The following is a 127,643-nucleotide window of genomic DNA, read 5'->3' on the forward strand; positions in this document are numbered from 1 at the left end:
TATTCTAGCAGGTCTGGATTACCCTTGTCCTGTAGCAAATGCAGAGTGAAGGGAATTTGGGGAAGGTCTACTATGTCCTTGGGGCATCAGTTTTCCAAAAATTGGTTCATGGTTTTCCTTGATAAACTTTAGGACTCCCCTACCCTTCCTGTAGATGAAAAAGCAGACACCGCTGGAACAGAGTCCAATACTGGAAATAAATGTACATTAATAGGAGATGGACCAAATCACATATGGTGCTCCTAAATAAACCATTAGAAAGGAAAAGGTAGATTCTTATATATGGACATGCAAAACTGTTCATTATTAGTTGAAAAACATTTATAGAAAATTAAATGTGTTTAAAAAATTTTTATGTTAAAAAGTTAATTTTATAGAGGTCTAAAGATACATGCAAGTATATACACCAAACTATTAATAATGGTTGTCCTTCCAGGATGAGACTATGGGAAGGTGTTCATTTCTCTGTCTCCGTCTCTCTGACAGGAAAAAAAAAATATATATATATCTATATATATATATATATATGTATATATATAAGTCTCTGCCTGAACTCCTGGTACACAGCTCCTAAAACTATTGAATTCAAATTCCAAAGTGATAAGATCACTAGGAGCATCTTTTATTCTAATGAGAGGACTCTGGGCTGGCTCTTGTATGACTCCTTGAAGAAAGCATGGAATTTTCAGCCCTAGCCACCCTTCTCCAGCCTAGGACACAGTATCTAACAGATCTAATTCCATATTTCTCTTCATCTGGATGTTCATCTGTATTCTTTATCATATCCTTTAATAAAGTGGTACGTGTATTTCCATAAGTTCTTTGGGCAATTAGCAAATTAATTGAACTTAAGGAGGGGTCCTGGGGACCTCTGATTTGTAGCCATGTTGGACAGAAATAATGAATAACCTGGTATATAATGAGTAGTACAACTACTTGGACTGGCATCTGAAGCGGGTGGGGACAGTTTCATGGAACTGAGCCCTTAATCTCTGGGATGTGACACTATCTCCTGGTAGATAGTGTTAGAATTGAGTTAAATTGTAGAACACCCAGCTGGTGTCCTAGACGATTGCTTGTTGTGGGGAAACTACCCCCTCTCCATCATTTGGTGACTAGAAGTGTCCCAAGTGAAGTGTTGTGTGTAATAGTGTTACTGAAAGTAACTTGGGTCCACTTGCCGCATGCAGTAAAGCCAACCTACTTACACTGAGTTGTGGAGAAGGAAACTCCTATGTTTATTTGCAGGGCACCAAACAAGGAGTCCGGGCAGCTAGTACTCAGAAAACCTGAACTTCCTGAAGCCTTTCAGGAAAAGATTTTTGGTTTTTTTTGAAACCTTTTATGTTATGTAAGAGTATGCTGCTGCTTCTGCTGCTAAGTCGCTTCAGTCGTGTCTGACTCTTAGCGACCTCATGGACTGCAGCCTTCCAGACTCCTCCATCCATGGGATATTCCAGGCAAGAGTACTGGAGTGGGGTGCCAGCGCCTTCTCCATGTAAGAGTATAATTGATTACAATGTTGTGTTAGTTTCAGGTATACAGCACAGTGATGCAGTTATGCCTATACATGTATCTATTCATTTTCAAATGGAGAAAGGTTTTCAAGATAGGGTGAGGAAGTGGGGGTTGCGGGGTGTGTGATCCAGTCGTGATATTCTTCTGATTGATTGGTGATGAGATGATGAGGAATTAACATCATCAGTCTTCTAATTCTAACTGGCCTGGGCTCTACATGCTTGTGGGCAGCATATGGTTAACTTCTTCCATCTGGTGGAGGTTTCAGTATCTACAAGATAGTTCAAAGAATTTGACTCAGAATATTATGTCTAGCCCTTGAGGAGGAAGTAACAGTCCTTGATTAATGGCTAAACTATTATTATTTTGTCTCACTTGACTTTTCCTTTCTTCATTTTCTCACTTCTCTGATTAAATTTACTCTTTGGAACTCGTGGAGGGTCTAAGAGGCTGAATTTTTACTACAGACCAGATGGAGGCAGAGGATGTGGTGGGGGGTGGGGTCTGCTCTGAGAAGGCACCCCGTAGTAGGGTCCTGCTCAGTTACAAGTAAAGAAACACAAGAAGGGAGAACTGGGATTTCCCCTAGGTAGGTGGAACAAAGTCCAGGACTGGCCTTTTTTTTTTTTTTTCTTAATTTCCCTCCTCTGTTTAGGACATGATCATATACTATCAGAAAAACCAATAAAGTTATTTTTATTAGAGAAGAAAAATATGTGCAAACTACACAGAAAAGCATTTTGGTTATTTCCTTTTTATCAGCTTTCTTTCACTTCCATCTTCCTGATGTCCCACGGGTTCTCAACTCCACCTGCACATAAGTAGAACTACCTGGGAAGCTTTTTGAAATGCCAGTGCTTGAGTTCCCACCCAGAACAATTGCACCTGGATCTCTGGACAGAGGTAGGGTTAGGCCTATAGGTTATTTTTTAAAGTTCCAAAATGATTCTAAGGTGTAGCAGGGATTGCAAGCCTCTGTATTTTCAAGGAAATTAAACATGAACATGGAGAAGACACTGGCACCCCACTCCAGTCCTCTTGCCTGGAAAATCCCATGGACGCAGGAGTCTGGTAGGCTGCAGCCCATGGGGTCGCTAGGAGTAGCACACGACTGAGCAACTTCACTTTCCCTTTTCCCTTTCATGCATTGGAGAAGGAAATGGCAGCCCACTCCAGTGTTCTTGCCTGGAGGATCCCAGGGATGGGGGAGCCTGGTGGGCTGCCGTCTATGGGGTCGCACAGAGTCGGACACGACTGAAGCGACTTAGCAGCAGCAGCAGCAGCAGCAGCAGCAGCAAGCATGAACAGGTCAAAGTGGCACAACTATATCACTAATTACATTTAGCTTCAGTAACTTTTTAACCGACCCTGGGAGGGAGGGTGTTGGTCATGGAAAAGCTAATTAGGAGAAACTATGTATTCTTCAGGATCACAGGAAATTTTTCGGAGAACAAAATAGGGAACAAAGAGCCCTTCCTTGGGATCAGACTTGGGCTGAATCTCGATACTTGACCAGTTTGGCTTGGACAAGTTACAACTGACTCAAGCCTAAGTTTCCTCATCTGTAGAAGGGAAATGATAAATGCATCCTGTAGGATCATTGTAGGGATCTACACACAGATAATATGTGTTAGATGCCTGGTAGTTGATAGGTGAGTGGCAACTCTATTAATTAGTGATAACAAAGACCTTACTTGGAAGAACTTATTCTAAAGAATGGGGACAAAGTCATGTCCATAAGCTGGCCTGCTGAGGCCCCACACTACTCAAGCCTCTCTGGAGGAAAGAATCCAGCACCTAGAGCAGTGTCTGGCACATAGTAGCTGCTCAATAAGTATTGGCCCTTAAAATCACAGTCTATCCTGAGTCTCCTATTTAATACAGAGTCCTACCCCTGCTTCCTCTGGACTCCTGATTCCTCATAAAGTACTCCCGGCAACAATAGCACCTTTTAGCATTTCATGTAACTTATTCATTCAGTACTGTTTTATTTATCGCTAGTTTCCTCCACCCACTCCCACCCCCGTCTACACTGTAAGTCCCATGAAAACAGGGACTTTTGTAAGTTTTCTGCACTTTTGCATCTCCAGCACCTAGAATAGTGCCCAACTTCCTTGGTGGCTCAGATGGTAAAGGGTCTGTCTACAATGCGGGAGACCTAGGTTCGATCCCTGGGTCTGGAAGATCCTCTGGAGAAGGAAATGGCAATCCACTCCAGTACTATTGCCTGGAAAATCCCATGGACAGAGGAGCCTGGTAGGCTCCAGTCCACGGGGTTGCAAAGAGTCGGACACAACTGAGGGACTTCACTTACTATTCACTTACTATAGCAGGTTATTAATAGACTATCTCTTGGATGAGTCGAATGTGGCTGAAGGGCTAAAGCCCTGGAGGTGGAGTCAGAAGGTCTCTGGGGATCATCACCGAATTCCCTTGTGGTCTTAAAGGTGTTTCCTCTCTCCTATGGGCCTATTTCTCCTTCTGGCTCTGACAGACTTGGTTTTTCAGCCACTGGTCAGGCCTGCCGGGCGGCGTCGCGCCCCCGGTGTCCGCCAGGGGGCAGTCGCACACAGGGCCGGCCCCGCCCACTTCCCGGCGGCCCGCGGTGGGTGGACCCACGAGCCCACGGGTACAGAAGCGGAGACCTGCCTGCGTCGGACTCAGTTGTCAGGCCGCCTGCCCGCCAGCCCTGAACCTGGCCATGTCCTGCTACATCTACCAGCTGCCCTCCTGGGTGTTGGACGACCTGTGCCGCAACATGGACACGCTGAGCGAGTGGGACTGGATGCAGTTCGGTGAGTGGTCCTTTCTGCGACCCCACTAAGCCCCCTCCCCGCGTGTCTACCGTGGTCCTTGATGTCAAGGGCTCTCTCTGCCGCTTTCCTGGGCCCGGGCCTCCCTGTATATCCTCAGGCAGGCGCTGCCCCTTCTCTGTTGGTGATCTGGAAGGTGTGAGGTGATCTCGGACGATTTCTGCTGTTAGTCTGTCGCTAAGTAATGACCGGCTGCACTTCTCTGTTTACGGTAAAGCTGAAAATTACTGCTGTCAGCAATGACTGGTGCTTACTGTTTGCCCGGCCCTGACACAAGCACCTGACACGGATGATCTCATTTAATTTTCACAACAACCTGGAAAGTGCATATTTCTCTTACCCCATCTTACACACCAGGAAAAGGATTTAGAGGTAGAGTCACTTGTGAGGGCAGCCACCTGTGAGAGTCGCTTGTGACACGCGGTTCCTAAGTGGCGGGGTTGGCTTTAAACCCCACCGTCTGGCTCCGCCAGGACATCCTTAACTCCTTGGTGTATTTTCTTTGTTTGCACCTGGTGATTGACTGAGGGCTTGGCATTTTGGGGCATGCTGAGCATGTGGTCCTCAGGCATCCAAACAGAGGTCCGAACTCCAGGCTCCACCAGATCCAACTGGTAACTTTGGCAAGTTACTTAACTTTAGTCTGAGTCTCAGTTTCTTAATCTGTAAACTGGAGGTGGTTGTGAGGAATGAAAATTATATAAAAAGCTCTTGACACTTGTGTGTCAGAGTTTCTTGTAAGTATTAAGGAAGTATTAACAATGACCATTCTTAGTTTTGTTTTTTTTTAAATCGTGAGACTGGTGCCACTTTATTTGAAAGGTAATATCTGTATTTTAAAAAACTGAGATTATGATATATACCATTTGAACAAAGAATGTAATATTTATGTATGGTGGAGAGAATAATACAATGAACCTGCATGTTGTTGTCCACTCAGCTTGAGGAAATAATATATACTTGAACCTCGTAGTTCTCAACCAGGGGCAATTTTGACCCCTTTAGTGAACATTTCTAATGTCTGGAGACATTTTCGGTTGTCTCAGCTTGGGGGGTATAGTGAGTAGATGCCAAGCGTGTCAGTAGCTCAGTTGTGTCTGACTCTTCGAGACACCATGGACTGCAGCCAGGCTTCTCTGTCCATGGAATTCTCCCAGCAAGAATACTGGAGTGGGTTGCCATTTCCTTCTCTAGGGGCTTTTCCCAACCCAGGGATCGAACCCAGGCCTTCTGCATTGCAGGCAGATTCTTTACCGTCTGAGCCATCCAGGGAAGCCAAGGATGTTGGTAATTGCCCTACAACACACAAAACAGCCCCCTCCTCAAAGAACTATCCAGCCTAAAGTGTCAGTAGTGCTGAGGTTCAGAAGTCCTGCTTTAAACCAATCACAAAAATAATACATGCTTATTGCAAAATACTGAGAGAAACAAAGATTAGCCGAAACTCTGCCGCTCAGTGATGCCATTCCTATCATTTGGGTGCCGATAATAACAACAGCAGCAGCCATAACATGAATTACAACCATGTTCCAGCAGAGTGCTAGGCGTCTTATACCTTCTAGTCTCTTTTTTCTCCTAAGCACATGTATTTATGAATATACATTTTCCAAAAATCATATAATTTTTCTAGCCTACTAGCCCACTTTTTTCACTTACACTGTATCACAATTATTTCTCCTTGCCAAGCAGTATTCTTTAGTGACACAGACTTCGATTTTTATTTCAGTGTGTATTTTTATTAACTGTTTAGTGGAAAAAGATAGCAGATGTACTAGGTTAAATGAACAAATCAGGCCCCTGAAAAGTTGTATCTTTCCCTTCCCTGGTCCTCAGCCTCCCCTTTCCTCCCTGCAGAAGCAGTCCCTTGATAACGCATCAGGGCATCTCTGAGAATATCTGTCATCATCTGATTTTCTAGACTGCATTGTGACCCTTTGCTCAGATGATCTGTGATCTAACTACTTTTGACTGTTTCCTGGGTCATGGACAAACACTTTATGTAAGAGACTCTCTAGTTTTTTCCGTGTTGGCCTCAGTTATGAAGGCCAGAACAACTTCTGTTTCTAGGATATTAATTTAGAAGGCACTCCTGTGAAGTTCTTCCTCTTTTTTTTAAACTAAAAAATTTAAAAATTGAATCATAGTTGATTTACGGTGTTGTAACTTCTGCTGAAAAGCAAACTGATTCAGTTATATATGTTTATATATTTTTTAAAAATTCTTTTCCATTGTGGTTTGTTACAGGATATAGGATATAGTTCTCTGTGCTATAAAGTAGGACCTTGTTGTTTATCCATTTAATATATAACATTTTGCATCTGCTAATCCTGAACTCCCAATCCATCCTTCCCCCATGCCCCTCCTTCTTGGCAACAAGTCTGTTCTCCATATATGACAATTAAAAAAAAAAAAAAACAGCACAACTTCATTGAGGTATAATTCACCTACCATGCAGTTCACACATTTAAAGTGAACAATCCAATCACATCTATATATGCAAAGTTGTATATCCATTTCCATATCAATCTTAGAACATTTTAATTACCCCAGAAGGAAACCCTATACCCCTCAACCATCTCTCCCAACACCCCCAAACACACCTCCTGTTTCCCCCCAGCTTTAGGCATTGCCTGTTTTGGACATTTCATATAAATGGAGTAAATCATAAAATATGTACTCCCTTGCAACTGACTTATTTAGCACCTTTCTACAGTTCATCCATATTTTAGTGTGTATCAGTGCTTAATTTCTTTTTATTTATTATTAAATAATATTCCACTGTATGGAGGTACTTCATTTTATTTATTCATCTGACAGCTGATGGACATTTGGGGTTCTTTCCACTGTTTGACTATTATGAGTAATCCTTCTGTGTACATTTGTGTCCGTCTTTGTGTGGCTGTGTGTTTTCATTTCCCTTGATAGATGCCTAGGAGTGGAAGTACTGAGTCACAGCGTAATTGCGTTTGACACTTTGAGGAAGTGTTACACTGTTTTCAGAAATGCATTTACCATTTTACGTTCCCACCAGCTCTGTATGAGGGTCCCGATTTCTCCATGTCCCCCTCCATCCAAGCACTTGTTACTGTCCGTCTTTCTGAGTTTCTAGCCATCTGAGGAGCCATTCGAGGAGGTATGAAGTGATTTCTTGCTGTGGTTTGGTTTGCATTTCCATAATGACTAATGATATTGGGTGTCTCTTCATGTGCATTTGTACATCCTCTGTGGAGAATACCTCTGACCCCTTGGACTCTGGAGACACCAGAATTGCTCAAGGTCCTCAGAGGCTTCCCATTGTGATTTCGGTTATAATCCAAATTCCTCACCAGGCCCACCCCAATGTGAGCCCCACTGACTTTTGTGTGACTCTCCTCCCACACCCAGCTCTTGCTCACCCTGCTCCAGCTATGCTAGCCTCCTTGGTCCAGACTCAGGGCCTTAGTACTTGCTGTTCCCTCTGTCTGGGACATTCTTCCCCCATCTTCCCCAGGGCTGGTTTTCTAGTCTCTTTTAGACTTCTATTGCTGCTGTAACCAGTAACTGCAATTGAATGGTTTAAAAACAGCCTTTATTGTGTTACAGTTCTGGAGGTCAGAAAGCCTAAAATCAAGGTGTTGGCAGGGCAGCTGTCCTTGCAGAGGCTCTAGAGGAGAATCTATTTCCTTGCTTTTGCCGACAAAAAGCAAAGAGTACTCCAGTACTCTTGCCTGGAAAATCCCATGGATGGGACAGCCTGGTAGGCTGCAGTCCATGGGATCGCTAAGAGTCGGACACGACTGAGCAACTTCACTTTCACTTTTCACTTTAATGCATTAGAGAAGGAAATGGCAGGCATTTCTCCAGGCAACCCACTCCAGTGTTCTTGCCTGGAGAATCCCAGGGACGTGGGAGCCTGGTGGGCTGCCGTCTATGGGGTCGCACAGAGGCGGACACGACTGGAGCGACTTAGCAGCAGCAGCAGCAGCAGCAGCAGAGGCTGCCTGCATCCCTTGACATGTGGCCCCTCTTCCACTGTCAAAGACAACAGGGTAGTACCTCCAGCTCTCTCTTCCTCTGCTTCTGTAGTCTTCCCTGAATCTGACACTCCTGCCTCCCGCATATAAGGACCCTTGGGCTCATTCAGATAATCCAGGATAGTCTTATCTCAAAGCCCTTAACTTAATGCCATCTGCAAACTCCCTTCTGTCATGTAAGGTGCCATATTCACAGGTTTGGGGGTTTAGGACACTGATATCTTTGGGGGCATAATCTGTCAGTTCTCAATTCATGTGCCACCTTGTTTGAGAAGCCGACCCTGTCCCCCTTTCTTTTTTTTTAATCTCAGCTCTATGTTTTATTTTCTTCATTTCTCTTAACATGCTATGACCCTGTTCCTTATTTGTCTATGTTTGTCTGTCCCCAGAGAATGTGAGCGCCATCAGGGCAGGAACATCACCTATCTGGTTTGCTTCTGTATTCTCAGTGCCTGGGGCAGTGCCCAGCCCGTGCAGACACTCAGTACCACCTGAGTGAATGATGGGCTGAAGGATGTGGGAATGGTGAGGACGTAAGATGGCCTGGAGCCCCGTGGTCAGCCAGCTGTCTGTGCTGAGTCAGAGGTCACTGGGCTGGGAGCCAGTCATGACCCTCAGGTAACAGCTCCTTGCCAAGGCAGCTCTTCTTGGTTTTCTGTTCAGCACAAGTAATCGTGATTGTCCTTCCAGCTCTAAAGAGTCTCAGCTTCTGCGAGTCTCCTTTTTTTGTTGTTGAAGTTGAAAGACCTTACTGCAAATTCCACAATTTATTCTTTTTTTTTTTCTTTAATGGCATTCTATCTTTTTACTATTACAGATAATGCCAGTTGTTTTAGAAGCGATCATCCCTTAGGGCAGATTGTGATACTGGGGAATGGAGGTGGAAAAATCCATAAAGTGATTCAAAAATCATACAGTCACAAATACGCAAACTTTTTGGATTTGACAATTTGGGCAGATATTGTTTGCCTCCTCTTTGTTCCCCTATGATAGTGACTGCATTGATGTTTCCCCTTGGGGGAAAACAGCCTTCTTACCCTCTCACTCATTCCAGGTGTACTCCGAGGGGCCCTGGGGCAGGGATTCCTTTGTTAGGTGGCTCCCCTTCCTCCTCTCTCATGCATGCACCAGTCTTCGTGTACAGCCCTGCTTTGTCCCTGCCAGCTGTGTGACTTCAGGCAAGTGACTGCCTCTCTCTGAGCCTTTAGTTTCCTCATCTGTAAAATGGGGATGAGTTGCTGAGAGGCTTAGGGGACAAGACATTCTCCCTTTCCCTCAACCAGGAAGGAGTCTGGTTAGTCCAGACAAGGAGCACTTCATCCAAGGGCAGATCATTTCAGGAGACTGTTCCCTCTCTGCTCCAGAGAGCTTTGAAGATGGGCAAGGTTTTCTCCTGTGTCCTGCAGGACTCAGGATCCCAGACCAGGAGGGATGGTCATCATGTACTGTTAACCTTCGGGGATGAAAGCAGGTTTTCATAGAGTAGAGATGGTTTAACAATTACAGCAAGCATTTATATCACAGGTATGTTATCCTATATGTATAACTAATCTAATCCTTGAAACAACCACTGAAGCAGGTGCCATTGTTTTCCTCGTTTGAAAATGAGGAAACTGGGGCACAGGGAGAGGTGAGGGGGCGCCTTCACTAAGCACACTGCACATAAGTAGCAGAGAGAAGATCTGAACCCAGGCCTCAGAATCCAAAGTCTAGGGACTTCCTTGGTGGTCCAGTGATTAAGACTCTGCACTCCCAATGTGGAAGACCTGGGTTCAAACCCTGGTCAGGAGACTGTATCCCACATGTCACAATTAAAGATCCGAGACTGTATCCCACATGTCACAATTAAAGATCCCGAGAGCCGCAACTAAGATCTGGTGCAGCCAAATAAATATTTTTAAAAAAAAGAAAAGAATCCAAAGTCTGATCCCTGAGCCTGTGATTGTAACATCCATCCTGCTGACATAAGCATGTATTTTTATTTCTGATAGAAGAGCCTACAAGAGTATAACCAGTGCTTTCCTTGGGGTCTTCCAAGTAGGGTGATCATGGGGGCTTTGATTTTCTCCCAGTTTCCGAATGTTCCACATGTGATGACCAGGTACTGCTTGTGAGCATTGGGCAAAGAGCCAAAGACTCAGCAGGGCACTCGGCAGTGACTAATCCCGCTAAGATCTATATCTTGTCTTAAGCCTGATTTCAGGGTCTTGTTAAATGCTGACAGGTCAGCGCTGTGAGAGATGTCACTTTCACAGAGCTACAGTGTCCACACTGCAGGGCAACGCCGGGTTTAATTCCTCTTCCTCCCACGTTGCCCGTGAGGAAAGTGCAGCCCACAGAAGTGAGCGCTGCCGCAGTGGAGCCCTGGGGGCGGCTTCCGTTCTTCCCATGACATCATGCTGCCTCCAGAGAGTGGGAGGTGAACCTGTGGACAGAGCTTGTGTGCACGGAGGGCTGGGAAGAAGGGGTTCCTTCCTCTTCCCTCCACTCTTGTCTCTCTGCCACTGGAAGCAGCCCCTGACCCTGCTGACATCACATCCCGGGACCAGGAATCTGGCCTGGGGTTTCCAATGACTAAGGTTGCAACTCAAGAACTTTCCATCTCTAACCGGGCACTTCTCCCAGAGGCTTTCTCTCTGTGGGAGGCTGTCACAACCTTCCCCATTCCTCCAAAGGAACAGGGACTGTCCAGTAGGATCATGTCCCTCCCCGGCTCTGAGGTGTTTCATAGTGTTCTGTTGTCTGTGGGTCTTAGGATCAGGTTCAGATGGTAGCCTGGCAATGAAACTCCATCGTTATGTGATCCTGGGCTCTTGTCTTGCTCTTCCCGACTCAGTTCACTTATGTTTGTATATTTTCAAACAGAAAAGCTCTGTGGACTTCGGGTTGACTCACCACTGTATCTCTGGAGCTTGTCACAGGCCTGGAGCTCAGTAATATTTTGTTGAATGAATGTATGACTTGATGTTCACATAGATATCTGCTCCATGATTTCTGAAATCCTGAAACTGAAGTCTGATCGTTTTTGTCCTAGTTTAAAAATAAATAAATAAATGCCTGCCTCACTTCAGGAAACTCAGCAGAATACTACGTGACCATTCAAAGATGCTAAATATGAAGAGCTTGTAACCAACTTGAAAAATGCTTACGGTATAATGTTAGTAAATAAGGTCTAGATACACATTCTTTCTTACAGTCTGGCAACAACTGCATCCAGAAACACACCTGTCTGTTTTGATGGGGAGAGTCTTAGAAATGGAAAGTATCCTAGTGGGACACTGTGTCATTTATTAGTTTTTTCGCCCCTGCGTTTTCCAAGTTTTCTTTAGCAAACAACCATTAACTTTATAATAAAAAATGAAAAGAAGGAATGTGTTAGTTTTAATATTGTAGACAGTGCGTGCATGCTCATGGCTTCAGTCATGTCCGACTCTTTGCGGCCCTGTGGACTGTAGCCTGCCAGGCTCCTCTGTCCATAGGATTTCCCAGGCAAGAATACTGGAGTTGGTTGGCATGCCCTCCTCCAGGGGATCTTCCCAACCTGGGGATCTAACCCAAGTCTTCTGCGTCTCCTGCATTGCAGGTGAACTCTTCACCGCTGAGCCACCAGGGAATCCCACTGTAGACAGTAGCCCCCTGTAAATTGTACAGTGCTTCAGAGTCGGCAGAGTGCTTTTTAGATCCATGGCTCTCTTGCTCCTTATAACAGTTCTGTGAGGATGGCGGGCTGTGGATTCATTGATTCATTCATTCAGTCCCCCCTGCCAGGGCTGGGACTTAGAGGTGAGGAGAATGAGATGCCCAGGGCAAAACTGTAGGAGGCATCTACTCTCCGGCTGCTTCAGGTGCAGGACCAGCCCTGAGAGTGAGCACTTCCTTAACACGGCCTCACTTTGGTCCTGGCCCTGCCTCCACTCTGTGCCAGGCATTCTTCTCTGTTCTGAGGCTCTAACAGTGCCTACATGGGGCTTCTGTTTGGAAGGGAAGACAGGCAAAGTTCCTTCACATTCTGTTACACTTGAGGAAAATGAGGCTCCCATCCCCCTGGGGAAGTGTCTTGCCCATAGCAAATAAGCAGCTAAAGCTCAAAGGCCCCTGACCCTCTTGTCCAGTGGTCTTTCTCCTAAGTCTTGCGTGGCAGCCCAGGGTGACATTTACATTCAAGTGTGAGCATGCTGGTCCTGGTGGTGATGAATGACTTGGGCTGCCAGTGGAGCCCGACTCATGGTGGAATTTCAGGTAGAGTGAGGGGCAGGCGGCTTTGTGATGGACGGAGCCGGGCCAGCCTGGGGACCCTCTGGTGGAGGGACTGCCCTTCTGACTCTGAATTATTTTTTCGTGCTCACCTTCCAGCCTCCTACGTGATCACAGACCTGACCCAGCTGCGGAAGATCAAGTCCATGGAGCGGGCCCAGGGTGTGAGCATCACGCGAGAGCTACTGTGGTGGTGGGGCATGCGGCAGGCCACCGTCCAGCAGCTGCTGGACCTCCTGTGCCACCTGGAGCTCTACCGCGCCGCCCAGATCATCCTCAACTGTGAGTCCCCACAGTCCCCTCACAGCCAGCAGGGCCTGCGCTTTCTGGCCTTAAAAGCTTTCCTGATCTTAAAAACACTGCTTACCACCCAAATAAGAAACTAATAACAGTGGTCACCCCCAGGGAGAGGAATGGTGTGGCCAGGGAAGCAGGAGTTGGAGAGAGATTTTATTTTATTGATTTTTTTGATTGTCAGTCTCTTGCATCTTTTAAATGTTGGTTCTCTGTTGCGAAAATAAATAGAAATTTTAAAATAGCTATAACATAACAATTCAAGAAAGTCGGCAATAAAAATTATTTATGTCCTCATCCCGTTTCCCAATTTGGCATACCAAGAAGTAACCACTAGTTATAATTTCTTGTCTATTTTCCTAGAAATTTTCTAGGCAAATGTTCATATGTATCTGCTACACTTTTAATACAGATGGCAGAGAGAAGACCATGCACTCAGATGTCCCCTTGTTTTCACCTGGCAGTTGATCTTCCAGGCTGTTTCATATTGAGATCTTCTGTCAGCAGTGACATTGTATTCCTATGACATACTGTATGGTGATTTATTGATAGATGTTCGGGTTGCTTCTAGCAGTTGCCTATTGTATACAGTGTTGGGACACACACCTCATTTGCACACATGTGACTCTAGTTGTGGGATGATTTTCCCAACATTGAAATGGCTGTTTTGAAAGTTTGTATATTTTAAGTTTTGATGAATTCAGTACCAGTGTTACAAACTGCCCCCCCCTAGAAATATGGCCATGATGGGAATATATTAACAGGTAATAAATAATAACCTCCCTACCTTGAAGGGTGTCAGTGAAACTGAAGAAATAGAATATGTCAAGGGCCTGGTGTTCAGCCAGTTCTCAGCAGAGGCAGGGGGATGAGGGGGCGTGATAATATACACTTGGGCCCCCCAGCCCCATGTTCCCAAAGAGACCCTTTCAGTGTGGGGCAGTGAGCCAGGCCTCTCACAGGTACCTACTGAGCCCCTGCCCAGTGCCTGGTGCTGTCCGAGGTCCTGGAATACAGGTGGGAAAGCAGCAGGTCCTGTGCTCTCATGGAGAGCTTAGTGATGGGGAGACGGCAGATAAGAAAACAAGTAAAAATAATGGGAGGGAGGGACTGAGTAGGGGAGCCTTCTAGAACATGGTGGTCATGAAAGGCCCATCTGGGGAGGTGAAGATGGAGGAGTGAAAAGAAGGCACCCGTGAGAGGAGTTGGAGTAAGAGCCCAGGGGAGAGGGAACAGCCTGTGCGAAGGCCCAGGGGTGTTGAAGGAACTAGTATAAAGCTGGTGTGAGAGGTAGACAGCAGGGCATTCAGAGCCCCACTGGACTGTGGGAGACCTGTGGGCCCTGGAATTGTCCTGTCTGGGGTTCCTGCGCTGGGAATAACCTGACTGAACCAACAGACCTCAGTTCAGCACCTGCCTTCTGGAATCAGGGAGGGCTTTCAGGAGGAGGAGTGGGACTTAGAGCCCTCCATCCTGAGATAAATCGGGACCTCTCAGAGTGGCCTATAGGGGGAGACACACAGTGGTCGGTATGACCAACACCTGTCCGGTGTAACTGCTGGCAGATCCCTCTCTGGCTTGTCTGCAGCCCCAGAACCTGACATGTGGCACACTCTGAGTTGAGTAGATTTGCTTTCAAACATTTTTTTCATGTTTTGATAGAATTCGTGATAAACTCTGAATGGGATCAAAAAGAGGTGAGGAAATTTGTGCCTGTCCAAGGATGCTAAAAAGAGAGAAGGGAAAAAAGAGAGAGCTGTGGAGAGTGGGGACTGCAGAGTGGAGCAGGAAAGCTGTTGTTGGGTCAGGTCAGCCAGAGTGGAGGGACGTCCAGCTCAGGCCACTTTAGGGAGGATACCGGTTTAGGGTACTGGGAAGCTGCAGAGGGGTCTGGAGGCCTAGGGAAATTGAGGAATTGAGACACATCTCTCGTTGGACACACCGGTTTGCCATTGACGTCAGAACCTGACTGTTGACTAATCTTGAACATGTTCTTAACAATTTGAGGTCAACACACAGTTTAATGCCAGATTCAGAGAAACACTCATTGCAGTGTGCCACTGACGAGGCACTTTTGAGGGGCCAGGCGCTGAGCTTGGCTCCTCCCAGAACCCCCTCGAGGTGGGTGCTCTAAGGAGCCCCTTCTCCTGCTAAGAGGACACTGAGGTCAGGAATGGCTCAGAGCCTCCCCCAAGGGCACAAGTCTGGTCACACTCAGGCGCGTCTGGACCAGAGTCCTCATTCTTAGCTTTTCTCATGGGAACTTCACTGCACGCAGTGTTTGGTCTTCCAGGAAACAGTTATCTGTCAGCCTTTCTTCCTAGAACTTTACTCAGTTCCCTACTTTCCTGTTCCAACCTGTAACCTCTGAGGACTGTGAGAGTCTGCCTCTGTTCCCCATTCCTCCTTAGCTCTGCTGATTAAAATTGCCTGAGGAAGAGAGATTTGTTTTGGGATTTCGGTCGTGTTTTCACTATTGCTTTCAGTCCTCAGGCAATACACTTCCCCTTTCGGTATCTTGGGGGTTTTTTGGGTTTTGTTTTTCTGTGTGTTTTTTTTTAATTCGGAAAAAAAAAGGTGCCGTAAATCTTGGTCACTTTTTGAAGTTGAATACAAAAGGCATGAGTGAGGCATATTAAATTTCTGTTATTCCAGCCGATTAGATCAGTTTTCCCTTCCCTAATTGTTAACATTGCTTTTGTTTAGTGGGATTTCCAAGGCAAGAATACTGGAGTGCGTTGTCATTTCCTTCTCCGGGGGAACTTCCCGACCCGGGGATTGAACCTGCGTCTCTTGCATTGGCAGGTGGATTCTTTACCACTGTGCCACCTGGGAAGCCCTAACTGTAGCATTAGTTAAACCTCGCTTTGCATTTACTTGTGGCAGGCGAGTGTATTCTCCTCGGTTCTGTCTTGTCACAACAAAGATTTGGAGCCATGGACATTAAAGCCCTCTGCGCATCACAGCTCTTGGGTCTTGGACAAACCGTGTTATAACTCTCAGACAAATCAGTGTTACAGCTCTGTTTTATTTAGAAGACAGCAGGAGTGTGAGGGCATGCCAACCCAAAGACGCGAAGAGGAGAGTGGAGAAGCGCGCCACCTCGCAGGGGACGTGGGGAGGGGGAGGGAGGGAGAGAGAGAGAGCGCGCGCGAGAGCGCGCACAGGCGTGTCGGGAGAGAGAGAGCCAGAGAGAGAACAAGCATGCTTTGGCTCCTCCTTTTATATGTTTTTTCCTCCCCCTGGGCCTGCCCTATGCAAATTGGGTTTAGCCGGGAGTGCTGTTTGTTCTTCCTGAGGTCTTCATTCCTGTCCTCGGACCTTCCTTTGTTCTATTTTTGCGGGCTTTTCCCTTCCTTGTCTTTTAGCCACTGCCATTTTGGACTCCTGTTTTCTATTCTAGCTACCTAACATTTGCTGAAGATTGTTTATGAGCTTGCTCAGCTGCCCGTAGCAGTTTGAGAACCTGACTTCTGCCCACCACTTTTCAGAGAACTTTAAGACTAGGTTTGATAAAAACAGAACTTGAAAACCAGACACCAAAAGTCCCACATATAAAGCCTCAGAGACTTAAGACTTTAGGTAATATATTTGTATTTAGCAGAGACCTTCCGAAGGTTGTACCTGAACCAGAAGGCTGAGTGTGGGGTTCACAGGGGTCCACACATGTGTCCTGTCTCTTGAAATCATGTCCTTCAGTGGGCTGCTGGTCTCATTGTGTAAAGAGCTGAGTGTGTGGGTCTCTGTTCCTTGATATTTTCTCAGCCTTAATTGCCAAGGCCATTAATATTCAATTGTCAGACATTAAATGTTATAAGAATTAGAATAAACTAGTACAGAAGCCGTCAGAGAAGGCATTGGCAACCCACTCCAGTACTGTTGCCTGGAAAATCCCAGGGATGGGGGAGCCTGGTGGGCTGCCGTCTATGGGGTCGCACGGAGTCGGACACGACTGAAGTGTCTTAGTGAGTAGTAGTAGTAGTAGTAGTACAGAAGCCATACCATTCCTTTTTTTGGCAAATCTGCTTGCCAGGGTCAACCCTTTTTACTCCTTTCGCTGTTTCTTGGCAGTTTCCTATGTTAGCATCCCAGGTTCATTGCTGTGACTAAGGGCAGACTACAGTGACTTAAATAAGATTTTAAAAAGACTCTGTGCCTCCACACATGCCTTCCAGCCAACAAGAAAGGCACGATCCCCTGGGAATTGCAGTGTAACCTCCCTTCACAGGCCATTGGCCAGGGTTGCAAGGGAAGCTAGGAAATGTGATCTGTAGCTGGGAGCCTGTGTGCCCGACTAAAATGTCTATTACTCTAGAAGACGAGGGGATACATGTTGGAGGGACAGCTCTCTTCCTTTGGCCCTTTGCTTTGGGCCACCCAAATAGCTGTATGTATCCTTTTTCCCACAAACACTACATGCTCACCCTTTCCCCAAGGAGTCTCTTTTGGCAAGGGGAGTGAGTCCTTTGCTTGGTCCATCTGGCAGCCCCTTGTTCTTCTTAGTTGACCAGTGATTCTTAAAGTGTATTCCTTAGACTTCTAAGGCTCAGCGTCCCCTGGGAACTTGTTAGAAATGCAGGTTCTTCGGGCTTACCTCAGTTGCCAGTATAGATAAAGGTTAAGAACTGCTGTTCCAGCATCTGGTTCTCTGATTTCTGACCCTGTTTTGAGGGCTGGGGTAGGTATTGGTGGAGCTTCCCTGCTATCTGTTCCCTGTGGTCTCATCAGAAGTGGGAACTTCTAAAAAAAAAAAAAAAGAAGTGGGAACTTCTGAAAAGGCTGGCCTTATAGGGGGCTACATGGCTTTTATAGCTCCCTTCCTGCTTGGGAGAGGTGATTTGGGGGCCTCAGAGAAGCTGTGGGGTCAAATAATGGCCAGCTTTTGTCACACCAGGCTTGTGGTTTCTTTGGCAATACATTTCCCTCAAAATGCTAGAAATTTCTGGTCTCTTGGCTTCTCTAATCAGTTCTGTATGTGACAACCGCAGCTGATGATCCAGCCTAGATAACTTGGTTCTTAGCCCTGAAAGATTTGATCTTTTATTTAGTGGCCTAGGTACTCAGCCTGCCCCTCCCAACTTCCTCCTAATTTAAGGCACATACCTGGAGCCTCCCCTGAGGCCACCTGAAACAATAACTTGGATGGGACAGAAGTGTTCTTCTTTTGACTCTTGCTTCTGGGCTCTGTGTCTGGCAGATAGTGGTGGACTGAGAATTAGATCAGTGGTGGACTGAGAAGTGTGGATTAAAAGAAGGGTTGGGGCCATGCTATCACCTCCTGCTGGGACTTTCCCTTTGGGACCCCTGACAGGGGACGTGGTTCTTGGTCAACTTGGATTTTCTACTACAGGCCGCATCATCATTTTCATCTCCGCTTTAACATGGTCTGGCTCCACAGGAGTTCTTCTCCCTTTGTTGGAGGTCTCTTGAAAAAAAAGCCACATATACCAAGCCTCGGAACATTTTCAGCTTCTCCATTTAGAGTTACGGGATTTCTTAGCACATGGACTGCCTTCCGCTGCCTTTGGTCTGAGGAGAGTAATCAGCTTTCCAGCCTGCCATACTGGTCCTTGCCACCTCTAACATTATTATTTTGATCTGACTCCTATGTGTTGTGCTTAGTCATTCAGTCGTTTCCGACTCTTTGAGACCTTATGGCCTGTAGCCCGCCAGGCTCCTCTGTCCATGGGGATTCTTCAGGCAAGAATATTGGAGTGAGTTGCCATGCCCTCCTCCAGGGGATCTTCCCAACCCAGGGATTGAACCTATGTCTCCTGCATTGCAGGCAAATAATTTACCAGATGAGGTACCAGGGAAACCCTGGCTCCTATAAGAATGGCCAAATTAACAATGGGTTAAACTAAAACAAGATTTCTCTCCATTAGTAGTGTGTGTGCTGGCAAAAAGGCTGATAGGGTGGATCCACAGTGTCAGGGATTCAAGCTTTTTTTCTACCTTATCCTGCTGAACATGTGGTTTCCAGCTTGTGGTTTGAGATACTCTCTTCAGCTCCTCTTCTCTTTTCCATATTCCAGGCAGCAGAAAGGGGTGGGGACTTTTCTCTCCTTCTAAGGGTATAAGCTGAAAGATGTACTTTTATCACTTCATTCAGTTCAGTTCAGTTGCTCGGTTGTGTCTGACTCTTTGTGACCCCATGGACTGCAGCACACCAGGCCTCCCTGTCCATCACTAACTCCCGGAGTTTACCCAAACTCATGTCCATTGAGTAGGTGATGCCATCCAACCATCTCATCCTCTGTCGTCCCCTTCTCCTCCCACCTTCAATCTTTCCGAGCATCAGGGTCTTTTCCAATGAGTCAGCTCCTCGCATCAGGTGGCCAATGTATTGGAGTTTCAGCTTCAGCATCAGTCCTTCCAATGAACACTCAGGACTGATCTCCTTTAGGATGGACTGGTTGGATCTCCTTGCTGTCCAAGGGCCTCTCAAGAGTCTTCTCCAACACTACAGTTCAAAAGCATCAATTCTTCAGCGCTCAATTTTCCTTATAGTCCAACTTTCACATCCATAAATGACTACTGGAAAAACCATAGCCTTGACTAGATGGACCTTTGTTGGCAAAGTAGTGTCTCTGCTTTTCAATATGCTGTCTAGGTTGGCCGTAACTTTCCTTCCAAGGAGTAAGCGTCTTTTAATTTCATGGCTGCAGTCATCATCAGCAGTGATTTTGGAGCCCAAAAAGATAAAGTCTGCCACTGTTTCTACTGTTTCCCCATCTATTTGCCGTGAAGGGATGGGACCAGATGCCATGATCTTAGGTTTCTGAATGTTGAGCTTTAAGCCAACTTTTTCACTCTCCTCTTTCACTTTCATCAAGAGGCTCTTTAGTTCTTCTTCACTTTCTGTCATTACTGTGGTGTCATCTGCATATCTGAGGTTATTGATATTTCTCCCGGCAATCTTGATTCCAGCTTATGCTTCATCCAGCCCAGCATTTCTCATGATGTACTCTGCATGTAAGTTAAATAAGCAGGGTGACAATATACAGCCTTGACGTACTCCTTTTCCTATTTGGAACCAGTCTGTTGTTCCATGTCCAGTTCTAACTGTTGCTTCCTGAGCTGCATACAGATTTCTCAAGAGGCAGGTCAGGTGGGCTGGTATTCCCATCTCTTTATTAAGTTCTATTTACTGGAACCTAGTCACATGACCATAATTAGCTGCAAGGGAAGTCTGAATGTAGCTTAAAAATGTAGTTTTTATCCGGGCAGCTGTCTGTCTAGCTAAAACTTCTAGAATGTAGGAAGACAAGGGGAATGGATATTCTCACCACATTTGCACTATCTCTAAATAATATGCTTATCCTGTTCTTTTCATATATATCAATTTAAATATTATCCATTAACTTCCTAGAAGAGAATTTGGCTCTACATGTTGCAGTAAAAAGGAAAAACAAGATATGAGTTTTTCTTTTTCCCTTTTCTGGGAATAAAGAAGATAAAGATAAAAATCAGTGAGCAGGCCTGAACATTCCTTGTTTTTTTTAGTCTAACTGATCTTAGTTTTGCAGGTCAGTAACTAAGTTTGCTTTTCTGCCCTCTAACTCTGCCGGAGCTACAATGCACATTTTCTTCTTTGACTCTATGCTAAATACACCCCCTATCTGGTGTTTACCCTTACAACACCCTTCCCCTTGTAGTTACACATCAAAAAGAGGGCCGCAGAGCCCCCTATCAGACTCAACTATTGGATTACCGATGCCAGTTTATGACTGTCTTTGAAACAAGAGGAAAAAATCAAGATCCTATCACCTTTGTTCCTCATCACCATCTCATGACTGCAAGCCCTTGCCTTGTAGAAGTCCCTAGACTCTTTCTTCATGGAGGAGGGACGCAGTTCTGGAGGCATGAGCCTACTATGTTCCCCTGTCTACTGGCTGAGAATAAAAGCCATCTTTCTATTTCCTCCAAACTCTGTCTCCGTATTTTTAATTTAAATTTGGTGGGCAGAGAAGGCCAAGATTTTGGCTGGCAACATACATACCTCCTCTCCCTGTTCCTCCCAATACGTGTACAGCCATACATTTATATCCTCTGTAATCTGTAGCTGGATTTTTAGTTCCTCTGTAGTCCATAGGTTGTTGTTCTAACTTTTAACGAATATCATTACATATTTGATTAATTTTCCATCAGCTCTAGACAGTACCCTTTTTTTTAAAAGATATCTTTTGATGTGGACCATTTTTAAAGTCTTTATTAAATTTGTTACAACTTATTTTCTGTTATATGTTTTGGTTTTTTGGCCAAGAGGGATCTTAGCTCCCTTACCAGGAATCAAACCTGCATCCCCTATACTGGAAGGCAAATTCTTAACCACTGGACCACCAGGGAAGTGCCTAGGCAGTCCCTCTTGATGCTTCACTTTGTAAGATGAAGTGACTTTACTTTGCCCTTTCTCTCCCCTCTCCGCTCTCACCTCCCAACTTCCGCCAGAGACCAGACCTAAAGTGACTTTCCATGGATGTCTTCACATCCAGGCTCTTCTGAGGCCACAGGGAAGAGCAGGGTCTTAAGTGAGGCCCCAGTCTCTGAGTCAGCGTAGGAAGAGGAATGGGGCCTTTGTATTGGATTGAAAACTGTCCTTTTGTGGTAGGGAAAGTACCGTACGCATAGGCTGTCGGCAGGGTGACTCATGGTTTAGAGTAGCATTTCCCAAATCACGTGCCCGTGTGCTCCAGCAAGTTAACCGCCTGCAAACAAAGGGTTCGTGAAAACATAACCTTGGGCAATCCGTATGCTTTATCATCCCCCCTAAGATACACACCAATGTTTTAAGGCTCTGATAAGTTCTGTAGCAAAGGAACCTATTTAGGCCAGTATTTTCCATTTACATTTGACTATGGGAGCCCTCTTTTCATTTGATACTTATTAATATTCCCACGGCATCAGTACACAGTGGGAGTCACTGCTCTAGTAAATGGTGGCCATGGTGCAGTTGTTGGGCATCCCAGGGGAGCCTCACGATGGAGAACCGGGGGCATCAGGGGCGGCATTCACATGGGCAGGCCAGCATCAGAAGAGTCTGACCCTGGGACCTAGGGTCAACCATCCCCCTGGGGCTTAAAACCTGAGAGTCCTTCTCCTGATGGGGACTTTTCCTGACCACCAGGCTTAGGGAGAGGGCTGTGTGCTGGCATCTGGGGGTCTCAGGAGCTAGAATCAAGGCAGAGGCCAAACTATCAGAGCTGTGGCTTCCAGCCAGAAGTAGGTTGGCTGTCATCACGACTGAGCTTCAGAGCTGATGACATGCCACTGACGTGGGCACAGGAGCTGAACCTACCAACAGCAGTGGTCTGATGGCTCTAGCTCTGGGCATGCAGGCATGAAACCAGCTGTGCCTGACCTCTGAGGTGGAACTCTCCCTTGTTCTTCCCCATAGGGAGCTAGATGCACAGAATCTGGAGAGGAGCGTCAGCAGTGAACTGAGGCATGTTATCAAGTGCCCACCGTGTGCTAGGTGCCAAGGACACTGCAGTGAAAATATAGACTAGATCTCAGACCTGAAGGAGTGTGCAGTTTAGTTGAGGCTGGATATGAACAGGATGACGGCATGGAGATGGGTACCCAGCCGCAGCAGGAGTGCTCAAAGAAGTGTAGGTAGGTAGGTAGGAGGGTGGGAGAGGGGAAGGTTTGATTTCATCTGGGGAAGCTTCCCTGAGGAACTGAAACTTGAGTCTCCACTCAAAGGATGGGTGGGCCAACCACACAGGCCTTTGCAGGCAGAGGGAACAGCGTGTGCAAAGGCCCAGTGGTGGAAAGGAGCGATGCCTGGCCGTGGTCAGGTCCGCTTTCATCAGGAGTGATGGGAAGGTTTGGGAGGGAGTATCCCCGCTGCTCTGGCCGTGGTGGGGAACAGGGGCTTCTGAGGTTCGAGGTGTCAGCTGAATAGGAGAGCAAGAAGTTTCTGGAACCTGAAGGGACTCCAAGGGAAGTGAAGCAGGTTTCTTCTTTCCATCTGCTGCTGTCATCTTCCTGGGAGTTTGTTCTTTCAAGTTTCCCAATTTTCACACAGTCTTTTCTTAGTTGAGCAACCTTCACAGTTTCTAACTTTAGTTTGGTGGCTCAGCCAAAGTCATTTCCTTCCTGGAGCTGGGCTCTCGCTGGGTGGGGAGTTTCTGTCTGTTGTCCAGATTCCTAAAGTGAAATGGAAGAGAACAAACCCTTTCTCTCCCAAAGAGGCTGAGCAGTTGCAAGGACCAGACAGGGCTGGTGTGTGTGTCCTCCTGGAGACTTCCCCAACATCCGCTCCTTTCCTACCACTGCTGCTGCTGCTGGGAACAACAAAGTGTAGGAAGGACTCAGGTCCTAGGACCCTAGGAGACTTGTCCCTGGTGGTGGCACTGCACTGGACCAAGAGCCCCCCGCCCCTCCCCCCACATCCCAGCCAGAGTCATGCTACCTGAGTGCTAGTTATAACTGGTATTTAGCACCTGATGTGCTGGGCAAGTACCTTACCTCACAGATCTTGCTACTCTCATTTCATGGATGAGGAAACTAAGATGCAGGGATTAAGTCACCCAAAGCCTCACAGCGAGTAAGCAATGGGCCGGGAAGGGATGCAGGTCGGCTTGACCTTAACTCCAGCTGGGGGACATCACCAGATGGCATCAAGTCTCACTTTCCCCTCTGAAACACAGGCACAGACATTGTCCTGTCTGATTGTCTCATAAACGGGGAAGCTTCAGAACATAAGTGGCACTAGGCTTTCTGAACATCCTTGCTGTGTGACTCAGCATGATCTCCTGACCCTCCTTCCACACATTAGTGAGTCCACTGGAAATGAGCGAGGCTTTGATCACTGTGGGTTTCTTGGGAGTCCATGTGAGCGTGGACAGAGGGGCACATGCGGCGCCTTTCAACCAGTCCCCAGTTTTTTCAGAGGACGGGTGGGAGCCGGAGGGAGAGGAGCTGCGGTTTACTGAGCTCCTGCTCTATGCCACGCTGTGGAAAGCAGCTCCTCTGGGTTATGAGCATTAGACACATGTTGAGGTTGCCCGTTAATCAGGATTGCAATCACAGATAAACCTGGAAATCTTAGTTGTTCAATGTAGCAAAGATTGATTTCTGAGTCTAGGGCTGCCTCCTGCCTTCTGGCACTTGGTAGGCCATCAGGAATGCGTGGTTTCCACAAGTCACTGTGGAGGGAAAGAGATGGGCTTGCTTTGTCTGGGAAGTGACAATGCCTTAACACCTTAACACCTTCCACTTAACACCTATTGGCCAGAACCAGTCACCTGGCCCCAGCCTAATTGCCAGGGAAGCTGGGGTCTGAGGGGAGCAAATGACTGTTTGGTAAGCACCGTCTCAGCTCTAGGGTACCTCAGTTCAACGGGGTTTATTACAAGATTCCACCTCACTGTGGCCCACATGGTCTCACAGGATCTAACCCTTGCCCAGTTCTCTCAGCTCATCTTGGCTACTCTCCCCACCCTCCCATTCATTCAGTTCAGCCAGTAGGGCCGTCTTTCATTTAAGAAGATACACCGAACTATCTTCTGCCTCAGGATTTTTGCATATGCTGTTCCTTCTCTTTACAGTGCTGGGTCCTGCCCACCCCCGCCCCCCCAACTCCCTTGCATTCTTTCCATGGTTCATCTCTCTCATCTTCTGAGTCTCGACTTAAATGGGACCTGTCCACAGACACCCCATGTAAGTAAGTGTCAGGCACCCCTCCCTTCCTCCAGCTTGTTTTCAGCGCAGAACTCCTCCCAGTTTATAATTAGATATCTTTGAACTATCATGTGGGTTTTGATAACGGTTGGCATCCCCTATCCCTAACACAGTGAGTAAGTGAATGAGGATGGATGAGTCATTTAGTAGCTGGGGAACGGTTCCAATGGAGGACCCTAGATAGGGTGATTGGGAAGACAGGTCATGCTCTCTGACTTGCCTAACTTCATGGCTAGCTTGAGCTGGGAGTTTCTAGGGCTGTGTGTGTATGAACTTTGGATGCCCAGAGAGGGAAAGGAAAAGGAAAAGAGAGGGTCCAGAAAGTTCTATTTGTCCTGCCATGGTCAGCTGGCACCTGGGTTCTTCACTTAGGGGCTGAATCACTTTTATTTGCTCTCAAAGGGATCCATTTAAGCCACATGAGTCAGAATAAACACAAAAAATAAAGACAAATATATAAATACTACATCACTGTTTACCGTGAGGTAACACCCCTCAGCCGAGGGCTGTGAAGAGTTGGGGAAATTCCAGACTTGCTCACCGGGGAAATACCTTGCTGGCAGCTGGAGTGCCCTTTGCTCAAGCGTGTGGCTCCAGGATTTGCCACTGTATCAAATGTTCCCAAGTTGCTGGCCCTGGGGTCTCCTCTCCGGCGAGGAGACCCCAGGGCCCTCTGCCAAGGGCCCAGCACGCATAAGCCTTTCAGCCAAAGGAAATGGGGCCTCCATAAACAAAATATAAGTAAGAGAACTATGTCAGGTTTCACTTTACTGAGGTATAACCTAGAGATAGCAACTGGCCTTTCCCCCCAGAGCTGTCATCTGAATTCAATAGGTTACACATATGGGAAAACACAGGAGAAAAAAACGCCTGACCTAAACTCGGGGGTGATGATCATAACAGTAGTAAATTACAATAGTAGCTTATAACTATTGAGCACTTACTTATTTCATCATCTCTCGGGGTGGAGGGCGTAGTTCCTCATCCTACTTGTCAGGTGAAACTTGGAGAGTTTCCTTTGCCCACGAGCCTGACTGCGGTGTGCATGAGTGGGCTGGAAGCCCTGAATTCACTATTGGGCTCCACAGCACATGTGATCTGTGGCTCATTAGAGAGTGGGACATCCTGAAAATACAAAGCAGAGAGAAAAAGGAGTCAGACCCACTGTCCCCTGGGAACTATGGAGAGAGCAGAGAGAAATGCTTCTGACTCCCTTCCTCTGCCCCTTGGAGCTGGAAACTCAATGCTCATCATTCTGGGTTAAACCAGCAGTTCTGAGCCTTATCTAGGGAGCTTTTGAAAACATCCAGACTCTGATTTAATTGATCTGAGAACCAACACCTCAACCCCTTGGCGCCCACAGCCACCAAAGATGTTACTTTGAGCTTTGGCATCTCCTCCCATTTCTAGGGGTCTTGACAGGAGAACCCCAAGTTGCCTGTCCTCCTGGGTGTGAGCAGGCCAGCTGCCAACGACACAGCGGACAGAAGCAGGGCACAGCTGTCTTCTATTTGGGCTTCCGTAATACTCAGCGCCACGGCCACTGCACCTTCAAGGCCCTGCCACTGCCCACTGAGACTCACATGTCCATTGGAGGGTTTAAACTGTTGGAACTGTCCACCCCAGATGCTTCCTTCAGGGAACCTAAATTGGGATCAGAGATTCTTCCTCTGTGTCTTTTGAGCAGCGAGAGGACAGAGAATGACTGAGCCACAGTTTGTGCCCTCTCTCGTCACTGGCCCAGTTATGTGTCTGGTTTTATATCTGGTTCTACTGAGTGCTGGGATTGTCCTGGGATAGAAGGGTTATAATTATTCTGACTCCGTAGAAGATGCAAATGAAGCTCAGAAGGTTAAAAAGTCCAGCCTAAGAGGGGCTGGCTCTGGAAGCTTCCCCACACTTCCTCTCACTTCTACTCGGTGATCACAATTCCTATTTTTGGTTCTCATGATACAGCAAAATCAACTTTTTGTGTGGACTCTTTTTGAACATGTAATTGCAGCGGAAAAAGAGTGCTGTCTCCTTGAAGTGTGAGGCTGTTCCCGTACATCAGTCATAGGAATAAATGATGTCACTGACTTGCTTTTTGGTCTTGGCAGACAGGAAACTTGTGAGATTTAAAGATCATCATGACCCTTTTGTGTGAGCATTATGTCCTCCTTTGCCCCATCCTGCCTTTGATGTTCTATTTTTATTTCAACGACACTCTGCTGTATGTACTGGCCCAAAGGAGTGGGCGTTGTGCCCTCTCAGGTATCACGGATCAGTTTCCAGGCAGTAAGAGGGGAAAAGCCACAGTTTCTCCCACTCCTGGGTTTGATGGTAGGAAAAGAGACAAGCAAAAGCATGCCCTGCACCTTCCAATTCAGATTGGGCATCAGCAACCCCAGAGTCAAACTGAAGATATGTCATATTTATGACATATCATGTCATGTCTACATCTCAAAACCATCTGAAAACCCACAGAGTGCTGAGACGGGGGTTTCACAGGAAACCGAAGCTTCTCAATTTGATTGCTACCGCAGGCCTGAAGCTGCATTCCATCAGCTGTCCGCTATGCCCTTGTGTGTGACTAGGTGGGACTCAAGTGGACTTTAGCTGAAATGCTCTGACGAGTTCAGTTTCAGGCTGGAGACCCCGCTGGGTGCCTCAGAAGTGTGCCCTCCCCAGGCGGGTGTGTGCCCCAGTCCCACGTTTGCACAGAGCACAGTGCCAGCTGTAGGCTCCCGCATGTCACTGCACACTCTCCTTAGGGTGAGAATGTAACGAAGCCGTTTCTGTTCCTGAGGGTGGAGGCCAGAGAGGTCAGCCACAGATGAGTGGGTGGCCTTGATGTTCCTACCAAATAGATCTTGACTGAGAGGCAAAGGTCTGTGCAGAAAGGGAAAGAGGAAAGGGATAAGTCACTGAAGTAAGGTCAGGCCGGGATGGCCAGCTTCACTCCCATTTGACTGATGACGAAACAGGCTCAGCCAGGCCTCGGATGGGGGAAGGTGCCGGTTGGGGTGCAGGTGGGACCCTTAGAAGCTGATAAATTCAGGAGCATCTCCTGCTGTGGTGGGCTACTTGGGATCCCCTTCACCAGCAGGCCCGACTGGCCCAGTGCCAAGGGAACTGGGGCCACAGAAGAGCCACCTCTGGCCCTGTGCCTCAGGCACAGAGGTTGTCATGGGGACGGCTGGGACGCGGCCCTTTGAGAAACATGAGACCCACGCGAAGCAGTTGGTGGAGAGCGGGGTGTGCCAAGGGGCCATCTCCTTAGGCCAGAGAGGGGAAAGGGGGGCTCTGAGAGGCCTGGGGGCCCCTTCCTCCTAGGGTGTTCGCTTCTGCTCCATATCTTCCCAGGAATCAGTGTTCACTACTGGTGACTGTCCCTGTTGTCACTCTCTACAAGAAACTGTGTCACCCAGCACCTGAGGAAGGCAGTATGTGAAGCGAGCAAAGACGTGGGGATCCGTGAATCCTGCTGGCAGGGCTGCCCTTAGGGAGGAACCTCGCTTCTGGGATCACAGTTGGGCCAGAAGGGCCTCTCCCTGATGGGACTGGCATGGGGGCAGCATGGTGCCTGAGGACCCCAGGTGGGGAGAAACGAAGTGTGTGACCTCTGGGGCCCCCATATGGGGTGGCGTGAATTTCAGTTTGGGAAGAGGGCAGAGTTTCAGTTTAGGAAGATGAAAAAGTTTTGGATGGATGATGGTGATGGTTGGACAGCAGTGTACATGCACTTTTCTTTTTTAAAATAATATTTATTTATTTATTTGGCTGTGTCGAGTCTTAATTGCGGCATGCTGGCTTTTCATTGCAGGCATGCTGGCTTCTCTCTAGCTGTGTCTAGTGTAAATGCAGTTACTGCCACTGAACTGTAAAATTATTAAGATGATAAATGTTATGTTTCATGTATTCTACCACAACTTAAAAAAACAAATGCAGTAAAACAACAACAAAAAGTTGTAAATGATTCAGAGTTAGGTTAAATGAAATTGAAAAGCCTCCAGCCCTACATTCTTTGCACCCAATATGTGCGCTGCTTAAGAGATAACCTGTGGGACTTCCCTGGTGGTCCAGTGGCTGGGACTCCATGCTCCCAACGCACAGGGCCCGGGTTCAATCCCTGGTCAGGGAGCTGGATCCCAGGTGCTGCAACTAAAATCCCGCATGCCACAATGAAAACTGAAGATCCCACATGACGCAACTGAGCCCCAGCGCAGCTAAGTGAGTTTTTTTTTTAAGAAAAGAGATAACCCACTATTTTAAAAATATGATACCACCACCACCAATGAAGTTCCCATGTTTTGAGCTAATCAGTTAACATGTTCTTAGTCTCATGGAAGTTGTCCAAAGCCAGCACAGCTGGGAGGTGATGAAACTGGTGTCTCTGCCAAAACCTGGACTCCGAGCAGCTAAGCTCTGCTGCTGCTGCTGCTGCTAAGTTGCTTCAGTCATGTCCGACTCTGTGCGACCCCACAGACAGCAGCTCACCAGGCTCTGCTACTTCTTTATAAGATAAAAGATATCTTATAAAATGCTGTGCTTAGTTCCTCAGTCGTGTTTGAGTCTTTGTGACCCCATTGACTGTAGCCTGCTGGGCTCCTCCGTCCATGGCGACCGTCCAGGCAAGAATATTGGAGTGGATTGCCATGCCCTCCTCCTGTGGGTCTTCCCAACCCCGGGATCAAACCCAGGTCTCTCGCATTGCAGATGGCTTCTTTACCATCTGAGCTACTAGGGAATCCCATGAATACAGGAATGGGTAGCCTGTCCCTTCTCCAGGGGACCTTCCTGACCCAGGAATTGAACTGGGGTCTCCTCTTTACCAGCAGAGCTAACTGGGAAGCCCATCTTATAAGATAGTTCCATTTAAAGGAATAGTATGTCAGTGACAGTAAAGGAAACAAAGAAAAAGTCACCCATTATCCCTCATTTGGCCTTCTGGATACTTTTGTGCATTCCCTCTGGCCTTTCCTCACTTGCTCGCACCCTGTACCCTTTGTCCTGCTTTTCCTCGGGTGGGGCTGCCCCAGAGCCGAGCCACCTGCAGAGGGGAACAGGAGTGCTAAGGACAGTGCATTTGAGTGGTTCTGTCCTTGCTGGGTGAATAAAAGTGAAAGCAGCCCCAGGTTTGAATCCATCAGCTCTTTGGCTGGAAACAAACCATTTCACCCATGAGAGCCTCAATATGCTCAAAAGTAGAAGGCAGAGATACCTGTCAGCCACCAGAGATTGTTGAGAACATCAAATAAATCTGCATGGCCTTCATGTGCAGTGCCGTGAATTTAGGCATTATTATTGTTCTGGTCCCAGAGCTCCTGTGTGAGAAGTTTGGTTCCGTAGCAACGATCGGGACAAACTGTGTTACAGAGAAACACAGTTTGTGTGTGTGCTCAGTCGTGTCAGATTTTTTGCGACACCATGGACTGTAGCCTAGCCTAGGAGGATTCTCTATCCATGGAATTCTCCTAGGCAAGAATACTGGAGTGGGTGGCCATTTCCTCCGCCAGGGGATCTTCCAGACCCAGGAATCAAACCTGAGTCTCCCGCATTGGCAGGCAGACTCTTCACCGCCGAGCCACCCTGGGAAGCCCCAAGACACAGTTTACCTGTTGGAATAAATGCTCCTGCAGACCCAAAGGCTGGAGGTGTTTCATTGAAGCCTACCCGCTGCCCATGTGAGAACGAGCGAGTGGCCAGTCTTCCCCACACTTCGGGGCACTCTGTTTTTTTGGTTCTCAAAAAAATATGGGTCCACCTCCCACCACCAGGAGGTGAAGGGCCTTGAATGCAGGGCCCTAGAATTCGGGTTTGGTCTGGGAGGCGGTGGGGGCTGGTGGTGGGGTGTCAGAGGGTTCATGTGCGGAGTGTGTGTTTTATCCTGGAAGTGGGGAGTCAGAAGGGCTCTAAGCAGGGAAGTGGTGGGGCCAGGAAGGTATCTCGGTAAGATGAGGCCTGGGGAGGGCTCTGGAGGCCACTGGAGCTGGAGGCCGGGACCAACCTGAGAGGAAGGCAGTGCTGGGGGAGGGAGAGGAAGCTGGTTCTTAGGAGCAGGCTCTGTGGAAGCTGGTGGAAACACACCCTCCGGTACCTTTGGGGTTTCCCAAATCACTGCAGAGAGGAAGTGATTACTCTCAAAAGGCAGCTGACCTCCACCCAGGCTCCTTTAGCCGGTCCTGCCTTCTCAGGCCGTGTGATCTCGGACAAACCACTTAACCTGCTCAGGTCTCAGGGTCCTCATCTCCGGCAGGATGCACTGCAGGACCTTGGGAGGATTTCATGCTTGCAGAACTGGGGCTGACCAGACGTCATGGCTCGCAGTTGATGTGGCTGCTATTTTCAGGCTTCCCATCTCTAGAACAGGGAAGGATGCAATGTCTGCGCTGCTCATGGAAGGGGAAGCTGGAAGACTGGCAGTACTTTTGTACTTAGGGGCTCAGCTAGGGACTCAGCAGTTCCCCCATGTGTTCAGGGAGCCTCATGGTCTACAGAGCCCTTTCATGTCTGCATTCTCGTTCCCTCCTCCCGACAGCCCTGTGAGGGAAGCAAGCAGATGTTATCATGACTATCACTTCGGTCTCATAGGTGAGGAAGCAGGCTCAGAGAGAGAAGGAAAGGTGGGTCTGACTCAGAGTGCCTGAGCTGGACGGTCACAGAGATTGTCGGGTCCAAGCGCTATACATTACACGTGGGGAGGCCAAGGCCCAGAGAGGGAAACAGCTTTTGGGGGCGCATGAATTTAAAGCCAAGCCCAAACTCTGAGCCAAGTCTCTTGACTTTTCCATCCAACCTCTCGATGGCTCACCCACTTCACTGAATGGTAATAGCTTTCTCTCTCCCTACCTCATTTCAGGGAAACCAGTTCTTGAAGTCAAGTCTTCCATCCCAGACTTCTCGGACACTGTGAAGCCAGGAAAGCCTTTGGCAGCTTCTGTAAGAAACACTGAGGATAAGCAAGAAACGGGGCAGCCTGTGAGGCCACCCATCTTTCCAGGCTCAGGTAGTTTTAATAAACTTAATTTTTTAATTTAAAGGAGATTTATTTAAGGAACTGTTTTATCTATGAGGATATTTAGCTCAGAGTATAATAGCAAAAAAATGGAAGCAACGAATGTGGGTGGCAAAATTAATCACAGATGGTGGTAACAGTAAAATCCTGCTAACAGTGATATAGGGAGGAATATACACGGGCTTCCCTGGGGGCTCAGATGGTCAAGAACCTGCTTGCAACGTGGGGGACCTGGGTTCAGTCCTTGACTTAGGAAGATCCCCTGGAGGAGGGCATGGCAACCCACTCCAGTATTCTTGCCTAGAGAATCCCCATGGACAGAGCAGCCTTGTGGGCCATGGTCCATGGGGTTGCAAAGAGTTGGACACGACTGAGCAACTAAGCACAACAGAGCACGTGTATATACACATGGAAATATGCTCGTGATACGTTGAGGTTAAAAATGTCAGATGATAGGAGGATATATGCCATCTATTACCTTTGTTTTTGTTTGGCCTCACTGAACAGCGTGTGAGATCTTAGCTGCCCAACCAGGGGTGGAACCCTGAATTGGCAGAGCAGAGTCTTAACCATTGGACCACCTGGGAAGTCCCCCATTTTTTTGTACAAAGGAAAAAGAAACTCAGTAACAGAGGGCTTTGTATGTGTTGCACACTGTTCTAAATTTACCCCTTCAAAGATGTTGACCTATTTAACCTTCAACTGACTGTAGGAGTTTGGTATTATTTTTCTCCCCATCTCACAGATGAGGAAACTGAAGCACAGAGAGGTTATCATCATGTGTGGTAAGAAATCATACACCTTGGAGTTGCCACCATGTAAATGCTTATTAAACATTGGCTGATCTTAGGAACATTCCAAGCACCCCAGCTAGGCTGAGTCTGGAAAGTTAATTCTAGGCCAAGTAGTCTGAATTATTTCCTATAGCCTATCAGGTTCATATGCAATGGGCCCATGTATTTTACCCTTGGTTCCCCAAGACCCAGCACAGGCTCCGGGCAAGGAGCCTAGTGACCTCTTCATCTGCCCTCCCCAGGCCCCTGGCCCTTGCAGCCATGGTAGAGGTTGGCAAGGGGTGCTGCCTGCCCCACAGCCTTCCTCCCCTCTGCCTGGCACAGATCTGCTGCTCTTTGTTCTGTGGAGTTTGCGTACGGAGCGTGAAAGTGACTTGCTCAAGGTCATGTGGGTAGGAAGTAGCATCTGAGCCATGTGATTTGAATGCTCATGTCCCCAGCCACTGCACACACCACTGCCCCAAAGCCTGTCAGCCCGCTCCAGTTGTCTCTACCTCCTTGTCCCCAGGCAGGTGACTTCCCCAGGGGACCCGTTCTTCATGTCATCCTTCCCACGTCTCCCCCGGAGTCCCACCTACCTTCTGTTCTTCTGCAGTCTCCTGAGTAGAGAGCCAGAGACCCCAGATCCATGAAACCTCCCAAATTCGTTGATGTGGCCCCCGAAGCCAGGGTCAATGTCAGCTGAGAGGAGCGGGTATGGGCTTTTGCATCCGGCAGACCTATATTTGAATCCCAGCTCTGTCCTCACCAGCAGGAGACTGACTACCTTAGCCTCTCTGTACCTCATTTTCTTCATCTAAGAATGGGCATAATAATAGAAACCACATCATCCTATGTGGGGAGTAATCATACACCTTGGGGTTACCACCAAGTAGATGTTCATTAAGCATTAGCTGATCTTAGGAATGTTCCAGACACCCCAGCTAGGTTGAGTCTGAAAAGTTAATTCTAGTCCAAGTAGTCTGAATTATTTCCTACAGCTAAAGAGTTTTTTTTGTTAAGGGCAGAACTCTGATCATTGGTTAAAGATAAGGGGATATGGTCCTAAAGCTTATATGACAGTGGTTGGTAGCCAAAGGGACGGAAAATAATAAAATAGGGAGATTCTAGGTGAGTGCGGATGAGGCTAGAGAAGATTACTGATATAGCAGCTTCTTTGGAGGTTCGTAAGCTCGGCTGCTATGAAAACAAGCCCCGTACGTCTCTGCCAGCCTTCACGCCCTTCGTTTTCTTGAATGGCACTTGGGAGGACATGTTAGACGAGTCAGGACGATAACTATCTTAGACAGAGACAGGAAGTCTATTGTCTATCTTTGCCCAAGCTTAAAATATGGGTGTGATCATTAATTTCCTCAAATAACCCAAAGCCAGTCTTCTCTTGGGAAAACCCCAAGGTTCTATTGGGCCCCAAAGTTCCAGCTATTTCTCTCATAGGAGTGGAGAATGTGGAGGCCAAGGTAGCTGGGGAGGAGGACTGACAGGTGGGAACGGTGCCTACTGGCAGTCACTGAATCAGCTTGACACCCTAGGGCGGAAGGCTCTTGGTAGCTAGGGAAGGAGACATAACCTGTCAAAACTCCATGGCTGACCAAGCGGTGGGAGTGGGATTCAGCTCATGTGAGTTGTTGCAGAGTTCACATCTTAACCTCTGCATCTCCTGATCCCCTGGCAGTAGGTGGGGAGGAAGTAGGGAGTGACACGGAGAAGGAAAATACACAAGCAGATGAGCCATGGGCAAGTTCTCAATACCTCCTTAAACAGATGCTCAAAGCTAGATTTCAGAAAAAAGGCCACTGAGTGACTGAAATAATTGTCACAAAGCCTTACGTATAGGAGAGGCATCGGCTGTTCATCAGAATTGATTTGCTCTCATTCTATATGTAGTTTTACCAGCCTTGGTACCCCATATATACCAGAGGCTGACCTTTGTGCTTTATGCCATGTTTTAATCTGGAAAAGAACTCTACAAAGAATGGACAATTACTGTTGTCTTTTGTTGTTGTTTCTTCATTTTTACATTTGAGAAAGCTAAAATGAGGCACAACTCACCCAAGTTCAAATCTTTAGTAACGACAGAGCCAGGGCTGGAGCTCAGTTCTGTCTGCTACCAAGAAAGAGATAGGGAAGCTGTAGAGGCTGACGCACTGCCTGCGACAGGGCAGGATCCAGAAAACTCCAAAATGAAATACAGCACCCTGCCTGCGTGATACAAGTCAGCAGGACAAGATTTCGGTGCATTCTGCTTGAGAAAGCAAATATTCTAGAAAGATTTCTGTGGGAAATGGCACACGAAAGATGAACTCTAGTGTTTCGGAAATGACATTTGTGTAGACCAGTGTCTTCCATGAGTGTTTCCAAAGAAAGCAAAGGCTTGTTCTTACCTGATTTCTCAGCCTTGCAGTACTGGCCCACATTCCACTCACTTTTCCCCCACTCTTCAAACCAGAGAGACAAACAGACTGAACCACCCTTAGTAGCTCTCCTGTGTCACAAGAGCAGACCTCAGTGATCCCCCTGCTCTGAGAGACCTGGTGCAGCCCCCAGAGCAAACCCCAGGTATCAGACCAGAGAATCATGGCTGTGTGAGGCCAGTGTGGACCTTGGTATTGCTGGGGCAATGGGAGAGGGTGAGGGACCATGTGTGCAGCTTAGTGCGGCCACCCTGGGGTGGGGAGAGCGGTTGTGCAGAAATGCAGGAAAGAAGCAGCGGGGGAGTCGAGTTGGCCTGGAGCAGCTGTCCCCAGAGCGCAGAGCCTCTGCCTGCCAGTGTGCATGGAACACAGGTGTTAGAGCATGTCTTACATGCACAGAAGACTAGGGATTCAATGCTGGATACTTAAGATGTGAATCAGAGCAGAGTGAAAGAAAACATCGTGGAGCAGCTCGGACGCACGACCCACACCTAGGAGGTGGACGACTATGACCGCTGTGACTCAGGCCAAGGGCACTGAGCTGAGCCCAAGAGATGGCAGGGCGACAGTGGAGGCCTCTGAAGATGGAGCAGCTGTGGGTGGAGCAACCACCCAGGGAGCCTCCCCTCTGCACCCAGGCACCAGGGTGGGGCTGGGGTGGGGGTGGGAGCAGCTGTGGCAATCATCCTGGGGGCAGAGGCACAGAGGGATCTGAGTGAGCAGCTGGTCTTTGGTCAGTTACACTGCCAGCAGCTGTTCTGCAATGTGTTGCTGGTTTTACTTACTTTATTTGTTTTACCTTTTTATTTTTTTAAATTGAAGTATAGTTGATTTACAGTGTTGTGTTGGTTTCAGGTATACCGCAGAGTTATTTAGTTATACAAATATATACTTCCATTCTGTTTTTTTCAGGTTATTTTCCCTTATAGGTTATTACAGAATATTGAGTATAGTTCCCTGTGCTATATAGTATGTCCTTGTTGGTTATCTGTTCTGTATATAGTAGTGTGTATCTGTTAAACCAAGCTCCTAATTTATCTCTCCCTCAACCTTTTCCCTTTCATTGTTTTTTTTAATGGCTGAGTAAAAATACCCCATCTTCTTTATTCATTTATTCTTGTTTTATTTTTTCCTTTTTATTGGCCAAAAGTTTAATATCTATATCTGAGCTATAGCTCTTATTCCGAAGCTTTAAGTTGCAGTGCCCTGAAGGACAAAGAGGGTATGTGTGACTGTGTGTACACCTGTGTATTTTGGGGAGGGGTGTTTATTGTTACTACCCCCATTCTGGGGGTCTCTGGTGCAGTGTGGGTGTACCAACATGGTACCTTCTCAAGTGTAGTCCTTTCAAATATAGCTGGTGCTGGAAAATATGGGGGAAAAAGAGAAAACAGAACACAAACAAAAACTCTAGAAGCAGCAGAAAACTCAGGGAGAGAGACTTAGGGTGGCCCCTCTTCTCAGAGAATGAAAGAGCCTCAGACTTTGTATCCGATGCGTTTTGTTTTATTAGCTGCCTGGGTAAGTAGTTTTGAAAAGCTTGTTCTGGTTTCACCATGGTGCTGTTTTCAGTCTTCCGAGTTAATTTTTATGGCCAAAGTTGCACATTGATCACTCCTTTCCTGATGATGCAAGCCAGACATACTTGAAGCAGGTGGGTTTGGTCTGCAACCCTGGGGCCAAAGTCAGGTTCCCTTGGAAGGACCCGCCTCCTGTTACACAGAGGCCAGCCCTGCAGTAAGACCAGCTGGGTATTTCCAGAAGATGACATCTGAAGCTCTGGCTTCTGGCCAAGGTCCACTTTAACGTGTCTCTTGTGAATCTTCTCCATTCACGAAGGCAGTGAAAGCACAAACTCTGGAGCCACTGACTGGGTGTCTTTGGAAAGGTGGGGTCACCTCTGTGTGCCTTAGTTTCACCACCTGTAAAGAGTAGATGATGAGTCTGTCTCCTGGAACTGTTGTGAGGGTGAAATGAATTAGGTCAGAGAAGCGCTGGGAACAGAGCCAGGCATACTCTCAGTGTGTGTTAACTGAGCGTGCCTGGAATGTTTACCGCAGCCTGGACTTTCCTGCTGCCATACCTCCTCATGGGCTGGTTCCTTGGCCTTGGTGCCCTTCCTCCCTCACAGCTACTTGTTGCAAATGTTTCCCCCGCTTGGAGGTCCAGGTCAAGTGTTCCTTCCTCTGTGTAACCTTCCTTGATTTCACAGCTCACTGAGGCAGACCTCTCTTGCCTCTCCCCAGGGAGGCTGGTTATTGCCATTCCTGCCACATGGAGGTTTCTAGAAGTCAGGCTCTGTAGCTGATTCACTTGTGTCCTTCTCAGCTGCTTTTGGGGGAGGTGGGTTAGGGCTGGGAGTCGGAAGGCACAAGGAGCTCCCTTTGAAGGCTGACTTTGTCCCTTCCAACAGTGTGGCCCTGGGCAGCCCTCCAGTGCCTCCTTTCCTCCTCCTGTCACAGGGGGACTTTGTATAGGACCAGCCCACAGGGCTGTCAGAAGTCTTCCAAACGGTAACATGCGAGCAGCCTGTAGGCTAGCACCTGGCTGTCAGGAAATGGCTGACGTCATGATCGACAGTTAGTGTCATTGGCATGAATGAGAACACTGGCTGGGTCTGGGGACCAGTCAGGGACCCCTCCCACCTTCCTCCAGCAGCCGAGGCCTGATCCACTGTCCCTCCTTTCCAGGACCTGCTGCAGCCAGAGTCAACCTCCCAGCCCCTCCTGAACATGCGTCTTCTTCCTTAAAAACCAGCCAGCCTGCCTCAGCTGATTCAAAGGTAAACCCCCCACGCTGAGTGTAACCCCTGGCTTTGACTGTCTTTCAAAAATGCAATGTGTTTATTCCCTGACACCAGTTTGGGGGTTAGGGGTCCGAGTGAAGAGGAGAATCCCATCGAATTACTCTGAGCTTCTTAAGTGCTGACTCTCAATAAAACAGGAGAGAGGGTCGGGGAGAAGGCGCGCTTTAATTTTTAATGAGCTTTTCCATTATTTGTGTTTAAATGAGAGCTGATAATTGGCATCTTCCTCACCCCCCTGAAATATCTTGGTGGCAGTAGTCATTTGCTTAGAACATGCCTTCCTTCCAACCTTTTTTCAACACAAAATATATCTGATTTATCCTCAATTTTTAATGATTTAAAATTATTAAAGGGTCACAGGGTCACAAGTGACTTCTGTGAATCTTAAGCACTTTTTGCCTTTCTAAGCTCTTTTTCATTTAAAAAGGTTTTTTAAGATCATATTTTATGACTGCAGTGGTATAAAGATGAACATAATCCAAGTTGGATTAAAAATTTCAACATTTTCTTTGAGGTTTAGACTTTGAAAGAAATTATGTTAAGACATTTTTGTGGGCCCCTAAAAGTGTCCTGGTGCCTGGCAGGGAAGCCAATGCTACACAGATCTGGTCAGTGGAGCTCTTCCATAAATGGGACTGTCACCTAAGCAAGGTGATTTATATTTTAATAATTAATCATTTTCAAAGACAACTGAATAATTGGGAGAATAATCATGAAGTAATGTTAAGAGAAAACACCAGAAATCAAAACAATATGTGTGACATGATCTCAGTTTTTATTTATTTATCCTTTATTTTTCTTCTTTTTTTGGCTGAACTGCAGCTTCTGGGATCTTTAGTTCCCAGATCAGATATCAAACCCATGAACCCTGAAGTTGAAGTGCACAGTCCTAGCTGCTGGACTTCTAAGGAATTCCCACAATCCCAATTTAAAAAAGAAATCCTCATATATCTAATTGGCAAGAATTACACCAAACTTTAATAACAGTTAAGAGGTTAATGGGATCATGCATAATTAGCCCCCGACTCTAATTCTTTAAAACTGTCTATAAGAGCCTGCTATGCTGTGCTGTGTGCGCACGCTCAGTCATGTCTGACTCTTGTATGGCCCTGTGGACTGTAGTCCGCCAGGCTCCTCTGTGCATGGGATTTCCCAGGCGAGAGTCCTGGAGTGGGCTGCCACTTCCTACTCCAGGGGATCTACCCGCCCCAGGGATTGAACCACATCTCCTGCACCGGCTAGTGGGTTCCTTACCACTGTGCCACCTGGGAGTTCCTTATAAAGCATATATAACTTTAAAAAATGGAAATTTATGTTTATGCCCAGCCACTGACCTGGAGTGGAATCTGACTTCGGTTGTTTGACCCTTTGTAAACTGAAAATAAAAAATAAAGGAAACATTGACCGTGGGCTGGGAATACTCACATTGTAGTTAATCTATAGGTAGAAAGGTAATTTTACCTTTCAGGGTACTATGATTATCTTCGTTTTTGCTGATGAAGCAGTGAAGGCTCAGAAAGGTCAAGTTACTTGTCCAAAGTCACAGAGCAGGTTAGAAGTGGAGCTGGGATCTGTCCTTTTTGTATTCCTCCTCACTGGATGAGATGATCCCATTCACCCCTCAGCTCTGCTGTTCTGAGATTCCCTGAGGTAGTAGGGAAAATAGTACTTTCCATATTAATCTCTGTCTCTTCTCTCTGAATTTTCAGGATTTCAGTGCCTCCATTCCTAAGCAAGAGACACTTTCAAGCCTGGCTGGAGATGACCTTTTCTGGAGTGAGGTAGATGTGATCCAGGCAACTGATAACTTCAACCCAAGCCACAAAATCAGTGAGGGGACCTTTGCCGACGTCTATAGAGGGCAAAAGCATGGCACACCGTTTATCTTCAAGAAGCTCAGAGAGGTAGGCACTTCTTGGTTTCCAGTAAGAGGTGGAGGCTGCATGGTGAGGCTGGATTTTCATGTTTCAATGTCTTTTCCCACAGATGGCCTGTTCAGGTCCAGGATCAATTGAAAAATTCTTCCAGGCAGAGGTACAAATTTGTCGTAGGTAAGCCTCCTCTTTGGAAAATACTTTGATAGTGATGACAGCTAACCTGTATATAGTGCTTCCTATGTGGCAACATGTTTTAAGCATTTTCTTTATGTAATCCTTATAAGAACCCTGTAACATGGCTACTATTATCACAGTATGTTACACATGGACAAATTGTGGCACAGAGATGTTAAGTGTTTTGTCCAAGATCACGCAGCTAGTATGTGGCAGAGCTGGAATTTGGTTGGTTGATCTGACTCCTTCCATGCTTTTTCTCTGTAGCCACTGTATGCTTGTATGCATGAATTAGAATTATACAAGAACCTTGGCTCACTTGGCTCAACTCCATCCTTCCAGGGGGGAAAGAATCTGTTTCTGTCCCATTTTTTGAGATGGACAGAAATGTACTGATTCCGACTCTAAAAGCAAATGATGACCCACAGGCTTAGCCTGGCCTACCTCTGTTTTATTGGCCTGAGAGCTAGGACTAGTTTTTATGTTCCTAAACGGTTAAACAAATAAAAAGAAGATAATTTCATGACACATGAAAAGTACATGAAATTTAAATATCAGCATCTATAATGAAGTTTATTGGAACCCAGCTGTGCTCATTTATTTCCGGGTCATCTGCAGCTGCTTTTTCGTGATCGTGCACAGTGGAGGAATTGTACCAGAAGCCAGATGGCTTACAATGGCTAAAATATTGACTGTCTAGTTTTTTACAGAGGAATTTTGTTTACCTCTGGTCTTGAGCAATAAGGGCCATCAAAAGTCATCCTCAAACCGGCATTTTACAGATGATGAAACTGAGGCTGGAGAAGTAAACTGAGCCTCTCATCACAGAGCTTAGTGGGGGCAGGGGGACTGGGAAAGAGAGGGGGAGGACATTTGCAGACCTGGACACTTGGCCTGTCCCTGCTGTCATTGCCTGATGGATTTAACACATGCATACTAGGCCTCTGTAGTGTGCTGGACACCAGCTGTCATTAGAGCTGGCAAGACACTCTCTGAGTTTCTCTGCCAAATATGCAGTCTCGGGAAAGCAGTGTGGGATGACTGTGGGATATTTTAAGAAATAAAGAAAGTTTTAAAGAGGAAAATAGAAATCACCAATTTTCCATAGCATCTGTAAATTACTACTACAGTATTCAGATTTTTATATATTTTCTTTAGTCCTTTTTCTCTTCATATATATATATATATATATATATGACTACACACAAACACACACACATATACATATATACACATCCTTATCTACACACATACACATGCACACACATACACACTCTTAATGGAAACTGGAAATCTGATTCCCTTTCCATCTTGGTATAGTGCCTTCCTGGAGTAAGCAGCCATTGCTTCATTCATTCATTTGGCAAGTGTGAGTCATCAAGGCCTTTCTTGGTTCTCGGGAGTGCAGACATGCAGAAAACACAGCGTCCACCTTGGGGAGTTCACAGTGCCGAGGGGAGAGTGAATGTAAATCACTGGTGAGGGTAGAAATTGTGCAGTAGGATGGCCTAGCCGGAAGCAGAGAGGGGCTGAGGGGCAGGCAGGCGGCCCTTGAAACAGTGTTTGGGGGAGTCCATCAGCGTCTGCCTCAAAGTAGAGGAGGGGAGAATGAAGGGGGTGTTTTCAAAGCTATTTAGACAATGAAAGGTGACTAATTAGATGGGAGAGGTAAGGAGGTTTCTAGGAAATTGGATGGTTGGTGGTGCCCTTGGTTGAGCAAATAACTGAGGCTGGAGAATCAGGTTTGGAACTTGTTGAGTCTAGGTTGTTCACCTGGAACACTGGGATGCAATTTGACATTCAGGTCTGGACTGTGGGTTGGACCTGGAGAGATGTAGGGGTGCTCCTCATAGAGAGGGTGCCTTTTGTAGAGGTGAGAGTTCCCTGATGGAGCAGCTTATAAAATGAGCTGATGAGCCCATCCAGGGAGACTCAGGTTTCAGAGAAAGGCAGAGGAAGAGGGTCTTAGCAGAAAAGGCCAAGGAAGAGTTGTCAGAGAGGCAGGAGAGTCAGGAGGGAACAGTAACTTTCAATCCTCCAGAAGAGGATTTTGTGAAGAATCACAAGTGGTTGGGGTATCATGTACTTTGAGTTCTTTGATTTCAAGCATCTTGAAGGCATGCAGTTGTCATCTTTTTACCCTCAGGAGTCAGAGCATTTGGTACCTGGGAGCTTCCTGGTGGCCTCAGTGGGTGGAGAGGGCCGAAGAGGTGGAGGAGGTAGGAAATGGGGGAGTCTTGGATTATTCTTTCTGTTTGACTCCTCATGCCTGCACTGATGCCTAATTTCAGATGCTGCCACCCCAACGTCTTACCTCTGCTGGGCTGCTGCACTGGAGAACAGTTTTACAGCTTGATTTACCCATACATGGCAAATGGTTCTTTACAGGACAGACTCCAGGGTCAGGTAAGGGGCTGGGTCATGTTCAAAGAACAGGACTAGGCAGCACTCACAGAATCAAGGATTAAGGGCTTAAAGGAATCCAGAGGAGAAGGGGGCCACAGAGCAGCCCTTCAAGGAGAGGAGTTGGGCCGAGATAGATAACATCTGGCTAAATATCTTCAGGAAAAACCTATTTAGAAAGTTTTTTGACAAAGAGGCGTTTAAGTCAAGAGTAAAACAAAGGTAACCCGTAGCCCTATGTTATCCAGTATTGTTCTGAAGGTGCAAGCCAGTGCAGTAGGACAAGAAAAAGAATGAACAGATACAGAGTATGGAAAGTGGAGGTACATTTTCCTTAAAAATGATATTTCATAAATTCCTATTTGTTTGTGAATGTATGGAATATTTATGGAGAGATACAGAAAACTGGTGCCTTGACTGCCTCTGGGGAGAACTGTGTAGACGGGGCTCAGGTTGGGAGACAAACTTTTACTACATACTCATTTGACCTTTTGCATATCATACCATATGAGTGTTATATCTATTAATGTTATAAGTTTTAAGACAAACAAGCCTCCTTCCCATAAAGTCCTCAAAGAGAGTGACAAAAGTTATTCCACAACAGAATTATTGGTTCCCTTGGGAGGGATCAGACAAAGTAGTTATACATGGTATAATAATGATTGTTAGCTTTGCTGAGCTCTCACTGTGGGCAGGACACCGTGATAATGGCTTTGTACATCTCCTTCAGGCCTTGCCACAACCCCAGAGGTTCCCCCATTTTCAAAAAGAGGAGTCTCTGCCACAGAGAAGCAAAAGAACTTACCACACAGCTGACGTGTTATCAGGGCAAGAGTTTAAACGAGGTTCATGTGGCTCCAGATTCCAGAGTTTTTGAGAAGAAATCTATTGGCAAGGCTAGTTCTTAGAGGATGTAGAATCTAAGAGGTCACCTGAAAAATGAGAAGGGATTTTTCTTGGACATTCAGTCTCAGAACAACGGTGGAAGTATAGAGAGCTTTAGACCACCCATAATCTCTATCAGCTCTTGTGAAATCTCTCCAAATACTTGTAAAATCAGCTCATGTGCCTGATGAGCCAGCACAAGGTCCCTAGCTCCTCTCCCAAGCAGCCCCTCTTAGAGAAGAATTCCAGCACTGCTGCATGAAAGTCATGATAAAAATAGCTGCTATTTATTGAGCACCCACTGTGTGGCAGGTACTATGCTGGGGGCATACCATTCACTCCTTTGAATCCTTACTACAACCTTGAAGCATAGGGATTAACATTTCTATTTTATATCAGAAAAAACTGAGGCTCAGAGACGTTGAGTGTCTTTTCCAAAGTCACACAGCTAGTGTGTGTCTGGGCTGGGATTTATACCTAGATCTGTCTGATGTCAAAACCAGTTCCCTGCCAGTAAACCATGCTGGCTTGAGCCCTGTTGTAGAGGACCTGAGGGCTGGAGGAGAGACAGGAGCCCAGGACTCTGCCACTTTAAAGTCCATTGAGACTTTAAAAAGGCACAGATGTCACTATTTTCTCCTCCTTTTCTTTCTCTTAGGGCGGCTCAGACCCTCTCCCCTGGCCCCAGCGCATCAGCATCTGCTCAGGACTCCTTCATGCCGTGGACCACCTGCACAGCTTGGAGATCATCCACGGCAATGTCAAGAGGTGAGAGAGGAGGGCTGAGCCCTGCCTCAGGCTGGGCTGACCGGGATGAGACCACGCACACCGCTGGGTCCCATTCCTCGCCCTTTGTCTCTCTTTTCTTTGACTTTCCCTCCCCTCCTTGCCTCTCGTGGATCTCTTTTTCTTTGCTATGCCCTGAAACATCAGTGTTTCTAGGTAGTACTCTGTCTCTGGGTGCTGTCAGCACGAATGCCTATCTTCGTGTTTGTCTTTCCCTGACAGAGGTATTTCCCCAACAAGTTTGTTGGTATTTCCCCACAAGCCTTCCATTCCCCTGACATATTTCACTTCCCCTCCAGCAGCGGATCTGGACTGGGTCCTCGAGCTGTGGGCTGTGACTGCCAGGCTCCCTGGGCTTCTGAGACCTGCTCTTGTTTGTGCCTCTGTTGTCACAGATACTGTGTCACAGGTTAGATGTGTACCCCAGCATCTCAGTACCATGCTCCCAAGATTAGAAACATGGAGAGGGATTCCAGAAGATACCAGAAGATCTGGCAACAGTGACCTCGAAACCAGAGAATTTGCACTTCCCCAGAGTTCTCTCCTCTTTTGGCCAGTGGAAGCCCTTTCCTCTTTTCTCCCCTCTGATTTTTATTGAATTGTGCTAACAATTGTAATAGCAAGAAAGGAAGTGAAGGTCCAAGAGGTCATCCTGACCCTATTACCCTGACTCACCACATGGCCTCCATTGCTCTGCTGTTTTTTTTTCCTCCAGCCCCTGCCCACACAGATATCTCAGCCCTCAGATAGCACTATTACCTGATTACCCAGTCATAGTCTCTTTTCCCCATGAGTTAAACATTTCCTCACGTTGCATGTCATCAATTTTTTGGTACTTCTTTGTCTTCCATTGAAGGTATTTGCCCATAATTTACGTAACTACTCCTAATAGCCAATATTGGAATTGGTGTCTACTTTTTTTGGGTGACAAAATGAAAGGCTTTATTGAAAAGGGGTGTTTAAGTGAACAGCAGCAGGGTCAGGGAACCCAGGAGAATTGATCTCTGTATCTACTTTTTAAAAACCATTTAGGGTTAGTTTGAATATTTCTTTTAAAGGTTTTATTATTATTATTTTTTGATGTGGGTCATTTTTAAAGTCTTTATTGAATTTGTTATGATATTACTTCTGTTTTATACTTTGATTTTTTCGGCCATGAAGCAGGTGGGGTCTTAGCTCCCTACCCAGGGGTTGAATCTACACACCCTGCATTGAAAAGCAAAATCTTTTTTTTTTTTTTTTAACATTTTGTTTTGTATCCGGGTATAGCCGATTAACAATGTTGTGATAGTTTTAGGTGAACAGTGAAGGGACTCAGCCGTACATATACATATCCATTCTCCCCCCAAACCTCCTCACATTGGAAGGTGAAGTCAATCACTGGACCATGAGATAAGTCCCCAGATTGAATATTTTTATACATGTAGGTTAGTTTTTAAAAATTAAATTTTTTTCCTTTGGAGTACTTTCTGAGAGTATTTATTCCTGTAGATTAGATGCTTAAGTCTAAGAATGTTTTTACTGTTCTTATTCCCCATGATCTGAGCAGGTTCAGTCCCAAAGAATGCTGACATTCAGGCTTGAGTCAGCAAGGCCATAGCTGGGGGTTGGAGCAGCTTCAGAAGAGATGGAGCCAGTACTGCCTCTGGGCTCAGGGCTGACATCTGTGGCAATAAGGATGGCCGCACCTCTCTGGCCACCAAATGCCATTTCTGGGGCAGCAGGACTGACCTTAGCTTCATCCCCATTTGCTGGTGAAGGTGGGCTCCCAGTTCCCACTCCCCCATCAGGACGGGCTCATAAACTTGTTGAGGGTCTTCAGTGACCCTCGCTGGCTGGCACTGCTCACTACTACGTTGCTTTCCAAAAGGTTCTCCATGGCAACCTCTTCTTGTCCACCTCCAAACAACAAGGTTCTCTCTGCCTTCTTTCCCACAGCTCCAATGTTTTGCTAGACCAGAACTTCACCCCCAAGCTGGCTCATTCGATGGCTCACCCATGTCCTGTCAACAGAACATCAAAATACACCATGATGAAGACCCACCTTTTCCAGGCCTCCATTGCCTATCTTCCGGAAGATTTCATCAGAGTGGGGCAGCTGACAAAGCGAGTGGACATATTCAGCTGTGGAATAGTAAGAGCTTCCTTCTGTGCTCAGATCAAGGCCTGCACACATCTGTCCCTCCCAATGGCTCCTCTGTAAGCACAAACTAGAAATGTTCCACAAAGTACAGCAGGAGTTGGCACACTATGGCCCACAGGTCAGAACTGGCCTACGGCCTATTTTCTATGGCCTGTAATTAAGAATAGTTTTTATGTTTATAAAAGACTGAATAATAACAACAGCAATAATAAAAGAACCATGTGACAGAAATTGTTTGTGGCTCACAAAACCTAAAGTATTTACTATCTAGCCTAGAAAGTAAATATCTCTAGAAATATTTACTATCTAGACTAGAAAGTAAATATCTCTAGAAATATTTACTTTCTAGAGAAAGTTTGCCAACCCTTGAAGTAAAGCTCCCCCTCCCATGAGTGTCCAGTTTCTAATAGGCTACAGATAGCTCCTGACTTCCCTAATGTGCATTCAGCCTGCCATCTAATTATCCACCCACTTGGCTATTTCGTCTTGTTTGTTCATCTGTCTGTTTAGTCCATCTGTCCATCCATCAGTCCAGTTATTATCCAGCCATTCATGCAACAGCCACCCATCCATTCAGAATCCATCCAGCCACCCAACCCGTGTCCTAATCACCACTGCTGTCCATCATTACTGTGTGCCAGGCACTTGGACTATAAATGTAACTAAAACACAGTCTCTCCCCCAAGAGTTCGTGGTCTGAGTCTAGCAATCTCCAAAGCACATTTCTATAAAACACCAGTTCCCTGAGATCTCAATAGGTTTGATGTGTTTAAAGGGTTTCGATGTGTTCAAATAGGTTTGAGAAATGCTGGGTTGAACAAGGTTATGCAGGAAAAAAAGTTACCACAAAAAATTAACGAGGGCCTTTCTTACGGTAATGGTCTTTAATCTGGTAATAGTGAAGCAAGGGTATGCAGCATGTCCCAAATTCCCTTAACTATGGAACCTTGTTTTCTTAGCATCTCTAAACACCAGAGACCCGGGGATCCCAGTCTGGGAAGTTCGGGTTGAGAAAAGTGACAGTTTCTGGCTGACCTCTGCCTAGAGCCAACAGCTGCATCTTGGCCCTTGCCTTCTCTCTTCGTCTCCAGCCCCAAACTCTGCACTTCCTCTCTTTGACCACAGTCTGTCTGGTTCTTCCACTAATGCCCTTCTTCTGAGCCACCTTCTGCCCTCAGCCCAGCTTCCACATACCAGGTTCTGCTTCCCTCTGTCTCCTGGCCCATCAGCCCTTCTGGTTTACTTGTCCTCCAGTTCTTTCCTGCCTCACCCCCTCCCTACCCCCACCAGCCCCACTGTGGGGGGTGCTCAGTGAAGCTCAGCAGGGTCAGCCCAGGATCCTCCTCCCTTAAGAGCCAGTGGAACTAAACCCCAAAGCTGCCAGGCACATACAGTGTAGAGCTGAAGAGCATGAGTTTGAGTCCCAGCTCAGCTGCTTTCAGCTGTGTGACCTAGGGTATCACTGATAACTCTGGGCCTCAGTTTTATACTCTGTAAAATGGAGGTAATGATGCATATAGACATTAATGAGATTCATAAGATAACATATATAAACTGGTTAGCAGAGTATGTTGCATTGATCAATATGATTATTATTATGGGGATTATTGTTAACTATTATAATTATCCCTGCCTTCACACCCTCACTCCTGATATCTGTTTATGCTTGACTTTTTAACTCAGTTCTTGATGTAACAATTGACTTTCCCTTTCATTCATTCAGTGAGTGCCTACTGGCTCCCTTCAATCTTTTTCTCAGCCCTGCTGCTGACGGATGGTATGATTTTCAACTTTGGTTCTTGTGGGGAACACTGCCTTTCTCTGTTGTTATTGTTGTTTTTGTTTATCTTTTTTTTGAATATAGTTGGTTTACGACATTGTGTTAATTTCTGCTATACAGCATAGTGACTCAGTGATACACATGTATACATTCTTTTTTAAATTCTTTTCCTTTGTGATTTATCCAAGGATATTGAATGTAGTTCCCTGTGCTATACAGTAGTAAGTCACTGGTTTTTTTGATGAGCGCTAAGTAATTTTTGTAAAAGGCCTGGCACAGGGCCAGAGGCAGAGGAAGTTTGTCTGTTCATTTCCTCTTGTTTCCTCTTGTTCTTCTCTCCAGTCTTGGCAGGACCTCGACTGGAGTCCCTTTTCTCTTGGCTCCCCTCTGGCAGCTGCAGGGGTCCCTTCTGCTGCCCCCTCCTGGCCACTGCAGTCTGTTAGTAATGCTGCAGGCCCTTTCAGGGTGGAGGAGGAGTTCTTGGCAGTTGTTCAGTAGCTCAGTCGTGTCAGATTCTTTGAGACCCCATGGACTGCAGCACGCCAGGCCTCCCTGTCCTTCACCATCTCCTGGAGCCTGCTCAAACTCATGTCCATTGAGTCAGTGATCCCATCCAACCATCTCGTCCTCTATCGTCCCCTTTTCCTCCTGCCTTCAATCTTGGCCAGCATCAGGATCTTTTCTAATGAGTTGGCTCTTCACATCAGGTGGCCAATGTATTGGAGTTTCAGCTTCAGCACCACTCCTTTCAGGATGGATTTCCTTTCGGATTGACTGGTTTGATCTTCTGGCAGTCCAAGGGACTCGCAAGAGTCTTCTCCAACACCAGAGTTCAGTCAGTTCTTTGGCGCTTATCCTTCTTTATGGTCCAACTCTCACATCCATACATGACTACTGGAAAAGCCGTAGCTTTGACTAGACAGACCTTTGTTGGTAAAGTAATGTCTCTGCTTTTTTATATGCTGTCTAGGTTGGTCATAGCTTTTCTTCCAAGGAGCAAGCACCTTTTACTTTCATGGCTGCAGTCACCATCTGCAGTGATTTTGGAGCCCAAGAAAATAAAGTCTCTCACTCTTTCCGTTGTTTCCCCGTCTGTTTGCCATGACGTGATGGGACTGGATGTCATGATCTTCATTTTTTGAATGTTGAGTTTTAAGTCAGCTTTTTCACTCTCCTTTTTCACCTTCATCAAGAGGCCTAGTTCCTCTTTACTTTCTGCCATAAGGGTGGTGTCATCTGCATATCTGAGGTTATTGATATCTCTCCCGGCAATCTTGATTCCAGTTTGTACTTCTTGGCAGTAATTAGACCTTATTCTGTCTTTGAGAGAAGTTGTTGAAGGGAGATTTAACACTAAGCTGGAGTACCCACTCCCTCATATATTCAGTCATTAGGTCACCATGTACCAGATAAGGATACAGGCTCAGATTTTAGTTTCTTGCCCACAGATCACCCCAGCATGTAAGGAACAGAGTCAGAATGTGAACCCAGGCCTGTGTGACTGGCTAGACTCCGTAGCCAGTGTGTTGTTACCTCCGCTGAGAATTTCTGTTCAAAGCAACTCTTACATTTATTAAGATACAAATCACCGTTTGTCAGTTTGGTGGTGGCTTACACCAGCTCAGGACTGTGCTCCTTTCATGACTGGATGAATTAATGAGCAAATAATGTTAATAAAAGCCTGTGGATGAAAATGCTGTGGATATTGCCAAGGTTTTCTGTCTGGAATAGATATCTGCATGTGGATTCCTCCTTTTCTTGAGATTAACATAGCAGTGCCTGCTTGCCATTTTTGATGGGTTTTAAATGAAAATATATTTAATATATATGTGTGTATATATATGTATGTATGTATACAGATAGATGTTTTTATATATATATATATAGAGAGAGAGAGGGAAAGGTGTGTGTGTGTGTTTGTGTGCGTGTATCTATCTGATGGTAATACAGACACATTTGGTTTTCCTCCTCCTTGCTTTGCTATCAGTTTAAACCTCTCCTAGCAGCTGAGTGATGTGTTTAGCTAGAGAAGGTGTTTAGTGATGTTTACACATTCCAGATTTGGGGCAAGTGTCTATGCTGGCAAATGACAGAGCCAGGCCTGAAGCTCAGACTGTATTCCTGAGAAGAAGCTTCTCTCTCGGCCAGAATCTCCTGTGTGAACTTGTGCATGTGTGTCCGAACCATGCTAACTCCGTATTCTCTCCAGGTGTTAGCCGAGGTCCTCACAGGCATCCCTGCGATGGATAACAACCGGAACCCAGTTTACTTGGTAAGGGAACCAACCCCTTCTGGCTCACAGCTATGAGGGGTCGAGGGGTGGGGAGAGCAGGAACCTCCACTGTACCCATCTGTACCCATTTTTATTGCTAATGAGGCCTAAATTCAGGGTTTGATTTGTACCTGTGCAAAGCAGCTGTAACCTTCCCCCTTCACCAGCCAGAAAACAAATACTTTTGCATGAAAATAGAGTTTAGAATGTTTTGGGGAAATCCATTTCTTCTGTCTACATGTCAGGCAGTCAGATAGGGTTTGTTTGTTGTGTTTTTTTTGGCCACACCATGCAGTATGTGGGCTCAGTTCCCCAAGCAGGGATCAAACCCACGCCCACAGCAATGGAAATACAGTATTAATCTCTGGACCAGCAGGGAAGTCATAGCCTTTGTCTTTAAAGTGGTGAAAGTAAATTTCAGCCATTTAGGTTTCTATGATAATTTCTAAATAATTTCTATTTTGTAGGTTTATAACAACTCTCATTCAAGTATACATGTATATGTGTATAGTGTCAGTTTCAAAAATACAATGACATAGCCCAGCTTGTGTTTGACACTTTATATATGCGTGTGAGAGTGCTCAGTCATGTCCTACTCTTTGCAACCCCATGGACTGTAGCCTGCCAGGCTCCTCTGTCTGTAGTATTTTCCAGGCAAAAATACTGTAACGAGTTGCCATTTCCTCCTCCAGGGGATCTTCCCAACCCAAGTCTCCTGTACTGGCAAGTGGATTCAGTTGGGAGTTGGTTAAAAAAGTGACAGTAGTGGGGACTTCCCTGGTGGTCCACTGGTTAAGAATCCTCCAGGGAACACAGAGTTGATCCCTGGTCCGTGAGCTAGGATCCCACATACCACAAGGGAGCTAAAGGCATGTGCTACAACTTCTGTAGCCTGTGAGCCCTAGAGCTTGTACTCTGCAACAAGAGAAGTCATCATAATGAAAAGCCCTTGTGCACCCTGATTAGAGAGTAGCCCCCATTCACCCCAACTATGGAAAGTCCGCGTGCAGCAATGAAGGCCCAGCACAGGCAAAAATAAATAAATAAAGAATGACAATAGGGACTTTCCTGGTGGTCCAGTGGTTAAGACTTCACACTTCCACGGGACAAGACCCATGATTTTGTTGGCAGTAGCCAACTGGGGAGTGTCTCCTTACACCATTCCTTCAGGGCAATCACTGTACAGGTTCTCATTTGTTTCAGATGGTGTATTAATTTCCTATATTTAATCTATTTAATCAATACAAGTAATATATTTATAACCTATTTATATAAGTAAATGCATACATGCAAAATGTATCATGTAACATATAATTTATCTATACAAATATATCTATATATTTATATAGTAATATATCTATTGTTATTTATATAGCATATCTGTTTTATGCATAGTTCAGATTTCTGCTAAGTAGCATAAAATATAACATGTAGTACAAAATTTATAAAATATAAAAATATACATAGTATTATTTATATAGTACATCTCCTATTAAATATATATGGGCCAGAATCTTACATCCTAACATTTTCCTGTAAATGTTAACAAGGTGAGTTATTAGCATAATTGTACTATATTGTATAATTATGCTATACTGTACTATATAAATGATAGCTATTATTACTATTAATTACAATCACTCATAGAGCATTGAATGTTGATTCTGTGTCAAGTTCCGTACTTTATGCACTATGTCTTCTAATTTGTGTTCATCTTATTCCCATTTTCCTGATGCAGCAACACAGGCCTAGAAAGGTTAAGCCCCTGCATGATGATATGAGTGTACTATGAAATGCCCTGTACGTGTGAGGAATTTAGCTGTTCTCCACTTCTTGGCTGTTTTACTTGTTTCTGGGATCCTCGCAATTATTTTTTTAAAAACCATGTTGGTTTTCGGAGTGTTTGCCGCTCTGGTGCCATCCTGGAGGTGGGTGGGGCACATGTACCCCACACCCCTGGACCTCACATGGGGGTGTTTCCGCTCTTTCCCACAGAAGGATTTACTGCTCCATGAAATTCCCAGCAGCACCACATCGCTCTGCTCCAGGAAGACAGGTGTGGAGAAAGAGATGGCCAAGGAGATCTGCCAGAAATACCTGGAGACGAGAGCAGGGAGGCTGCCGGAGGCCCACGCCGAGGCCTTGGTCATGGCCGCCTGCCTCTGTCTGCGGAGGCGCAACGCCAGCCTGGCAGAGGTGAGCCTGAAGCTCAGCCCTTCCCTAGCGATGAGCCCTGTTTGTGAGTCAGCTTTACCAGGGGCCCATTACAATCCCTTTACCAGTCCCTTCACCGAGAAGTGATTTCATACTCCAGAGCCGTATTTGGTTGCAAACAGCAGTGTCTGCTGGAGCTGACAGCAGCTAAGCTGGAGTCAGAGGTCCTGAGGGTACCTCGAACCATACTCTCAGATATAACAGAAGTCTATCTGTTTTCTCTGAACCTGCTTTATTCCTAGTCCTCTCTGTGGGCCCCTTTTCCTTCCCTCCATCCTGTTGGTCGGAGAAGGCAATGGCAACCCACTCCAGTACTCTTGCCTGGAAAATCCCATGGACGGAGCAGCCGGGTAGGCTTCAGTCCATGGGGTCTCGAAGAGTCAGACACGACTGAGCGACTTCACCTTCACTTTTCCCTTTCATGCATTGGAGAAGGAAATGGCAACCCACTCCAGTGTTCTTGCCTGGAGAATCCCAAGGACAGCAGAGCCTGGTGGGCTGCCGTCTATGGGGTCGCACAGAGTCGGACACGACTGAAGTGACTTAGCAGCATCCTCTTGGTCAGGGAATACAGCCATATTCACTTACATGTCATAGTTCTGTTTTCAGTAAGTGGCCAAGTCTCCAGGCCCCAGTTTCAACCTCTTAGTGAGAGAAACTCATTGGCTTAGCTAGAGTCAGGTGTCCACCTGTTGGCAATCAGGTAAGGTAGGAGTTCAGCATATAAACCTCCTGGCTAGGGGGGGTCAAGCCTGGCAGGTGGCAGGGCCAAGTCCCAGAGAAAGGAATCATTTCTTAGCCCATGGACTAGGCAGACACACCAGAAATCAACCACCACAGCAGATAAACATTTTCCTATGGTTAGGATATGCAGAAGTGGTTTCCATGGTAGTAGGTATAAATTTGGGGACCAAATTTGCTGTGTCTTTTTAAGACAAAGTAACTGCCTGAGAGGGCTCTTAGAGGTTACCCCACTGAGTGATTTTGAAGTGGTGTCTGGCAGAGAGGGGCTCCTTGGGAGAACCTTTTAGCAGAAAGAGAGCTGCAGGCCCTCCCTACCCATGACTCCAACCAGACACCCATTGTCACTTCTCATAACTGTATTGGGTTCTTAGTATTTTATTTGAGGAAAGGGTTTGGTAGCTGGAAAAACAACAACAAAGCCTTCAAACACCAATGCTTACAGCCAAGCCTCCCATTTTACGGACGAAGTCGAGACCCAGAGAAGTGGGGATGAGGCCAGAGGGGTTTTTGGTCAGAGCCCTCTGGACTCCTGGCTCAGCCTCAGGTTCACCATCTTTTGCACCGGGGCATGGCAGGAGCCAGAGACCAAGTCCTGACTCTCAGCCTGGGCTGGCTTCCGCTACCTGAATGCACTCGCTCATTCAGCAGTGGCGTGCTGGACCCTGGGGATAAATGAGGAACAAGGCAAGCCAGTGCCGCTTTCCTGGAGTTCACAGACATCGTGCAGTAACTGTCTGGTGAGTGGTGTATGACAGGGGAGCCCCGCCCAGGACTTTCCCGAAGAAGTAATATGTAAGCAAATGAAGAACAATCCAAGCCGAAGGAACAATGCATGCAAATAGCCTGAGCTGAGCGCGAGCCTAGCAAGGTCAGGGGCCTGGTAGAAGGCCAGGGTGGCTAGAACACAGAGTGCATGGGGCAGAGTGGCTTGTGATGAGGCTGCTGGGGAAAAACCCGACAGTAGAGGGCTTCGCAGGCACAGTCAGGATTTGGAGAAAGTCACTGGGGGTATTCAGCAGGCGCAGAACATAATCAGACTTACGCTTTAAAAAGATCTCTTTCCCGCAACCGTCCTTCGTTTTATTCTTTTGTTCAGGGTATCAGTTAAAGTACATTCAAAGAAGCTGCTATGATGAGGAGACTCCAGAGTAAGGGAGATAGAAATTTATTCTTTTTAGCTCAAGAGTTTGAGTGTTGGCAGTCCAGGGCTGATGTGGCAGTGTCTCAGTATTAGGGATTCAGGCTCCTGTAAAATAGCTCTGCTATCCTTATCATGTGGCTTCCATTTCAGTGTCCAATAAGGCTGCTGTAGCTCAGGCCATCACATTTACATTCCAACCTCTGAAAGGCAGTTTAAGAGGAGAACATATCCTCTTCTTTTTAAGGGTGTGACTTGGAAATGCACACATCACTTTTTCTCACATCCCATAGGCCAGAACCGAGTTATGTAGTTTTGTAGTTTTTAGCTTGACAAACATTTACTGGGTACATTCTGTGAAGATTTATCTCAAAAGGTAACATTTGAACTGGGCCTTGAAGCATGAGGAAGCATTTGCTATGTAGAATAAAAGGGACAGGGCACTATACATATACACAAAGGAATGAGAAATGGTCCTTGTCCCCAGTATTTCACAACCAAGCTAGGAAGATGAGAGATCAGTAAGGCCTGGACTTGAAGACAAGCAGACTTGGTTTTAGTGGTCAGCTCTGCCACTCACGGACTGGGTGACTTTGGGCAAGGAACTTAACCTCTCTGATCTTTTAAATTTTTCTTTATAAAAACTCCCTGTACGTTGTGTGTCAAAGGTGCTGTGTAAATTGCAAGGCACTGAGCAACTGAGATTTGTTATTTTTACTAAGGGTAGGTTTGTGTGCCATTTGTATGAGAGAGAATATGTGTGTAAGGAAGAAATATTTCTTCCCTGCCTGCCTTTAATCTTCCTAACCTCCCTAACCAGAAAAGCCCTCAGGTGCAGTATCTATATTACTTAGGGCATTTCCAGTTGAAAGTGATAGAAACTCAATTCAAATTCTTAGATACAGACACACAGACATGTAAACAGAAAGAGAAAGAGAAGGAAGCAGGGCGCCTGTGAATGAGCGATTTATTGGCTCATTTAACCACATCACAGGCAGGATAGGCATTGCTGGGGCAGCCAGGCCCAGGGTCCCAACCAGCAAAAGTACAACAGTTTGACTCTCTTGTGCCTTTGGCCCCTGTGCTCACTCTCTCTACCCCCGCACACCACCCCCATCTCTAGCCCCTGCTTTACCCTGTGTGGGAGCTTCATTTTCTCCTACTGTAAACACATTTTCTTTGTGAGGCAGGGTATCTGGCTGTGCCACTGTGAAGGAAAAGACAGTGTTTCCTCAATAAATATTAGGTGCAAGAGTCCCAGAGAAGGATTCTGATTGGCCTAGTTGGGTCACATGGTCAAATCTGGATCAATCATTAAGGTCACAGGGATGGGATACTGAGATTGACCCATCTGGGTCATGTGCTGAGGTCGACGGTGATGAGGTCAGCTCTTTTCAAAGGAAGGATGCTGTTCTTCCAGGCAAAGCAACAATCATTTAGTTCTTCAGTCTCTCTCTCTCCCTGCCTGGGAGATCTGTTAGATTTTTAATTTCAGAAAGAGTTCTTGATGAGTGCTCTCTCTTCCCCAAGGTGTGTAGCTCTGTGGCCACTGTGGAAGAGCAGCTGAGAGGTCAGGAGACCTCGCTCCCTTGTAGTGGGCTTTCTGAGGGCACAGGCTCTTCCTCCAACACCCCAGAAGAAACAGATGACGTGGACAATTCCAGCTTCGATGCCTCCTACTCCACGAGGGCTGCACCCTGGGCTGGGGCTACCTCCTCACCTCCCCTGACAGCGGATGAAGAAGGCATGCTGCTGGCTGGTGGAGGAGTGGAAGCTGACTCCTCCGCTGAGGCCTGTGCCCTTCCAGAGCCTCCCCAGGATGGTAAGGGTGGTGTCTCAGTACTTAGACATGGTCACTTATGTCCCTTAACTCAGCCTGTCATTTATTCCTTTTCTCCCTCATTCATGCATTAATTTTGTTATTCAGCTGTCCACCTGCCAGCTGACTGGACGAAGAGAGTCATCCTCCTTTCCGTCCGCACCCCCCGCCCTCCTGATGTCCAGTCCCTCACTCAGGCCTCTCTATTGACCTAAATATCCTTCACCTCCATCTGCTTATTTGCATTGCCTGTCCCCATAACCCTCCCCCTCGTCTAAACTACTCTCCTCTTGCTGGATGACTGTATGGCCTCCCTGATCTGCTCTGGTCCCTCACCAGTTCTTCTTCCAGGGACCAGCCACTGTGGTTTTTAATTTTTTTTTATTAATAGTGATTTTACTTTTTTCTCTTTCATATAAAAATGCTTCCCCCTGAATCACCATTACTAGATATAAGAAAGATAATTATGTTTGCTTCTACTTATAAATATAGTGTATGATATTTGTAAAAGATAACAGTATTGGGAAACTATACAGGGAAGAACAAAATTGGCTTTTTCTTATAGGAAAAACTGGAAAATTAGTGCCAATTTTCTAATATTTTAACAAATCTACAGTGAGCATTCTTCAACTTATTTATGTATATCATTTGAATTAGGGTTAATCACATTATAAATATTACTTCTATGCCAGCAAAATGCACATTAAAAATTCTGATGTTCTCTACCAAACACTCATCAAAAAGATTAGGAAACTTATAATTCTAATGACGAGTTAGAGAGTCCTCACTTGCCTACATCCTAGAAACTTTTTTTTTTTTTTTACTTTACAATACTGTATTGGTTTTGCCATACATTGACATGAATCCGCCACAGGTGTACATGAGTTCCCAATCCTGAACCCCGCTCCCACCAGCCTCCCCATATCATCTCCCTGGGTCATCCCAGTGCACCAGCCCCAAGCATCCTGTATCCTGGTTTTTTACAAACAACTCCTGTCACCCCTCGTTTAAAGCCCTTTTGTGGTTCCCCATTGCACTTAGAGACCAAGTAAAAACTTTCCCTTGGGACTAGCAAAGCTCCTTGTGGTCTGTCGCCACCTGCCTTTTCATCCTCACTTCACACCTTGCCAGCTGCTTCCAAAGATACTTTCTATTTCTGCCTCCTGGGTCCAAATACACCAGGTTCCTTCTGAAATAAGCATTCAGAATGCCTTTACAATTCAGCATCCTCTTCCCCTAGTAAACGTGGCTCTGAGTGTCTCAGACTCTGACCTTTCCTGTTGTTCTTCTTCCTACATGGAAGTGAGAGGAAAAAAAGAGAGTAAGCTTCATTCTAACACTGTCCCCCACTTCCAGCGGAGAAACATGGAAGCCCTTCCTCTCTGAAAGGTGGGGGTAGGTGGCAGGTTTTCCCTGCAAAGGCAGAAGCAGTGGCAGTGCTCATTCCACTTAGGCCTGATTCAGAACCCCGATTTAAGTGAAAAATTCTGACCAAGTCTGACTTTCTTAGAATTACAATAATAGTAACTATTTCCAGCTGTCAATAATCGCAAAAGGTATTTACGTTTTGTTCAAGTTGCTTTTCTTTACATTGAATGTCAGCTACAGAGACTTCGTGGAAAATCGAGATCAATGAGGCCAAAAGGAAACTCATGGAGAATATCCTGCTTTACAAAGAAGAGAAACTGGATAGCATCGAGCTTTTTGGCCCCTGATGACTTGAACACAGCTGAGGACCCTCGTCCTCCACTGGAAAGATGAACATCAGATCAAGAAAAAGATCTAAGGAAGAATCGAGATCTCCCAGGAAACACCAAACATCAGCTTCCCTTGGGTCAGGCGGAGAGACACTTCCACTTTTCCAGAGTGAGTCAGGAGAGATAGGACTCAGCTTTCTAAGACACACGAATCCACAAGTCCTCTTCCTTTCTGGGATTTGTCAATCAGAGCTCTGAGTTATCAGGCCACTGAAGTGAAAACCCTGGTACATGAGCCCAGGATGTGGGCAATTTTGTGGCTCTGGGGAGTATGTGATGATAACCACCCCCGCAGATGCCGTTGCCTGGCTCTCACTCTCGACAACCACTGGAGCATTCTGAGTGCTGATGGCACTTTCCGAAGCTAAGCTCTCTAGGTCATATTTGCCACCAGCCGCCTGCAAACTTCCATGACCTCAAAGACTTTCAACTTGCGTCCCAGTTCGGTTCTTCACTCCTTCCTCAAGGTCTCAAGTTTTACACATGCCAGACGCTTGGCAGAAGGCTCTGGAGATTTCTCTGCTTTCTCTTTTGGAAATCTTGTAACTCACAGATATTTATTTAATGCTTACTCTGCACCTTTATTTTCCCACCCCACTAACTCTAATACTTTAAATGTAGCTGTTATTTAGAGAGTATGTGTTATTTATGGCTGGATGAAGAACCAGGGGAACTAGTTTCATGATTGATTCTGCTGCTAATTAAGTCAAGCATTTAATTTGTGGGACCTCAGTTTCCTTGTAAGTAACATGCATTCATTCATTCTCCCTCCCTGGGCTGTTGGGGAGGAAGAGGTAGAGACATGGCTACAGAAATACTTGGAAAATGCACATCTTGTTTTATTAAATAAATTTTTAAAAAGGACATTAAGTGTCTACTTTTGTCATTCAACTAACATTTATGCAATGGGTTTATTTCTGAAAAGTCATGTTGCAAGTCTTTTTGTTAAAATGCTAGTTTAAATTCAGTGTGTCCTATTTTAAATAAGCCTAATATAGTGATTTTTTTTTATTTTGTAAGATAAAAACACATTGGTAAAGCTAATGTGTATCATAATTAGTTGTGTGTCCAGATGATATAGAGAAGTTTCTCTGCATCCATGAGTGGTATAGTGGGGTAGCTAAGAGGTTGGGCTCTGGCTCTAAAATGTTGGCTGTTAATAGTTGGATGATCTTGGGCCAAATTAGGGAGTTACTTTGAGTCTCCGTTTCCTCATCTGTACAATGGGGGAGGATAAAAAGTACCAGTTTCATAGGTTTGATAGTAAAAGGGCATTCAACAACCCCCCAGCAAGGTCAGCTTTGTACTAGTACATAAGAAATCTGAGTGGGCTCCAGCCCAGGTGGACAGTGATTTGTACTAACACCTTTGTCTTAAGCTCTGGTGGCTGCGAGGATTCAACTAGAGTCTGTGTTATGTACCCCAAAAAGGACTTGAGATGTGGTAAGTACCTTCAAATTATGAACAGTATGTTTCCAAAGCATTTTGAGCAATAGAGGACAGTTGCCAATTGGGTAATGTTTCCATATGACCCAGAAATTCCACTCCTATGTATCTAAGAGATGAAAACATGTTCATATAAAAACTTGCACACCAGTTTTTATAATAGCAGTATCCATGATAGCCAAAAGGTAGAAACAACCCAAATGCCCCATCAACAGAATGTGTGGCATATGCATACAATGGAATTGTATTCAACCATAAAACATGAAGTACTGAAGCAACATGGGTGAACTTGAAAAGATAATGCTAACAGAAGCCAAACATATATACTTCCATTTTTGTGAAATGTCCAGAACAGGCAAATCTATAGAGACAAATTAGGAGTGTGTGTTGGGGGGGAGCAAGGAGTGGTTTGGGGAGGGAAGTGGTTATGATCACAAGATTTTAGAGTGATGAAATGTTCTAAAATTAGATTATGGTGATGGTTGCACAACTCTAAATATACTAAAATATAATAGAATTATATATTGGTCAACTTTATGGTATGTAAATTATATCTCAATAAAATTATTAGAAGCACACAGAGTGGTTACTCACAGACATAAAACATTTTGTATCTTGAGGCTCCATTTCTCATTTTTTACTACACACAGGGTATTTTCATTTATTCTGGATCCTGTTTTTTCTTGTCTTTTTTGGCTATTCTTCCTCAACAGTACATTTGGAGCACTTCCTTCTTTTTGCCTGCTATTCCATTGTATGGTTATTCTGTAATTTATACAACTAACTTCACTTTCTGGATACTGAGATTGTTTTCATTCTTCCTGCAACCAAACCTTTCAAACAGGTTACATCAGTATAAGGTCAGTTGGTGATGTATGGGAGTGCATTTCTGCACATCCTCAACTACAGAGAATTATCATCATGCTTTTTGATCACTGCTAACCTAATGGGTGAAAACATAATTTTATTTGTACTCATTAAATGATTGAAAATGGAGCCATTTTTTCATATGGCAACATGAAATTTAATCAATTTTGTGATTTGTTACGTTCATCAGTTCCTTTGCCCACTTAATTATCTTATTGCGAGTTTTTACATAGTAAGGCCATGAGCCCCTTGCTATGTGTTGCAAACATCTTTCCAAGTTTGTACCTTGTTTTTTAACTTTGATGTTTGTTTGCCAGAGGATAGTTTACATTTTTGTGTAGGCTTTTGTCCCCACCCCACCCCCCACCCCGTGGTTTCTAATTCCAAATCCGTCAGTTTCTGGGTTTGTCACTGGGTCTCTGAACCACAGTTTCCTGCTCTGTAAATGGAGTGATGACGCGAGTGTGGGTTTGATCAGCGCATCTGAATCTGAAGGCGTCCTGCTAAAGGGGACAGCGCTGAGCAGTAGGAACAGCCCCGGGAGTACGGATCAGTCGGTGCTCCCTTCCTCCACTATCCCCAAGCCTGAGGAACTGCTACCCCGCCTCTGCTTCGAGCTCTACGAGCTAACGTGTGTGGCTCCGCCCGTCTAGCTTCCGACCAATGGGCGAGTTTCGTAAGGCGAAGGGTTCCGCCTCCAGAGTTACTGACCAACAGAGGAGCTCCATCTTGCTCTGAGCTCCGCCCCTTGTTGCTCTGAGCAATGGGCGCCCTCTCTTCAGCGCAGGACCCGCCCTCGCCGCACGCCGGGCTGCGGGCCGCACAACTCGTTCCGGTAGGCGGGTCCAGTAGAGGCTGGTGTGGTGCCAGCTCCCGCGGAGGCAGGGCCGGCCCCGCAGGATTGGGGCGGGCGGCCAAGGCAGGGCGTCAGGGCGGTGCAGGTTGTAGAGCCGACGTCCGGGCCGCGAGAGCAGGGACGAGCGGGGCAGACCCGGGGATAGTCTGAGCAGGCGGACCCAGGCGCCGCCGGCTGAGCGGCGGCTCGCCCCCTTCCGGCCCGGGGCTGGTCGGCTGGGCCTCGGGGGCAGGGCGGGCTGCGTGCCGGTCTGGCCCTGCTCTGCGGCCCGCGCTCGGTGTTCCGGGCCTCCCGGCCGCGGGCCCGCCCGGGTGCTTCAGGACTGGCCTCCAAGTGTGGACCTAACGGCGCCCTGTAGCCGTTTGAAGCGCTGACATCTGCGAAGGGCTTTGTATTGCAAACTCAATCCGAGCGCGTCGTAGTTCCGGAAGCGCTTTGACATCCCCGAAGTAGCGCTGTGCAAACTGAAGCTCTTGGTAATCGCGGAAGCACGTTGTGGGCTCGGAAACCTAATCGAAGGAAACCTTTAGTAAATCCTGGGACCTTCTGGACTTCTCCGAAGCGCTTTGTTATCGCCGAAACACTAAGCGCGTTAGCGTCTCTGAAACCTTGAGAACTGTGATGGGCAGTGGAAAAGGGGAAAGGTCAGTGAAGTCATCCCCTGGCTGTGACCTAGTGGCCTGCCCTCCCGCAGGGGTTCCTGGGAAGGCGGGAGGCTGAGGAAGGGGCGGCCAGCAGGGGTGGTGGCGGACTCCCGGCCGCCTGTTTACCTTGCAGGTGCCCATGGCGTCGGAGCGGCGCAAGGTCAAGTACCACTGGAGCAGCACTTCGGATCGGAGTTCCCGCAAGCGCAGCTGCCTCCGGGAGCCCAGTGATGTGGCCCCCTCCAGCCGCCCAGCTCACAGCTCTGTGTCGCGTTCAGGAGGGGCCAGCAGCCCCAAGCGCCTGAAAGCCCAGAAGGAGGACGATGTGTCCTGGGGCTCATCCCGCCGCAGAAGTTCCACCTCTTCCTCGCATTCCCGCCGCAGAAGTTCCACCTCCTCCTCCTCCTCCCGTTCCTCTGGCCCAGGTGCGGGTGGGGCCGCCTGCAAACGAGGCCTGATTCCGAGCTCACAGGGGTGCCTTTCGTCAGGGGGATCCCCTCTGCGCTCTGTCAGACCTTCTCTGGAAGAAATGGCTTCTCTCGAGGAGGAAGCCTGCAGCCTTAAGGTAAGTGGCCCCAACGCCTTGCAAACGGCGAAGCCCTTTCCACTTGGATTGAGATGTTGGCGGAGGAGTTTTGGTGAAAGGACGCTAAGAAAAAGATGTCTGTTAACATCTCTGGGGTCTTCCCAGGGGACTAAGCGCAAACTGGATAGACGCCAGCGGATGACCTGAAGTTCCGTTGAGAAGTAGTTTGCAAACTTGCCAGCACTTTGAAACTACTTAAAAATTCTTGAGGTTCTGCACGGGTGTGGGCACAGCTTCCTGGTATTGAAGTATTTCTCAGGTGCTTGTAACTGGCAATCAGTCATGGTGGAGATTCGCTGTGCCAGGTGGCTGGCGTGCCCCAGAGACATAGGTGTATGTAATTTAGTTGTTAATTTACTGAGTTGTGCCATATACCTCGAGGCACAGAACCAAGAAAAAGGATTTGGTTTTTGGTGTGGCTTTTCACCAAGGTTATGTTTTCCAGCACGCTGAGCTTTTGCATGGTGGGGCAGGGTTATTTTAGAGGTTCAACATTTAGTTCCCCAGTGGGAACACACAGGAGGGTTTCATAATTTTGGGGAGCAGACCGAGGAGTGCTTCACGGAGGAGGTGCATTTCACCCACTTAGTTAACTTTATTTTTTTTTTAAAGGATTAGTGACATTTTCTCAGCACCTGCACTGTGTGTGTGAGAAAGTTGAACATGAATTTAGAAATGTCCGTCTCTTCCAGCCGGGTTAGAGGGAGGAGACGAGTCCTAGTTTTTGTTGCCGGCTACTGTGTGAGCGTCAGCCACCTCTTTAATTAGGTTTTGAGCAAATATTTATCGAGGTCCTAGCTTGTGCCAGGCAGTGTTGCTAGTTGCTTGGGATTTGCTTTCTAGGTTTTGGAGGTATGGGCCTTTAGAGGTGGGGAGTTCTGTACGTGGAGGAGCAAAGAAAGGCAAAGTCTTACTTGGGTAAGATGGGCTGCCCCTAAATAAAGTTATCATTAAAAAACCCAGAACCAGCCAGAAAGAAAACAGTTTGTCCTAAAGGCTTTGCTGAGTGGTTTCTGATGGGGAACTGAGAAGTGAGGCTGTATTTAGCTCTGTGTCCTTGCTGGCAGATTGTTATCCTTAGGAGAAGTGTTCCACGTGTTTTCTATGTGGCCCTCACGGTCAGAACCCTTGTATGGGCACACTGATTTTTTTTTAAAAAATTTAATGGTAAGTTGAAAGGCTTTGTCTTTGACATAGTGTAGGTAATATGAAGTACATGTACTATGACACGCGTAAATGAGGTAAATGTGAGGCTAGTTTGATCTTGTCATTTATCCTTGATGCAATTTCAGTGGTTTGGGGTACAAGGTAAAACGATCAGTTGATTAAATTGAATCTCAATAACCAGATCGTGAGGCGAGGAAGAATCTAGCCTAGTCTTTCAGGGGTGCTGCGTGCTGGGCTCGGGTTCTCTTGGGCGGGAACTGGAGCGTTGAGGGTGTGGCCCCTGATGGGGGGGTGGTCTCATCTAATGGCACACACGCCTCTCCTCCAGGCCTCAAGGGCCTGCTTTACCACAGTCACTCTCACGGCTGCCCTTGGAGAGACGAGCAGTCTGGTCCTGTCTCAGAAGTCTTGGGGTTCTTCCCTTGGCTTGCTGTCAGTCATAAGCACTTGGGTGAGGATTGTGTGTAAGCACTCTGTTGGATGGTGGCCCCACGAGCCTTCACAGGAGCAGGGTGTCTGGAGGGAGGCCTGAAGAAGTCACGAGTCTGCCTCAGGATATGGTTTGGTGGAATGGAGGCTGAGGAGCTAGGTAGGGGGCAGCTTGCAGTGGAGTGTTAGGAGGGAATTTGGATTTATTCTAAGCCATTAGGGAGCTCTGTATGGAGGGAAGGCAGATTTGCGCTTTTGGAAGATCATTCATGTCAGTACACTCTGAGACTTGATAGAATTAATCCCAACTATCTTTCTCTAGCACTGCTAAGCACTCTCCCTAGAGAGGGTTTGTTAGTTTGAAAACAAGGTGCAGTACTTGACTCATTTAGATGATTTGAAAATGCCTCTTTGACCGTCCCCTCTCTCTTCCCCTCTCCCCCGCTTTTTCTGCAGTCATTTGCAGACTTGTTTGTCTAAACAAGTCAAAGCCCTGTCACCACTCACCTGCCTTCTTCCCACCCATCCACCTGCCCTTCTGCATTTGCTCTGTGGACTTGGAGAGGTACACACTTGGCTCTGTGTGTCCCCCTCAGCAGAGAACTGTGTGCCAGGTGATGGAGTATTCCGAGGGGAAGATGTTTATCTTGGTTCATTCTGGCTGCTAGAACAAAATGCCACAGACTGAGCAGCTTATAAACCACACAAATCTCTCGTAATTCTAGAGACAGGAAGTCTGAGATCAGGGTGCCAGCTTGGTGAGGACCCTCTTCTGGGTCACAGACTTCTTTTTATGTCCTCATATGACAGACAAGGAAGCTGTCTTGGGGCCCCTTCACTAGGGTACTAATCCTGTCAATAAGAAGGAGTCACTTTCGTGACCTAATCACTTCCCAAAGAACACACAGAATAACACCACCGTGGGATCAGATTTCAACATTTGAATTTTGTGGGGAACACATTTAGACCATAGCTAGACTGGCATTTTGGAATCAGCGATTCCTGCTGGCCAGCATCTCCTTGTTGTGCCTTATTACCTCCAGGATAATTGTTGGCAAGTTTTTCTCAGATTTTTTTTTTTTTAATTGTTTTTTGGTCTGTGCTGGGTCTTTGTTGTGGCAGATGGGCCCCGTGGCGCGTGGGATCTTGGTTCCAGGACCAGGAATCTAAGCCACGTCCCCTGCATTGGCAGGCGGATTCTTAACCACTGGACCCCCGGGGAAGACCCTCAGATTCTAACGGTAGTTGATGATTTTCGTTTACTTTATAGAGAAGGTTAAATGTCTCTATTGTGAGCACCTTCACCTACCTTATGTTTAGCCTTTAGTATGACATATCTAAATTTTTTTAAATATTTTTTAATTGAAGGATAATTGCTTTACAGACTTTTGTTGTTTTCTGTCAAATATCAACATGAATCAGCCATAGGTATACATAGGTCCCCTCCCTCTTGAGCCCCCTTCCATCTCCCTCTCAGTCCCACTCCTCTAGGTTGATACAGAGCCCGTTTGAGTTCCCGGAGTCATACAGCAAATTCCCACTACCTGTCTATTTTACACAGGATAGTGTAAGTCTTCGAGTTACTCTCTCCTCTCTCCATACATCTCACCCTCTGGCTGCCCTCCTCCCCCGCCCCGCCTTGTATCCATAATTCTGTTCTCTCTGTCTGGCTCTCCATTGCTGTTCTGTGGATAAATTTATTGGTACCGTCTTTCTAGATTCATTATATATGATACATATACATTAGTATATGATGGTTATCTTTCTCTTTCTGGCTTACTTCACTCTGTATAATAGGTTCTAGGTTCATCCACCTCATTAGAACAGACTCAAATGCTTTCCTTTTTATGGGTGAGTCATATTGCATGGTATGTATGTACCACAGCTTCTTTATCCATTCATCTGTTGATGGACATCTAAGTTGCTTCCATATTCTCGCTATTGTAAATAGTGTTGCAGTGAACAATGGGATACATGTGTCTTTTTAAATTTTGGTTGCTTAGAAGTGAGTTTGCTGGTTCATATGGTGGTTTTATTCCTAGTTTTTAAAGGAATCTCCATACCTCTTCCATAGTGGCTGTATCAGTTTACGTTCCCACCAACAGTGCAAGAGCGCTCCCTTTTCTCCACACCCTCTCCAGCATTTATTTGTAGACTTTTTGTGATGGCCATTCTGACTGGTATGAGGTGATATCTCATTGTAGTTTTGATTTGCATTTCTCTAATAATGAGAGATGTTGAGCATCTTTTCATGTGTTTGTTAGCCATGTGTATGTCTTTGGAGAAATGTCAGTTTAGGTCTTTTTCCCACTTTTTGATTGGGTTGTTTGTATTTCTGGTATTGAGTTGTGTGAGCTGCTTGTATATTTTGGAAATTAATCCTTTGTCAGTTGTTTCATTTGCTATTATTTTCTCCCATTCTGAGGGTTGTTTTTTCACCTTGTTTATAGATTCCTTGCTATGCAAAAACTTTTAAGTTTAATTAGGCTCCACTTGTTTATTTTTGTTTTTATTTCCATTACTCTAGGGGGTGGGTCGTAGAGGATCTTGCTTTGATTTACATCATCATTTGATTTATGTTCTGCCTATGTTTTCCCCTAAGAGTTTTATAGTTTCTGGTCTTACATTTTATGTCTTTAATCCATTTTGAGTTTATCTTTGTGTATGGTGTTAGGAGGAGAAGGCAGTGGCACCCCACTCCAGTACTCTTGCCTGGAAAATCCCATGGGTGGAGGAGCCTGGTGTAGGCTGCAGTCCATGGGGTCGCTAAGAGTCGGACATGGCTGAGCGACTTCACTTTCACTTTTCACTTTCATGCATTGGAGAAGGAAATGGCAGCCCACTCCAGTGTTCTTGCCTGGAGAATCCCAGGGACAGGGGAGCCTGGTGGGCTGCTGTCTATGGGGTCACACAGAGTCGGACACGACTGAAGTGACTTAGCAGCAGCAGCAGCATGGTGTTAGGAAGTGTTCTAATTTCATTCTTCTACATGTAGCTGTCCAGTTTTCCCAGCACCACCTATTGAAGAGTCTGTCTTTGCCCCACTGAGTATTCTTGCCTCCTTTGTCAAAAATAAGTCACCCATAGGTGCATGGGTTTGTTTCTGGGCTTTCTGTCTTTCCCTTTGGTCTCTATTTCTGCTTTTGAGCCAGTGCCACATTCTCTTGATGACTGTAGCTTCGTAGTATAATCTGAAGTCAGGAGGGTTGATTTCTCCAGCTCCATTCTTCTTTCTCAAGACTGCTTTGGCAATTTGATGTCTTGTGTGTTTCCATATGAATTGTGAAGTTTTTTGTTCTAGTTCTTCAAAAAATACCATTGGTAGTTTGACAAGGATCGCAGTAAATCTGTAGCTTGCATTTGGTAGTATAGTCATTTTTCACAATATTGTTTCCTCCAACCCGGGAACATGAAATCTCTCTCCATCTGTTGATGACATGTCCAAATTTTTAATTCAGTTTGGGGAAGGAAGAGTGGAAGGAAAAGTTTAAACTTTATGATGTGCTGGAGAAGGAGGTTTAGTAGGTAAGTCAGGTCTGACTCTTTGCAACCCCGTGGACTGTAGCCCACCAGGTTCCTCTGTCCATGAGATTTCCCAGGCAAGAATACTGGAGTGGGTTGCCATTTCCTTTTTCAGAGAATCTTTCTGACCCAGGGATTGAACCCGTGTCTCTTAACATCTCCTGCACTGACAGGTGGGTTCTTTACCACTAACGTCACCTGGGAAGCTAAAGCTTGTCAAATGTGAATCTCAATATTTGACCTCTCTTCAGTTCAGTTCAGTCGCTCAGTCGTGTCTGACTCATTGTGACCCCATGGACTGCAGCATGCCAGGCTTCCCTGTCCATCAGCAACTCCAGGAGCCTACTTAAACTCATGTCCATTGAGTTGGTGATGCCATCCAACCAGCTCATCCTCTGTCATCCCCTTCTCCTCCTGCCTTCAATCTTTTCCAGCATCAGAGTCTTTTCCAATGAGTCACTTCACATCAGGTACATTCACATAATTCTCAGTCTTGTGAGGTGGGTAGTGTTATCTGTTTTATTATTTTTATGAGAAGTAAAGCCATAGTTATGCTAAACCCTTAAGATTTTAAGCTTGTTTGTTTGTTTTTAATTGAAGTATAGTTGATGGAAGTGTTATCTTTATGTCTTCCTTAACAAATGCTTAGATACCAGTGAACAAATGTTTGAGCACATGCTATGTATGTAGACCCTGGGACAGTGAGACTCAGAAAGGTTAAGTGACTGAACCAAGGCCACACAGCTTGTACAGGTCAGAGCTACAGTATAATCCCAGGTCAGTCTGACTTCACAGCCAGTGTTCTTAAGGCTGCTGCCCTCCTTTGAGCACCTGCTCATCCTGGCCCAGCATTAGATGGGAGGAGCAGGGAGATGAAGAGGGCAGCGTCCTTCCTTGAGGGGCCCTTTAGAGGGTCACGCAACCCAGACACGAGAAAGCACTGCACATCTTGGCTCTTGAGTGATGAGACTTTCACGGGGGATCCTCTCTTCTGCTTCACTCAGTGGATGTCCAGTGCTTGGCTGAGGCCGTGCTGGGGCTGGTGGTGCAGAGAATGAGATAGTTCATCACAGTACGAGGTGTGGAGTGTGGTAACAGCGATATTTGGAGTATGAGGGGTCAGAGGAGTGAGTGACTAAGCATTGGGAAAGTCCTCACAGAAGAGGTGTCATTTGAGTTCTGTTGATGGACAAGGACATTTCAGGAAACAAGAACAGTGTGTGTCCAAAAAGGATTATGAAATGCTGTTCTGATGCTTGGGGCACTGCTTATTTCAGGGCCTTCCTTTCCCCCTTCTCCAGTGCTTCCCTCATTCTCAGGACACCTGGGTGAGTGGAGAAAGGCAGGAGATGATGCTGGAAGGAGGGCTGGGGGCCAGCCAAGGAGGAGAGCTTCCGGGGTCACACTCAGGAGTCAGGCAGACACAGAGCCGTTGAAGCATGTTAAGCGGCGGTGTCACGTTGCCAGATTGTAGAACTCCTTGTGGCAGCTGTAGACAAATGATGGGCGGAGGCATCCTCTGTGGTACCCATCTCTGCCCATCCTTCATGACTGCTGCTTGGAGATAGCCCCTTTCATCTCTTTTATCTCGCCCTTCTAGTCCAGTTTCTACTGAAATTGTTCACAGTGGCTGCCTGTGCTGAGGGCTGGCATGACGTCTCCACTAATGTCTCATTTGCTAAGTGCTTCATATATGAAATCACCTTTCATAATTTCTCATTTTTTTCCTCCAGGTTGATTCCAAAGATAGCCCTCGTAGCTCCGTGGATTCTGAATTGGCAGCAGAAGTGGAGGGTCAAAATGGTACGATGGAGGAACCACACAAGGTCCAGAAAAGGCAGAGGGATAGACTTCGAGACCAGGGCTCCGCCATGATCTACCTAAAGGCCATCCAGGGCATCCTGGGAAAGTCGATGCCAAAGAGGAAGGGAGAGGCGGCCCCACAGGCAAAACCCCACATCGCAGAGCACCCCCATCGCGGAGAGGGACCAGCCGGGAGTGTCAGCGTGGCTGCTCCTCAGAAAGAGAAAGAGTCCACCCCAGAGGTCAGAGTGGAGGAGGAGGATGCTGTGCTGGAGAAGAGCAGCTTCTGTGACAGGAGGGTGGTGATAGACCCTCAGGAGAGACCCAATGAGGAGCCCCTGGTTGGCCGAAGGATGGTCACCGAAGAGTGCTCTCCACCCCTGGAGTTTCTGGATAACTCTGACTTGCATTTGAATGGCCAGAAGGTGAGTCAAACTCAGGTCAAGCGTGGAGTTTTGAGTTTTGTTAAGTGTCCTTGGTCTTTTTAGTTTGATCATAAAGTATTACTCATTCAGCGCAGTCCTTGACTTACCCAGGGCTTCAGGAAACAAACTGATAGTTCTCTTGTATCATGCCTTTCCGATTTATTAAGAAACCTCAATTCAGTGCTAGCTTTGTTTTCGGATTTATATGTTAAGATACAGATTTTCCTCTGTAACAAAGGCCAAAATAACATTGACTTAAGCAGTTTGCCTTGTAGAGGATGGGTCCACGGTATGGGGGACCCGGTGCCTCCTGCTTGACTCTCTGCTGCCGATCGGCGGTTTCCATCTTGTGGTTTGAGTGGCTGTGACCAGGCTCCGCGCATTACTTTGACATTCCAGCCTGGAGGAAGGGGAGGAGAGCAAAGGACATTCCCTCCCTTTTAAGAGTTTGGCTCAGAAGTAGTCCCCATTGTATCTGCTCATACCTGTTGAGAAGAATCTGGCCAACACTTGGAAGAGAGTCTGTAAAAGTCCAGACTGACTTCCATCTGGGAAACACTACATTCAGATAAACTTCTGTTGCTCTAGAGGAAGGAGAGGGTGACATTGAATAGCATTGAAGGAAACTAGCAGTTTTTAACATTGCTTCTGATTCAGAGGGAACAACATTCCCCTGTGGTACCCATCTCTGCCCATGCTTCGTGACTGCTTCTCGGAGGTAGCCCCTTTCATCTCTCTCTCCTAGTCTGTGTTTCTAAGCAATTTCACACTGTTTATTTTTTAAAAATTTAGACATCTGTGGACTTTCTACCCAGGAGACGAGAATTTATTTCTCTACACTTCGACGGTACCCCCACGTGTAAATGTATCCTCTCTGCCTTCCTATAGCTCCCTGGTTCATAATACAATTTTCAGTCAAATCTATTTACAATTATCATGACCGTATTCATAGCTGACTGACTTAGTATACTCTGATTATATTTCCGATCTTATAAAAGTTTGTCTACCTTGAAGTTCATTTTTGTTTCTTTCCTGTAGTTTTCTGTTCTTACGACTGTTTCATCTCCAAACTGCTAGTACTGTTGCAGGGAGGGGGCCCCCTTCCAGGGCCTGAAACTGGGCTCTTGTCTAACCCTCGGAAATGAATTGTCCAAGGAGACACATGTGCTGAAAAGCAAGAGATTTTATTGGGAAAGGGCACCTGGGTGGAGAGCAGTAGGGTAGGGGAACCCAGGAGAACTGCTCTGCCATGTGGCTTGGGTTTTATGGTGATGGGATTAGTTTCTGAGTTGTCCTTGGCCAGTCATTCTGACTCAGAGTCCTTCCTGGTGGTGCACGCCTTGTTCAGCCAAGATGGGTGCCAGAGAGGAGGATTCTGGGAGGTGGTTGGACATGTGGTGTGTCCTTTTGACCTTTCCTGAACTCTTCCGGTTGGTGGTGGCTTATTAGTTCCGTGTTCCTTACCAGGACCTCCTGTCGTGAAACAACTCATGCAAATGGTTACTATGGTGCCTGGCCAGGGTGGGCGGTTTCAGTCAGTATGCTTCCCCTAACAGTACCATAAAATTCTTCTCAATATTGTCAAAATAAGTAGTCTGCCCCCACCTTTTTTTTTTTTTTGAGGGTATATTCCTTTTGATTCCTTACGATTCCTTTTTCCCTCGGTCTCCTTTCATCTCTGCTTTCTTTATGCATAATTAAGGAGCGTGCATTGATGATAGCACATGCTTTTAACATTTTTGGCGTGCTTAAATTATAAACCACTGGCTCAGTTTTTTGACTTGTCCTTTTTTAGACATCCTGTTTCATTTTGAGGTTATAATACCTTCTCTTGTTTCTCTGAGAATATGAATTAAAAGTTTGTTTTGAAGTTTTCTTTCTGCACTACTTTTTCAGAGTTTTCTTCTGTTTTGTTGTTTTTTTTCCCCTAAATATTTTGGTGTCATCTTTTGTGGTAGGCTTTTCTTCAGATGTTTTGGGTATCTGTTCATGTTTTAACGCTGAAGCATTAAGCCAGTTGGAAGTCTCGGTGCCTGGGTGGGCTTATCAACTGCTGCCTTTAGCATCAGGTGATCAGCTGTAGTTTCATCCTCAGAGGCTGCTGGGGGGTGAGGGGTGGGGCCCTGGGACAAATCCTCCAGGGCTCTGCTCAGAAGCACATGTCCAGCTGCTAGTGTTTTAGGAGTCAGGTTGAGGGAGGTGCCTGGGTTCATCAGTGTCTAACATGTGATGACCCTCAGCTATGTGTCTGTTGTCCCTGATTCTTCCACAGGCTCCTTGGCTTAACTTTTCCAAGCGCAAATCTTATCTTTTGCTGGGCAGGGAAGGGGCAGACCCATCTGTACAGGATGGGAGGAAGGATCTGGGGCTCTAACTTCACAGATCTCTTACTTTCATCTCCAGCCTCACCTTCATTTTGAGAGCTCTGATACCTCCAATTCCTGGGTCTTCTGGGGGCCTGTAGTATGATTCAGCATGTTTTGGGGTTTTTCCTCACTGCAGGCCTAGGTTTTGACCATCTGTGATCTGCTTATCCAGTGCCTGTTCCTCTATCTGCTTTCTAGTATCTGATTATTTTTTTAGTTTGCTTTGCTCTTTTTTCCTGTATGCTTTCTCTTCATAGGTTTATGCTTTTTCACATCCATTTCCTATAACTTTAATAAGAGTTTTTTGGCAGGAAGGACAAAACCCACATGTGCTGTATTTAATTGGAAACCCCAAGAGCAGCAGGTTTTGTAAACTACTTTTCCCGCCAACCCAGTGTATAATGCCTGTGTTTCCTGTCTAATGTAGATCATTGTTTCGCTGCCTGGAGTTCCCTGGTATGGGTGAACTTTCCAAACTTCTATACCGAAACTCCTGTTTGTCAGACTGGACACTTAGATTGCCTGTTGAGTATATATTTGGGTAGGTTAGCAGGTGAGTGTTGAGTCAGACATTTTGAGTTCGTATCCTGTCTCTGCCGGTGTACTGCAGTCTTGAGAAAGTCAGTTAACCTCTTTGAGCCCCAGTTTCTTCCTCTATATAAAAAGGCATGATTCTTTTTAAAGAATCTGTTTAAAGAGTCTGTTATCACAGACTAATACGGGGATCAGCAGACTCTGTCTGTGAAGGACCAGATAGTAAATATTTTAGGTTTTTTGAGCTTTTAAGGCCTCCATTGCAACTATTCAGCTCTTCTGTAATAGCATGAAAACAGCGATAGACAATATTTAAGTGAATGAGCCTGGCTATATTCCAATAAAACTTTACTTAAACCAACAGGCAGTTTATTGCATTTGGCTTGTGGGTTGAAGCTTGCTGAATGCTAAATTAATACATGAAAATACTTTGCTCAGTGCCTCGTGTATAGTAGACTCTCAATAAATGCAGCTTTATTCTCACCATGTGCACTGAACCTTAGGCAGTCTTGAGTAGAGGTAATTGTCGATTTTCCCAAAAAGGAATCCAAAACCTATTCCTGGCCAACTTGACTATATATAAAGTCTTTCAAGGTCTTAGATGATGTCATCAAAGTCTGTTTATCATGTGTATTTCTAGGTACATGTGCATTTTTTGAAGTCATTTTTCCCCCCACTCTGCCATTTCCCATCCCCTCATATTTGATTAGTTTTATTGAACCTTTTCACAGGTTTCTCTGACATGGTCTTTGTTGTCACTGGAGTTACTTTTTGAGTCATGTAATGTGATTTCCTGAACTTCCCTGATGAGAAGAATGAGAATCTGACTCAAGAGGTCTGAGATGGAACTGCAGAATTAGTTGGTTTTTTTTTTAACCAGTACCCTCAGATGATCGTTTGTGAAGCAGCCAGAGGACATCTCTACCCTTCCATCTGAGTTGGAATTTTAATTGCTATTATTTCCATTTAAAGTTTTTATTATGAGATATTCAAAATATTTATGAAAATTACCCGACTACCCATTACTCATCATCAATAAGTGTTAACTCACTGTCAGTCTTGTCTTGTTTGAGCTCTGTATCCCTTTTCTCTCCACAACTTATTTGGAAGAAAATTGCACCTACCATATCATTTCACCCATAAATATTTTAATGTTTCTCTCTCAAATGAGGATCTTTAGGGAAAAACCAAGCGTAACTACAGTTCTAATCTCTCCCTCTGCCCTCTCCCTCCAGTCCTTAATAGGGTCAACTATCCAGTCAGTCTGGAGAAGGGAATGGCAGCCCACTCCATTATTCTTGCCTGGAGAATCCCATGGACACAGGAGCCTGGTGGGCTACAGTCCATGGGCTCGCAGAGTCTCGGACATGACTGAGCACACATATCCAGTCAGTGATTAAATTTCCCTATTTCATGATTGTTTCAGGCAGGATGTAAGAGTCATATGTGTCATTTTCTAAAGTGTTAAATCTCTTAGTCTCTGTAGATTCCTCCTCCCCTTTTCCATTCCATGTTATTTGTTGTTACATATATTAAACAAAAAAAAGATGTCATTTGACTTGTAGAGTTTCCTGTAGCTGAGATCTCATTGATACGATGTAGCACTTTTTGGTCTGTATTATTCTGTCTCTGGAAATTCTGTCCCACATTGCAAATAGCTGTTCCTTTTGCATTCCCTTTGCAAATCCCTTTGTATTTGTTCAGTCTTGGGAGGTAAATTTTTGGGCATCCTACAATGTAACCATGTCTAATTATTCTTTGTTAGTATTTTAGGAAATATATTTCCACTGTTTAAAAAATGTATTTAGTGAAAAGTAGCTTTCCAACTGGCCCTGTGTTGCCCTATTCCTCCTCCTACATATTTTATTTGTTTTTTTTTTTAAGTTTCCAGTGTAATTTTATGCTTAACCACTTACCTTATTGCTGTTTAAAAAGTTATCTTTATAAAAAACTAAAAACTATCTTTAAAACCTTTGTTTAAAATGATGTCTAGCAGAGAATTGTGAGGAACAATTATTAATCTGTTACCTTTTTTTGCTTCCCATCTCCCCTCTTTAAAAAAAAATGAGTTTAGGGAACCTCTTTAAATTCTCAAATTAACTTGACTGAGTTTTGTTTAGGGTCATTTATCTTCTTCAAATAAGAGTGTATCTTGTACTACAAGAGACTTTGTGAGGACTTGAATATGAAATGAACCCTCAGAGAAGGGAAGTATCATTTTGAGGAGAAACCCTTACCTTCCATTTGGACATTTTTAATAATTTTAATCAGATTAACTTTTTTTGTTGGGGGAAAAGGAAATAGTGAAATATATTTTGAAGAGCTAGATTGCAAAGATGTTAATTATCTGTTAGTGTATGTCAGAGGTATTTTATTGACATGCTCACATGTGAACATGTCCAGCAGCTGGTGCTTGGCACCTACCTGTGACCTCTCTAGCATGTGGCTGTGGGTGCTCAGAAGTCATATGGTAGTCTACCTCCCCCAGAGGAGCAAGACTGGTTTGACCTAGTCCTGGAAGCTGCAGTCCCTTCTGGCTCTATCAGTTACCATACAAGTTGGCCCAGGTTCAAGGGGAGGGGTCACAGACCCCACCTTTCAATGGAGAGTAACGTCAAAGAATTTGCAGACACCCTCAAACGACTCCAACTGGCATGGTGGTATATTTCGAATGTGCAACAGATGTGTTAGTGATGAGATGCTTGGCGGTGCTTTTCTCTAAAAACCGCACCCTCCCCCCCACCATACCCTGTATGTCCTAGAGAGCAGTTCTTTTCCAAGAGGGGTTCTTCAGAAAGGGAATGCAGGCACAGCCTCCCTTCCAGGGAGGGCACATGACACCATGATCCCAAGTTTATTCCGTGGTAGCCTGGCTCACTTTCTGCGAAGTAATCAGAAAGCCAGATGACAAAGTGTGCTAAGGAGTCAATGCCGTGCCGTCACCGAGGCCAGAGAGCGGCCCAGGGCCTCTGTTTGGCAGGTAAGCCGAGCACGGGAGGCTGTCCTCACACGGAACAAAGGCAAACCTCTGTCTTTCATTCTCCGCAGCCTAAGGACCGGGAGGTGGTGATGGAGCGCACTTCTTCAGGAAGTGACTGGTCCGACGTGGACGAGATTTCCACGGCCAGGTTCTCTCAGGAGGAGCCCGTCCCCCTGAAACCCTCCGCAGTTCCGGAGGCTTCTACCTTCCCCACGGACTACGTCATGTATCCAGCTCACCTGTACAGCAGTCCCTGGTGTGACTACGCCAGCTACTGGGCCAGTGGTCCCAAGACCCCCGCGTACCCGTCCGTGGGCAGTGGCGGCAGCGACACGACGCAGGCGGGCAGGAGCGGCCGGGGCTCTTCCCCCGCCTCGACGATGAGCCCCCCGCTCACCTCCAGGGAGCCTGAGGCTGCCAAGGAAGGCAGATCCCGGAAGTCTCGTTCATCTCGTTTCTCCCGAAGCTCGGAAGGATACGTGAAGGAGAAAAGAACATTCCAGGAGGATGTGCTGCCCCGGCCGGGTGAGGAACCTGCATCTAGCTCTCTGCCCAGGAGCCGTCGGGAGCCCAGGCTGGAGGGTTTCATCGACACCCACTGTCACTTGGACATGCTCTATTCCAAGCTGTCATTCAAAGGGACCTTCACCAAGTTCAGGAAGATTTACAGTAGCTCCTTCCCTAAGGAGTTTCAGGGCTGCATCTCCGACTTCTGCGATCCCCGCACCCTGACGGATGGCCTCTGGGAGGACCTGTTGCAGGAGGATCTGGTGTGGGGTGCCTTTGGCTGTCACCCGCATTTTGCACGTTACTACAGTGAGAGTCAAGAAAGAAATCTTCTGCAGGCCTTGAGGCACCCCAAGGCCGTGGCATTCGGGGAGATGGGCTTGGATTACTCTCACAAGTGCACCACGCCTGTCCCAGAGCAGCACAAGGTAACATGGTCCTTCGTTTGCTCACAGTGTTCCTCTCTTAGTGGTTACATAAGGGTTTCTCCACTTTGGGAACTAAAGAATTCAGAATCTCTAAAAACGTGATTGCTCTTATCCAGACCCCCTCTCCCCAACCCCAGATGTCATTGGTCAAATGCTTCACAAGCTGTTTCTTTCCTTTCAGTTGATTTATGAAAGAAGAGGAAGGTAGGGGCTGAATGACCTTTACAGCGAATGATACAAATGTCAAAGCTTCCATTCCTTCTTGGGAGGCAACACATTTTGTTTGTTTAGTTAAACAATGTTTTTCTTCTGATTTTAAAGTTAGTGTGCCCATTGCAGAATATTTTGCAAAACACACAAATGAGGAAAGATGATCATTTCCCAATCCAGGGAAGAGCGACCATGACTTCCCCCTTGCAGTGAGCTTCATCTCCTCTCGTTCTTTTTCTGCTGGCTCCTGGGGATGACAAATGCCCCACTACACCCGCTGTTCCTGTCCCCTAACAATTCTTTCTTCTTAATAGTTTTTAAAATTCAGATGTGTTTTGGAATTCATATTTTTGTTGTCGCTATCCCTTGGAGAGTTGCAGGGGATAGTTGGTGGCATGTCTTATGAGCACCTTTCAAAGAATCAAGGAAATGAGTGCTATATGTATGTGCCTTTTAGAAAAGAATTTAAAGTAGTAAGTTTAGAGAAAGTAGTAGTTTGAATGTTTTTTCCACCGTGAAAATGTTCCTGCTTCATTAAATTATTCTTTGAAAAATAGGCTTTTTTAACAGCCATGTAATGTTCCACCCCAAGTCTATAATAGTTTGATTATGCAAATAGTAGCTTTTTAGAAGCAAAAATTAAGTGTTGAAATTAGAATCTCTTGCAGCCTTCTGCCTCTGGAGGAGTTCAAGGAGGGCATATATATTAAAGAGGGCTCCAGTGGGCTTTCAGTACTGGGATTAGCTCATCATTAAAGTCCTTGAAAGCATTCCATGTTGTTTGTTTCCTGGCTCACTTTCCTTTAGTTGAAAACACAGGTTAAACCTGAGTTATGTCAGAATTGGTACTGGCTCATTGCTACTATCTTGAGACAAGGTAGTATGAGTGTTGGACTTGAAAATGTCATTCTCAGGTGAATTACCTGACTCAAAAGCATCTTCTAATTTGATGTTAAAAATTCAAACATGAATTATATTCCACTATTGAAAAAAACTACTCATGGAAATATTAAGAGTGTTTTTTTTTTTTAATGTAATGTATCTGTAGGTATTCACCTAGCAGATCTGATTTTGGTTAAGAAAGTAAGTTGCAGGAAACAGCTTTAGTATTTATTCTTTCCACAAGTAGTTGAGCACCTCTGAGAGTCGGGCATCATGCAGATATATCCGTGGCAACTTTTCACATAGGAAAAGGTGTGCAAGGTGATGGATTCCCTCGTGGGAGTGGGAGTAGGGGCAGGGCCAGTGAAGGAGAGGACACTTATCTTGAAGTGATGCTCCTGAGCCCCAAATAAGCATTGCCTAGTGGATGGAGGAGCCTGATAGGCTACAGTCCATGGGGTCGCTAGAGTCGGACACGACTGAGTGACTTCACTTTTCACTTTCATGCATTGGAGAAGGAAATGGCAACCCACTCCAGTGTTCTTGCCTGGAGAATCCCAGGGACAGAGGAGCCTGGTGGGCTTCTGTCTATGGAGTCGCACAGAGTCGGACACGACTGACGCGACTTAGCAGCAGCAGCAGCAGTGGTTGCTCCATGCAGAGCCTGGGTTTTGGTTTGAATCGGGCTGCTCTAGCTAATCAACTGCAAGTTATCTGACCTCATTCAGAGCCTCCGTTTCTTTACATGATGGGCCGAGCACCCTATCTTAGGGTGTTTTTGAGGATTACAGGTTATAACACACCTAAATAATAATACTACCTAGTAAGCAGTCAGTAAATGTTAGCTATTATTATGCATTATAGAGCTTAAAAACAAAGAATGGGAGATGGTGGGGGTTGCCCACTGGACTGGCTCCTCTGGAGCTAACAGACATCCAGAATGGCCCTCACCCACAGGTTTTGTCGCTACCTTCTCCCAGGTGTTTGAGAGGCAGCTACAGCTGGCCGTGTCTCTAAGGAAGCCCTTGGTAATCCACTGCCGAGAAGCTGATGAAGATCTGCTGAAAATCATGAAAAAACTTGTGCCTCCAGACTACAAGATTCACAGGTGAGAGCCTAGAACTTCAGCGGGCAAATAAAGTGAACATGGCCCTCTGTCTGGGATGTTACTGGGAAAAACAAACACAGTGAGAAGAGCGTTGATAATGTTAGTTTTCATAGAATCTTTTCAAAAGATTATCATTTTGACCCAAATGAAATTTCTGATACTTGACCACTTTTTACTTAAAAAATGACAGCTTCATATGGTTTGAGCTAATACCCTGAATCACTGTGACCACCATCCCGTGAAGCAGGTTGTAACGGAGGCTCGGTTCTCAGCAATGAGAGCTGTTGATCTGGGGGAGCTGCTGTGGGTCCAGTGACAGCACACAGCATTCCAGGGCACCGGAAAAGACATTTTCTCTCCTGCTTGCGGTTTGAAAGCTCATCCCTCCCCACCCCTCCCCACCCCACCTTAAAGGCCAGGAGGTATCTTCTCTAAATGGTATCTAGGGGTTCTTTAGTTGGGTAAACTCACCAGCCTCCTGCTGTGTGCCTGTTCTGGACATGGGCTTGGCTTGAGGGGGCCCTGGAGGAGCTGTGAGAGACAGTCCGCTGGTGACTGCCCAGAGGGTGTGGGGCTGAGCTGGGCACAGGGAGCCAGAGCACGGGCCCTTAGCTGCCTCTGGCTACAAGGGGGCCAGGAGGTGATTCCCAGCTGGCTCTTTCAAGATGGGTGAGATGGGATAACTGAAGAAACAGTCTAGATCCCAAGCCCGGTTCTGACAGGTGACTGAAGAGGGTGGGGCTGTCAGGCCTCTAGACCACTGCTTTCCAGGCACCCAGGCCAAGAGTGATGCGTCTGAGTGGAGCGGCCGCCACAGATGAGATGAGGCACAGTCACTCGGCACTTTTGGGCTGATGTATATGGTACTAAGAACATGGACAGGTGTCAGGTTAAGAGAAGAAAAATTCACCCGTCGGCCCCTTCCGGTTTATTCGATTACATGGACGTAATTTCTGCCCACAGTCGTCCTGATCCAGAGGGGCTGCATTTGTCAGTTCTACTTCTGACTGTGTCGACTGTTGAGTCCTTCCCTCGAATTCAGTCTTTGCATTTTTGAGAATTTGTCCACCAAAATTAACTCAGAAGAGATGAAATGTCTAGAGGGAGTTGGGGCTTTGGCAGAGTGGGTGATGAGAGAATCCTGAAGTGGGATTCTCCTCCTCGCAGGCACTGCTTCACCGGCAGCTACCCGGTCATCGAGCCCCTGCTGGAGCACTTTCCCAACATGTCCGTGGGCTTCACAGCCGTCTTGACCTACTCCTCCGCCTGGGAGGCCCGGGAAGCTCTGAAACAGATCCCGCTGGAGAGGATCATCGTAGAGACAGACGCTCCCTATTTCCTGCCTCGACAGGTAGGGCCGTCTTCAAGCTAAGTTGAGGCGCTGAGGAGAGAGGGTGGGAGGCGGGCGGTCACCCATGCAAGGCTGGCAGGACCAGAGTGCCCAGTACCTTTCCAGGTCCCGCCCTTGGCTGTGTAGATGTCTCCTCTCTGTTGCTTTGCAGAACCAAAGTCTAGGGGGCTGAGAAGCTGAAGGGTAACCACTCTCTTCCAGGCAGTGCAAAGCTCTACCCTGTAGAGGGTTGTCCAAGGAAGCGTGGGACCCTGCTCACCCAGAGCCCCCATGACTGGGACTCTCCCTGCACCTGCAGGTAAAGGGGTCTCTACACAGCTCCAAAGAGGCCCTGCTCGGGAAGGGCCGGGGAGGGACACGTGCCTGACGGCTGTGCACAGAAAGCACAGCGATGTCCTGAATGCTTGGTGTCTTCCAGGTTCCCAAGAGCCTTTGCCAGTATGCCCACCCAGGCCTGGCCTTGCACACGGTTCGAGAGATCGCCAGGGTCAAAGACCTGCCGCTCGCCAGCACCCTGGCCACCCTGCGTGAGAACACCCGCCGCCTCTACAGTCTTTAAGCAGGGAGAGTGCCACCAGAAGTCTCCTAGGAAAGGTGGGGAAAATCGCAGTACATGTGTAGTTTTGCAAAACCAAGACAGAAAATGACTTGGTCTCTATAGATGTGGAGCAGGTAAACATAGGGTGAGTGATGAGCCTGGTCTGTCTTGAGTGAACTTGAGTTTGGGTGCTAACTCAGTTGGATCCGACTCTTGCAACTCCACTGATTGGGGCCCTCCAGGCTCCTCTGTCCGTGGGATTCTCCAGGCAAGAAGACTAGAGTGGGTTGCCTTCTCCAGGGGATCGTCCCAACCCATGGATCGAACCTGCATCTCCTGGGTTGGCAGGCAGATTCTTTACTGCTGAGCCACCAGGGACGCCCCTGAAGTTGAGTTTAACCTTCATCCTTTTCTCTTCCCCACACCCTGCAGGATGACCAGCGGCCTGACAGGAGAAAGGCTGCATGAGCTCTGCCTGTGGGTCCCCGCTCGAGGATGTTGGAGAGCCGGCTGGGACAGAGGGAACCCGGACGGGGTGTTTCCTGAGACCTCCGCGGAGGCCTCTGCTTCAGGCTGGGGAGGGTTGGGTGGGGTGCGGAGGGTGGGCGAGAGGGGCTTGGGCTGGCCTCCCGGGCAGAGGAGGGAGAGGGTGTGAGCGCGCAGCGAACTCACCCACCCCGAGCCTGTCTCTGCCGCTTAGGCGCAAGCAGTCTGTGTGTGAAGTCACACTGCTCCTCGTTTAGTGCGCGTGAGCCAGTGGTGTGGTTCCTGGTTCTCCACTCTAAACACAACTCCCGAGTGGGAAATCTCTGGGGGACGCTGGCTGGAGACCTGCCTCGGAGGCTGATGCTCCTGTGGCCGGTGAAGGAGCCCCTCGCTGCCCTGGGTAACTCTTCGGTCTGGCCCGCACCGTCGCCAGTGCCAGTTCCGCGTCAGCACTGGCTGAAGGACTCAGCTGCGGTCTCAGTGGTTCCCCTGCTGTTGACAGAGAGGGCCGAGGGGCGTCCACTGTCCAGGGCAAGTCCTGGCGGAGGGAAACCTGGATCGATTGGGGGACCTGAGGAGGAAGCCTATTTGAGGACAAGGACCCTAGGGAAGGTGTTCTTCCCCCTTACTGAGGCCCCCAGGTCTGCAGCTCAGTTGTGTTGAACTAACCAAGGGTCCAGTCTGCTGCAGAAACTGCTAGCCTGCCCTCAGGGCTCTCAGCCCCGCTGGCCTCCACTTTGCCCCCTTCTCCTGCAGCGTTGGACCAAAAATATTCCTTCTGTTCCATCTCTCGTAACGGCCCCTTGTGCGCCCCACCCAGGTCGAGAAGTAAACCAGTTTAATTCTCCAAAGCTCTGCTGGCGCTGCCCAGCCCTGTCCATTGCCTATGCAGAATAAGAGGCCTGGTGTCCATGAATCTCCCATTTCCCATCCTGGGGCTCTCCTTCACCTTGGCCTCCACTGTGTTCTTTCTCCATGGTGGAAGTCAGAGCCCCTCCTCGGACTCTGAGCAGCCAGGCCATCTCAAATTCTGAGCTGTGCTCTGCGCCCTGCTGGTGCCTTGTGAAGGTATGTTCCATACAGACCCTGGAAGGTTATGACAGACAAAGGTTAAGAGTGAGGACGCTCTGCACTTGGTACAAAAGGATCATTAATTCCAACTTCCTCAGTGAGACAGGCCACCCTGGGTCCTTTGTCTGTTTCTTGGAGACCAGTAGCCGAAACCGGAAGATCCATCACTTGTGCTGGATCCCTCTAGGTGTTAGTGGAAGGTGCTTTGGAACCTCATGAGCTGCAAGGAAAAGGACTTGGGGTTTCGTGTGTGGTATTTCCTCCTTGCCCGGGTACCTAAGTTGCTGGCCTGGGAAGTGGGCCTTGATTCACTGTCGACCTTCCATGGATGAGCTGTGCATCATCTGTGCCTCAGATCTGGGGAGTCCAGAGCCTTGTTCTGCTTGGAAGGTTTGGAGGACTAAGTGTTTCAGAGTGCTTCATTGTTCCCCAAATGAACTGCCGCTTAGCCGTCTCCTTCATGACAAGGCCTGGAAATCACGACACCAATGAGGGAAACCAGCCGGGCCCGCGTGCAGTGATGAAGAGTGACAACTCAATGGATGTCTCAGAGCCATCGCAGATTCCCTGCCAAGGTGAAGCAGCAGGTGCTATCTACTTTTATCTCCAGGATAAAGGATTTTCATTTCTGTTACACAGTGAAATGCGACCTGTGGCAGGCGGGATGGGGGTAAGGGGGGGTGAAAGCCAGTTGGCACTGTGTTTCATTTACAGTTTTTGGATGGCCAACTGGATTGTTTCTGCTGTGTTGCTGGCATGCCTCTGTATCTCTGCCCCCTCATCCCCTTTGGCCATCTCTTTCTAAAAATAAAGTGATGGATCTTCAGCCAGCTCCCATGGTCTCTGTGTGTTTGTATTTCTCAGAGTGTTAGCAGTGGTTTGGTTGTTTCCTACCTTTGTACCCTAAGGATCCAGAGGTCTGGAGACCTTCTCAAATATGTCTGTGCTTCAGCAGAATTCAGCTGGAAGTAAGCAGCTTGGCTACCTTCTCCAGATCTCTGCTGCCTCTGAGCATTTAGTCTCATTTTACTGCCCAGGAACACCCAGATACACTTCTGCTTCTTAGCCTTGAAAAACAGGCACGTTCTTTGTTCCTGATCAATGAAACAGGAGGGGAAAAAATGGAATAAAGAAGGGTGTTGTTGATGACTCCGCTGAACTGTGGGCTCTGGACTGTGAACTCTGGTGCCTCTGGGCAAACTGCATGCAGTGAAACAGAACTTCCTCCTGTCTTGCAGCGCTGTCTTAAGGTATCCTTGGACAAAAGTGCTCAAGCCAAAAGTAAGCCTGTCCAAAGGGAGGCTCTGTTCCAAGAACAGTTGATGAATTTGGAATCTGTTGATGCCTCATCTGGGACGCACAGTCATTGGTTTGTGTATTTTTTGAGCACATTCCTCACTCTGAACTCCATCCCAGCTGAGCGCATGGCAGCTGTGTCTGCCTGACACAGAGATAGTCTCTGTGTGGCTGGAAATCTGCTCTTGGCCTTCCTGGTGTTTTACATCTTTCTCTTTGTATTAAGCTTGGGACCAATAGTAATCATTTACTGCGAGCACTTTCATTTTTATGTCCCTCATTTCTTTAAAATCCAGGCAAATGTTCACTGTATGGTGCTTGAACAAAGTGCCCAGAACGGCAGCAGAAGTGTTGGTCAGTGGCCAGGCAGCCCTCTTGCTTGCTGTAAATGCTCGTTTGTTAACAGTGTTTGGAAGTGAATTCAGACTAAAGTGCGGTTGCTAAGCATGGGTCTCTACTCCTCTGTGTACACTGCCCTAAGGGAATTTCTTACACCCCTGTAAGTGTGTAAGAAGTTAAATACACGTGCTATCATTCTAATGTACTGGGCATATTATTTATAAAACAATTTTTTCATAAGGACATTTTTTTTGTTGTTTTTATTTTTCCTGTGTAAATACCTTGCTCAGCCCAGGGCGTAAATACACCTGCTTCGGAGAGCTGGAAGTTAGTGATGTCGGGAAGTGACGTGGGCAGGAGAAGGTCTGAGGTGGCTGATGTGGGACCAGGTTTGAAATGCTGCATTTTCTCAAGTATGTCCCCTGTGTTCCCTGCGATCAGTTTTTATTTCTTCCAGTTGTCAACTTGAAATCGTCCTTGGCCTACTCCAAGTTGATCCCATGTCTTATGAATGAAAATGAAAAATGGAAACAAAAGGCTACCTTAGGTAGCAGGGCAAGAGGGTGAGATTGGTTGAGAACAGCAGAACATGGGGCAGCCTAGGCCCAAGGCCACAGCTCTGGGTAAGTCGGAAACCTGTTTGCTACCTGACCTTGGGAAGTCACCTAATTCCTCTGAACTTCAGTCTTCTTCTTCTTAAGTGGGTTTGTTGTGGAAATTAACTGAAATTACATTAAATTCATGTGAGACGTGTTGAGAACAGTGCCTGGTGCACAGCAGGAATGCAGTAAAAAGTGGCTCTGAGGATAATTGAATGCCTACTGTGTGCAGATACCCTCCAGGGAGATACTGTGTTCAGTCTTGACCGGGGAGGTGGGTGTTTTACATGGGAGGAGCCTGAGAAGTTCAGTGTCAACGGGCTGGATCAGACAACTGGTGTTCATATTTGGGTCTGAGTCTGAGGCTCATAGCGTTCCACCCCACCATGCTACCTGGGCCAGCTGAGAGAGCCCCGTCCAGAGTGGGTGCTTAACATCTGTTTCTGGAATGAATGACCTGGGCAAGTGGGAGAGAAGGCTTGTGTGTGCCCCCTGAGGAAAGTGTAAAGCCTTGTCTCTGTGGGGGAGCAACAGGTGACCAGCATTCCTCGGAGCCTGGCACCCATCCTCCCCTGAACCCCGACTGGCGGCTTCACCAGGTCAGGAAGTGTTTTTTTCGTGCCATTTGATGATGGTTGGGCCTTAGCTCCTCCTCTGGATGTTGAGAAAAGGGCTTTGGGCATTGCCAGCCACGATCAGGGTGGCCCCCCTGCTAAGTTTTAGAGCTGGGGTGTGCCTCAGCTCCAGGCCCACATGTGGGTCTCTACATCAGAGAGAAAAGCTGGCTCACTGGAGGTGGACTTCACCACTTCTACCCAGATCATTCACCTGCTTTCCAATACCTTAGATTCCTCTAGTGGGGATGTGTGTGTGCTGTGTGCAACTCTTTGCCACCCAATGGACTGAAGCCCACCAGGCTCTTCTGTCTGTGGGATTTCCCAGCTAAGAATACTGGAGTGGGTTGTCATTTCCTCCTCCAGGGATCTTCCCAATCCAGGGACCAAACCCACATCTCCTGTGTCTTCTGCACTGGCAGGGGGATTCGTTGCTGCTGAACCACCTGGGAAGCCCCCCTAATGGGGATAATGCCTTTCAAACTGGGGTCATCCCTTAGAGGCGGATGCTTTCAGAGGCAAGAGCTCAGTGAGCCAAGTCACTACACAGCCAAATAGGTGTGTGTGGTTTCCTGAGATCAAAGGGGTGTGTGTGTTTTTTCCTGAGATGGAAGGGGTGTGTGTGTGTGGTCTGCCCAGTGGACAGGCACGGAGCGGATGGCAGAGCTGCAGCTTAGAGAGTTGGGGATGGAGGTCAGTGAAAGAGGAAACAGGACAGCCTTTCCATCCAGTCTCTCTTTCCTTGAGGGTCCCCTGCATTGTCCTGAGTCATGTGAGAGTTGACACCTGTTCTAAGTCAGGTGGGGCCACCTGGCTCCGCTGCCTGACTAGGACCCTGTGGGTGTTAAGCCACGATATATGCTCCTGGGGTCTTGTTAAAACGCAGGTCCTGATCTAGGGCAAGGACAGGGCCCGAGATTCTGCACTTCTAAGAGGTTCCCTGATCGCGGTGACATTGCATGGGCCACGCATGGTGCCTCGCTGAGGGATGGTGGTGGGGTATCGTGGTGCCCACCAAGCGTGATGGGTGGTTTGCACTGCGGGGCTGTGTCTTAAGTGCCTGGCGGCCAGAGTGTCACTGGAGAAGATACGTGGCTCCTACAGGGAGCCCTCTGTGACAAGGGTTTCTCCAGAGTGTGGACGTTACCCCAGCTCCACAGAGGGGTGTCCCTTGTGTTTCTAATGGGTGCACACATGCTGAGGCGGGCAGTGCTTCTCCCCCTGTGATCACCCTTCCTTCGTCACTAGCTCAAGAGTCAGTTCATACCAAAGAGCACGTGACTGATAAGAGACATTCCCCCCGGGAAGACTGGGTCTTCACTGGAATTCAGCAGTGGAACTTAAGGATCAAGGCTCACTTCAGCTGTGAGCTGGGGTTGGAAGGCTTTTGGGACGTCACGCTAGTGTCCCAGATCGATGAAGGAGCCAAGGCAATGGCCAGCCTTGGCCACATGAGGCGGTGTCTGCTGTGCGGGTCTTCTCAGTGGACCAGGAGGAAGGGGAAGAGGTCAGGTCAGCCGTGTCTGGCAGTGGCTCCAGCTGTTGCTCGCGCCCCAATTGTGTCCAGCTTCAGACTCAGGCTTTCACATTCCCAGCCTCTGTTCTGCCCTTGAATGTCAGTTCAGTGGCTCTGACGGTGTCACCGGAAGTTCCCCTGCTCACACAGGCCTCACTGGTTGTTGTACCTTTCTTTGCACTTGAGAAGCTCTGGTACTTAAAGGACCCTTGCCTATCTTCTTTTCCTTCGTCTCACCCTTCGTTCCTCCTTTCTGTCTCCCTCCTCTGCTCCTACATCCCCTCAGTAAACTTCTCCGCTGTAGGTGTGGCTCTAATTTGGTTTTCTAAGCATGCACACCTCCTTGCTACATGTTCATTTTTTCTCTTCCCATTGACCACAGACCAAGAATTGGCTGGCTGGGTGGTGGTTTTTCAGTGAAATCTTCCTCTTTGGTGAAGTAAACATTTTGCACCGTCAGCATCCAGTTTGAGCATTGATTCACCTTGGGCTAATACCGCTCAGAGCTGGGTGTGGTCTCGAAAGTGTTCTGGAATCCAGTTGAGTGCTTCTGGGAGAATGGAGAGGTGGCTGGTCTCAGGGTCGGTCACTTGCTGATTGGGGCTTCTGAAAAGTGAGAGGTCAAGTCAAAGTGCTGTGTCTGGGGCTTCTGGGGCGGTCCAGGGTTTAAGACTCCGCACTCGCAGGGGGCACGAACGCGTGCAGGGGGCACAGGTTCCATCCTTGGTTGGGGAACTAACATCCCACGTGCCTCACAGCGTAGCTGGAAAAAAACAAAAAGTGCCCACCAAAAAGCCCTGCCACTTTGTCCACCGTCCTGCTGGCGCCATCACAGTTGGCTTTTCTTCCATAGGGTGATGGATGTGGTGTATTGCCACAGGGAGAACACTGGCCTAGAAGTGTGGACCGTGTGACTGGGGTCCATCCCCTAAAAGCAGCAGGGCGGGGGGAGTCCTGGAACCAATCCCCTGTGGGAACTGAGGGATGACTGTGTTTGGGACAGAGGAATCAGAAGCTTGAGAGGCAAGGGTGGGGAAGAAAACTTCTGTTTGGTTACCCATAGGCAGACTCACGCTGGGACTCCAGCGAAAACTTGGAGTTGACCTGACCTGGGCAAGGACTTACCACGGGCTTCTTCCCAAAGGACATCCTGAAGAAACTTCCCCAGGGTCTAGCCGTGCCGGTGGGACTGAGCCCCCGACAGCTTTGATCCCGGCGTCAAAGGGGGCACTGAACTATAGGAGGAGGGCCCAGGAATTGTCAGAGGTCTCACCCTCCCACCCAGCTCCTCACCTCCCACCCCCATCCCAGGGGAGGCCCTGGGCTCTCAGGAGGGGGAGAGAGAAGGGCCTGGGGTCCAGCAGGCACCCTTCAGCCAGGTTACCCTCCTTCCTGGGCCTGGTCGTCTTATCCCCACCATCTTGATTTTATTTTACATTGAAGGATAATTGCTTTACGATGTCGTGTGGGTTCCTGCAGCACAACAGCGTGAGTCAGCCTGAAGTATACATTTTTCCCCTCCCTCTGAAGCCCCCTCTCCGCTCTAGGTCATCACGGAGCACCGGGCTGAGCTCCCTGTGTTACACACCAAATTCCCTTCAGCTGCCTATTTTACACACGATAGTGTAGATGCTTCAGTGTTTGTCCTCACCATCTTTAAGGGCTTACCTTGTACCCTGTCTTTACCATTGAGGAGGTTACCAATAAAAGCTGTGGGGTCCCCTAGAACAAGTTTCCCACATCCTTGCAGCTTTGGAAGGCAGGAGGTTGAATGGCCAGTGGTAGAGTTTGAGATGCCGGCAGGGTGATTTGGGGACAGGGCTCTCCCAGGTGAACACAGCACTAGCCCGGGGAACAGTGTCTGCCCCCTGCCTTCTTCCCTTCCCAGGTAGTCTTCCTCTCGACTGCACAGGCCTTTCCTTGTCCTGCGGAAAATCTGACAGGAAGCTGACGCTTTCCTCGAAGGATGCTCGGAGCCAAGTTTGTTCTTCCTGTGCTCTATCTCTTCCTTTCTGCAGGGAGGGTACCCCACGAGCCCTCCTTTCTCAGCAGCCTATGAGATGACTTCTTGAAGCTCAAAGCTGTGGGCAGAGGAAGGAGCTCTGTCTGTGGCCACGTCATCATTTCTCTTCTGGGGAGTGGAGACTGCTTACCTTCATGTTACCCCGAAACCACGTGGGTTCCTGGCTGTGTTAGGCAATGAGATTCTGGATGAGTAGACAAAGGGATCTTGGGGCTGAAAAGGAGCCCATGGTCCTTCTGCCCCCTGCCCTGCACTCAGGACGTGTCAGCCCCGTCTTCAGGTGAAACAGCTAAGGCCCTAAGAGGTTGTATAACGTGCCCAGGGCTGCAGAGGGAGGTGGTGGTCAGGGCCAGACTGGAACCCACCAGCCCTGGAGCCCCTTTGAGCCCCAGGGCCGCTGCTACCGCGCCTGGCGTGCAGCCCTCATCCTGGTCAGGCTCAGGCTGAGCCCTTACCCTCCAGGGAGGGGCTACTGTGGTTCCCATTTCACAGACGAGCAGAGACGCTCAGAGATATTAATAAAACAGATACGTGTTGGTTCCCTATTTAAAACGCCCCTCCATCCCTCGTCTCCACCGTGAAGATGAAGTGAGTGATGACGTCACTGATCGGGGGGGGTACCTGAAGCCCCTCTTTCCCTCCCTTCAGTGCATACTCATTTTCCCTCCACCCCCCGGCTGATGCGAGTGGTCGGATGACCCCAGCAAACCTTGCTCAGCACTAGGGGCACCGAACTGGAGACCTGCCAGGCTAGACTGCACCCTGGAGCTGGACGAGGAGCAGCTGACAGGCGCAGTGGCCGCGACGGGAGAGTGGCTTCAAGTGGCTTGAAAAGACCCCTTTGGCCTCAGTGTTCTCATCTGGTGAGTAGCGGTTGGGTGCACTGGGGGTGGGACTTGGTTTGAAAGCTTCTAGGTCTGAAACTCCATTTTGGGAAACAAGTTCAGAGGGAGTGGAGGGGCCTGTGATGATCGAGATGGGACCCCAGGACTGGAGGCGTTTGGAGAGCAGAGCCAGAGTCATGGGCTGTGTCACGGCCCCCTCCACCTTGGGTGCCCCCCACCTCTGGACTTGCCAACTCCCAGTTCTAGCTGAAGCAGTGCCTGCTGTTCCCTCTGTGGAAACTAGAAACTTCTGCATCTGAGCTGGTTTAGGGCTTCTCTTGCCCTGCTGGACTTGGCTGGTGCACTGGGAAAGTTCCCTCATTTTCGTCTAAAAAAGATTTGCAGACTGGTGTCGAGGAGGAATGTGACAGGTGGGATCTCACACGTGGTGGGAGGAGGCGCCTGGCAAGGGTCAGAGGGTGTGGGTTGGGGATTTCGCCCCTGACTCACAGGGATCAGGGGAGAGGCTGGGGGTCGGTGGAGGGAGGCCAAGGAGACTTCCTGGGCCACCCGCTCTCTCTCTGCGAGGGTGATGGGGATACAGGGCTTGGGGACCGGAGTCCCCCCAGACTAGGGGTTCCACCTCTGCCCCACATAAGCTGTGGCCCCTCAGGCCAATAAGCTCTCCCAGCTGAACCTCTGTCCTTTGTCTCTAAATGAGGGCCTTACTCTAAAAGACCAGCCTTACTGACCTCATGGGAAGTTGTAGAGGTTAAATGCTAAGCAGGAGGATGAAGCAGTGGAAAGAGAGACTGAGGTGTGGGGACCAGGCACCCTGGAAGATTCTGCTTCCCCTGTATAGAGGTCTTTCGCTACCTTAACTCCTGTCGGGACCATTCGCTGGTTTTCTAAGCACGCACACCTTGCACTCACCTTCCCCACACAGGTGGGGATCCCTTATAAAATGCCTTCACGCCCTCTCTCTCCTAGTCTTCCTTGGCCCTCCGTGCACAATTCACCAAAGCCTAAGCAAGCCTGGTGGGCTCCATCCTCATCGATAGGTGGGGTTCGGTGAGAGCTGGACCCCCAGCTCACCTGTCCAGGGTTCTGCCCCTCATAAAATAAAGTCAGATAAGGTCTGAGAGGTCCCTGAGTCCATCAGAAAGTTTTCTCTAGGGAAACATCTCCAGTCTGAGCAGCGCTTTCTTCCTGGTGTCTGTTTGCTGGCTACCCTTTGCGATCACCTGGTGTCTGCTGGCACCTCCATTCCCCTCTGCTTGGAGCTCATCTTGCTGGAGCAAAGTTACTTAGGTATTTGCCTGCTGATGGGCAAAGACCTTCCAGAGCCCAGTGGTACAGAGTCCACTATCCCCTCCACTGCCAGAGGCATAAAACTGCAGAGACCCACCTGGATTTCCAGTTCATCTTCTGCACTTTCTGCCTGACTTCCAGGCCAAGCCAGCCTCCCAGGGCCTTGGGGCTTCGGTGCGACTGCTGGCTTCTTGGATTCCTTTCTCTGCTGGAAAGAGGAGGTGTTCTCCTTAGGACCCTGAGCCCCCTTGTCTGTCCAGAAGCAGTGTGAGGTACGGGCCCGCATTTAGACCTAGAGGTCTCCTTTGTGCTCTGGAGGAAGGCTGAAGCCCAGAGCATGTGAGCCGCTGGCCAGGTCACACAGCTCAGGGCAGGGCTGGAAGGAGTTTCCCCATTCAGAAGGCAGGGCTTGTGGGGAGATGCCTCACCTGCACTTTCTGATGTTTGAGGCTCAGGGAGCTGGAGCCCACCCTGGCCAAGCCCACCCAGAGTGTACTGAGCAGCTGCAGGCTGCAGACGGTCCCCAGGGCAGGCATGGCCTCAGCTGGCTGAGGACACACGGGCCTGGAGGAGAGAGTCTGGACCACGTGCCTCCCCTCCCCACCTTCCATCCCTGTGCCCCAAGCCCTGCAATCAGCCCTAGGGCTCCAACTTAGACCTGGGGCCGCAATTGCTGAGTAGAGAGCTTAGCCCCCCGTGTGCCTGCCTCCCCCAGCTAGGAGCGGTGGAAGGATGTGGGTGCTGTTTGCCAAGAATGTTCATTCAGAGGCGGAATGTTTGACAGTGGGGCTCCCCAAGTCCTCTGTCCCAGGCCTCGAGGAGGGATGAGGAAGCTGAACCAGCAAGGTCCCAGGACACTGTGTCTAGATGGCCCTGCAGACACTCAGTTGTCAGGGTGAGATAAACCCATAAAAACAGGTCCCTGCAGACGAGAGCCACCAGAGTGCCTGCCTGGGATTCATTTATTTGGCTGTGCTGGGTCATCATTGCTGCATGGATTTTTCTCTAGTTGCAGCGAGTGGGGGCTCATGTTGAGGAGCACAGGCTTGCAGGTACAGGCTCAGTAGTTGTGGCACACGGCTCCACTGCTCCTTGGCATGTGGCATCTCCCCAGACCAGGGATCGAACCCATCAGCAGGAGGATTCTTTACCAGTGAGCCACCAGGGAAGCCCCTGTTTGTTTTAAACAGCAGTCCTATCTCAGGGCAGCCCAGCCTCCGGGTGCTGATTAACATTCCTTGGGAACTAAAAATGCTCATGACGTCCTCTGGGTAGAAATCAGCAGCGGAGGTCAGATGCCCTGAGAGATGGCTGGGTTGGCCTGGGGCAGCCCCGTGGGGTAGCCATCTGCCCTCCTATCCCCAGGCATGCTCAGCCCTGAGTTTAGGTGGGAGGGAGGGGGGCGGCCCTGAGTCCTGCCTGCTGTTGCTGCTTGGAGGCCTCAGCCTGTCTGAGGTTTCCTTCCTCCAGGGACAGGATCACTCGATCTCACGAGCGTGTCCTGCCCTGGCCTTTGCTATTTTCCATAAGGGATTCTGCTCGGGCTCTCATAGACTCCAGCTGGTGGAATTTTCAGGCCTCTCCAAGGGAAGGCCATTTTTCAGATGAAGAAACTGCAGGAGAGAAGGCAGGGACCATCTCCAACAGAGGCTAAACGCCAGTGCTTTCTTCTGGGTGGTGGTGATGGCTCAGCTCAGCCTTTGCTAACGTGTGGGCTGCTCCCCAATTGCAGCCAGGTTCTGAGAGGAAGCAGAGGGGGCCCTGGGGCCAGGAGAGCTGGGGCCTGGTGCTGGCCCAGGTGATCACACACACCCTGGCCTTGGGGAGGTCACTCAGCGTCCCCTTGCTCAGGGCTGCCTCTGAGTGGCTTTCAGGATTAACTGAAGTTGATGGTGTGAAATTTTTTACAACCTGTCAAGTATCATGCAGATAACTATTTTTTGTACCCTGGCCAGCCTCTGCTACGTCAGATGTTCTCAGATGAAGGATTCGTCAACCATGTGGGGGATTCCATACCTGCCCCGGACCCCTTCATGACATGGGATGCTCAGGCAAGGACTCCTGAGGGCTCGGTGAGTTGTCTGCGTAGACCTTCTAGTGTTTTGGAGGAAGAACTCACTTCTGACCGGGCTCTGGCTGGGAGGGTAGGAAGGGCTCCGCTGGCAGTGGAGCAGAGCTTTGAAGGGAAGCCCTGTGGCAGGCAGCGGGCAGGAGCGGAGATGAACAGCAGGCATGAGTGCAGACTGTGTGGAGCCCCAGTCAGAAGGTGGGATGCTCAGAGGAGGGTGGCAGAGGTGGGGGATGGATCGTAAGGAAAGGCCTCGAAGGAGATGCCAGGTGAGGATAAGCACAGTTTGGGAGCTGCTGGGACAAGGCGTTGGGGCTGGATCTGGAGGAGGGAAGGCTCCTGAGGGGAGGAGTGACCCAACAGGACCTTAAAGACCTGGGAGGCTGCACCTCTCTTTCATAAGGAGGAAAATCGAATGCCCCAAAGGCCACAGTCTCCCCAGAGCCACGCAGCCCTCAGTGGCAGTGCTGGCCGCCCGAGCAGGTTCTGAGCACGACAGGCTGGGGGCTGGGGAGCCAGCAGACCAGCGGTTATCCGGTGGCCTTCTGATACAGATGGGCTTGGGGGGGCACTGGACCCCCTGTGGAGACTCTAGGGACAGTGTGGGCCCGGGAGGGGCGGGCTGAGCCACTGCAGGGCCCAGTATCAGCACCTCTGCTGGGAAGCTTCTCACCACCAGCACACCCACCGTGGAGGCCAGAACCCCTCCTTCAGTCCCAGAGTGTAAGCCTGTCACCCAGAGGCCTTCACCCCCGGGGGCCACCTGAGCTCAGGCTTGGGGGCCCAGAAGGCCTGAAGGTGGGGCAGGGTTGGGAGGAGGCACACCACCCACAGGCAAACACCCACGCTCTCTTGCTGTGTTATCTTTGGAAACAGAAATGTGCCTGTGGGTTGGAAACCACCCCAAGCACATCCCAAAGAGTTAAGGCTGGGTCCGGGAGGAAGGAAGGGGTGAAGGACGTCAGAACCACCCAGGGAGCGGAGACGGTGCCCGGAAAGTACCTCACTGCATACCCGCAGCTGTGGGACTGGGGTGGGAACCCAGATCTGGACCCCAGAGGCCTTTGGAGGAGAACAGTCTAACTTAAGCCAATGTTAACTGATGCTGAAGCTGAAACTCCAATACTTTGACCCTCTGATGGGAAGAATTGACTCATTTGAAAAGACCCTGATGCTGGGAAAGATTGAAGGCAGGGAGGAGAGGGGGACGACAGAGTATGAGATGGTTGGATGGCATCACCAACGTGATGGACATGAGTTTGAGTAGGCTCTAGGAGTGGGTGATGGACAGGGAAGCCTGGCATGCTGCAGTCCATGGAGTCGCAAGGAGTTGGACACGACTGAGCGACTGAACTGAAGATAAACTCTCTCCACATATATTTGAGGACTTCCCTGGTGGCTCAGACTGTAAAGCGTCTGTCTACAATGCGGGAGACCCGGGTTCGAGCCCTGGGTTGGGAAGATCCCCTGGAGAAGCAAATGGCAATCCACTCCAGTACTATTGCCTGGAAAATCCCATGGACAGAGGAGCCTGGTAGGCTACAGTCCATGGGGTTGCAAAGAGTTGGACATGACTGTCTCTCACTCTGGTAGCTCAGATGGTAAAGAATCTGCCTGCAATGCAGGAGACCTGGGTTTGATCCCTGGATCAGGGAAGATTCCCTGGAGAAGGGAATGGCAACCCACTCTAGTATTCTTACCTGGAGAATCCCCACGGACAAAGGAACCTGGCGGGCTACAGTCCATGGGGTCACAGTCACACACAACTGAGCAACTAACACCACATATATCTGAGTTTCTTATTCTGGAAAATTTCTAACATAGAAAGAAAGCAGAGAGAGTAATACAGTGAGTCTCCAAGCATCCATCGTCAGTTTCGACATGTATTAGCATCTTGCTTCATGTTTTTATCCCACTTACTGTTTTTTTTAGGGGAATATTTTAAAAGCAAATCTCGGCAATCATGTAATTTCAACCTTAAAAGCTTCAGTATGTATCTTTAACAGATAAAACACACTCTCAGGCTGTACCAGCCCTGTGCCTGTACCTGATTATTTTTTTTTTTTGTTCCTTTCTACATTTACTAGCATTGTTTCCTTCAGCAATTATTTTATCACCGTGATACACAGTTTGTACAGGAAAGGCAAGAAAAATACATGATTCTTTTTTTCTTTTTATTTTCAAAGTAAGGTCATTCATTGTTCTAGCAACCTTCAAAAATTTTCCCCTATCACACACTCAAAGAGTTTTTAAAATATGTGTTTTAATCAATTATAGTCATTATTATTTTTGATGCTTCCATATTTGAAGAGTTGATTGCTGTGTGCTTTTGACATAACCCTATTTTTTTTTGTAGCTTCCTTGTTATGACTGAGCATCTAACACTTTCGTTTTTTTCTGTCCCATTAAGAAATCCTGGGCTCATTTTGTGAGTGTCCTTCCTGCTTCTGACCTTAATCTGTAATTCCTTTAAGAAATGCTGGTTTCTTTTAGTGGGAAGTAGTTTTTAAAGACCACAGTCTGGGACTTCCCTGATGGTCCAGTGGTTAAGAATCCACCTGATAACGCAAGGGACACAGGTTCGATCCTTGGTCCCGGAAGATTCCACATGCCACAGAGCAACTAAGCCTGTGCCCCACACTCCTGAGCCCTCGCGCCCTAGAGCCCACGGACCACGTCTGGAGAAAGCCTGCAGAGAGCAACAAAGGCCCAGGGCAGCCATAAATAAATAAATAAATAAATATATATATATATTTTACAAAAGACCACAGTCTGGATGCTAATTAGTTATATTGCTTCTAGGCCTTTTCAGTACAGAGATGAGATAAAATAGTTAGGAGAAAATAGGTCATGAGTTAGTGTTATTTCCAAGTAAAACTTAAGGTGACAGTGTTTTCAGTTCTTGAGTTGTATACTTAAATCTCTTCTTTTATCTTAAAAATCTTGGTTTCTAGTTACAGTAACAAAATTACTTTTCTTGCTCTGTATTATGGTTTCAACATAATACTTTCAAAACAAGATGACTGCAATTACTACACACCACAAAACTACTAAATACAGCCTATTAGGAATGTACAGTTTAAAACACTTATTTTCTCTCTTGGTTATGGATTGGGCTTGATATATGAGTAAAATTACATCCATTTGTTCTCTCAGTTTTTAGGGATTTTTCCCTCTTTAATTGTTATTTACTAAACATCACATGCTTCCAAAGTCAATGCATAGGACAAGGTACATGTGTGCCAAGTCGCTTCAGCCGTGTCCGACTCCGTGACCCCATGGACTGCAGCCCACGGGATTCTCCAGGCAAGAATCCTGGGGAGGGTAGCTGTTTCCTTCTTCAGGGGACCTTCCCGACCCAGGGATTGAACCTGCTTCTCCTGGGGCTCCTGCATTGGAGAGCAGAGACTATTACCTTCCATTTCTGTCCCCTTCTGTTTCTTCTTTCCTCTATAGATAAGTATTTTTACTGTGATTTTTTTTCTTTGATCCCTGAGTTATTTAAGTGTGTACATATTGCTTACATTTCCAAATACTTGAAGATTTTCCCAAATATTCTATTATTGATGTCTAGGTTATTTCCATTATAGTCCAAGAGTATGTTCTTGATGTTTTTAATTCTTTTAAATTTGTTAAAGAATGTCTGAGTGTCCAGAAATGAGTCTAGAAATGAGTCTATCTTGATGAATGTTCCAGATATACCTGAATGCCTTTAAGTGTTGTTGGGTGAAATATGCTATAAGTCAAACTGATTGATAGGTTTGTGTATGTATTCCATAAGCTTACTTTTTTTTTAAGGGATCTATTTGTTCTGTTGCTAAAAGAGGAGTGTTAAGATCTCCAGCTGGAATTGGAAATGGCTTCTCTTCAGTTCTGTGAGTCTTTGTTTCACATATTTTGAAGCTCTGTTTTGGGTGCATGAGTATTTAGGACTGTTGCCTTCTTGATGAATTGATCATTTTATTATTATGTCCTTTTTAAAAAATCCTTTATAAGTATTTGTTGTCTCGAAGTCTACTTTATTGGATATTTTTTTTATCCTAGAATCAGTTTTATGTCATTATAGATACTTCATTTTTCTTTTGATTAGTGTGTATATAGGATAGCTTCTAAATCATTTCCATTGTTTTAATCTGTGTATTCATGTTTAAAGTAGGCTTTGTATAAACAGCATGTAGTTGGGGTGTTGTTTTTTTTTTTAATCTATTCTGATAATCCCTTTTGACCAGGGCCTTTTACTTGGGAGTGTTTAGCCTATTTATTGTGATCACTTGTATAGTTTGGTATAAACCTACTAGCTGTTTTCTATTTGACTCTTCTGTTCTTTGTTCCTTTTCTCTTTTCATGCCCATTTTTGGACCTTTTTTTTTGTGTGTGTGGTATTATGTTAATCACTGGTGACTTATTAGCTATATTCTTTGTTTTATTCAGTGGTCGACCTAGGATTTAAAACACAGCTTCACCAAAACATACCTTGAACTGATAGGATAGTCCTTTGCTATACTATAAGATCCTTCAAACAGAACACTTTGATTTCCCTATTGCCGTTACTTGTGCTCTTTCACACATTTTATTTCTATGCTATAACCGCCACAGTGTGCTTTGGATAGTCAGTATTTTTAGAGATATTAAACAAATGAAAGAAAATCTTCTATTCACCCAGATGTTTACTATTTCTGGTGTTCCTTATTCCTTCGTATAGATTCAGATTTTCATCTGGTGGTATTTTCCTTCTACCTGAAGAAATTACTTTCACATTTCTTATATTTCAGCTTTTCTGGTAATTCATTGTTTCAGTTTTTACTTGAAAAAGAGTTAATTTCCCCTTTAAAAAAGGATATTTTCACTCGGTGTAGAATTCCAAGCTAACAGGTTTTTTTCTTTTAGCACATCTGACATTAATCTAATGCTTTACAAAATTTCTGATGAGAAGTTGGCTGCCATTGTTATATTTGTTCCTTTATCTGTAATACATCTTTTTTTTTCCTCTGGCTGCTTTTTTAGCTTCAGTTTTATTATAGTGTGTGTGAGGTTCTTTGACTTCCTAGAATCTGTAGGGTTATAGTTCTAATCCAGTTTGAAAAAAATTGTGGCTGTTTCTTCAAAGATTTTTAGACTTACACATATTTTAAACTACTTAATATTGTAGTAACTTACCTGTTGTTATTTTTTTGGAGGGGTCTTGTCTCTCTTTCTGTGCTTCAGTCTGTGTAATTTTTATTGCTGAATTCAGACTTACTGCGCTTTCCTTCAGCAGTGTCTAATGTCTGTGTACTCCCATCCAGTGTATTTTTTACTTTAGATAATAAATTGTTCATTGCTAGAGACTCCATTCGCAACTTTCTTGCATCCCCCATTTTTCACTTTTAAACGAAAGCATGGGACTCTGCTCCTAGTTTTGACAGTTCTCATATTGGCTTGTTGAGTTTTCTATCTAGAAGGGATGTGTATTTGATCATAATTCTCGGGTTACTTGACTCAAAGGGCCTAAAAAACTTGCCTTTCTCCTCCCCGTGCTGAAACCACACTGGTGTTATGGCTATGAGTGGTTTGGCCCTACTCCTTCACGTTCTAGAGTCTGATGAACTCCCTTAATGTCACCCGGGGGTTCCTTTTACTCTCCTGGTGGCTTTGTTTTTGTGAAAGGATTGGAAACCTGTGTGGCTGTTCTGCCGCTGTGTCCTCACCAGAACTTACCCTTCCATTCGTCTCATTTGGGTTTGGCAGCTGCCCTGGAAGATGGACGCAACTCTGTATTCCACTCCCTTGGCTTACTTTGTTAGTAACAAATTTGAACTATTTCCCTTAGGAATGGCTAACATGTTACTCCCCTAAGCATAAATGGTTGAGGGCGGTAATTTCATTTACCTCCAGCTTACTGTCATTGATCCTGGTGGTGTAAGGTACAAACACAGCTTATGGCCAGGAGCCCAGTGACCTATCACTAAGCCCACTGTGTGACTGGGGCCAGTCCCCTCTCATTATTCATTCATTGATGGCAGCAGGCACTGCACGGAGGACCAGGCCTGCCCTTGGGAGCACAGACAGTGTGAGAGAAAGCAGAAATGTAGAGCTCATTAGAATTCAGTGTAGTCTGTGTCCGCCGAGAAGCCTGAGCAAAAGTTGCCTTCTTGGCCTTTCTTTTCTTATCTGAATAATGGAAGGAAAGAAGCAACTATTGTCCTCCTGTTCACTAAAGGCTTGGATCTTGCAGACTGAGTGGGCCAGGCCGCTGTATCCTCACTTCAGCCAAAGTAGTTTCACTTTTTTTTTCCATTTTATATGTTATCATCTAATATTTTTTTTAATATTGTTACTTAATTGGAGGATAATTAACAATGTTGTGTAGCTTTCTGCCATACAACAATGTGAATCAGTCCTAAGTATCTGTACATTCCCTCCCTCTGACTGGATCTAAGATTTATTTCAAAGCAGAGGTTCTACTGCTGAGAAACGCATGAACCTGTAGAACAGGGGTCCACACTTAGCTCTGTACACAGCTTCCTGCAGTGAGCGGCCTGACCTTTCATCTAAGTGTGCACACAGAAAGGCCTGGTGGGAGCTCCCCTCCTTGCCAACCTCTGAGGAGCCCCCGTACTTCCTCTCTGATCCACCCCTGAAAGGACTAATTTCAGAGTCCTCATGGTGGATCGTGATGCCAGCGCTGGCTTTAGCGCATGGCAGTGGTAGCTTTTGAACATCTTGCCTGTTTGCTCATCAGTAAGGCGAGGGGTATGTGCCTACACAGGAAGGCTGTGCTGCTTCACGCAGGTCTCAGTAAATCGCAGCTGCTGTTGTGATTTCTGGTTCAGGTCAGGGTCCTGGGGCCTCTGGTGAGAGGTGATCTTTGGTTCAGGGTTGGTTAGCATCAGAACTGTGCTCTCCATGCTCTCTGGCCTAGACTGTCAGCCCTATGGTTAGTCCAGCCTTTGGCTCCAGCTTCCTCAGGCCCCAGGATGTGGTAAGAGCCCAGGTCCCTGTGGCCAAAGGGAACTTTGTTAGGCATTTTTTATGTTTTAAAGATTAGTTTATCTTGGAGTATTGTTGATTTGCAATGTTATGTTTATTTGAAGTGTACAGCAGTGTGATTCAGGTATAAATAGACATATGTATATATAAATTTCTTTGCTTTTGGCTTCTTTTTGCATATAGGTTATGACAGAATGTTGAGTGGAGTTCCCTGTCCTCTATAGTAGGCCCTTGTTGATTATTTTATAAACGCTACTGAAAGTGTCAGTTGCTCAGTCGTGTCCAACTCTTTGTGAGTCCCTGGGCTGTAGCCCACCACGCTCCTCTGTCAGTGGAATTCTCAAGGCAAGAATACTGGAGTGGGTTGCCATGCCCTTCGCCAGGGGATCTTCCCAATCTAGAGATTGAACCTGGGTCTTTTGCATTGCAGACTTCTTTACTGTCTGAGCCACCAGGAAAGCCCATAAATATTAGTGGGTGTTGCTTAAATCCAGCCTCATTTATCCCCCCCAACTTTCCCTATTGGTAACCCTAACTATATCATCTAAGTCTGTGAGTTGTTTCTCTTTTGTAAATTAGTTCAGTTCTATCAATTTTTGTCTTCTACCTGTAAGTGATATCATGCATGTCTTTCTCTGCCTGACTCACTGGACTTAGTGTGGACATCTCCCGGTCCGTCCATTTTGCTGCAGATGGCATTATTTCCTTCTGTTTCTGGCTGAGCCACAGTCCATTCAGTACATGTAGCATCTTCATCCGTTCTGTCGATGGACATTTCGGTTGACCCCATGCCTTGCGTGTGCATGCTTAGTTGCTCAGTTATATCTGACTCTTTGCAGCCCCATGGAATGCAGCCCACCAGCTCCTCCATTCATGGCTTTTTTCAGAAGAGAATACTGGAGTGGGTAGCCTTTCCCTTCTTCAGGGGATCTTCCCAACCCAGGTCTCCTGCATTGCAGGCAGATTCTTTACCAGCTGAGCCACAAGGGAAGCCCACGAATACTGGATTGGGTGGCCTATCTAGCCCATCTTATTAGGGAAGGAGTTATTTATTTACATCCCTACAGCTGGAGAAAGAAATAGCAACCCACTCCAGTGTTCTTGCCTGGAGAATCCCAGGGACGGGGGAGCCTGGTGGGCTGCCGTCTATGGCGTCGCACAGAGTTGGACACGACTGAAGTGACTTAGCAGCAGCAGCCCCCCTTGTGAATGAATGTTAAGCACCAATTTGCAAGTTGTAGTTGTGAGCAATGGCCACAAGACGGCAGGATTTCTTCATGCCAACTCTGGTTACTGGGGCAACCAGAGCCCTAGGGAAAGTCTTGTTCCTGGGTTGTCAATTAGAGTGTAGTGTACCAGCACAAATACCCAAGGGCTTGTGCCTCATTACTGCTCCTTCCTCACCTGTCGCCTCCAGATATATTGGAATCCCTGTCAAGCTGCTATGCTGAGGGGTTGTCATTTTGTAAGTGGGGTGCCTCTAAGAAAGTCGGAACTCAGAGGACACGAGAGACCAGATGACTTTTCAAAGCTCTTCTTGCCTGAAGGGACCATCATTTTGGGGGTCCTTTAGGCTTGGTTTAGCTGCCTAAACCTAAATCTAGCTGTTTAGATTGTGGTCACATCCAGAAGGGGACCAGACACTAGAGGTCCCAGGGGGCTCATTGTTGGTACAATCTCCCCAGCACCCTCAGCCAGAGAGTCTAGCCTTGGAACCCAAGCCTCCTAAGGGATGAGATACCAGCCCAGCTCACCAAGGCCTGAAGGGAAGTGGTAGGTACTTATTTTAATTAAAAACTTTAAAAATTACATACTTTTATTTTTGGCTGCATTGCATCTTAGCTGCAGCATTCAGGGTCTTCATTGTGCCATGGGCTACTCTAGTTGTGGCGCGTGAATTCTAGAGCATGCAGGCTCAGTAGTTTCACCCCACGGGTTCACCCCTTGGGCCACTAGGCAAGTGAGGTCTTAGTTCCCCAAGAGGATCGAACCTGCATCCCCTGCATGGGGAGTCATATTCTTAACCACTGGACCAAGGAAAACCCAAAGATGCTGAGCATATTTTCATGTGATTTATAGAATGGGAGGAAAATTTTGCTCTTGAAATGGCATCTTAAGAGTTGGCCCTGTACTGAATTCGTTGATTTACCAACTGCAGGGCATTTCTTGAGGGAAGAGGTCATTTATAGTCCCACAGGCCTTGTGAATATTAAGCACCCTTAAGCACCAGCTTTCCCTTCATGGATCACAGCCTTGTAGTGGTGAAGGGGCTTGCATAACTCAGTGAAGCTATGAGCCATGAAGGCCACCCAAGATGGACAGGTCATAGTGAAGAGTTCTGACAAAATGTGGTTCACTGGAGAAAGAAATGGCAACCCACTTGAGTATTTTGTCTAGAAAACTTCATGGACAGTATGAAAAGGCAAGAAGTTATGACGCCGGGAGGTGAGCCCCACCCCCGCCCCCAGGTCATAATGCATCCGGTATGCTACTGGAGCACAATTATTAATAGCTCCAGTAAGAAACAAGCCACTGGGCCAAAGTGGGAATGACACTCAGTTGTGGATGTGTCTGGTGGTGATAGAACCACATGGTCTGGTTGAAAGATGGTGGTAAAAGATGTGTCTGATGCTGTAAAGAACAATATTGCATAGGAACCTTGAATATTAGGTCCACAAATCAAGGTAAATTGGACATAGTCAAGCAGGAGATGGCTTGACTGAACATCAACATCTTAGGAATCAGCCAACTAAAGTGGACAGGGATAGGCAAATTTAATTCAGATGACTATTATATTTACTACTATGGGCAAGAATCCCTTAGAAGAAATGGAGTAGCCCTCATAGTCAACAAGAGAGTCTGAAATGCAGTACTTGGGTGCAATCTCAAAAATGACAGAAGGATCTTGGTTCATTTCCAAGGCAAACCATTCAACATCACAGTAATCCAAATCTATGTCCCAACCACTAATGCTGAAGAAGTTGAAGTTGACCCATTCTGTGAAGACCTACAACACCTTCTAGAACTAACACCAAAAAGAGATATCCTTTTCCTCATAGGGGACTGGAATAAAAAAGTAGGAAGTGAAGAGAAACCCAGAATAACAGGAAAGTTTGACTGTGGATTACAAAATGAAGCAGGGCAAAGGCTAACAGTTTCCCAAGAGAACCCATTGGTCATAGCAAACACCCTCTTCCAACAACCCAAGAGACGACTCCACACATGGACATCACCAGATGGTCAGTATTAAAATCTGATTGTTCTTTGCAGCCAAAATGGAGAAGCTCTATACAGTCCATGAAAACAACGCCTGGAACTGACTGTGGCTCAGATCATGAACTCCTTATTGAAAAATTCAGGCTTAATTGAAGAAAGTAGGGAAAACCACTACGCCATTCAGGTATGACCTAAATCAAATCCCTTACGATTATACAGTGGAAGTTACAAATAGATTTCAGGGATTAGATCTGGTAGGATGCCTGAAGAATTTTGGATGGGGGTTCGTAACATTGTACAGGAGGCAGTGACCAAAACAATCCCAAGGAAAAAGAAATGGAAGAAGGCAAAGTGGTTGTCTGAGGAAGCCTTATGAATAGCTGGGGAAAGAAAAGAAGCAAAAGGCAAGGGAGAAAGGGAAAGATATACCCAACTGAATGCAGATTTCCAGAAAATAGTGAAGAGAGATAACAAGGCCTTCTTAAATAAACAATGTAAAGAAACAGAGGAAAACGACAGAATGAGAATGAGTAGAGATCTCGTCAAAAAAACTGGAGATATCAAGGAAACACTTCATGAAAGGCTGGGAACAAGAAAAAACAGGAACAACAAGGACCTAACAGAAGCCCAAAAGATTAAGAAGAGGTGACAAGAATACCCAGAAAAACTGTGCAAGAAGGAGCTTAATGACCTGGATAACTGTGACAGTGTGGTCAACCACTTAGAGCCAGACAGCTGGAGTGAGAGGTCCAGTGGGCCTTAGGAAGCATCACTACAAACAAAGCTAGTGGAGGTGATGGAATTCCAGTTGAGCTGTTTCAAATCCTGAAAGATGATGCCGTGAAAGTGCTGCACTCAATATGCCAGCAAATGTGGAAAACTCAGCAGTGGCCACAGGACTGGAAAAGGTCAGTTTTCTTTCCAATCCCAAAGAAGGGCAATGCCAAAGAACGTTCAAGCTACTGTACAACTGCGCTCATTTCACATGCTAGCAAGATTACGTTCAAAATCTGTCAAGCTAGGCTTAAGCTGTACTTGAAATGAGAACTTAAAGATGTACAGGATGGGTTTCGAAGAGGAACCAGAGATAAGACTGTCAACATTCCCTGAATCATGGAGATAGAAAAGGATTTCTAGGAAAAACACCTGCTTCATTGACTACACTAAAGCCTTTGAATGTGTGGATCACAACAAAATGTAGAAAATTCTTAAAGAGATGGGAATACCAGACCACCTTACCAGTCTCCTGAGAAACCTGTATTCGAGTTAAGAAACAACAGTTATGGGATAACCAGACATGGAATAAATGACGGATTCAAAATTGGGAAAGAGTACGTCAAGCCTATATATTGTCACCCTGCTTATTTAACTTCTATTCAGAGTACATCATGTGAAATGCCAGACTGGGTGAATCACAAGCTGGAATGAAGACTGTCAGGAGAAATATCAATAATATCTAAACAGATACTACTCTAAAGGCAGAAAGTAAAGAGTAACTGGAAAAGGTCAGTTTTCATTCCAATCCCAAAGAAAGGCAATGCCAAAGAATGCTCAAACTACCGCACAATTGCACTCATCTCACACGCTAGTAAAGTAATGCTCAAAATTCTCCAAGCCAGGCTTCAGCAATACATGAACCGTGAACTTCCAGATGTTCACGCTGGTTTTAGAAAATGCAGGGGAACCAGAGATCAAATTGCCAACATCCACTGGATCATCGAAAAAGCAAGAGAGTTCCAGAAAAACATCTATTTCTGCTTTATTGACTGTGCCAAAGCCTTTGACTGCATGGATCACAATAAACTGTGGAAAATTCTGAAAGAGATGGGACTACCAGACCACCTGACCTGCCTCTTGAGAAACCTATATGCAGGTCAGGAAGCAACAGTTAGAACTGGACATGGAACAACAGACTGGTTCCAAATAGGAAAAAGAGTACGTCAAGGCTGTATATTGTCACCCTGCTTATTTAACTCATATGCAGAGTACATCATGAGAAACGCTGGACTGGAAGAAGCACAAGCTGGAATCAAGATTGCTGGGAGAAATATCAATAACCTCAGATATGCAGATGACACCACCCTTATGGCAGAAAGTGAAGAGGAACTAAAAAGCCTCTTGATGAAAGTGAAAGAGGAGAGTGAAAAAGTTGGCTTAATGCTCAACATTCAGAAAACGAAGATCATGGCATCTGGTCCCATCACTCCATGGGAAATAGATGGAGAAACAGTGTCATACTTTATTTTGGGGGGCTCCAAAATCACTGCAGATGGTGACTGCAGCCATGAAATTAAAAGATGCTTACTCCTTGGAAGAAAAGTTATGACCAATTAGATAGCGTATTGAAAAGCAGAGACATTACTTTGCCAACAAAGGTCCGTCTAGTCAAGGCTATGGTTTTTCCAGTGGTCATGTATGGATGTGAGAGTTGGACTGTGAAGAAGGCTGAGCACCGAAGAATTGATGCTGTTGAACTGTGGTGTTGGAGAAGACTCCTGAGAGTCCCTTGGACTGCAAGGAGATCCAACCAGTCCATTCTGAAGGAGATCAGTCCTGGGTGTTCTTTGGAAGGAATGATGCTAAAGCTGAAGCTCCAGTACTTTGGCCTCCTCATGTGAAGAGCTGACTCATTGGAAAAGACTCTGATGCTGGGAGGGATTGGAGGCACGAGGAGAAGGGGACGACAGAGGATGAGATGGCTGGATGGCATCACGGACTCGATGGATGTGAGTCTGAGTGAACTCCGGGAGTTGGTGATGGACAGGGAGGCCTGGTGTGCTGCGATTCATGGGGTCGCAGAGAGTTGGACACGACTGAGCGAATGAACTGAAAGAGTAACTAAAGAGCCTCTGATGGGGGTGAAGCTCGCTTGAAAATCAACATTGAGAAAACTAAGATCATGGCATCTGGTCCCATCACTTCGTGGCAAATATTAATAGAAGGGGGGGGAAGTGAAAACAGTGACAGATTTTATTTTTTGGCTCCAGAGTCACTGAGGATGAAGACTGCAGCCATGAAATTAAAAGCGACTTGCTCCTTGAAAGAAAAGCTATGACAAACCTAGACAGTATTTAAAAAAGCAGATATATCACTATGCCAATGAAGGTCTATCTAGTTTGGTTTTTCCAGTAGTCAGGTACAGATGTGAGAGTTCATTCATAAAGAAGGCTGAATGATGAAGTATTGATGCTTTCAATTTGTGGCGCTGGAGAAGATTCTTGAGAATCCCTTGGACTGCAAGGAGATCAAACCAGTCAGTCCTAAAGGAGATCTGTCCTGGGTGTTCACTGAAGAACTGTTGCTTGAAGTTCTGTGCTTTGTACTCTGTACTTGGGCCACCTGATGCAAAGAGCTGCCTCATTGGAAAAGACCCTGATGCTGGGAAAGATTGAAGGCAAAAGGAAAAGGGGGCAGTGGAGGATGAAATGGTTGGAGGGCATCACTGAGGCGACGACCATGAACTTGGGCAAACTCTGGGAGATGGCTGGGGACAGGGAGACCTGGTGTGCTGCAGTCCATGGGGTGATAAAAAGTTGGACCCAACCTAGTGACTGAACAAAGGACAAAGCACCAACGTTCAAACTGTTTTGAGCCAGAACCACAAGCCAGGAGCCCTTCTTTATGACCCACTCTTGCAACCATAGCCTAGAGATAGTCCTGTTTCTGCCTGGTAACTTAGAGTGGAAAGTGTCTGAAGAAATACCCAAGGGCTGTATCTCATTGCTTACACTTGACCTCTGGCCCCAGACAAATCCAAAATTCTGCCAAAAAGCTATGATGAGGGTGCTGTGGTAAGTAGATGGGTGACTCTAAGGAAGGAGGCTGGAAGTCCAACCCCAAAAGCCTGGGAGACAACATGACTTTATGCAACTCTTCATGGACAGGGGGTTCATGACCCTTCAGAGACACAAACCTTGGCATAGCTATAAGCAGGCCAGTCTGAATATGAGAAAGGAGGTCCCAAAAGTAGGGACGAGGTAATCCAGATACAGAGGGGGAGCAGCAGCTGGCATATCCTCCGCGGTTCCCGCAGCCCCACCACAGCCCAGCCTTGGGACCCAGGCCTGCTCAGGCCCCATGGATATGACACCAGCAGAGCCCATCAGGAAGGAGGGGCTGAATGCAGGCCTTTGGGTTTAATTTTCTCTTCTTGTGTGATCTGTATCTTCTCTCACAGTACAGTTTACTTGCAAAGTTAGCTTCTTGTCAGGAGCACAGACCCTTGATCCATCTGTCCATATGGACGTAAGTATTCCTTTGCACATTCTCTACACGAGTAACTTAATGCACTGTTGAGAGCTCCCTGTTGTATCCAGGAAGTCATAGTTCATTAACTCTGTTTTTCCAGGCCTCCACCAAACTCTGTATACCTCCCCATCTATAATTCTGTCTCTATTTCTCTTTCTGGGTATCAATAAATTTCTCTCCCTATATTTATATCTATGTCCATTCATTCGCTATCTATACATCCATCGGCCTATCTCTGTTTCTCTGTGTGTGTATTCATCTTTTAAGTCCATGATTCCAGCTACCTCTATATACATCTATCTAGGTCTGTCTGTCTGTCTAGCTAGCTATGTATCTATCTCTGTGTTTGTGTTTTTCTTTCTCCAAGTACCTATGTATCCAGGAATCCACCTATTGATCGGCCTCCCTGTCTATATTCATCTCTCTCTCTCTGCTTCTCTGCAGCTGTTGGAAGATCAATGTCCTTTCATCCTCTCTGTATGTTTTATCCATCTCTCTATGGATCCAGTCTCCCTATCTCCAGCTAGATCTCCATCACACTATCTCTGAGTTTCATCCCTCTGAATCTCTCTGTAGCTACGTGTTGATATACATTTTTATTTATATCTACCCATGTATCTACATAAACATGTATCTATTGATATATTTACAGCTATATCTAACTCTCCCACTGTCTTTCCACCTCTCCAGCTCCCTTTATGCCCACATATCTCTCCACCTCCGTATGTCACCCAAACTTTGTATGTTTTAATCCCAACCTCCTCAATTACATCTCCCCTTGTTCCAGACATCCCTTTGCCAAGTCTCAGTTTGATGTCTCCGTCTGGGAATCTGTTTCTGCTGGGGACACTAGTTCATTTGTATTGCTTTTGGATTCTACTGAATGCTGTCCTGTGTATACTCTTCATCTTTCTCCATCTGGTTTCCTTGAGTCAGTGTGAGGGTCCTTCAATGTGGCTGCAAGTGGCACGATTTCCTTGGTGTTTCTGGATGAGTCATCATCCACTGCATGTATGTAGCCTGTCTTCTGTATGCATCTGTGAATGGACATTTTGGGGAGTCTCCAATGCTTGTCTTTTCTGGGGAGCACTGCAGGAGACATTGGGGTTCAGGTGTCTTGAAGGATGGTTTTCTCTGGATAGCGGCCCTGCCGTGCAATTTGCGGATCTCCTGGTAGGTGCATTTTTTGCCTATGAACAACCCTATAGGCTGTTTTCAGAGAGGCTGTAACAGTTTCCGTTCCATGCAGCAACACACGGGGGTTCTGTTTTCTCCACATGGAGAAAATCTCTAATTCTATTTCTCAATCTGGATATCAATAAATTTATCTACCTATATTGATATCTCTATCCATTCATTATCTATACATCCAGTAGTTCCACTACCTGTGTTTCTCTCTGCTTATATTCATCTCTGAAGTCCATGATTCCAGCTACCTCCATATCCATCTATCTCGATATTCACAAGGCCTGCAGGGCCTTAAATGATCCCCACCCTGGAGAAACTTCCTGTGGTTGGTAATACTAGAAGAGTGCAAAAGTGTGCCTAATTTCAGAGCCTATTTCAAGGCAAAAATTCTCCTCACAGTTACAACTTGTCAATGAGCCTGGAGAGTTCAGCTTCTCAACCACGAAGACAACCGCCATGCAAAAGGACAGCCAAGGTGGCATCTGGCGCTGGTCCTCTGCTAACTCTACAAACAACAAATGTTCAAGGCCACGTGCAGAAAACAGAACCCCCTCCCTGCCCCCCGCCGTGTTGCTGCACAGAATGGAGACTGTTAACAGGCTCTCTACAGACACAGCCTGCAGGTTTGTTCAGAGGCGAATAATACACCTACCAGGAGATCCCCAAATCGCACTCTGGGGCTGCTATCCAGAGAAAACCATCTTTCTGCATCACACCTGAACCCCAATGTCTCCTGCAGGGCTCCCCAGAAGAGTCAAGCATTGGAAACCACTAAAATGCCCATTCACAGATGAGCAGATATGGAAGTTGGCCTACATACATGCAATTGATGATGACTCAGCCAGAAACACCAAGAAAATCGTGCCAGTTCTTCCACATTGATAGTCCCTCAGATGACCACACTGACTCCAGGAAAACAGATAGAGAAAGATGAACAGTATACAGCGTTCAGGTGGAATCCAAAAGCATCACAAATGAACTAGTTTCCCCAACAGAAACAGATTCCCAGCCGGAGACAGCAAACTAAGACTTGGCAAAGGGATGTCTAGAATGAAAGGAAGGGTAATTGAGGAGTTTGGGATGAAAACACAGCAAATTTGAATGACACAGAGAAGTGTATACATATGCAGACAAAAAGGGAGCTGGAGAGCTGGAATGACAGTGGAAGAGTTAGATATAGCTGTAAATATAAATAAAATGTATATAAAGATGTAGAGATTCAGAGGTATGAAATCCAGAGATAATGTGATTAGAGATATAGCTGGATATAAGAACACTGGATCCATCGAGATATGGATAAAATATAAACACACAGAGGATGAAAGGACATAGAAATGTAGATAAATAGATCTAACAGCTGCGGAGAGAAAGAGATGAATATAGACAAAGAGGTAGATCAATAGCTGGGTTCCTGTCTACATTGGTACCTGGAGAGAGAAACAGGGATAAAGACACATTCATAGCTACACAGACAGACAGACAGACTTAGATGGATATGGAGGTAGCTGGATTCATGGACTTGAAAGATGAATACACACAGAAACACAGACAGTGAGACTGATGGATGTATGGACAGTGAATGAATGGACAGAGATATAAATACAGGGGGAGAAATTTACTGATAGCCAGAAAGAGAAATAGAGACAGAATTATAGATAGGTATACAGAGAGCTTGGTGGGGGCCTAGAAAGACAGACAGGTAGAGAGATAAAGGGTAATCAACAGCTTCCTAATGCACATGGAACTCTACTCAAACGTATATTAGTTATTCATGGAGAGAATGGGTAGAATACCTGTGTCTGTGTGGACAGATGGATCGAGTGGCTGTGCTCCTGACAACAGGCTAACCTTGCAAGGGAACTCTACTCCAGTAGAAAATACACAACAGGAACAAACGACGCCCGAAGGCCTGTGCTCGAGCCCTCCTTCCTTAGGGGCTACGCTGGTGTCACATCCGAGGGGCCTGAGCAGGCGTGGGTCCCCAGGGTGGGTTATCTCCTGGCTGAGGGAGGTGGGAGGGTGGGTATGCAAATGAGCCCTTCCCTGGATCTGCAGGGCCTCGTCCTCTGTGCGGGGGACCTCAATCCTCAGATCCAGGCTGGCCCTCCTCCACCCACACTAAGCCTACTACCCCCACTGAAGGACAGTTACCCGGCTCAAAATAGCCTGGAGTTAAAATTCCCCTCCAGGTCCTCCCCACCATTCTATACAAAACAAAGAACTCTCTCACCTGAAGAAAAAATGGATATTAGGTTGATTACACCCAGGTCCCAGCTGGTCCAGCCTCTGGCCGATCTTTCTTACCCCAGCCTTTTAAGAGATAACTACTCTGAACAACCTTGGAGAACAGGCCCCCTTAATACAGTAGCTTTCCACACAGATGCCTATATATATACTTACTCTTTTCTTGGGTTAGTGCAGCAGCTCACTAATCTGACTGCTGCCCCTTCTCGCCTCATTAAAGGTGATCTGTTCCTGTAAAGTGCTGGTCTTGTTCTTTTTCTGAACCTCGCCTTCTCTAACTCCTTTACCCTACATTTTTGGTGCCGAAACCCAGGATGTTGAGGTTCCTCCTCATTCTCCATGGCCACCTCTTCGGAGCGTGGAAGCCTGCCGCCCGGGCTCTCAAGACCTGGAGAGGACGCCCTGTGCCTTCGTGAGCGGCACAAGCCCTGGGCTTTATTGGTTTTCCACGTACCCCGAGGAATACTGGCCTCTCTCTCTCCCTCTTTTCTCTACACTTTCTTTTCCCCAAGACCGACCAACTCCAGGACAGACGCCTTTTGCCATTTGACCGCTTTACATGCAACATTCCACTCGAGCCGGCCCCTAGATTAATCTAAGATCCGCACGGTGTTCTAGAGGCACGCTAGAACTCAGTCCTCTCCGGGCCTGGGGACCCCCGGCCTAGGGCCACTCTGTAGACGACGGTGGGGGACGCTCCACCTCGACACAGAGCTCTCTTCTCATAACTCCTATTGCGACTACTGGTGATGACTTGAGTTCCCAATAGGATCCTCTGCTTGCCTTTCAATTATGGGGTCTGGCCAATCTGTCCCAAAAGATTTCTCTCTGGCCTGTGTTCTCAAGAATCTCAAACCACTCTTACTGAACTCAAAGCTAACCGCTTAAAACAGCTCTGTATACAGATCTGGCCTCAGTACCAATTAGACAGTCAAGACCGCTGGCCTGAGTTTGGGACTTTTGATTTCAGTATTTTATCAGATCTCAGTAACTTCCTAAAACTGAAGGGCAAACGGTCGGAGGCCCCCTATATTCAAGCCTTCTGAGACCTTAAAACCTGTGCTTTTTCTGCAAAGACTGTTACACCTATCAAATCCTCCTCTGCTCTCTCTCCCCCTCCATTACAAAAGAATCCAAACCTAAAGCCCCTAAAAGGCCCCGTAAACCCTCAGCCCCCGATTTTAACCCAACAAATGAGCCTCCTCCCTACTGCCCCAAAGAAAGAGCTTCCAGAGACGAGACCCCATCCTCCAGCCATTCCTCCAAGTGGTGACTCCAAAACCCCAAAAGAATTTCCACCCCCATCCATCAGCCAGGACCCGAAGCAAACCATTTCCTCTCAGGGGTAGCGAGACCAGAGGGCCCTACACGGGTTCCTGGGCCTTTCTCCATTTCTGATGCGAGCCAAACTGAAGAAACATTGAGATCCTTTTCAGCAAATCCTACTAGATACAGAAAAACATTCCTCCACCTTACACAAACATATCATTTAACCTGGAATGATCTTTATTACATCCTAAATGCCACTTTAAGCCCTGATGAAAAAAACGGATATGACAGGCAGCCAGGACTCACGCTGGTCAGCTCCATCATCAAGACCAATCCGGGGGCTGCTGACACAGTCCCTTTAACTAAGCCACAGTGGACATATCAAGCAGGCGACGCCGACATCCAGGACCTGCATCACGTGATCACCTGTTTACTGGAAGAAATGCTACAAAGCTCTCACATTCACATTAACTACGATCAGATTAGGGAAGTGACTCAGGAAAAAGATAAAAATCCTGCCCTTTTTCTTTCACGGCTTACTGAGGCAATCCAAAAATACCGCTTTACATGCAATCTGGATATTCCCACCCCCGCCAGACTTCTGTGCCTCCATGTCCAGTTCATAAGCCAGTCAGCCCCCAATATACGCCGAAACCTACGCCAGTCAGAAAAGTGCCCCCAAAACCCCTCAGCGAGATCTCCTAAAATTAGCCATTAAAGCTTTCAACAATAGGGAAGAAGAAGCGAAAAGAAAAGAAAAGAGAGGCCAAATATGCTTTATTCGCCGCAGCTATCCAAGGAAAAAATTCAACCCCTTTGGCTCATCGACCTCGGCCCACCCTTATGAGACCTAACCCTCCAGGGCCCTGCTTCAGATGTAACCAAACGGGGCACTGGGCGAAGTCCTACCCAATCCCCGGCCCCCCACCAAACCCTGCCGCATCTGCAAACAATGGGGCCACTGAAAAATAGATTGTTCTTGGACACTACCCACCAAACCTCCGGGTCCACCCCAGGCCCAACAATGGGCCAGGAACCAGACTCAGGGAGGCCCTGGCATCCCAGACCATGGTTCCTCGGAGGAGGTGACAGACGATCCAACTGTGCCTGAATCATTCCAGCAACAGAGCCCAAGTCCGCCCCACACAGATGGACTCGGGGCTTCGGGTAATTGACATGGTGGCCGGACACAAAGTCTCGTTTCTAACAGATGCTGGAGCGGCCTGTTCACTTTTAACCTCTTTTAAGGGCCCTCTCCAACCTTCAAAAGTGGCCATCAAAGGGGTCTCAGACATCCCTTTTTATCCCCAAATAACCCCTCCTCTCCTTTGTTCCTTTGGCAAAACAACACTAACACATTCTTTTATAATAGTTCCTCAATGCCCAATGACATCAATGGGACGTAATCTTCCGGCCAAGCTACAAACTTCTGTAAACTTCCCATTCTTAGATCCCATATCAGTTCTTTGCATCCAAATGGCACCCGAACCCCTGGCCAGCCCTCACTCCCAAAACCTGCTCCCTGACCTTCCCCCGATAGATCCTCAGGTCTGGGACACTGAAGCCCCATCAGTAGCCAGACACCATTCCCCCGGGCAGGTCTTTCTTAAAAATCCCTCTCAAGTAATAACCCAAACTCAATATGTCTTGACCACGGAATCCCGACACAGACTTAAAACAATAATCCCAACTCAGAGATTTCAAGCCTTGACACAGACCCCCCAGGCCCCAGACCACGAGAAAACCGCTTTCTCTATTAGGTCTATTAAACTTCTTCCAAATATGGGTCCCAAATTTCGCCTTCCATGCAAATACTCTCTACCAAGCTACTCAAACTTAGATGGTCCCTTATTGACCCCCACCTCTCTCCACACCCCAGGAGACTTTTAGCAAACATTTACTACAGGCCCCTTCCCTTTACTTACCCGATTACACCAAGCCTTTTTTCCTTTTTGTACATTCTCAACAAGGACATGCTTTAGAGATTCTGTGCCAAAAAAGGGGGGGACATATAGGGCCCTCTAGCTTACTTATCTAAACAACTCTATCTCATCACACTCAGATGGCCACCTCGTCTCCAGGCCTTAGCTGCAACCACCCTCTTAATACCTGAAGCCCAAAAACTAACTTGAAATGCCCCTCTAAATAGATGCTCACCTCATTCCTTGAAAGATTTACTCTCTAATTGGGCTTTCCTTTCTCTGCCCCCTGCTCAGCTACAGATCCTCCACGCACAGCACCTCAACCCATCCCTTTCTTTTATGCCTTATAAACCTCTTAATCCTGCTAGCTTACTCCCCACACCAGATCTAGAGGAAGAATACCTATCTCATGACTGTGTTCAGACCTTAGATATGACACTTAATCCCTTTGAACATATAACCAATCAGCCCCTTACTGACCCCAAAGTCCCATCCTGGTTCATGGATGCCATTGCCCAGAAACAAGCCCCATTTGGGGTTCACTACTCTATAGTTCAGGGACAGCCTGACAAAGTTATCCTCCTCGCCTCATCAAGTCAGCCACACTGCCAGCTAGCTCACACATTCACACAACAGGCTGAACTGATAGCTCTTACACAAGCTTTGATCCTAGCCAAAGACCAAAAGATAAACATTTACACTGACTCCAAATACTTGTATAACCTATTACATTCTAACATTATAATCTGGAGAAAAGAGGTTCCTCACTCAAAAAGACACACCTGTTCTCAGTGCTTCTTTTATTTCTGAACTCCTCCATGTGGCTCAGCTCCCAAAACAAGCTGCTCTAATACACAGCTGGAGACATCAGCGACATAGTCCTATCTCCTTTTATAACAATATAACAGATCACGACACAAAACGGCAGCCCACCTCTGTTAGTCCTGTCTTTTCTATAGCCCAAATTGATGAGCCTAACATCCACACATTACTTTCATATTTACATTCCCTCTTCCAGCCCTCTACAAAAGTACTTAAGGCTTGCCTTCAAAACTTTTCTGACTAAAGACGATGTGACTTATTTAAATAATCTGACCCAAACTTGTACCATTTGTCAGCAGACAAATCCTAACATTCGCCCCCACTCCTTTCCCCACCCACCAAATTCACAGACATCTTCCCGCACAAGACTGGCAGGTAGATTTCACCCACATGCCACCTGTAAAAAGGGTTAAATTTCTCCTAGTCTTCATAGATATATTTTCTGGATGGATTGAAGCGTTCCCGACTACAAATGAGCCTCTACTGTGGCTCAGCTTATTCTTACTGAAATCCTCCCAAGGTTTGGAATGCCTTCCTCCCTCCAGTCTGACAACAGGCCCAAATTCACATCCCAAATCACCCAAAATAGTGTACGAGCCCGTCAAGTTCCTTGGAGGTTTCACATTCCTTATCATCCCCGGTCTTCCGGTAAGGTTGAGAGCACCAACCGAGTCCTAAAAGAAACTCTGACCAAACTAACAATCTAACTTCATCGAGACTGGACTAAACGCCTCCCTTTAGCCCTCTTAAAGGCCCGGGCCTTACCAAAAAACACCCTTAAATATCAGTCCATTTGAGGCCATGAATGAGAGGCCCATAATACCTTTGCATCTCCCCGCCTCCCAAGACAGTCCCAAACTGCCGTCCCGCCTCCTTTTCCTTTACTTGCCCAGATATGAGATGCCCTTTGGCAACATATAGATAACTTACTCCCTCGACCACACCTCAATCTTCCATACCCGGAGACAAGGTCTCTATGACAGTTCAGTCCCACTCAGATCGAACCCCAAAATGGCAAAGACCCTACACGGTAATTCTGCTGACCCCTACCACTGCAAAATTAAAAGAAATCACCCCTTGGGTACACACCACCCAGTTAAAAAAGGTTATACAGCCCACTGATGAAAATGCTTGGCAGCCTAATACTTATCTAGTTTCTCACACAGGCTCTACAGATCTAAAGTTCTCATGGTTTCCACCAGCCCCAACTGGCGATGGATGAGCCTGTCGGTTTCACGGCTACAATTATTCCTGGAACAACTTCTGGCAGATACCTGGGTCTCGAGTCCTCAAGGATCCATGCTTGAACACACTGAAGATTACATCTCCACCCTGTGGCTACAGGGAACCTTTTATAACTTTTACCCCTTCTCAGACCATTCATGTTGATGATCCTCCTGCTCACTTTTGGGCCTTGTTTGTTTAATCTTTTCCAGAGATACCTCCAAGACCAAATCCGAGCCATTTCCCGAGACCAAGTCAAGACTGTTTTGCTTGAGACCCTGACGGCTAGAATAGAAAATCAACACTACAGGCCTCGGACTTCCTTCCTCCCAGACCACAAAGCACTGAGTCCCATTTATCAGCACGAAGAAGCCCTGAACATTAATGGTGCCCACCTCTCTCTCACTTTTTATATATGCATCTTAGGGTCTGGAATGAAGGACAGTTACACGGCTCAAAATAGCCTGGAGTTAAAATTCCCCTCCAGGTCCTCCCCACCATTCTATGCAAAACAAAGAACTCTCACCCAAAGAGAAAAATGGATATTAAGGCTAAGCCCAGCTCTCAGCCAGTCCAGCCTCTGGCCGATCTCCAAAATTCCTTGCCCCAGCCTTTTAAGAGAGAACTACTCCGAACAACCTTGGAGAAGACTAGGGCCCCTGAAGACAGTAGCTTTCCACATAGATGCCTATATATACTTACTCTTTTCTTGGGTAAGTGCAACAGCTCACTAATCTGCCTCATTAAAGGTAATCTGTTCCTGTGAAGGGCCGGTCTCGTTCTTTTTCTGAACCTCGCTTTCTCTAACTCCCTTACCCTACACCCACAAACGCTGGATGGCTCTGTGCTAAAAGAGCTTTGCAAAGTCACCCTGTCTCCATGTTCCCCCCGGGTTCTGCTTCCCAATTTCAGCCTTCTGCTTTGCACTCAATTCAGCTTCCTAAGACATGGGCCTCAGCATAGCATTTTTGCAGGGATTCTGATATGACTGGGACTGGGGGCCTGAAGGGTCAAGGAGAGGAAGCAATAACCCTCAAGCCCTTATCGTTTTGTCATGACACTGTGCAAAGTACAGTACAACCCAGAAACACAACTTTTGTTCAAGCTTAGCTTCTCCCCATTCCTAGATCGGGCATGGAGACGTGCTGCCCCCTTGTGGACATTTCTGGGAACAACAACTTTCAAACCTGGTGCCTAAGGCTATATATATTCACAAGGCCTGCGGAGCTCTAAATAATCCCCGCCCTGGAGAAACATCCTGTGGTTGGTAACACTGCTGCTGCTGCTGCTGCTAAGTTGCTTCAGTCGTGTCCGACTCTGTGCGACCCCATAGAGGGCAGCCCACCAGGCTCCCCTGTCCCTGAGATTCTCCAGGCAATTACACTGGAGTGGGTTGCCATTTCCCTCTCCAAAGCATGAAAGTGAAAATTGAAAGTGAAGTTGCTCAGTCGTGTCCAACTCTTTGCTACCCCATGGACTGCAGCCCACCAGGCTCCTCCGTCCATGGGATTTTCCAGGCAAGAGTACTGGAGTGGGGTGCCATTGCCTTCTCCAAAATACTAGAAGAATGCAAAAGTGTGCCTAATTTCAGAGCCAATTTCAAGGCAAAAATTCTACTCACTATTACAACATGTCAACGAGCCTGGAGAGTTCTTCAGCCTCTCAACCATGAAGACAACCGCCATGCAAAAGGACAGCCAAGGTAGCATCTGGCGCTGGTCCTCTGCTAACTCTACAAACAACAAATGTTTGAGGCCACGTGTAGAAAACAGAACCCTCCCCACCCGCCCCCACCCCATGTTGCTGCTCAGAATGGAGATTGTTAACAGGCTCTCTACAGACACAGCCTGCAGGTTTGTTCAGAGGCGAAAAATACACCTACCAGGAGATCACTAAATCACACTCCCTGGTGGCAATTGAGAGAAAACCATCCTCCATCACACCTGAACCCCAATGTCACTTGCAGCGTTCCACAGAAAAGCCAAGCATTGGAAAACACCAAAATGTCCATTCACAGATGAGCGGATACAGAAGACGGCCTACATACATGTAATGGATGATGACTCGGCCAGAAACACCAAGAAAATCATGCCAGTTCTTGACAGTCCCTCAGATGATCACACTGACTCCAGGAAATCAGATAGAGAAAGATGAATAGTATACATACTACAGCGTTCAGGTGGAATCCAAAAGCATCACAAATGAACTAGTTTCCCCAACAGAAATAGATTCCCAGCCGGAGACATCAAACTGAGACTTGGCAAAGGGACGTTTGGATGAGGGGAGAGGTAATTGAAGAGGTTTGATTAAAACATACCAAATTTGAGTGACATAGGGAGGTAGATATACATGCTGAGAAAAATGGAGCTGGAGATGTAGAAAGATAAGACTTGTGGATCGATAGGTACAGTTGTAAATATGGGGATAGGAAATTGTTTACATAGATATATTGGTAGATATAAATTGTAATCTCTATCAATAGACAGCTACACAGACATTCAGAGATAAAATCCAAGATAAGGTGATCTAGAAATAGCTGGATATAGAAAGATTGGACCCATGTATATATATGAATGGACCATATATATGATCATATATGTATGTAAACAAAGCTAGTCAAGGTGATGGAATTCCAGTTGAGCTATTTTAAATCTTAAAAGATGATGTCAAAGTGCCACATTGAATATGCCAGAAAATTTGGAAAACTCGGCAGTGGCCACACAACTAGAAAATTCAGTTTTCATTCCAGTCCCAAGAAGGGCAATGCTAAAGAACGTTCAAACTACTGAAAGGTTGTTGTTGAATTACGACGCCAGGATTCTTGGCCCCCCGGAGGAGAAGAATTCAATCTGGCGCCAAAGACAAGGCTTGATTGCTCAGAGCTTTTGTGTAATAAAGTTTTATTAAAGTATAAAGGAGATAGAGAAAGCTTCTGACATAGGCATCAGAAGGGGGCAGAAAGAGTACCCCCCTGCTAGTCTTCAGCTGGATGTTATATAGTCACAAGCAGCCTGTTAATGAAAGAAAGGAATGTCTCAAAACTCAGAATGGCACCAGGCCCCTCACCCATAAGATGTATTTTGGGATAATCTTGGCACCAAATGGTTTATCTTGGGCCATAAAATGATTAACTTGGATCTTGAAGAAGGGCAGATCACCATACAAATAGTTTCGTTTACACAGATTAGAGGAACAATATCGGAGTATAACACACTGGTTTATCAAGTAGGTTCTGAGCCCAGAAGGTGGAACCAACTTGAAGACAGAGTTTGGGGTAAATGCATAGTACATTAGCATAGCTTAAGATAAACATTTCCATAAGAAAAAGGCATTGGTTAACTTCAGGTGAAACCAGGTGTCATTATGGCAACACAGAATTTTAAGAGAAACCTCCTTTTAAATTTGTATAGAGAAGGAAAAAATATCGCTAGTTTGTTTCCTCCGGCCGCTTAAGAGAGATAAAAATGTCTGACACTTGCAGGCTATTTCCTCCATTTGGAGACCCCTGGCCTTCCAGCCTGTTACCCTCTCACTACCTCACAACTGCATTCATTTCACATGCTAGCAAAGTAATGCTCAAAACTTTCCAAGCTAGTCTTCAACAGTATGTGAACTAAGAACTTCCAGATGTTCTAGCTGGATTTTAAAAAGGCTGACGAATTAGAGATCACATTGCCAACATCGCTGGATCACAGGAAAAGCAAAAGAATTCCAGAATAACATCTACTTTTGCTTCATTGACTACACTAAAGCCTTTGTGTGGATCACAATAAACTGGAAAATTCTTAATGAGATGGGAATACCAGACCACCTGACCTGCCTCCTGAGAAATCTATATGCAGGTCAAGAAGCAACAGTTAGAACCAGACATGCAACAACGGACTGGTTACAAATCGGGAAAGTAGTACGTCAAGGCTGCATATTGTCACCCTGCTTATTTAACTTATACGCTGAGTACATCATGTGAAATGCTTGGCTAGATGAAGCATAGCTGGAATCAAGATTGCAGGGAGAAATATCAATAACCTCAGATATGCAGATGACACTACCCTTATGGCTGAAAGCAAAGAGGAACTAAAGAGCCTCTGGATGAAAGTGAAAGAGGAGTGTGAAAAAGCTGGCTTAAAACTGAACATTCAGAAAACTAAGATCATGGCATCCGGTCCCATCACTTCATGGCAAATAGACGGGGAAACAGTGGAAACAGTGACAGGCTTTATTTTCTTGGGCTCCAAAATCACTGCAGATGGTGACTGCAGCCATGAAATAAAAAGACACTCCTTGGAAGAAAAGCTATGACAAACCTACACAGCGTATTAAAAAGCAGAGACATTACTTTGCCAACAAAGGTCCATCTAGTCAAAGCTATGGTTTTTCCAGTAGTCATGTATGCATGTGAGAGTTGGGCCATAAAGAAGGCTGAGCACCAAAGAATTGATGCTTTTGAATTGTGGTGTTGGTGAAGACTCTTGAGAGTCCCTTGCACTGCAAGGAGATCAAACCAGTCAATCCGAAAGGAACTCAACCTTCAATATTCATTGGAGGGACTGATGCTGAAGTTCCAATACGTTGGCCACCTGATGTGAAGAGCTGATTTATTAGAAAAAACCCTGATTCTGGGAAAGACTGAAGGCAGGAGGAGAAGGGGATGACAGAGGACAAGATGGTTGGATGGCATCACCGACTCAATGGACATGAGTTTGAGCAGGCTCCGGGAGTTGGTGATGGACAGGGAAGCCTGGCGTGCTGCAGTCCATGGGGTGGCAAAGAGTTGGATACGACTGAGCGACTGAACTGAACTGACTGTGTATAAGACATTGTTCAGGCCCTCATGGAGTTTACCATCTAGTGGGAGATTGTAGAAATATTACAGCTACTTATGACCAGCGCTGGGGAGAAGAGCAGTAGGACAGAAATCAAGAAGCTGTTCCTGAAGGATGGGTGGAGTTCACCAGGCAGAGAAAGTGCGCTTAACCACCTCTGATTTGAGGTTGCTGGAACATAAAAGAGGTAGGCTCAGATTAACGCTTAGAAACCTGAAACGGGCAGATATTAATGTTCTAACACACCCGCATTTCACACGGAGCACACTCCTCCTCTAGTCCCTGAACACCTTGCTCAGGGGCACCAGGACTCTCAGTGCAGTCTCTGCCCACTCCTCCCGGCCCCGCCCCCGCTCGTGGGGTTATCCCACCTAGGGTTTTTGACACCCCTTCCCTGTTTTGCCTTTTCTTCTGCACACAGGCACACACAGGGAATACAGGTAAAACTTACGGTGACTTGAATCCAGTACCTCTAACAATGCATCTGCCCCAAGAGGAGACTGGAATCAGGGGCGCTGGTCCCTCAGGATCAGACCCAGCTCCAGAGCAGCCCATCTGATGCCCCAGATTCCGGCTTCTCACTGAGGCTTAACATGCGGGCACAGCTCTGCCGCTCCAGAGTTTCCATCCAGAATATAGTCCCTCTTCCAAAATCAGACTTGCAGAGCCTAACAGGAAACGCCAATTCACATTCCGTTTAAAATGACCATTTAAACGCCCATGAAAGGAAAAAATGGCCTGCCACGGCTCCGCCCCATTCCTTGGTCACCCTTCTCAGAGCAGCTCAGAGACCAGAGTGCTGATAAAGTTCTGGAAACTTTGTCACCTTTGTGACTGGATCTGGCGTTTATAATTTTTGATGCTCAGACTCAGATTAAAGAGAGGAAAAGCGAAAGTTGCTCAGTCGTGTCCAACTCTTTGCGACCCCATGGGCTATAAATCCATGGAATTCTCCAGGCCAGAATACTGGAGTGGGATCGTCCCTTCTCCAGGGGATTGTCCCCACCCAGGGATTGAATCCAGGTCTCCCGCATTGCAGGCGCTTTCTTTACCAGCTGAGCCACAAGGGAAGCCCAAGGGAAGGAGAGGATAGGACTTGAAATTTGGTGGGTGGATTTTCTCCTTATTATCCATGATAATGAAAGAGAAGAAATAAAGATAATCTCTATTTCCATGAAGGCAAGTCTGACCTCTAAATCCTCCTGGGAAAGCTGAACACAGAATACCCAGCACCCAACACTGAATACGTAGTCCCCAGCAGATCACCACAATCAGCTCTCATAATATGTGGATCTTAGCAGTGTCTTAAACACATACCTGTGAGCATGCAGTAGATACTCATGAAACATTCCTCTCGAGAATGAATACTTGTTGTCCCCCACAACAGTCTTGCTTAGACTCCACTGCTTTCCCCAGGTCTTGCTCAACTGACAGGTGGTGAGCAGAGAATGTCATCTTTTCAGAAGGCGGTGGTGGTCTTCACTGGAAACAGCAGTATTTGTGTTCAGTTAGGGTGGTTGTGTGTAAGGCACTCAGGCGCTGTTCTTAATTTCTCTAGATTAATCCTGCTGGAAATGAGGTCTGGGGGAAGCAACTTCAGTGGTCATTCACATTTCAAATTAATGACCTTCATCCCAGATTTGGAGAGTCATAACCCTTGAGTGTGGGGCCCTAGTATCTGTTTTTTAATGAGATCCATAAGTGATTGCTATAGATGGGAAATTCTGATAAGCAATGTTCAAAGTCATTTTCATCTTTGATTGCCCACTGGGATCATTTGTGTATTTTTTAGAACTACCCCCAGAGATTCTGTCAGTTCGTCTTTGGCAGAACCCAGGATCAATGATATCTCAACGGAGTGGCCCAGGTTATTCTATCATAAGGCTGGGTAAACACTGGGAGGCTCCAGGTTCATTTCTGAGACCTAGTACAGGGTCTGGACCCTGGGGAAGCCTGCTCCGCACAGACGTGAATGGGGGGCAGTCCGTCTATCCACGTTCCCAGTGTCAGCGGATGTGCAGGTGTCTCTAGGAGACAAGGGAGGAGAAACCCACACAAACTACACAAAGGAACTCTAAACGCACAGATTTTCTCAGGCCCCCCTAAGCATTGGAAGAAGAGTTAGAACATCCCTCGCTGGGCGTGAGGAAGCCTCTGGTTCTCACTCTGATTGCCATGCAAGGTCACCGGAGCAAAAGGAAACCCTTAGAGGATTTAGGAGCATGGTGAGCGGAGCAGGAGGAACACCTCTGTGACAGCGGGGCACAGAGGCCTGGACTTCTCAAAGGAATCCCCAGTGAGCAGAGCCGCCCAAGCCACGTTTTAGGGGCTCGGCTCCTCCGCCTTCAGACATCAGCCCTGCACAATCTGCGTTATTCATCCCCACCTACCTGGGTGCGTGACTGTTGTCTCCTTTGCTTCACATCCCAGGGCTCCTTTCTTTGCTCAAAAAAGGTGACCAGGTTCAGCTTAGACACAGCAAGACCTGTTTATTAAAAAAAGGAAGATGACTCATCCCCGAGATTCTACAATTTCCGATCTAGTACAGTGTTCAGTGGAGAAGACAGGCCACTCTAAGTTATAGAAAATTATTTCATCAAATAGTATTTCCTGACAGCCCCTTTAAAACACTTAGGAAACATTTCTAATTTACAGTCCCTTAACTCTACTTCCAAGTACTATTCAATCAAAACTAAGGAATATACATGTATACATGTATATACGTGTCTGAGTCCCTTTGCTGTTCACCTGAAACCATCACAGCATTGTTGATTAGCTATACCCCAATACAAAATAAAAAAGTTTTTTTTTTTTTAAAAAAGGAATTGATATCTGATTTTAAGATGTGGGCAACACCTCATTTCATTTTAAATATCTACAATGATCACTGATCAAGAGTGAAAAAGCCAGATCAACTCAAGACATGAGGACAAGATGAAACATCCTGAAGATTCTTTTTTGCATCAACAAACCCCTATTTCCTTAAAATGATTCTACTTTTCACCTGTGCTGATTGTAGCATTTTAAGATACCTGAATATATACTATAGGACTCTTGTTTTCTTTTCCTGGAGATTCTAACTGTAATAAAACGAATTCCTATACATGACTGTGGAATAAAATTGCAGTTTACAGAACATTTACTTACAAAAGCCTGAACAAAGGTGAGAGCCTCCACTTTTCAAAGCCATCTACAAGTAAAGGAAAATGAAGCAGTCAGGGGGAGTATTCACATGAAATGTGGTGGGTTTTAACATCCATCTCTCAGTAAATCCATCCAAGACCCTATTAATGATGATAGGAAAATTAGCTTTTCAGTCGAGGAACCTGGGCAGACAGCTCCTGAATCAAATGAATAAAATTAACATTAGCTGTAATGGGACAAATTGGTATCAGCTGACCAATGCACACATCATCACTGCTGGGATAGTTTTGACAAAAAATAATGACGGCAAACAAAAAAAACATTAATAGGATATCAAAAAAACATTAATAGGATATCCCCAGAGGTCCAATGGTTAATCCTCTGACTTCCAATGCAGCGGGTGTGGGTTCAACCCCTGGTTGGGGAATTAGGATCCCACATGCTATGCAGTTTGGCAAAAAAATTAATACAATTAATCACGAGAGCAGGTTAAATGCATTTAAAACCATATATAACTGTCATGTCCTGTACTTGGGTGTATTTTAAATAGGAAGTCTTTCCTTGAGGCAACTGAAGCTCTCTCTTTCAGAACTTTGAGTTATTCTAAGCCATATAGCAAGAGCTTTACTGCTGCACTGTCATTATCCTTGTCTATACAGACTGATGCTACATCCAGACAGGACCCAGACATTGCATATTCTCCTTCTTCACTGATATGCCAGGACCCACCCTCACAACCAGTGGGAATCTTGTATCAACACATCCCCAAGTTGACCTGAAAAAAAGGGCACGTTTTCAACATTTGCACATTGGTTAATTCATGGCAGGAATTCCTCATGCTCTGAAGAGACCTTGGATGAGAGGAATATCCTAAAGCGCTAACCTGGGGTATTACTAGGGAAAAAAAAAAAAAAACCATATGTATTAAAAACTAAATTTGTCAGCACCACCTAGAGGTGAGAAGTAAATGTTCACAATTTCTAAGTACACGGGATTTCAGTAAGAAAGGCGGACCCAGCCTCTGATGTGGATCACAGACTTTACCTGAAAACCTGCCACTTCCTCCTCTGCCTCCACCTCCATTTCTAGGTTTCTTTCTCGGGCCATATTATGCAGAGGAGTCACACCTGTGCATCTTTGAAGGCATCAGCTCTGCACTTTCACCTGTTCCCATGCTCTGAGGCAGGTGGCCCTTGAAATGCAGAAAGGCCACAGCGCCCCATCCTTTGTCATGCGGGAGGTTCAGGAGAAAACGAGCTCCTACGTCTCCTCCCCCGTTTTCCTAAGCTTCAGTCTCAGAGTCAGCCACTAAAGCTGTCACAGTAATGGGGAATGTGGGTGGCACCCACCCAGCCTGTTACCTTTCCTCAAACCAAAGGCTGGACTCAACTCTCAGTGCCTCTAACTCAACACAGTTCGTATTTCAGAACCAACGACAAGCAAAGCAAAATTAAAAAGAAATGGATGGAGAAGGAAATGGCAACCCACTCCAGGATTCTTGCCTGGGAAATCCCATGGACAGGGGAGCCTGGTGGGCAGCAGTCCATGGGGTTACAAAAGAGTTGGACACAATTTGGCAACTAAACAACAACAGCATTTCGATGTATAATAAAAACAAAACGTCTGCTCAAAAAAAAAAAAAAAAAGAAAAGAAATGGCATTTCTACATTAACTGAAATGGTTTATGCACACCCCTCACAAAGTATTTCTAAGACCCTTTTAAAGATAAAAATGGAAAAAACACAAACTTCTCAAGTGCTGGAATCTCAAAGAAAGCACCTGAACCAGTAAAGATCAGAAGTCAGAGAATAAATGGATAGCAGACGACTAAAGCACAAGGAAGGACACAGTATCACTGCCTGGGAGTTTTTGGCAAAAAATAAAATAATCTTAACCTGAAACAATCATGAAAATGTCACTTTTTTGCAAATTTCAGTCCATACAAACTTCCCATATTGTGTGTTCCTAACAGTCTATTTAAATAGCAAGACTTTCCTAACTATAGAAAATAGACTTTTTTAGAACATTATGAGGGATTCAAGATTACTATGGAGAAGGCAATGGCACCCCACTCCAGTACTCTTGCATGGAAAATCCCATGGACAGAGGAGCCTAGTGGGCTGCAGTCTATGGGGTTGCAAAGAGGCGGACACGACTGAGCGACTTCACTTTCACTTTTCACTTTCATGCATTGGAGAAGGAAATGGCGAGCCACTCCAGTGTTCTTGCCTGGAGAATCCCAGGGAAGGGGGAGCCTGGTGGGCTGCCGTCTATGGGGTCGCACAGAGTCGGACACGACTGAAGCGACTTAGCAGCAGCAAGATTACGAAGGTCATCCTGTTTATATGTGCATTTTCTTAAGCTTTTTATTTTATATTGGAGTATATATAGTTGATTAACGATGCTGCATTATTTTCAGGTGTACAGTAAGTCAGTTATATGTGCATTTTCTCAATCCTATTCCAAATGAAAAATGTATCCAGATATAATCACTACATTTTCTCCCACTTACCTAAAATCCAAACACCTAAACCCAACTCAGCGGGAATCTTGGATACCAGTACATTCCCTTGTTGATGTCTCACTAAGGGAAAATTTCTAATACTTGAAAGTTATAGACTCATGGTGGTAATTCTTCACCCTCTATAAGTAGGCTGGATTCAGACAAAGGAGAAAAGGTTCTGGGACAAGAGAGTATTTTAAAGAGCTGGCCATGACTATCACAAGAATAAAAGGGAAAAAAGTCAGGTTGAAAACCTCACTAGGCAAGACATCAGGAGAGAATTAATGATTTGGACATTCTCAGTCCATGGCATTTCAGGAGGAAAAGGGGACACAGCCTCTAAACCAGGACAGGGTATTCACCTGGAGACGATGGTTTAGTCACTGTGTCCGACTCTTGCTACTCCACTGACTGTAGCCCGAAAGGCTCCTCTGTCCATGGGATTTCCCAGGCAAGAATCCTGGAGTGGGTTGCCATTTCCTTCTCCGGGGCATCTTCCTGACCCAGGGATCGAACCCAGGTCTCCTGCATATTTACCTGAGATGCTGCCATTTCCTCCTCCTGCTCTGAGTTGTTTTCTCATCAATATTGTGTTGAGGAGGGCTTCCCTGACGGTCCAGTGGTTAAAGATTCCACGCTTCCAATGCAGGGGTTGTGGGTTCTGGTCGGGGAACTGGGATCCGGCATGCCGTGGGGTTTGGCCAGAAAGTTAAAAAAAATATATGTTGAGGAAGGACATCAGCATCTTGAGATTATGGCTTGAATGGTGTCAGCACAGCGCCTTCCCCGCTTTCCACCACACCCACAAGCCAAACTTTCAAAGCGCAACTTGAAAAGGTGATAAGGCCAGTCTCTCCACTCCTTTGTCTCAGGAGAGATTCAGGAAAAAATAGGTCCGACATGGAGACCAAGGTGTGTTTGTCCTTTGTTGTCTACACGTGTTCTCTCTTCATAAATGTCCCAAAACACTGCAGGCAGGGTAGGTGGGCTGCACTGGCGTTCCCCTTCCAAGCCTGCGTAGAACAGATTGTTGCCTCTTTCTGCAGTCGGCCTCAGCTCTCGCAGATGTACTCAGAAGGCCACGTGCTTAACCCTGGCCTCGCGTCAGAATCACCTGGAGCACCTACTTAAAGCAACACTGACTCCCCCCCAGGGCCAAGAGACAGGCTCTGGGAAGCACACAGCTGATGCTCCGTCTTAATATTGGTCATGAGATCCTAACAGGCACTCAGTTATACACTGAATACGGACATATGTAATCCCTACATATTTTGAATGGCCATCTCACATGCTGTTTCATTTTGTGCAGTTTTTCCCACAGTTGCCAGGCTGAGTCTATTTCTAGGAAAATGCATTATTTCAGATACATAATTGCACACTTGGGGCTCTCTTTCCTCCTTGAATTATTTAACAAGCTTCTCCTTAATACTGCCCGCTCCACTACATGAGTAAGATTATATTTATACATATATGATAAGCACACAAGCATGCATTTACTTGATTTACTGCTTATGATTTACTGCTCCTTCTGGCCCATAAAACTATATCATATGCCATTCTCTTATGAATGACTATTTAATAATTATACTCAGGAATTACACAGGAAAGAGTAAACTAAAAACTGACCAATGTGCAGATACAATTTATATACATATATCTCAGAAGATTAGGAAATCCTCTAATAATTATCAAAGA

At 46.6% G+C, this 127,643-nt stretch overlaps 2 protein-coding genes and 1 pseudogene across 3 annotated transcripts; 2 read left to right on the plus strand and 1 right to left on the minus strand.

The window, feature by feature from the left end:
* Positions 1-4,148: 4,148 nt before the first annotated feature.
* On the plus strand, positions 4,149-58,446 carry IRAK2 (interleukin 1 receptor associated kinase 2). The gene is made up of 13 exons (XM_040246106.1): positions 4,149-4,313; positions 12,698-12,880; positions 31,422-31,568; positions 37,473-37,564; positions 39,298-39,492; positions 39,575-39,639; positions 41,931-42,045; positions 43,586-43,695; positions 45,652-45,847; positions 49,846-49,908; positions 51,904-52,104; positions 55,535-55,826; positions 57,426-58,446. The coding sequence occupies exons 1-13, from the start codon at positions 4,220-4,222 to the stop codon at positions 57,536-57,538; spliced, it is 1,866 nt and encodes a 621-aa protein (XP_040102040.1). The 5' UTR covers positions 4,149-4,219; the 3' UTR covers positions 57,539-58,446.
* Positions 58,447-60,774: 2,328 nt separating this feature from the next.
* Positions 60,775-80,806, plus strand: TATDN2 (TatD DNase domain containing 2). 2 transcript variants are annotated; one of them, XR_005721978.1, is made up of 8 exons: positions 60,775-61,393; positions 61,527-61,958; positions 68,831-69,325; positions 75,274-76,140; positions 78,213-78,340; positions 79,508-79,691; positions 79,893-79,989; positions 80,110-80,285. XR_005721978.1 is itself a non-coding variant. In XM_040246079.1 (8 exons), the coding sequence occupies exons 2-7, from the start codon at positions 61,533-61,535 to the stop codon at positions 80,248-80,250; spliced, it is 2,241 nt and encodes a 746-aa protein (XP_040102013.1). In that variant the 5' UTR covers positions 60,775-61,393; positions 61,527-61,532; the 3' UTR covers positions 80,251-80,285; positions 80,662-80,806. The 2 variants fall into 2 exon arrangements, 1 of the variants encoding a protein (XP_040102013.1); XM_040246079.1 differs by lacking the exon at positions 79,893-79,989 and adding an exon at positions 80,662-80,806.
* A 6,269-nt stretch (positions 80,807-87,075) lies between these two features.
* LOC120867766 lies at positions 87,076-90,844 on the minus strand (annotated as a pseudogene).
* Between the last annotated feature and the right edge of the window lie 36,799 nt (positions 90,845-127,643).

This window comes from Oryx dammah, unplaced genomic scaffold (genome assembly GCF_014754425.2).
Source record: "Oryx dammah isolate SB20612 unplaced genomic scaffold, SCBI_Odam_1.1 HiC_scaffold_9, whole genome shotgun sequence".
NCBI lineage: Eukaryota > Metazoa > Chordata > Mammalia > Artiodactyla > Bovidae > Oryx > Oryx dammah.

Coding starts and splice junctions, on each gene's coding strand:
- IRAK2 (XM_040246106.1), top strand. CDS start 4,220: ATGTCCTGCTACATCTACCAGCTGCCCTCCTGGGTGTTGGACGACCTG. Junction 39,493..39,574: donor TCTTCAAGAAGCTCAGAGAG/GTAGGCACTTCT, acceptor CTTTTCCCACAG/ATGGCCTGTTCAGGTCCAGG. Junction 43,696..45,651: donor ATCCACGGCAATGTCAAGAG/GTGAGAGAGGAG, acceptor TCTTTCCCACAG/CTCCAATGTTTTGCTAGACC.
- TATDN2 (XM_040246079.1), top strand. CDS start 61,533: ATGGCGTCGGAGCGGCGCAAGGTCAAGTACCACTGGAGCAGCACTTCG. Junction 76,141..78,212: donor CTGTCCCAGAGCAGCACAAG/GTAACATGGTCC, acceptor ACCTTCTCCCAG/GTGTTTGAGAGGCAGCTACA. Junction 79,692..80,109: donor CCTATTTCCTGCCTCGACAG/GTAGGGCCGTCT, acceptor GGTGTCTTCCAG/GTTCCCAAGAGCCTTTGCCA.